Raw genomic sequence first — 137,453 nt, forward strand, 5'->3', positions numbered from 1 at the left:
CACCAAGACAGAGATAGTATTTGGGAGTTTCAAAAAAAGAACCTTTTTTTTTTTTTTCCTGCAGAACATTAAACCAGAGTCCTCATAATGCCATATTGATAAAACACTACTGCTCATTATACTGTTAATAATGTATCATATTGAGTATCTGACATGTTGAAGAGAGTTTTTAGGCAGATCTGAAAGTCGTGTGCGTGTATAAATGTCTTTCATGCATGATCCCCCAGAATACTGATTTTATATATATATATATATGAAATAACTGAAATCATTTTATTAATTTATTTTTTTTACTTATTTATTTTTTATTTTTGGCTGCTTTGGGTCTTTGTTGCTGCACATGGGCTTTCTCTAGTTGCGGTGAGCGGCGGCTACTCTTCATTGTGGTGCGTGGGCTTCTCATTGCAGTGGCTTCTCTTGTTGCGGAGCACAGGCTCTAGACGCGTGGGCTTCAGTAGTCGTGGCTTGCAGGCTCTAGAGTGTTGGCTCAGTAGTTGTGGTGCACGGGCTTAGTTGCTCCGTGGCATGTGGGATCTTCCTGGACCAGGGCTTGCACCTGTGTCCCCTGCATTGGCAGGTGTATTGTTAACCACTGGACCACCAGGGAAGTCCCTGAAATCATTTTAACAATTTCTTTTCAAGGGCAGCTGGACATAGGCAATAGTCACAAGTTTATTGAGCACTTACTATGTGCCACGCGCCATGCTAAAAGCTTTATCCACTTTCTTTTGGCCTCACAGCTACACTCGGTGGTAGCTACTATAGTGGCCCATTTCACAAATGAGGAAATTGCCACTTAGACCTCCCCCAAGAGTGGTTAAGCCCGTGGCCCTGTGTGTGCGGCCACTTATCCACTGTGTGACTTTGGATATGGTTTCTATGAGCCTTCTTTTCCTCCCTGTAAAATGAGGCAAACAAGAAAATTCAACTCGAGTGGACTTACAGCCTCATGTATAAGACCCTAAGGGTGCTGTGTTCTGCTGCATGTGCAGGGTACCGGGGGAGAAATCTAAATTTTAGTGTGATCTTCTACAGTTAGCCCATGTAATGATTCATTCAGCCCTCTGAGATCACGCCTGGTCTCCTTAGGTAAACAGGATTTATCTCTCAGGTTCATTTCCTTCCCCTGCCTTTCCCCAGGATGGCCCTCAGCCGCATGGGGAGGGAGGTGGCTTGTGTGTGGGAGGATCACATCACTTACAGGTTAGGCCAGGCCACTCTTGAGAATGGCAGAGAGCTAGAAACAGTTGCACAAGGGCTGCAGGCGTAAGCTGGCGGTGTTCCGGGCAAACCCACCAACATGGATCCCCTGTCAGGCCTTGCCCTCTTCCCTGGCCACTGGGACTCAGAGGCCATGGCCTTGTCCTCTGGTGGCAGCAAGGCCAATGTCTGTAGCTGGGCATGGTTGGACCTCAGTCACCCTCTTTGGGGACTTGCTCCCTCTCCCTAGTGAGGGCCCCGGAGGTCTGGCTGTATCTCCCCAATGCTCCCTGCCAAGAGCCCACCCTGTGACCCTGAGCTACATGCCCGCTCTGACAAGGTCCCTAGCTAGACGTTCAACCACTGTCTAATGTGTTCTCTTATACAGAATAGTTGGGGGTAGTTCTGTTTTCATTCCTGTGGCTTTGTTAGGGGCAGTGATTGCTGTGGGTACCACCAGGGCCGGTACCATCGCAATGTGCCCTTCCTGAGGTCTCCACAACCCCAAGCATGCACATCTCATGTAGGTGCTTCATAAATATTCGTTGAGTGATGGCTCAAACCTAGCCGTCCCTCTGCTGAGCCGTGATACACTTTGAAATGGTCACCTCCAGGTTGGTGTGTGATCTACCTGCTCCTCCCAGAATCCTCCCTGAGAAGATAAAATACATGACAAGTATTAGAAATGCATCCATTTGACATAAGGAAATCTGCTCAAAGTAGCTCAAGTGTAAAGGCAGTTTGTTGGAGAACACAGAGGAATCCTGCAGAACTCAACTTCAGGAGGGACAGCTGAGCCACCTGGGGACTAGAAGGTTCTCACACACCTGCCCTCTCCAGCTCTCCCCACCTGCGTCCATGGCCTCTCACCTCAGCTTCCCTCACCTCATCTACTTCCTGGTCAAGGTTCTAAGAAGTGTTGCCCAGCTGAGTGGTCTGGGCGAGGGTGGGGTTGTGGGGGGTGGGAATTATCAGAGGCAGGTGGGCGATGGATCTCCCTGGAAGGCTCAACTGCACGTAGACGAGGCTGAGAGGCACTGGGCAAGCTTCTAAGCTTCTGGAACAGCGATGACCCATGAAAATTATATTTGAGAATGATGATCTTGACAAACTGTTTAGGTCTTGGACTGGCTCTTTGGGGTCTTAATGTTAGTGGTTTTTTAACCCAGGTGAAGACATGCTTCTTTTCATCAAACAGACTTTAACAATCTTTTGGCACCTATTGGGATGTTTACCTTTGTTCGGTAACAAAGCATCCAGGCAGATGTTCTTTATAAAGCACGCTTCTTGCCGCTCCCTGCTGGGGAATTCCAATTGTGAATTAGCAGGAGGGGGTCACACAACCAATTGAAAGGCATCTACTATCCTTTAGCAGCTTTCAGAAAGATAATCAAACATAGACTTTGGGGATGCTTTAGTGAAATTCGTTTCATGGTGAGGATATCATGAGATAATTCCATGCAGAACAGTGGGGACCAAGCAGCTGTCAGAGTATGTTTTTACCAAAGAATAATATAAACTGTTAGGAAAGATGAAGGTTCGTCACGCCAGAAAGTCAGTTCATGCTACCATTTTTAAGCTGCCTTAAAAAATTAATTCCTCCATGCTCGTGAAAACCTTTAAAATAGTATTTCCAGAAGCCCGAAGTAATTACTTAATGTGCCTTTGCCCATTCTCTTGGAAAATTATTACATGAATCAGGGTATGATTTATGATTTTGCACACAGTCATGATTTGGACAAGTGCCTTTTGAGGTTATGTGAAAGCCTAAAAAGAGGATTTACTAAATTCCTACTGTTCCTTTGCAAACAAGGAAACCACTTTCTATTTTTGTTTTCGCTTGGTTTTCTATCAGACTTCCAGAAAAAAAAAAAATCCCATTTTTAATGTAACAAAAGAGTTCCAACGTGTTACTCTACAAGCATTCGGTGATGAATGAAGCCTGTTTTTTCTCATTCCACACATTCTCAGAGTTCCCAGTAGATAATACTGTCACATAGCATGTGGCCCGCCTTTCAGGTGACCTCTGCGAAATGGGAGGAAGGAAAACCGTGGATCGGTGGAAAACAAGCTGCGCAGAAGTGGTACATCCCTGCAATGCTCCAAATCATGGATTTCAGATCAGCAAATGGCAGAGATGTGCTTGATGGGAAGTTGGATTTGCCCATCACTGACATGCCTGTAAATGTCGTGTCCCCATCAATTTCAACTAGAACGTGAGCCAGACACTCATAAGGCGAATCTAGACCAAGGAAAATTTTAACATATGATAGTGATTTGGAATCTCTCCAGTGAGATTGTTTTGCTCCGGCATAGTTTGAAAGCCTCCATGGCTTATTAGTTTAGAGCCCAGTGATCTTAAAAGGTCTCTTCCAAGTGAAAGTGGAACATACAGTTGTCTGTTCTCTATAATTCTCTGTCCATACAGATGCTAACTACATTCTGCATTCTTGACTAGATGCATTAGGCTCATTAGCTGTATTTTAAAAAATACATCTATTGCCCGGAGCCACCTGGTACATCCACAGAAAGTGGATAATTGCAAGGATTGAATGAATTAAGCACCCCGGATCAGAGATGGTTTTGGGTGAGGATAAGGCACAGCTGATGCCCTTTTAAAAGGTGAAATGAGGCTAATTGGATAATCTAGAAACCAAGTAGACTGAAGTAGGCAAAAGAAATTGATGTTCAGCTAAGAGATATATTCTCTGGAAGAGGGAGAAAAAGCTTTGTGTGCACAAAATGTGACATCAGGAATTGGAAATCTTTGGATATAAACTTTAAGATTTATTTTCCCTTGTAATGATATAGGACTTTTTGAGTGAAGATGCTGAACGTGAATTAGAGGGAGGCTGGAGTTTTCGGGTACAAAAGAGCATATACCTGTGTCTGGCTGTCTCATGAAACTTCTTGTTATGTCAGTTGCAATGAAACATTCTTTGAAAAGAAAATGGATTTTATACCTAATTCTGCTTAGTAGTCTATGTGGTTATATGTTCAACCCAAATGAAACCTTAATTATGCTGCTAGTAAAAGACTCACGTGCAGAGGTAAACGTCCTTTGCACATCCAGCACATTAGGAAGGCAGAAGCTGTGAATAAATCTAAGAGTGTTATTGTGCTACTACGTACCTACTCAGAGGCTGCATCTGTAAGAGGGCTGGTTAAACTAGGGGCACCAGCTGTTACCTGCTATGGATGAAATTAACCAGTCCTTTGGATGCAGGGTGTGAAATTGACCCAGTGGCCTCGTTTTTATAGTCCTCTAACCACCAGACCTCAACAGCTCTGGAGCAAGGTGAGGTAATGTTTGCGTTTCATAGCATCTTATATTTGATGCAGTAAACAGCAGAGAGACCAGTGGTCAACCAGAGGGTCCTGGTGTCCCATTGTATTTTCAGGGTCTGTCCCAGTGCCTGGTGCTGACTGGGGCTCAGTAAATATGCAAATTTTACCTAATCAGCAGTGACGTAACAGGACCACAAGTTGGCCTTCAATAACGGTAAGCTCTTCTCTTGTTTATCTCCAATCTCTGTGGAAATGGGTGGGCATCTTGGGGAGTTTCTTGGGTGGCAGGGAGTTGCTGCAGGACCAGCAAGGGGGAGGGAAGGAGCCATGCTTTTGGCTTCCACAGGCTACTGAGAAGGACGCCCACTGCTGAGAGTGAGCACTCAGGCCAAAGCAAAGCCCATGAAGGGGGCTCACCCAAGGCTTCTGCCCAAGGCCCTGAGGATCCTGCCACCTCTTCTAGAAACAGCCAGAGAAGGGCTGGTCTCAAGAGAGCTGCCTTGGAGGACCTGCCGTATCATTTTACCTTGTGGCTTCCTTTCTCCATCACTGCGGGTCCTCCATCACTGTGGCCTTTCTGCTTTCCCCAGCAGAGTCTCCTGGCACTGCCTGAAACTGGCTGCCGCTAACCTGTTTCTTACCCATGCAGTTGGCGTCCCATCCTTGCCGGGTATGAAGGCGTCTCTCCAGACATCGTTACCCTCGGTTCCTGGCTTGAGAGGGGCTGACGTGGGGTCAGCCTACTGGATGGCTTTTTAAAGCAGCCAGCCCTAAAACATAGGACATTCAGCTGAGAAGAGAAATAGGGCAGACAGCAGCCGCCATCACTTGTTAATTACAAGTCCTTCCCAAGTATCCGCCCATCCCACCACTACCCACCCCCCAAAAAAACCTCCCCATTTCAGGACCAGGGTGATCCCTGGCACAGCTCCCCAAAGGAGAGCCAGGTGCCATCTAGGGTTGGCTCCAGTGGCCTGTCAAAGCTCAAGCCTCAGGCTCTGCAGTGAACGTCCTGTGATGTCTCCTCTGGAACTGCCCTTGGAGCCTTACCCCTGATGCCCTGATGATGGGGTCCCCACTGAAGGGAGACCTCTGGGGTCCGCCCTGACAACTACATCCCAGTGCTGTCACGTGGAAGGCAGTCAACACTATTAGTGGACTGAATCTCTGCCCTGCTTCCAGAAGTGGTTGTCAAATGTGCATGTGGTGTTATTGGTGGTGGCTGGATTTTTGTTTTGTTCTGAGATTTTTTAAAATTTTGGTAAAATACACATAGAACATAAAATTTGAGATTTTAACCATTTTTAAGTGTACAATTCAGTGGCATCAAGTACTTTTACATCGTGATGCAACTATTGCCACTATTAATCTCCAGAACTTTTTCATGATCCCGGACTGAAACTCTGTACCCATTAAACAACTCTCCATTCTCTCCTCCCCCCACCCCTGGTAACCACCATTCCTTCTGCCTCTATGAGTTTGACAATCCTGGGTACCACATATAACGGAATCATCTTTTTGTATCTGGCTTGCTGCACTTAGCATAATGTCTTTGAGGTTGCATGTTGCAGTCTGTATCAGATTATCAGAATTTCCTTCCTTTCTAAGAGTGAATAATAACCCATTGTGCATATCTACCACATTTTGTTTATCCAGACATTGGTTGATGGACAAGTGGGTTGCTTTCATCTTTTGGTTATTGTGACTAATGCTGCTATGAACATGTGGGTACAAATTACAAGTATCTATTCAAGTCCCGGCTTTCAATTCTTTAGGGTACATACCCAGAAGTGGAATTGGTGGATCATATGGTAATTCTATTTCAAATTTTTTTAGAAACTGCCTGTTTGTATAGCAGCTGCACCATTTTACATTCCCACCAGCAATGAACACCATTCCAATTTCTCTACATCCCCATCAACTTTTTTGTTTTTTTCTTCCAATTTTATTGACCCATAATTAACATACAGCACTGTATAAGTTTGTGTCCAGCATAATGACTTGACTTACGTACATTATGAAATGATGACCACAAATTTAGTGAGTATCCATCATCTTATACAGATACAAAATTAAAGATATGGGAAAAAAAACTTTTTCCTTGTGATGAGAACTCTTTGGATTTGCTGTCTTAACTTTCATATATAATGAAGAGCAGTGTTAATTATATTAATCATGTTGTACATTACATCCCTAGTACTTATTTGTCTTATAACTGGAAACTTGTACCTTTTGACCACCTTCATCCAGTCCCCACCCCTCCACCGCCAGCCTCTGGTAACCACAACTCTGATCTATGAGTTTGTTTGTTCGTTTTTGAAGTATAATTGACTTTGAAGTATAATACAATTGTTATGTTAAGTATAACATAACAGCACTATGTTAGCTCCTGGTACAAAACATAGTGATTCGATATTTCTATACGTTTCAAAATGATCACCATGATAAGCCCAACTATCATCTGTCAGCATACAAAGATATTACATAACTATCGACCATATTCCCCACACTACATTTCATACCCATAAAGTTCCAGTTATTTTGTAACTGGAACTTTGTACCTCTTAATCTCCCTCACTTATTTCTCTCCTCCCCCCAGTGCCCTTCCCTCTGGCAAGCACCCATTTGTTCTCTGTATCTATGACTGTTTCTGTTTAGTTGTGTTTGTTCATTTGTTTTCTTTTTTAGATTCCATATACAAGCAAAACCATACAGTATTTCTCTTTGTCTGACTTATGTCACTTAGCATAACACCCTCTAGGTCCATCCACACTGTCGCAAGCAAGATTTAATTTTCATAGCAGAGTAATATTCCACTGTATATAGATACCACATCTTCTTTATCATTACTCTTTAAAAAAAATAGCAACCTCAGTGAATGTGGAATGGTATCTCATTGCGGTTTTGATCTGCATTTCCCTAATGACTAATGACATTGAGCATCTTTTCATGTGCTTATTGGCCAGTTGTATGTCTTCTTCAGGCGAACACATTCATTCAAGTCCCTTGCCCAAATTTTAAGTGGGCTGTTGTTGTTCAGTTGTCGAATGTGTTGTGGGTTTTTTTTAACATCTTTATTGGAGTATAATCGCTTTACAATGGTGTGTTAGTTTCTGCTTTATAACAAAGTGAATCAGTTATACATATACATATATCCCCATATCCCCTCCCTCTTGCGTCTCCCTCCCTCCCACCCATGTTTTTAATCTAGATGAAGAAATCCTTACCAGAGCCTCTCAACCAGTCAGCAGTCCAAGTAACAGTGGCTGACTGAGCTCGTGCTCACGCCACTCGCCCTATGTTTACTAGCTGCTTAATACTTAGAACAATCACACATACCCCGCCAGAGAAGGGAGGTTAGGAGAGAATAAGCAGCTCAGTCTCACAGCAACGTATTAACTAAATAGCTCTTGAAGGCAAGGACCACCAAGGCCGGGCTGCAGACCAGGGGACTCATCTAGGGCAGGAGCTCTCACCCCAGCTCAGCCTCTCAGAAGTCCTGACCCAGCCACGCTGAAACTCCCAAGACCAGTGGGTCTCACCACCGGGCGCACGTTAGCATCACTAAACTCCAGGGGAGCTTATAACAGGGGGTTTGGGACTTCCCTGGTGGTTCAGTGGTTAGGCCTCCGTGCTCCCAATTTAGGAGGCCCGGGTCGGATCCCTGTTCAGGGAACTAAATCCCGCATGCCGCAACTAAGACCCAGTGCAGCCAAATAAATAATTTTTTTTAAAAAAATCAGGTTTGTATAGGCCAAACCCCTCAGACCTCAGACCCTCTAGGGGTGGCGCTGAGGCAGTGATGTTTCTGAAAGGTGCCCAAGTGATTCCAAAGTGCAGTCAGGTTGACGACCACCGCTCACCAAACACCGTTACCTGACTTAAAATGTGTGCGTCCATTGGTTTTTGTTTGTTGTTTCCCTGTTGCATTGCTTGTAAGGGGGTGGGGAGAGCGGCACTTGTGCTTCTGTCCTATGAGCTTTTGATCCTGGGAGAGAGGACGCCGCCTCCCAAACCCTTACAGCAGGTGCAGGGCGTGGCCCGACGCCATCCTGATGCCCGCGTGCGCCCCAGGCTGCCCCGCACGCGCCCTAGCTCCGCCCCCAAACGAGCTCTCCCGCCCTCCTTCGACCCCGCGCCCCACGCCGCCACGTGGCCCCGCCCCGCCCCGCTCGCGTTCCCCGCCGGTCCCTCACGCCCCCATGCGCCCCCCTAGGCGACCGCGCGCCCAGCTCTAAAGTGAACACCCAGGATCGGCGGCGGCGGGACGGTGCGGCGCCTCCGCCCGCTCGCCGCCTCGGTGCCGCGGACGGGTCCAGCCATGGCCGAGGGCGTGCCGGCCTCGCATCGGGTGGCGCGGGCGGCCGGTGCCTGCACGGCGGCATCATCCAGTGGTGAGCGGGACCGCGGCGGGACCGGGACCGCCCCGGCGGATGGGAGGGGCGAGGAAGGGGAGCGTGGCTCCCTTGGCTGCTGTCCCCAGGACCTCGGACCAAGTGCCAGGGGCGACCGCCTGCGCCCCCGGGGCCCTGGTAAAAGGCTCAAAAGGACAGCCGTTCACACGCAGGACCAGCGCTTCTTCATGCTGGCTGGGATGGGACTGGACACGCACCCACACACACACACACGCACACACGGTGGGGCAGTGTGGGTTTCCCACCTGGGGCCTCCCCTCTTGGTCACACTTCCCGTGGGAAGCAATTCAGCCTGCCCTCCACCGGGGAGCTTGTTGGTGGACCTGGGTTTACATATACATCTGAAAGCACGAGGGCTAGGCCAGGAGAGGAAATGTTTTCTCTCAGTGTGCGATCCAGAATGGGATGTTTCCTAACTTAAAGCAAAGCAGTTTTTAGGTCTAACAATGCATTCCACATTTGAGAAATTCACTTCTGGCTATTTAAATAGAGGAAGAAAAAGCTGGAAAGAAAAATATCATCAGCCCTTGGGACTGATGAACTCATGGGTTTGTAGCGCTTCATAAATAGGAAAATAATTGAAACCAGTCCTAAAACATTCGTTTTAGAAGGTGAATAACTAGTAGATAGCTGATTACTTCGTTTTTTAAGTTTTAAGGAGTATTTCTCAAGAAAGAAATACTTTCTGAAAAAGTTCAATGAGTGAAATAGAAAAATGAAGGGGAATGTTTGTGATTAGAACCCAAAAAGGCCTAAATGGTCACCCCTTTCCTCCAAAAGAAAATTTTTGATATATTTTCCCTTGCATAAGAGAAAAAAATCAAAAGAATAAATATTTTAAAATAATTCTAAATATATTAAAAAAAACAAAACAAAAAACCACAGCACACACAGTGTTTTTAGAGTGTTGCACAGCAGTACTCTTTCTGTCACACTTAGACCTCTCAGCATATCTGCACCTTCAAATTTCAGGTCACCATTTAGTAAATTAGAGTTTCTAGGACTTGAATAAGTCCAGAGACTCGAAAGAATGATTAGGGTTTCAGAAAATACCTAGATGTTCTCCTCAGGTCATTGGTGAACTGACGGTGCAGGCTGCCCACAAAGCAGATGCCCTAAATCACTTAGGATGGTATTCAAGTCCTGTGTCACAAACTCCTGTCCCTGCAGGCCTCAAACCCAGGGGGCCAGGTTATGCTCTTCAGGTTGGGGGAGGCGGGGCCATGGAGGTGAGGAGGGGCAGAGTTTCCCTTGGAAGACTGCTCTTTAAGCATCCCATCTATGAGGTGCGATGCTTGAGAGGTCACTGTGCAACCCACCTAGGTCCTTGGACTCTTTAATCAATAGAAGTTGATAAGACTCCAGAGGAGGAATTCAGGCAAGGCTTTATTGGGACTCGCGCTACAGCAAGAGGGAGCGAAAACAAGTAACGGGTCCCCTTGCTTGCTCTCCGAGAAGGGCGGGCTGTCGGGCCAGGGGAGTGGGGCTTAGGTGGTCTGCCCACCCTGTTGGTGGTGCCGTGCGCAGGGATCATGTCCAAGACCCTGCTTTTGCTCCCAGCTCCTCAGAAGTGGCAGTTGGGTTTTGGCGTTTTTGAATCTTCTTTCTCATAATTTGCCCCAGCTGCATGTGCATGCAGTTACGTGTAGTCCCTTATGTCAGTAGTTTCTTTGGGGCTTCCCTGGTGGCGCAGTGGTTGGGAGTCTGCCTGCCGATGCAGGGGACACGGGATCGTGTCCCGGTCCGGGAGGATCCCACATGCTGCGGAGCGGCTGGGCCCGTGAGCCATGGCCGCTGAGCCTGCGCGTCCGGAGCCTGTGCTCCGCAACGGGAGAGGCCGCAACAGTGAGAGGCCCGCGTACCGCAAAAAAAAAAAAAAAAAAAAGTTTCTTTGTATTCTGATGCTCTGGGAGTCGTTTGTCTGGGGCAAGCACTCTGGTAAAGTGTCCCAGGTCCCAGCCTGTCTCAATTGGTGCTGGTGGTTTGAACATTGGCATTAAAAACGCAACTGCAACCACTCCACGCTGGTTAGGATGGCCATTATCAAACAAACAAAAATAGAAGATAACGAGTGTTTGTGAGGATGTGAAGAAATTAGAACCCTTGTGCACTCTTGGTGGGAACGTAAATTGGTGTAGCCACTGTGGAAAATAGGATAGTGGTTCCTCAAACAATTGAAAATGGAACCACCATGTGATCCAGCAATTCCCCCTCTGGGCATATGCTCCAAAGACTTGAAAGCAAGGACTGGAACAGATATTCGCATCCCCATGTTCAGAGCAGCGTTATGCACAATCGCCAAAGATGGAAGTAACCCAAGTGTCCATCAGCAGACGAATGGATAAACAAAATGTGGTCTATACATACAATGCACTATGATTCAGATATAAAACGGAAGGAAATTCTGATACAGACTGCAACATGGACGAACCTTGAAGACATTATGCGAAATGAAATGAGCCAGTCACAAAAGGACAAATAGTATGTGATTTCACTTAAACGAGGCACCAAGAGAAGTCAGCTTCATAGAGACAGAAAGGAGAGTGGTGGTTGCCAGGGGCTGGGGGAGAGGGAACGGGGAGTAGCGTTTCTGGCCGGTACAGAGTTTCCGTTTTGCGAGACAACCAGGATTCTTTGGATGGATGGTGATGCACCAGCAACTGCACAACAGTGAGAAGGTACTTAATGCCACTGAACTCCGCATTTAAAAATGGTGCATTTTGGGCCTCCCTGGTGGCGCAAGTGGTTAAGAGTCCGCCTGCCGATGCAGGGGATACGGGTTCGTGCCCCGGTCTGGGAGGATCCCATATGCCGCGGAGCGGCTGGGCCCGTGAGCCATGGCCGCTGGGCCTGCGCATCCGGAGCCTGTGCTCCGCAACGGGAGAGGCCACAACAGTGAGAGGCCCACATACCGCAAAAAGGAAAAAAAATAAAATAAAAAAAAATAAATAAATAAAAATGGTGCATTTTATGTTACGTATATTTTGCCAGAATTAAAACATGAACAATTTTTTAAAAACCAAACACAGCAGAGCCCCTCGGTTTGTAACAGAGCTTGGTGTCCTGGAAGGTGTTAGAAGATGGCCAAGGAGAGCAGCTTCCTGGAAGAGTGGCGGTGGGTACCAGCGCGTGAGGTATCCAGATGCCCAGAAACAGCTTAGGCTTCCGAGTGAAAGCCCAGGGAGGGGCTGATTGTTGTCGCGCGAAAGAAATGCTCCGTTTTTAGTATGGTCGTTGTTTCATCTCCCAGTCAGTCCTGGTTGGGCTTCCAGTGTTCCTTAGAGACTTCAGTGCCTCTGCTACCAACTTGTGATAAGTTCTCCAAGGACAAAGAAAGGTCCCGCAAGGAGCAAGAAAGGTCCCGCCTCTGGAAACCGAAGTACTAGAAGTTTTCTGTTTCACGGACAGGAAGGATTGTAGAAATGGGGAGAGAAGTGGTCAGACCTCTGAGGAGCACAGAAGGATGAAGTCACCTGATTTCCTCTGCTGAGGGTACAGATCCGGCAGGTCGGACAGGTGGGACCCCTGGCTCAGACCTCAGGCGAAAAATCTAAATGTCACCTAAACCCTACGCACGCAGAACCTGGCTATAGACCAAATAACTGTCTCCTGCATATAAATACGGCTTTCAGATTTCTGCAGACTCTTGTGGTTCATAAGGTGGAAATTTACTTTGAAAGGTACAGAATTCGTAATAGCCTTTGATCAGGCTGAATCAAAGGGTACAGTCACTCCCAGTGTTACATTTTTCTTTATGAGGAAAAGGAGTCCTCAGAAATGTGAGAGCTGCAGGACCCGGTGTGGGTGCTCTGAAGTTGGCAATGATCAGATTGTCCATCACTCAAAACGAGGAGGGCGTCGTGAGGTTCTCAAGATCTTAGCCATCAGCTTCGTCTGATGGTGAGACCCGGGGAAGGTGATTATGCATCCAAGCAAGGAACTGAGTGATCTGATCAACTCCAGCCTTGGAGAGGCTTTATAATCATGTATCGCCAAAAACCTTATTGGTGGCTCCGTGTGAAAGCAAGCCTTGGCCCGTCTCACTTGCCAGGAGTCCTGGCCAGCCCTACTGCCTGCATATCCTCATCCTGCCCGCCACCGGACCCACGTGTAGTTCAAAGTCAGGCTCACCTGCAGTAGGGGCTTCTGTGCTGCCGGTCTGCCAACGTGGGCGCCTTTCTCGCTTCCATTCAGGATTTTGGAGGTGGATGTAAAAATGATAACAGTAAGAGCTGCCGTGTGCCAGCCAGTGTACCAGCCACATCCCATGCCTGGATTTCTCATCACAAAAACTCCAAGAGACGTCTCAGAGTCAGAACCTGCACCTGGGTCTGTGAGCTTTGAAGCCCTGGGTCAGAGTCATGGTCGTAAGCTCCTCTGGGCATGGAGACTAAACGCGAAAGCACGTACTCCTTAAGCTGAAGTAAAGGCACCATCTGAACATAGATGCTCTTACAGGACCTTCCACTTGTCCACTTAGTGTGTGCTGCCTCCTCCCACGGGCCATCCGTGAGATCTGGCTGTGAACTTTGGGGAGAAGATGAAAGGCCCTGGGCTGAATCTCCTGGAGCAGCAAAAGTACCAAGCGTTGGCGCTGGGCTCGCAACCAGGAGGCAGCCCTTTCTCTGAGTGTGGGCGGAGAGAAGACTCTGGTCCTGGACCTTGGTGGGTTATCACTGATGGTATAATTTGGTCTTAACTGTCCACTCAGATGGCAGTCAGACTCAGCAGTGTCATTTTGAAATAGGAGGACAAGAGGCCCAGATCACATGAATTTCAGTGACAAGGAAGAACAACTGGCAGAAGTTTGTACTCAAGCTCATTTTGGAGAGTATTTTGCACATTTCTTTTTTTTTTTTTTTTGCAGTACATGGGCCTCTCACTGTCGTGGCCTCTCCCGTCGCGGAGCACAGGTTCCGGATGTGCAGGCTCAGCGGCCATGGCTCACGGGCCCAGCCGCTCCGCGGCATGTGGGATCTTCCCGGACCGGGGCATGAACCCACGTCCCCTGCATCGGCAGGCGGGCTCTCAACCACCGTGCCACCAGAGAAGCCCTGCATATTTCTTTTTCAAGGAGACCGTTCCATGACTACATCGGAAGTAGCTATGAATAAACAAAAGCGAGCTTGCACTTGATGTTGGTCACGTTTTGCTGCCCCTCCCCAAACTTAGCCAGTGTTTTCCCGTGACGCTTCACATGTCGGTTTTTTATATGTCAGCAAATGTCTTAATAAAATAAATATCCATATCTCATGGATCTGTGAATTTGCCACTGCCCCACACACTACCAGTGACATTACCCCGTGTTCAACCGGGAAGCAAATAATTGGTGCCCCAGCAGCTGTAATTAATGCATTGTGAGGTGTCCAATGTGTCAGGTTCCCACCCTGATGCTATGGGAGAGTCTCAGAAAATCCCCTCCTTGGCCTTGGACTGGGTTGAAGGGTGTCCCCCCTCAAATGCATGTCTGTATGGAATATCAGAACGTGACTTTGTTTGGAAATAGGGTCTTTGCAGATGTAACCAGTTAAGAGGAGGCCCCACTGGATTAGGGTGGGCCCTAAATCCAGTGATGGGTGTCCTTATAAGAAGAGATGAGGAGGGACCTCCCTGGTGGCTCAGTGTTCAGAATCCGCCTGCCAATGCAGGGGACACGGGTTCAAGCCCTGGTCCGGGAAGATCCCACATGCTGTGGAGCAACTAAGCCCATGTGCCACAACTACTGAGCCTGCGCTCTAGAGCCCGGAAGCCACAACTACTGAGCCCATGTGCCACAGCTACTGAAGCCCACGTGCCTAGAGCCCGTGCTCCACAACAAGAGAAGCCACCGCAATGAGAAGCCCGCGCACCGCAACGAAGAGAAGCCCCCGCTCGCCGCAACTAGAGAAAGCCCGCGCGCAGCAACGAAGGCCCAACGCAGCCAAAAAAAAAAAAAAAAGAAGAGGTGAGGAGACAGCCAGGTGAAGGCGAGGGCACTAGAGTGATGTGTCTACAAGCCAAGGAAAGCCAAGGGTTTCTGGCAGCCACCAGCAGCCAGGAGGAAAGCGTGGCGCACACGCTTCCTCAGCGCCTCTGGAAGGAACCAACCTGGCTGACACCTTGGTTTGGACTTTCAGCTTCCAGAACTGTGACAGAATATATTTCTGTTGCTTTAAGCCACCTGGCCTATGGTAATTGGTTACCCGAGGAAACCAGTACAGGGTCACCCTGCCGTCCACCATATGTTGACTTTTCCTCCTTGCAGGAAGCAGGTGGGGTTAACAGCTGTGGTCTCTTGCTCTCAAGGAAAGTAAATGTAGGCCTCAGCCTGCCTCAGCCCAGAAAGTAAGCTGTAGGTCATCAGTAAGAAAGGAGGAGATGCATTGTTGGTAAATTCCCTGCTAAAGAATTCTTCGGTGTTTAAAAACTATGCTGGCTTGCTTTATGTATTTCTTTAAAAGAATGAGGAGAAACCTGCCAGTCTGTCCCCAGCCAGCAAAGGGAAGGCTGTGATTGGGTGTCAGTGTGGACCACACCTTCTGAGCCCCGTCACCTGCACTCCCTGCCCGCTCACTCCCATCCTGCTGCTGGAACAGGCACCTGGCTGTCCCCTCGGGGCTGGACTCTGGGCTCTGAGCCACGGGCTCATCCCCTCGTTGCCAGGGGACCCCACCTGCCCCGGGCCCCAGGAACCCCGAGCAGGGGCCTGGGGGCTGCAGATCACATCTGAACGCTACCGAGCTCTGCACCCAATGGGAAGTAAAGGGCAGGGAGGGTGGCCTGCCTCTCTGTCCCTTGGTGTTTTCCATCTTCCATCTCAGTACAATTTAAAGAATCAAACTGTAGCGGCCCTGCCCTAAATCACTCGGGTTTAACAGTCGTGCAAATGACTGCTTCGGGGGTGTGGGGAGGGGGGAGGAGCTGTGCATGCCTGTCCTGGGTCCTAGGAAGCCACATGGGCTCCAGCTGTCACCTGCAGGGGTGATCGACTCTACAAGGGGTGGGGTGGGGCATTGTTTTGTGTTTTAGCGAGTAAATCTCTACGTCACAGTGAGAGACCTTGGCTGCCACCTTTACAAAGTTACATGAAGCAGCGTCTGCTGAGCTCAGTAATTTGGGCTTCTTTTTAATAAGCCTGTACGCCAGAAAGATTTAAAAACAACAACAAAACCTCACCATAGTCTAAATCAATATTCTTAACTCTGGCCTGAGCACATTACAGATGCCGATGGGTGAGACTTTGCATTCGATAAAGTAAGCGTATTTCATTTTGTTGGGTCCCTTGCTTGTGTCTGCCCCTTATCAAAGTGTCCCACTCTAGAAAAACTGATGCCAACCTTCTCTTCCTGCTCTTCTTCCTCCCTGCCCCCAGGTTGGTTGACACCTTCTGCATCTGCGAAGGGTACAGTGCGCCTTGCTGCCTCATGTATGAGATTTATGTGGATACCTGTGGGCAAAATGCTCAGAACCAAGTCAACCCCGCCATGTTTGGGAAGGTAGGTTGTGAAGATAAAAATACATGTCCACTGAGTAAAAAAAGCACGCAAGTTAATGATGAGGAAATGCTGGGATTTATTTGGGTCTGATGGCTTCTCAGTGGATATAACTGGCTTCACCCTGGGAACCAGCCTGAGGGCTAACATACATCCTCAGCTCCATCTGAAAGCCATTCCGTCCTTTGTCCATACTTCATAGTGAGGGGCCAGGAAAGTTCAAGGATGGGGTGGCATTCACCCAAGAGAATGCAGCTATGGCAGCCTCAGATACCCCCAATTCTCAGCCAGGCTTGCTGGGCCATTATTCCCTGCATAGAAATGCCACAGCTCAGGACCCCACAAGCTCAAAGAGCCACTTTGTGGTGTCAGACAGCTTATGCTTCCTACAATTCGGTTGTTCCTAGAGAACTCACGGGCACTCAAAGGTTTCCTCTGGAGGTTAAGAACTCTGTCAGGGGTTTGTTTAGACCACGCAATACACAGCAAACGTTAGCACAAGGATGGCCTATCTGAGACCTTCCACATCTAACAGATATTTATTGAGCAGCTGCTATGTGCCAGCACTGTTTTAGGTGCTGAGTGTACAACAGTGAACAGAACAGAGAAAAATTCCTGCCTTTACTACATTTATTATATTATAGTTGAGGGAGATAAAGAAGATAAAATATATAGTCTCTTAGGTGGTATAAATGCTAAATGGAGCAGAAGGAGGAAAGGACTGTGTGTGACTGTGTGTGTGTTTTAGGGGAGGACTTGTAATTTGAGGGAAGGCAAACGGGGAAGGCCTCCCTGGGAAGTAACATTTGAGTCCAGGTTTCCAAAAGATGAGGCAGTGAGTATGGGGCTATATGAGCAAAGAGCAGTGCAGACAGAGCCAGCGCAAAGGCCCTGAGGCAGGAGGCGGCTCAAGTAGCAAGGAGGCTTCAGTGGCTGGAGGGCAGAGACCAGGGAGAGACAACTCAGGGAGGTGGGAGGAGTCCAGGTGTGCAGGGAGTGGACAGGGATGCAGCAGTGGATGTCGTGAGAAGGGGTCAAAATCTGGGTGTATTTGGAAGACAGAGCCAATAGGATTTGTTGATGGAAAGAATTAATAGAATTAATTAATTAAATAATAATTATTTAATAATTTAATAACTAATAATTAATTTAATTTAATAAAATTTAAAATAAAACAATTTAATTTAATAAATTATTAATTTTAATAATTAAATAAATAATAGAAATTATTAATAGAATTAATAGAATTTAATTAATAGAATTAATTAAAGAATTAATAGAATGAGGCTTAATTGTTATTAAATTAACAATAATAACTTTCAGTCGTATATTGCATCGCATTTATTTTCAATCTGGTTTTCAGGAATAGACAGACATCCACTCAAAACAAGTTAAAAGGAGAATTTTTTTTTTTTTTTTGCGGTACGCGGGCCTCTCACTGCTGTGGCCTCTCCCATTGTGGAGCACAGGCTCCGGACGCGCAGGCTCAGCGGCCATGGCTCACGGGCCCAGCCGCTCCACGGTATGTGGGATCTTCCTGGACCGGGGCACGAACCCGTGTCCCCTCCATCGGCAGGCGGACTCTCAACGACTGCGCCATCAGGGAAGCCCAAAAGGAGAATTTTTTAAAAGGGATATCTCATTTAATCCAACTGCAAGAAGTTTGACTGGACCTCATAGAATTTAGTCCAGTACTACCCAATAAAAATGTAATAGGATCCATAGATACAATTTTAAATATTCTAGATGCTCATTTTAAAAGTTTTTTTGAGGTGAAATTAATTTTTTATAACCTTTAAATTCAATCCAAAATATTCAAAATACTATCGTTCAACGTGGAATCAGTATTTAAAAATGAATGCGTGGTTTTTTGCATTCTCTTCTTCGTGCTAGATCTCAAAAATCCGACACGTCATTTTACATGTACAGCCCATCTCAATTCGGACCAGCCACATTTCAAGTGCTCAGTGGCCACATGTGGCTGGTGGGTCCCCTCTGAGACAGCCCATGACTAGATTCTACGTCACCAGGCATCTCCTCTCTCTCCCTCTGGTATATCCGTATGTAAACCACTGGGACACTGCTTCTCCGCACTGGGCTGCTCCAGGCCCCTTCCCAGAAGCCAGCTTCTGCCACCACTTCACGACTTCCCAAGGTGGCTGCTTGTCCTGTGCTTCCCGTGATGCTGTCCGTGACCACCTGCCCCAGGGTCCCACACTGTAATGGTCTTTAGGCGAGAGAGGCCCACAGGAAGGACAGGTGGGTGGGAGGAAACAGTTGGCATCTTTGAGGCTTTGTCTAGTGTCACAGCCATCAGCAGAGGCTGGTAGCATTAGAAGTCAAGGAACAAACCAGGAGTGATTACAGTGGAGGGTCCCGCAGCCGGTTACAGTGCTTGGGCAACAAATCTGGTCTCCTCCTTTTTTTTTTTTTTTTAAATAAATTTATTTATTTATTTATTTATTTATTTTTGGCTGTGTTGGGTCTTCGTTTCTGTGTGAGGGCTTTCTCTAGTTGTGGCAAGCAGGGGCCACTCTTCATTGCAGTGTGCGGGCCTCTCACTGTCGCGGCCTCTCTTGTTAAGGCGCACAGGCTCCAGACGCGCAGGCTCAGCGGCCATGGCTCACGGGCCCAGCTGCTCCGCGGCATGTGGGATCTTCCCAGACCAGGGCTCGAACCCGTGTCCCCTGCATCGGCAGGCCGACTCTCAACCACTGCGCCACCAGGAAAGCCCTTGGTCTCCTTCTTTATGGGTCAATCCTCTTTACAGCTGCTATTCCCTCAAAAATATCCTGGACTTCCAAGAGAACTTGGAGGTCACTGGTCCAACTCCACATCCAATGCAGGAGCCCTTCAAAAGCACCTTTGGCTAGGAGCTTTTATGAGAACAAAATGCCCTCTCCGGGCAGAGACAGCCATGGGGGCTCGGAGCTGGGAGGGGGCAACGCGTTTCTGCAACGAAGAAGCTGCTCTTCCTCTGGGCAGACACGGTCCCTCCCCAGGATCCATGCTTGACAAGCAGAGCACAGGCGGATGGAAAGCCACCCGACTCCTTGCAGGCCTGGGGACAGCTCACAGCCTGCAGGATCAGACCCCTGCAGGGGCCACCTGGCCGGTGCTGAAATGACCTGGGGGATAAGCCTGCTCATGGCCGCAGAGATGCCAGTTCAACCTCTCCCTCCCATCTTTCCTCCCTTCCTTCTTGCTCCCTCTTTCTCGGTGGTCCTCAGTGGACAGAATGGAATTGGTTCATGACACGCTCTTACCTTCGATCCACTCACAGCCTGATTCCCTCTGGTTCTTTCGTTCTTTTTAACAATGTTACAAGCATCTGGGAACCCACAGCCCCGTATGAACCATATGGCCAGATCCCTGGATCCCGTCTCCCTGCCTTCCCCGCTGGTGGGAACCAGCAACCCCTTCATCGGTATCTTCCCTTTTTAAAAAGAGTTTTAGTGCATTTGTATGTCTTTCTGTTTTTGTTTTCTTTTTTTTTGACCTTTGACCCCCTTCACCCATTTTGACCACCCCCATCCCCGACCTCTGGCAACCATCAATCTGTTCTCTGTTTCAGTGAGATTGGTGTTTTTGTTTTGGTTTTGCTGTTGTTTTTTACATTGCATATATAAGCAAGATCATACCATCTTTGGCTTTCTCTCTCTGACTTATTTTATATAATGTATTTCTTTTAAAAGCCCATTTTTTAGTTTTGTGGCTTAACTTTTTAAAAAGGAGGGTCATGTTGTATGTCACCTTTTGGGACTTGTTCCACTTATTATTATATCAAGATTCCTCTACATTCATTTGACTGCTGTGTAGTAGTTCAGTTTACCTATCTTCTCTCCCTTTGATGAGCATTTGGGTTGTTTCCCAATTTTGCTGTCGTGAACATTCCTGTGTATATCTCCTGCTCTGCACGTGGAGATGTTCTCTTGGGCGTGTGTGTCCAGGGGTGAACTTGCAGGCTGACGGGCTGTGTGACTATGACGTCTGGGGATGGGACCGGATCGTTTTCTGAAATGATGGCTTCCGTTGCCCTCCCACCGGCAATTCCGTAGATTCCAATGATGTTTCCAAACCACTGACATTTTTAGACCCATTTCTCTAGCCACAGTCATCATCCCTGAAACACAGTCATTGGTGGAGGCTCTGCACTTTGGATAATCATAAAATAAGGAGTAGAATCTTCTAATACGGCAGCTGCTCAAATATTGGAAAAATTGTTTAAACCTTCGTGTCTTCCCTTCTTCATTGAACACTCTTCGGTCCCAAAGTTTTACTTCCCTGACTACTTGTTTCATTTTGACTTCAATTTATTGGTGTTTCTCTTCAAAGGTAGGTTCCCCAAGGGTACAACCCAGTGTCTCAGGAACAGAGGACGGGGCTCTTATTTTTCTTTTTTAACTTTTTGGGCTACTATTGGCTTTCATGCTTCTGTGCCACTCTGCTGGTTTCATTTTAAGCTTGTGATCCAAAAAAGGAAAAGAAAACCCTTTGGTATTTTTTTCACACGAATTAAAAGTAAGCTATAGCCCTCCCAAAGCTGCTTTATAAACTGCAAAGCCCTCCGTGTAGATACAATATGTTGTCCTTGTTATCAGACCGTGGTCATTATGCCCGTGACTGTGGGAACCCAAGAGTGGCTGTGCCCTTATTCCGAGTTGCAGCTTCTTAGTGCTGACCTGCCGTATCTTCTAGACTCATAGTCATCCAGTTGTCTCAGCCTGCTGAAGCTCACACGTGGGAATAGCACCTCTCTTATCCCTCCTTCGATAAATCAAAAGCAATGTGGACACGTGCAAGGTGTTAGGCTCTGGAGCTCGCTGGGTGTCTCTGGAAGGTTTTCCAACCAGCCAGGAATTCCCCCCGGCTGTCTTATCACTCAGCCCACATTTTGTCCTTTCTTCACTAGGCACATTGGGGCACTTCCTCAAGGGCTTTGCTAGCCTGGGTATCCTGGCACTAAGCCGTTTCCTTATCTGGCAGCCTCATCAGATGGGAGTGGGGTGACTTGAGCTTGACACGTCTTGGTTCTGGATGATCTCTACTTCCTTTTTTAAGAAATCAAAGGCTCCTTTTCAAAACCTCTCTCAGATTTTCTTCTAAGTGGTTTCCCCTCAAGGGCAGTCCTACTGCAGGGTGTTCTGAAAAAAAGAGTTAAAAAGAGCATCCGGTGTGTGACCGTGGACATTTGTCTAGCATTTTTGATCTTCCTACTTCCCTTCGAATCCATCCCCCAAGACACTGAGGTCCTAGCTTTCAATTCTCGTTGGGAATTTGCCCGAAGAATGAGTCAGTTCAGTGGTGCTGGTCTTGGAAAGGGACCCTGAGCTGCTGAATCTGTGACTCAGTGGAGAAGGGAGAGGAAGGGGAAAAGGATGTGATCCCAAAGGTTGTTTACAAGAGAAACAGCAAAATACCCACTTCTCATTTCCTGCCTCCCCCCCTGGGACTGGGATTGATTCCAGACTCCACACCAAGTTCCTGTGCAGATGTTGGGGTGTTTCTTGCTCTGCTCGGCAGTCCCGGGTATATGACAGGTCATCTCACTCCCAGTGCAAGTGATGGCGTATGTGGATGAGGAAATTTCCCAAAGGCTGACTTCCTTTTTTTAAAGTAACATTTCCTGATGTTTTTCTGATTATGAAGGAACACATTCACTTCATAGAAAATGTGGGAATTCGAGAGAAGGGTATAAAAGAAGAAGAAGAGAAATGCCGGCTACGACCTCACTGTCCAGAGATGCAAGCACATGTGTGGTTTATTTGCAGGCCCCCGACACACTCACATACACGTGCCAGCAGGAGCGGGCAGTGATCACAGAGGCCTCTCTGTTTCCCATGTCCCTTCAGTCCTGCCCACGCGGTGGTGCTTCCTCCTTCCTGAAGGAGCATCTGAGCAGGCAGCCTGATGTCTCTAGAACTCCTTGGGTGACACAAAGCCCCACTGTCCTTCTAGTTTACCACACAGTATCCGTCTGACGCTTCGAATGTCCAGCCCCACATAACGTCTAAACTCTGAGCTGGGTTTAGCGTGGAATCGCTTCCGCAGTCCTCCAGCGAGGTTTCTCACCAGCAGAGAACTAGCTGCGGGGGTCTTCTCTTCCTCCCTCCCATTCTTCTACCGCCTTGCTGGGTGCTGGTTGGACCCGTGGGAGGGGAAGGTAAGAGTGGCTGCAAAGTTTCTGCTGCACAGCTTCACACTTTGGGAGGCCAGGCAGACCCTTGTCTCCTTGTGCCTTTGTTGGCTTCTGCAGGGCAGCCCTTGGGAGTGTCCTAGAATGCATCCCTGGCCTTGGTGAATGACTCTGAAGCCTGACTGCCCATCCAGGGGGGCCTTGCTGGGCAGAGTCCGGGCTCTCCCACCTGTCAGCTCTTTATCACAGGTGACCAGTGTCTGGCCATCGAAACTTCTCAGCCACTCTTGGCCTGAACAAGCTGTGGGTGTGCTGAGCCAGGGCAGCAGCCGTGCCCCTCTGCCTGCCCCCCAAGGCCACTGGCTGGCCAGCCGTCTCTCTTCCATCCAGAGTCCTCTGCCCAAGCCAGACACTGACTGTGAGGGCCTCACGAGCAGCCCTTCAGGCCAATCTGTGAACCCCCTTCCCCTGGGCCCCAGGTGACTGGGCCATCCCGTCCTGCACACCCTTCATAGGTCAGGGAGTGGTCTTGCTGCAAGAAACCCCCTTACACATCCTCTGTGTCCTCCTCTCTGTGTCTCACGGTGGGTGATTTGAGTCGAGGACTTTTTAGAATTTTATAACCAAATTTTAGCGGAAAGCCTGAAGGTGCGAGTTCCCTGGCAGTGGGTGTCTCACACTTCACCTCGCTGTCTGCCTCTGTCTTCACACCCCAGCCTCTTGTGTAGACACCACAAGGATGGATGGATTGAAAGATCAACGTGTGGATGGATGGATGGACATGTGGATGGTCAAACAGGTGGATGGACAGACAGACAGACAGGTAGCCCTAAGGCTAGAATCAGACTAACTAGTTTATAATCCTGGGCCAGTTATTTAACTTTTTTGTGCCTCAACTTCGTCATCTGTAAAACGAGAATCTTCATAATGTTAATAATAGTAACTCCTTCATGAGAAGCTTTTAAGAAATCAATGAGAAAAACACACGCAGAATTGGACAGCGCTGGCACATAGGAAGCAACCAAGGGCCGTTAACTTTCATAATTATGTACATACATATTTTCACTTACAATGTCATAAACATTTTCACATTAAAATATTTCTAAATGCATGGTGTAGAATGGCTGTGAAATATTTTTTTGGTTGTTCCAGAATTCATTTAACCATTTTTCTTATTGGAAATTTATGATGTTTATAATTTTTCTCTACTCTGAGTAACATAAGTCTCCATCTGTATCTGGTAATTTCCCTCAGAGAGATTCTAGACAGTTGTAAGCCCACGTGATAGTTCTTGATATTCTTACCCAAATCCATAATATCCTTGACCTAGGGAATTTGTTGGGTAAGAACTACATTTAGCTGTTTCAACTTGCATTTATTGTATGGTTACGGAGGGTGAGTCCTTTGGCATGTGTTTTGGTTATGTGTATCCTTCATGGATGTACATTATTATCCGATCACTTTCTGTTGGGGTATTAGTGTTTTTCCTGTTGATTTATGTGAGCTCTATATCCTAGGTAGATAAGTTTATTTACTTATTACATCTTTTGGAAATAATCGTCTCAGTTGCTTTTTAAATTTAACTGTGGTGTTCCCGATTATAAAATGAAATCACGGGATAGTCTGGGGTTGGAAATACTCAGTAAAATAAGACGTGTGGATTAGTGTCCTGCCAGGCAACTAGGAATTTGTTTCTGCTTCCAAAACACCAGATGATATGCCAGGGCCTTGAATCTGAGCCTGCTGCATGCTTGAGGATAATTCTTTTTGGTAGCTATTATTTTACAACTAGACCTAGAGGGAAGGTTTTAAGTGATTTTCTCAAGAGAAGATGAAATGGTCAATCTGTGGTAGAAAGTAGGAACTTCTGGCTCCGAATTCTGCCTTTAGATGTGGCTGACGTTTTCTTTTAACTCCTGTTGTCATTTATTTTCGTCATACGTTCTGATTCTCCTTCCCTGAAGGAGCCTCGATTTGGCCTCGTGACCTCGATGTGCCAAGACCTGCCTCTCTGTCCCTAACCTGTGCCTTCCCACCTGGGCTTGGACGGCTTCCTGGAGGAAGAGGTGGGGCCTGGCGCCAGCCGAGAGAAACGCTTCAAGACACTGTCAAATCCTGCTGCTTTTGGAAGCTAAGAACAAAAAAAGGAGGAAGGCAGAAGCGGAGGCTGAGTGACTACGGAGCAAATTGTAGAAAATCACAGAAATCATTACATGACAGCTTGGAACATCGTGCATTCCTGCTTTGTATTTTTGTAATTTTACCACAATCCAGGATTTCCCTTTTCAATAGACATCCACTTGGATACCATGCTTGTCATGGACCTGTGAACAACCTGTAAACCTGTAAAAAAAAAGACTTCCGGTTTTTTAAAATGTAATTGGTCATAGACATCATATCAGTGCTGTCTAACAAAATGTACATCAGAAAGATGGTGGGGTTTGGGACTTCCCTGGCGGTCCAGTGGTTAAGACTCCACGCTTCCAATGGAGGGGGCACGGGTTCGATCCCTGGTCGGGGAACTAAGATCCTACGTGCCGCATGGCATGGCCCAAAAAAAAAAGATAAGATAATGGAGAGATGAAACATTGAGTCAGAAGTAGCTCTGTTATTCAATATTTAACAGCATTTGCTAACAAAACCTTTAAAATGAAAAAGTTAGGTAAACAAATGAATAATAAAAAAAAGTGAAAATGCCAATCACATTGGAAAAAAGAAACTAGTAAAATCATGGCACCCTCGCATGCTGGACTATTTTGCAGTGTTAGTATTGATACTTCCCTGTTTTCAGAGGATTTTTAATGATAGGGGGAAGTGCTTATGGTACAAGTTGGAGGGAAGAAAGTGGAAAGCAGAGCTGCTGACACGCTAATTGTGCGGTGCTGGTATTTCCTATGTAGACCCACGGAATCCATGTACACAGTGAGGCTTTGGAAAAAGATGGGAATGAACCACATTGAGGTTTACATGGCAGTATCCATCTGAGTGGTGTGTTTCCTTCTTTATACTTGTCTGACTTTTGCAAATTTCAGTTACTTATATTTTCTTAATGATCAGAAAAGAGGGAATACAGTTTAAACGTGGTAAGAGACGAAGCTGGAAGTTCTATTTCTAAATTTTCAAACTGCAACTTTAAATCTGGCTTATCCTTTTAGCTCGTGCACTTGGTTTTCCCTGATCTTGGCACCCAGAGGCGGGGCACAAGAGGAAGTGCCAGGTAGGTTGATCATTTTTGTTTTATTATTTTTTAAAATAACACTTATTCTTAAAAGTTAACAAGTGCATAATAGGAAACCAAAAAACAAAAGAAGCAAAAAACAAAGTCATCCATAATCACAAGCAGTTTGTTTGTTTTATTTTAAATGTTAAAAACACACATTATGAAAAATCACAAAATGGGTGACCAAAGAAATGCGAAACTAAACAAACGATAAATATCAACTCTTACCAAAGAGTTCCTATACTTATATGAAATTCCCAGTGTCTGATACAATTCAGGTGATGCCAGGACCAAATATGAGTCTCCATCTTCTTGAGAGATTTTGTTAAAATACAGAAGTCACAGTGTATTTTTCTGTTTCTGACACTTCCAACGTTCAGACATGTAAATGTCTAATTGTTGAAATAGTTAAGTAACTATATCCCTAGAACAATAAAACTGTTTTAATTACTCGTGAACTGAAATTTCTAAGCATTCATCTAATTCGCATATTTGGATTCTATTCATGAGACAGAAGGTACCCGGGTGATATTTTTAACTTGAAAGGAAATTCCAGTGTTATCGGGTGCATCCTGTTATAAATGTCACTCAGTTATCATTGTTATTTGTTGTTTGTTTTAAATCAAGAAAAATCAGGAGAAATCGGTGAGATCAGGAAATCAGTAAGAAGGGATGGAAGCCAGACTAGGGAATGAGCCTGCCACCCTTGGAGTGGAAGGCATGGAAGAGTTTGCCAAGCTAAACACTGGGCAACAGTTAATTTGAAAAAATTTTGTTGGGCTGCTAGGAGCCCATACGAGCTGCTGCCTTTCCCCGCCTCAGCAGAGGAGGAACCAACCTTCCTACTGGGGGTCTGAGAACCTGAGTCCATTCAGCAGAGGGGACACTGGCATCGGTCCGCCTCCCTTTGAGAAAGTCAATGGCGGAGGCAACCGGAGGCTTTCCCTGTGGCATCTCTTTAAGATTCGAGTGTCATAAGTCAGGAAAGCAGAGGAGAACATCTGCAAGCCCGTTTCAAAGTTGATGCATGTGAAATAGTACGAAATTGTCCACCTAACAGAGCTTGGTCAGGCCGCATGACTGATTAGCTTTTCCTAATAAATGGAGTCAATGATGAAACCCAGAGAAGAACTCTGTCTTCCTTGGCTAGTCCGTTCTGTGTCTTCTCTAAAGCACGCCAGTGGTTTGACATCATCTTGAAGACAACCTTTATTTTTCAGGTATCATTACGACGGGATCCGTATCAAGAAAAGTTCTTTCTTCTATGCCCAGTACTGCTGCCTTCTGGGTGAAAAAAGATGTCACAGGTTAGTACCTGTCATTTAGGTATTTTGGTCATAGGTCACAGCCTGATCAGTATTAGGACCGTTCGTACTTTGGTTGAACCTAACTGGCTTTTTGGCTGTTGTGCCATTCATCCTCCTTAAGAATGGAAGCACACACATCACGTCACCATGCCTCTGACATGGGCCACATCGTTGGCCAGAGAAATGCATATCGCGTTCACTTCCTCGGACACTGTTCATTTTCATCCTCATCTCAGTTGCCAAAGCCGTTTTGCACAAAGTCTTTGTCCTTCTTGCTCCCTCTGTCAAATTTGACAGAATTAACCACTTCCTGCTCGAAACTTCCTCTAGCCCTCAGGACTCTGCGTCATCCAGTTCCTTCCCCAAAATGAGCCCTTCTTGGTCTCCTTACCTCTCCACGCCCCCCCCACCCAGGGCATGCATCTCCCTGAGATCCAACCCTTCATCATCCATGATGCTCTTCCCACACTTTGGCCCCAAGACACCTCATCCCTTTCTGTCTTCTGCCTGCCTCTCCATCCGTGGATGACTCCTTCTAAATCACTTCTGCTTCTCCTCATCTCTCCCACCTCCTAGGCTTTTCTGTCTGGCTGTCTACTGGACATTTCCATCCAGAAGACCCACTGGTACCTCACACTGAGGATGCAGAAATTTAACTTCATCCTCTCCCTCCGATCACCTCTGCCTCTTGACGGCCCTATTTCCATCTGTGATTCCAATAGATATAAGCCATGTAGAGCGTCACCCGAAAGCCATCCCTGAGTCCCCCGGGTCACAAGTCCTGTTAATTCTTCCCTTTCGGGTGTCCTGACCACTCTTTATGGTTACTGATATTTCCTTGAAGCCCTGGTCATCTCATAATAATCAAGATTATTTCCGTGGATCCCACGTGACCTCCCTCTCCTCAGCCTCACCTCTCTGTAAACACAGCCGTGAGTAAAGCAACTACACTCTGGTAAAAATTAATTTAAAAAATTAAATTAAAAGTATAATAATAAATAAATAAATGGAAAGAGTAAGAAAATAATTGATAATCTTGATTTGGCAAAACTTAAAACTTCTTTATCTTAAATAATTAAAGGGAAATTCCATGTATCTATGGGCCACATTCTTATAATAGATATAATTTAACAAATATAATACTCAGTAGCAAAATATTCATGTTAATTCGTATGAAGGCTGAGAACCCAGCAAGACCAAAACCAAAAAGAGATATTTTAAAAAGAGAAATATGTGACCGCCTGGATGGGTAGGATAGGGAGAGTGAGAGGGAGGGAGACGCAAGAGGGAGGAGATATGGGGACGTATGTATATGTATAGCTGATTCACTTTGTTATAAAGCAGAAACTAACACCATTGTGAAAGCAGTTATAGTCCAATAAAGTAAAAAAATAAATAAATAAATAATAAAAAATAAAATAAATAAATAAAAAAGAGAAATATGAATTCCGAAACATATCAAGAAGCCGTAATACCTTAAGGAATTCTATGAAAACTGTTTTTGTAACACTACTCATTAATATAAATACAAACCCCTAAATTTCAAAATAAGTAAGTAAATAAATAAACACAACTGTGAGACTAACCTCCCCACAATTCTGCATTTTCTTTGTCTCTTTCTTGCTCAGAAACACTCAGGAGCTTGCTCTTACCTCCTGCGTGAAGCCTACGCACCCCCTTTCCCAGACTGATGTCCACCCCCCCAGATCCTTCCTACTGCACTTTCCGACCCTGTTGCCAGTTTCTCCCCCACATAAACTGCCGGTTTCAGCCATACTCACTTTTCTCTGAAAATGTCAAATGCGGTTCTGTCTTTGCTCCTATCATCCTGTCCTTGTGTGATGTCATTCCTTCTTCTCTCTGTCTCATTGGACCTTCCTGAATCCTGTCCCTTCCCTGGGACATACCTCAGGCACCACCTGCTCCAGGGAACCGTCCTCAGCAGCCCCAGCTCTAGAGAAGACCCCCTCCTCCACTGCCCCACACCGCTCACTGGCTGTCGACCCAGCCAGCGTTTCCTCTTAATTCATACATTGTTCATGGAGCCTTCATGTGGCCTAGATAGGGGACCACATATCCAAGTAGCCAGGGTCACTTTTACCTTTACTTCTAGCCCAGCATAATGACTAAGAGGGCCCCTTTCACTCTCCAAAGGGTTCTAGTGTGGACAAGAAACTATAACGAATTATATGATCACCTTTTGTATAAGGTGCCCTGTGTTGTAAGGCAGCGGCCGAGGGAGAGCCATGGGGAACCACCAGTATGGGTAAGACGTGGACCCTTCTCTCTGATGGCTTCATAGAGGAACTAAATGTACATTCCGCTTGATAGCAAGTATAACGTGGTGGGTGTCGGAAGTGTACACAAGGTCCCGTGAGAACTCAGAGGTGGAGAGCGCACGTCCTGGGCCAGGGAATCAGAGGGGCCTGGGAGAGAAGCGCGCTTTGAACGAACCTGTGAAGGACAGAGCCTTGACGGGTGGAGAGGGAGGCGGGAGGGAGAGGATGTCCAGGCTCAGGGAGGGAGGTGAGCACACACAGAGGTGTGATGGCAGAGGCTCCCTGCCGTGCAGGATGCGGACATGGGGTGGAGCACCAGCCTGGGGAAGGGACTTGAATTCGACGCTGGGGGCTGCGTGTCTGTAAGCCTTTGGAGTCGTCCTGTGGGAAACAGGGTGGTGTCATCCTGGGAACCTCTGCAAGGCCAGGAACCGTGGAGCTTGTTTTATCCCCAACGTTGCCTGGAGACACAGCGTCGGCCCTGAAAAAGCTGTTGAAGAATGAAAAGCTTGGAATTAAGGTTTAAAGAGACTAGACTGGAAGGAGAGAGCGACAGTGGCCAGGAAATGGTCCTCAGTCGTTGTGATGAGTGCCTGGACCAAAAAGGAGGTACAGCTGCAGGACCCTTCGAAGGCAGGGCCTTCGGATGGTTGGGCCTGTGTCCACAGACGGTGGCAGGGATGACTCAGGCCAGCCCGTCCCACCGAAACCTCGAACTCAACCTCAAGTCGAATCCTTATTACCTGCTTCCCACCAGCTCCTCCTCTTACATCTCTTATTCAGCCCTTAGTCACAGAGATGGAAAAACGAGAGCAGCAAAAATAGAGAAGTCAGGGAAGGGAGTCGGAAGGATGAGAGATTTGTTTCAGTCACAGTCGGACCTTTCCTTGCGCAAAGGGGATCTCTCACTTGCTGATGTGTGTGTGTCTTTGTTTGCCCAGAGCACCCAGCAGGCGGTGTGGAGAGCCCTGCATGTGCCCCCCACCCACACACACAAGGAAAACAACCAACAGGGCAAGGACTGTGCAGGGGTGAGAGGCCATTAGTGTCCTGAGGCTTCTGCATTGATGTCACAGAGAAAGGGGCTGGAACTGGTCTTTGTGGGGGAAAAATAGGCTTTACCCTCATCGAGGAAGAGGAGGGCTTCAGGGGACAAAGGTCAGGACAAGGATGACATTGGCTTATTCTGGAGATCAGCCCAGCAGCAGGTGCTTTTAATATCCTGTGCTCCACACATGTCTGATAATAGATAAACTCTAAAGTCTTGGCCAATTAAGAGATTTTTTAAAAAATCCTTAAGGTTTTTGGGGTTTTTTTGAATTTTATTTTATTTATTTTTTTATACAGCAGGTCCTTATTAGTCATCAGTTTTATACATATCAGTGTATACATGTCAATCCCAATCTCCCAATTCATCCCACCACCACCACCCCACCACTTTCCTTGGTGTCCATATGTTTGTTCTCTACATCTGTGTCTCAATTTCTGCCCTGCAAACCGGTTCATCTGTACCATTTTTCTAGGTTCCACATATATGTATTAATATACAATATTTGTTTTTCTCTTTCTGACTTACTTCACTCTGTATGACAGTCTCTAGATCCATCCACGTCTCTACAAATGACCTAATTTCGTTCCTTTTTATGGCTGAGTAATATTCCATTGTATATATGTACCACGTCTTCTTTATCCATTCGTCTGTTGATGGGCATTTAGGTTGCTTCCATGACCTGGCTATTGTAAATAGTGCTGCAATGAACACTGGGGTGCATGTGTCTTTTACAATTATGGTTTTCTCTGGATTTATGCCCAGTAGTGGGATTGCTGGGTCATATGGTAATTCTCTTTTTAGTTTTTTAAGGAACCTCCATGCTATTCTCCATAGTGACTATATCAATTTACATTCCCACCAACAGTGCAAGAGGGTTCCCTTTTCTCCACACCCTCTCCAGCATTTGTTGTTTGTAGATTTTCTGATGGTGCCCATTCTAACTGGTGTGAGGTGGTACCTCATTGTAGTTTTGATTTGCATTTCTCTAATAATTAGTGATGTTGAGCAGCTTTTCATGTGCTTCTTGGCCATCTGTATGTCTTCTTTGGAGAAATGTCTATTTAGGTCTTCTGCCCATTTTTGGATTGGGTTGTTTGTTTTTTTAATATTGAGCTGCATGAGCTGTTTATATATTTTGGAGATTAATCCTTTGTCCGTTGATTAGTTTGCAAACATTTTCTCCCATTCTGAGGGTTGTCTTTTCGTCTTGTTTGTAGCTTCCTTTGCTTTGCAAAAGCTTTTAAGTTTCATTAGATCCCATTTGTTTGTTTTTGTTTTCATTTCCATTACTCTAGGAAGTGGGTCAAAAAAGATCTTGCTGTGATTTATGTCAAAGAGTGTTCTTCCTATGTTTTCCTCTAGAGTTTTATAGTGTCCGGTCTTACATTTAGGTCTCTAATCCATTTTGAGTTTATTTTTGTGTATGGTGTTAGGGAGTGTTCTAATTTCATTCTTTTACATGTAGCTGTCCAGTTTTCCCAGCACCACTTGTTAAAGAGACTGGCTTTTCTCCATTGTATATCCTTGCCTCCTTTGTCATAGATGAGTTGACCGTAGGTGCGTGGGTTTATCTCTGGGCTTTCTATCCTGTTCCATTGATCTATATTTCTGTTTTCGTGCCAGTACCATATTGTCTTGATTACTGTAGCTTAAAAAGCATTAAGATTTGGGGCTTCCCTGGTGGCGCAGTGGTTGAGAATCTGCCTGCCGATGCAGGGGACACGGGTTCAAGACCTGGTCTGGGAAGATCGCACATGCCACGGAGCAACTAGGTCCATGAGCCACAACTACTGAGCCTGCGCATCTGGAGCCTGTGCTCTGCAACGAGAGGCCACGATAGTGAGAGGCCTGCGCAATGCGATGAAGAGTGGCCCCCGCTCACCGCAACTAGAGAAAGCCCTTGCACAGAAACGAAGACCCAACACAGCCAAAAATAAATAAATAAATAAATTAAAAAAAAAAAAAAAAGCATTAAGGTTTAAGGGTAAGTTTCTTACCAACGCCATGTTTTAAGAAATACAACATGTATATTTTGAAGGTAGAATATAATAAATGTTAATACTGTAGTTAATCTATGAACTATGCAGGTGAAACTGTCTTCTATTTTATTATATGACATCTTTTACATTAGGACCTGTGTGACCTTTTAAAAATTAGGTCTGAAAATAAAAACTTCATCTCTCTGCTTTTCAGGTAATGAAAACTATATCTCTCATACATTCATTTATCTGTTCATTCAACAAATATTTAAGTTCCTACACTAAGTCAGGCCCTGTTCTAGCCACTGGTGATGAAGCAGTAAGCAAGATAAACAAGGCCTTCCCGCTGGTCAGGTTTATTTATTTTTTTAATTATTATTTTTTTTGCCCCAGTTTTTTTTTTTTTGGCCATGCCATGTGGCATGCAAGATCTTAGTTCCCCGACGAGGGTTCAAACCCATGCCCCCTGCAGTGGAAATGTGTAGTCCTAACCACTGGACTGCCAGGGAATTCCCCCTCTGGTCAGTTTTAGTTGGGGAGAAAGACAGTCAAAAAGGAACGATAGTGAGATTGATCTGAAGACAATAAAATGAAGTCATGGGAGGCCTCCCTGGGAAGATGCCTTTGGAGCAGAAATGTGAAAAAAGCAAGTGGCCAAGTGAAGATCTGGGGGACAAGCATTCCGGGAGGGGAAAGGGCAAGTGCAAAGGGCCTGGGGCAGGGATGAGTGCAAAGAAGAGCGAAGAAGTCTGAGGGTGGAGGTTGGCATGGAAAGGAGAGTGGGCGGAGGGGGATCTGAAAACACAGGCAGGGCCCACAGGTCTTGGGAAGGAGGCAGGATGTTATTCCGAGTGTGATGTGAGCTGCTGGGGAGACTCAGGCTGCGGAGTGAAGCAAGCTGATTGGCATGTCAAGTGGAGATCCTCTGGCAGCTGTGCTAATTCTGGGCTGTAGGAGGAGATGGAAGAGGAGGGGGAGGGGCCCATGAGGAGGCTTAGCAGCAGCCCTGGCAAAGATACCCACTGAGACTTCTCACTGGAATTCATTTCATTCTCTGAAAGAGGCAGCATAATACCAAGCAACACTACACGTGGACAGGAGCAGAGACTCTAGGACAGACTCCCCAACTCCACCTCTAGTCAGCTGTGTGATCTTAGACAAGTGACTCAACCTCTCTGTGTCTCAGATTCCTCACCCATTAACAAGGATACTAATATCTATGTCACAGGGCTGTTGTGAAGATTAAATGAATTAATACAAGGAAAATGCTTAAAACAGTACCTGGCACATGGTAAACATTTAATAAGACTCTTCAGCATATTGCCCTTGGCTTTGATGTATTTATTTTAATATATCTGCATGATTTTTTCATAGTGTTATGTATATTATTTTTATTTTGGCTCTTGTGTTTTTCGGTTCTGTCATTCCCATTTGGTTCTGTTGTGTAACTTCTGTTTCTTTGCAGAGGTTTTCTATTTTTTTAATCTGTTTCCAAAGAATCCATAATTACTTGGAACACTTTTATAATGACTGTGTGAAAATCTTTGTCACATAATTCCAACATCTGGTTCATCTCAGTGTTAGCGTCAGTGGATTGTCTTTTCTGATGTAATTGTGATTTACCTAACTCTCAGTATTATGGGTGGTTTCCTTCCTCCCTCCCTCCCTTCCCTCCTTCCTTCCTTCCTTCCTTTCTTTCATTTTTTATTGAGGTATAATTGATATACAACATAATATTAGCTTCAGGTGTACAACATAATGATTGGATATTTGTGTATATTGCAAAATGATCATCACAGTAAGCCTAGTTATCATCTGTCACCATATACATAGTTGCAGAATTTTTTCTGGTCATGGTAACTTTTAAGATCTACTCTGTTAGCAAATTTCAAATATATGACACAGTATTAGTAACTGTAATCATCATGCTATACATAACGTTCCCGGGACTTACTTATTTTATACCTGGAAGTTTGTACCTTTTGTCTCCCTTCGCCCCTTTTGCCCACCCTCCAGCACCACCAGCCCCTCCATCCCTGGCAGCCACTGTATCTATGAGCTTGGTTTTTGCTTTTCTTTTTCTTCTTAGATTCCACGTGTAAGTGAGATCATACAGTATTTGTCTTTTTCTGTCTGGCTTATTTCACTTAGCATACTGCCCTCAGGGTCCATCCATGTTGTCCCAAATGGCAAGATTCCGTTCTTTTTTATGGCTGAATATTATTCCACTGTGTATATATACCATAATTGCTTTATTCGTTCACCTGTCAGTGGACACGTAGGTCATTTTCATATCTGGGCTGGTGTAAATAATGCTGCAATGATCATGGAGGTACATGTATCTTGCAAGTTAGTGCTTTTGTTTTCTTCAGATAAATCCCCAGGAGTGGGATTGGTGGATCATATGGTGTTTTTACATTCCCACCAGCAGTGCACAAGGGCTCCCTTTTCTCCACACCCCCTCCAGCACTTGTTCTCTCCTGTCTTCTTGATGACAGCCATTCTAACAGGTGTGAGGTGAGATCTCACTGTGGTTTTGATCTGTATTTCCCTGATGATTAGTGATGTTGAGCATCTTTTTTTTTTCTTTTTTTTGCGGTATGTGGGCCTCTCACTGCTGTGGCCTCTCCCATTGTGGAGCACAGGCTCCGGACACGCAGACTCAGCGGCCATGGCTCACGGGCCCAGCCGCTCTGCTGCATGTGGGATCTTCCTGGACCGGGGCACGAACCCGTGTCCCCTGCATCGGCAGGCGGACTCTCAACCACTGCGCCACCAGGGAAGCCCTGTTGAGCATCTTTTCATGTACTTGTCAGCCATCTGCATGTCTTCGTTGCAAAAATGTCTGTTCAGATATTCTGCCCATTTTTAATTGGATTGTTTGTTGTTTGCTATTGAGTTGTATGAGCTCTTTATATTTTGGATATTAATCCCTTATCAGAGATATGATTTGCAAATATTTTCTCCAATTCCATAGGTTAACTTTTCACTTTGTTGATGGTTTCCTTTACTGTGCACAAGGTTTTTAGTTTGATGTAATCCCACTTCTTTGTTTTTGCTTTTGTTGCTTTTACTTTTGGGCTCAGATTTCAAAAAAATCATCACCAGGATCTATGTCAAGGAGCTTACCACCTGTGTTTGCTTCTAGAAGTTCTTCTAGGCTCAGGTCTTACGTTCAGCTCTTTAATTCATTTTGAGTTAATTTTGTGTATGGTATAAGAGAGTGGTCTAGATTCATTCTTCTGCATGTGTCTGTCCAGTCTTCCCGGCGCCATTTATTGAAGAGACTGTCCTTTCCCCATTGTATATTCTTAGCTCCTTTGTTGTAAGTTAATTGACCATATATGTGTGGGTTTATTTCTGGGCTCTCTATTCTGTTCCACTGATCTTTGTATTTTAGGAGTGATTTTCTATCGTATCCTGGGCATTTGGGTTATGTTAGGAGACTTGACCCTGTTTAAATCTTCTCCTTTAGCAGGCAGTCACCTGATTTAGGCTTAGCATATAGGATCTGACCTACTTTTGTGGGCTGTAGTTCCAATGACAGTTTAGTTTTCTGATCATGCTCTTCTGATCTGTTTCACTCTTCTGGCACTGCTGGGGCTTGTAATCAGTTACCTACTGGGCCACCTGCAGGGGCTGAACCCACCTCCATGGGCCACCTTCTCTGGGGAGCTGGGAGAGCCAGAGTGCTGAGCCTTCATCCCCTTATGCCACCTGGTGTAGGGCAGGGAGACACCAATCTCTGCTGGTATTACCCCTGTGGGTAGACTGCCTGCCCTGATGAGCTCCAAGTGTGGACTGGGCATTGAACTGGCGAGGGGCTTCAATACTGTCCCTACATCAGTGTCCTGGGGGTGGTCAGCCCACCAGCACTTTAGAGCTGCCGCTGTGGGCATTTGGGGTGGCCAGCTCCTGCTGTCTCTGTCAGGCTTCCCTCTCCTGGTCCTCTTGGGATTCAGGTCTGTGCCTGGTGACAGTTCTGGGTTCCAGGTCCCTCCTTTGTGCAGTCCAGATACACATGGGCGATCAGAACAAAACAGCGAACTCATCACATGGTTGCTTCTCCAGTCCCGTACTCCCAGGCAGTCCACCGTCTTCTTTCCAGCTTTCAGAGCCCTTTTCTCATGGGCGACTGAATCATCTCCAGGGTATTGGTTTGGACTCGAGGGCAGGAGCCAGGAAAAGTGAATCTACAGCCTGTTCCCTGGACATGATTCAAGCTACTCCACAAACTTTTTGAAAAAAGACCATATATACTTTATAAATGTCAATGGTGAATGAAATGCTTACTTATATGTTTGTTCCTCATAAATTAAAATATGATGATAGGGGACTTGCCTGGCGGTCCAGTGGTTAAGACTCCGTGCTGCCAATGCAGGGGGCGAGGGTTTGATCCTGGCTCGGGGAATTAAGATCCCACATGCCGAGTGGCCAAAAAAAATAAATTAAAAAATAAAGTATGAAGTAGAAATCTATAGTCCAGAGATCCACTTTAAGAATGAGACACTGGTTCATTGCAGCACTATTTACAATAGCCCGGACATGGAAGCAACCTAAGTGTCCATCGACAGACGAATGGATAAAGAAGATGTGGCACATATATACAATGGAATATTACTCAGCCATAAAAAGAAACGAAATTGAGTTATTTGTAGTGAGGTGGATGGACCTAGAGTCTGTCATACAGAGTGAAGTAAGTCAGAAAGAGAAAAACAAATACTGCATGCTAACACATATAATATATATGGAATCTAAAAAAAAAAAAAAAAAGGTCATGAAGAACCTAGGGGCAGGACAGGAATAAAGACACAGACCTACTAGAGAATGGACTTGAGGACACAGGGAGAGGGAAGGGTAACCTGGGACGAAGTGAGAGAGAGGCATGGACATATATACACTACCAAATGTAAAATAGATAACTAGTGGGAAGCAGCCGCATAGCACAGGGAGAACAGCTTGGTGCTTTGTGACCATCTAGAGGGACGGGATAGGGAGGGTGGGAGGGAGACGCAAGAGGGAAGAGATATGGGAACATATGTATATGTATAGCTGATTCACTTTGTTATAAAGCAGAAACTAACACACCATTGTAAAGCAATTATACTCCAATAAAGATGTTAAAAAAAAAAAAAAAGAATGAGACACTGTAACACAGCACTGTAAATCAACTATACTCCAATAAAACTTTTTTTAAAAGATGATGGAGCCCTTGGATGGGGACAGAATGGTGTAGACACATTTCTTCCTGCTTCTCCTGCTCAGCACAACTGTAAAGCCTGGAAATAATGCAAGAAGCAACCAGAGGAAAACTCTGAAAGGTGGTAAGAAGAAAGTGAGCAGGTTGGGAACCCCAGGGCTACACACAGCACAGAGGCGGGGTATCCCGCAACCCCCGACCCTAGACCCAGTGTTTCCCCCCACCCCCGCCAACCGAGCAAGAAAAAGCATCCCAGACAGACTCATTCTTCTCACAATACCGGGCAAGGGGAAGCGCTAGGGAGATTCCCACCAAATATAAACAACCAGAGGAAACACTCTCCTTCCTCGCTGGGTCTGAGACATCCCTTTTCCACCAGGAGATACTGGGAATGCGAGCCCACCTGTCAGGGAGGCCCAGCTACAGCAAGCAGCCTGGTCCAGGAAGCCTCTTTGTCCCCCAGGCCACCCAAGAAGCAGCCGAGGAGTCCAGCTGACTACAGAGGGAAATCCCTGCCCTGCCTGAGAAAAGCTCTCCAGCCCCTCAGGCCACACCAACAGGGAGCTCTCAGCCCAGGCTAAGATTGACTACAGAGATGCAGTGAGGATACACAGATCAGAAGGGAAAGAGAGGCACTGTCTGCAGGGATCCACGTGCAGCCTTTCTCCTGCTCTCGCCCTCCCCCGAGGGCTCACACAGAGCACAGCCCTCTGTGCAGGAAAAACACAGCAACACGCGTGTGATGTTTCAGCTCAGGGAAGCCCATTGGAGACTGTACACTCATAGGCTTTACTGGGCTTCCCTGGTGGCGCAGTGGTTGAGAGTCCGCCTGCCAATGCAGAGGACACGGGTTCGTGCCCCGGTCTGGGAGGATCCCACATGCCGCGGAGCAGCTGGGCCCGTGAGCCATGGTCGCTGAGCCTGCGCGTCTGGAGCCTGTGCTCCGCAATGGGAGAGGCCACAACAGTGAGAGGCCCGCGTACCGCAAAAAAAAAAAAAGGCTTTACTAAGGGTTGGTCCCATAAGCACCTTCTTCCTAGCATGTGCCAAAACCACCAAGAGAGTTTACTGAGCATCAAGTACATTGTGTGCAGAAACAGTCCAGGCACAGTGAGCCCCTCTTACTTGTTGCTTGTGGACTGGAAACACTCAGAGAGCCCACTTCTCAGACGCCAGCCGAGGGCCAGTCTGGCAAGCAGGCCTCTCTAAGGATAGCAGTCTCAGGCCTGCCGTGTTCTGTCTTCTCTGCACAAGTGCATGACCTCGTGAATAAGCTAAGAAAACACCAAATTGCGCTCTTTATTTTTATTGAAGTATAGTTGATTTACAATGTTGTGTTAATTTCTGCTGTACAGCAGAGTGATTCAGTTATACATACATATATATATGTTCTTTTTTAATATATATTCTTTTCCATTGTGGTTTATCACAGGATATTGAAGAGTCCCCTGTGCTATGCAGTAGGACCGTGTTGTTTATCCATCCTATGTATACTCGTTTGCATCTGCTAAGCCCAAACTCCCAGTCCATCCCTCCCCTACCCCACCCACCTTGGCAACCACAAGTCTGTTCTCTATGTCTGTGAGTCTGTTTATGTTTCATAGATAAGTTCATTTGTGTTATATTTTAGATTCCACATATAAGTAATATCGTATGGTATTTATCTTTCTCTCTCTGACTTACTTCATTTAATATGATAGTCTCTAGGTCCATTCATGTTGCTGCAAATGGCATTATTTCATTCTTTTTCATGGCTGAGTAGTATTCCATTATGCATATATACCATATCTTCTTTATCCATTCATCTGTCGGTGGACATTTAGGTTGTTTCCCTGTCTTGGCTATTGTGAACAGTGCTGCTATAAACATAGGGATGCATGTATCTTTTTGAATTAGAGTTTTGTCTGGGTATATGCCCAAGAGTGGGATTGCTGAATCAGATGGCAACTCTATTTTTAGCTTTTTGAGGAACCTCCATACTATTTTCCATAGGGGCTGCACTAACTTACATTCCCACCAACAGCGTGGGAGGGGTCCCTTTTCTCCACACCCTCTCCAGCATTTGTTATTTGTAGACTTTTTGATGATGGTCGTTCTGACCGGTGTAAGGTGATACCTCATTGCAGTTTTGATTTGCATTTCTCTGATAGTTAGCAATGTGAAGCAGCTTTTCATGTGCCGGTTGGCCATGTGTATGTCTTCCCTGGAGAAATGTCTATTTAGGTCTTCACCCATTTTTCGATTGGGTTGTTTGTTTTTTTGTTGTTGAGCTGTATGAGTTGTTTGTATATTTTGGAGATTAAGCCCTTGTTGGTTGCATCATTTGCAAATATTTTCTCCCATTCCATAGGTCATCTTTTTCATTGTTTACGGTTTCCTTTGCTGCAAATCGCACTCTTTAAAAGGATGAATTGCATGATGTGTGAATTATCTCTCCATGAGGTTGTTCTTTAAAAAAAATCCCAGCAAGGTTTTTTTGTAGACATAGACGGCTTGTTCTAAAAGTTATATGGAAAGGCAAAGCCCTAAAATAGTTCAAACAACCTTGACAAAGAAGAATCAAGTGGGAGAAAACACTACCTGATATTAAGGCTCACTATGCAGCTATAGTAATCAAGACAGTGTGGTTTGGTGGAGGCATAGACACAGAACAGGGACAGAGTAGAGAACCAGAAATAGACCCACTCAAATATGCTCACATGATTTTTCACAAAGGTGCAAGAGTAATTCAGTGGAAGAAGACTAGCTTTTCAACAAACGGTGCAGGAACAACTAGACGTCCATGTGCAAAAAAGTGAACTTCACAACTGATACAAAAATTAACTCAGGATGGATCATACACTTACATTTAAAACATAAAAATATTAAATTTAAAAAGGAAAAAATCTTCGGGGTGTACCCTAGGGTTAGGCAAAAAGTTCCGAGGCTTGACACCAAAACCATGATCCATAGAAGGAAAAACTAATGAGTTGGACCTCATCAGAATGAAAACTTCTGTGTGTGACCTTGTGAAGAGGAGGGAAAGATAAGTTCCACCCTGGAAGAAAATATCTACAAGCCACACATCCGACCAAGGACTAGTACCTGGAATATATAAAGAGCTTTCAAAACTAAACAGTAAAAAAAAAGTCCAATTAGAAAATGGGCAAAAGACATACCCATACATCTCCCTGAAGAGGATCTACAGATGGCAAATAAGCACATGAAAGGATGTTGAGCATCATCATTCATCATTATGGAAATGCAAATTAACACCACAATGAACACACACCTATCAGGTTGATTAAAATAAAAAATAATGACAGGGCTTCCCTGGTGGCGCAGTGGTTGAGAGTCCGCCTGCCGATGCAGGGGACACGGGTTTGTGCCCCGGTCCGGGAGGATCCCACATGCCGCGGAGCGGCTGGGCCCGTGAGCTGTGGCCACTGAGCCTGCGCATCCGGAGCCTGTGCTCCGCAACGGGAGAGGCTACAGCAGTGAGAGGCCCGCGTACCGCAAAAAAATAATAATAATAATGACAACACGAAATGATGGTGATGATGCAGAGACATCATACGTTGCTGATGGGAGTGCAAAATAGTCCAGCCACTCTGGAAAATAGTTTGGCAGACTCTTCTAAAACTAAACATACAATTACCATTCACACCAGCAATTTCACTCTTGGACATTGATCCCGGAGAAAGGAAAACTTCTATCCACACAAAAACCTGTACACAGATGTTCATAGCAGCTTTCTTCATAATAAGCAAAAACTGGAATCAGCCCTGATGTCCTTCACTGGGGGACTTTAAACAAAGGATGGTGTGGCCATGCCATGGAGTACTGTGCAACAGTGAAAGGGAGCAAACTATTGATTCAACCACTTGGATGAATCCCCAGGGAATTACACTGAGTGAAAAAACTATCTCAAAAGGTTCCATACTGTATGATTCCATTTATAAAACATTTTGAAATGACAAAATTTTTTTCTTTTTTTTTTATTGAAGTATAGTTGATTTACAATGTTGTGTTAGTTTCAGGTGTATAGCAAAGTGATTCAGTTATACATGTATGTATATATATGTATCATATTCTTTCCCATTGTGGTTTATCACAGGTTACTGAATACAGTCCCCTGTGCTCTACAGTAGGACCTTGTTGTTTACCCATCCTATATGTACTAGTTTGCATCTGCTAAACCCACACTCCCAATCCAGCCCTCCCTTGCCCCCTTCCCCCTGGGCAACCACAAGTCTGTTCTCTATGTCTGTGAGTCTGTTTCTCTTTCTTAGATAGGTTCATTTGTGTCATACGTGATATATGGTATTTGTGAAATGACCACGTTTTTGAAATGAAGGACCGTTTCCTGGTTTCCAGGAGTTAGGGACCTGGGGGTGAGGGAGCAAGAGATGGGTGTGGTTACACAGGGGCAGCACCAGGGACTCTTGTGATGACACGGATGTTCTGTGTCTCATCTGTCGTATCGAGTGCACGAATCTCCATAGGTGATAACATTGTGTTGAACATATGCAAAAAGGAGTTTAAGTGAAACTTGGGAAATTCGAGTAAGATCGGTGAATCTGTATCAGTGTCAGAAGCCAGACTGTGACACTGTACTGTAGATGGGCAAAATGTTGCCATCTGGGGAGATGGGCCGGAGGGTGAAAGGGAGCTCTCTGAGTCATTTCTCCCTGCTGCTCCCTCGATTACAAAGAATGCATCAAGCCTGCCCCTGCAGTCCAGGAAGACACGGGATGGCGGGTCCCCTGAAGTAGCTGGTCTTCCCCTGCCCCTGTCTTCTGCTCGCGCCCAGGCCCCCTTCCCGCAGAGTCGGGCTCATTCCTGTGTCCCAGAGTGCCCTCCTCACTCTGGCCTGTGTAGGGGTGGGACAGGCAGCACAGCTGTTCACGTAGCTAACCAGGGCCCGCCCTGCTGCACACCTGGGAGCAGGCAGCCCCACGGGCAGGCAGCTGTGTCCACCCAGGGCACATGCTCAGGGCCAGCTTCTGAGAGCGCGAGCTCGCCAGTGTTTAGACCCCAGATGAGCATTTCCCTTGTTCCCCAGAGTGATGGCCCCAGTGAGGCAGGCATTTCTCCACGGGTGCAGCCACTGAAGTCTGTTTTACTTTCCTGATAATGTTTGCCTAAGGGAGGAGTAGGCATCTGAATTTTTCAAGGGCATCTTGTCTGCTCTTTTTTTTTTCTCGACCGCGTGTTAAGGAAAGAAATGGAGCCACTCATGAGGGCATCAGCATAGAGATTTGGCCAGGAGCCAGGGCTGGTGGCTTTAAGGGACTCTGGGGTCTGCTTTCTCATCACCGCCACCGCCAGGTGCGGCAAAAAAACATGTAATCTAAATAAAATCAGTTTAGTCTTGAGGTAAGCCCCTGTCTCCCCCATGTTGCCCCTCTGAGCCCCATCAGTGGAGAAATTCTGATGCTCAGCTCTCTGCTACCATCCACTCCTCCCCCTCCCCCTCCCCCTCCCCCATGCCAGCAGAAGCAGCAGGAAGACGCGATCCCCAGCCAGGGACCCCCTTTGTTGGACATCTGACAGGTGGCCCAGGAGCAAGCAGACCGGGAGTCCTGGTGTCAACAGCATTTGTTTTCCCTGGGGGGGCGAGGGGGGCAGGTTGTGCTGGATTCCACTGAAAACTGCTGAGGCAGTGCCTGCCCTGAACCCAGGAGAGACCAAGGCTTGATTTTCAAAACCAATGAGAAGCTTGAGGCTATTTTTTTTTTTTTTGAGGAAAATGACTATAAATATGCAGTGTGGGGCTTCCCTGGTGGCGCAGTGGTTAAGAATCCGCCTGCCAATGCAGGGGACACGGGTTCAAGCCCTGGTCCGGGAAGATCCCTCATGCCACGGAGCAACTAAGCCCGTGCGCCACAACGACTGAGCCTGCACTCTAGAGCCCGTGAGCCACAACTGCTGAAGTCCGCATGCCTAGAGCCCGTGCTCCGCAACAAGAGAAGCCACCGCAATGAGAAGCCCACGCACTGCAATGAAGAGTAGACCCCGCTCGACGCAACTAGAGAAGGCCTGTGCACAGCAATGAAGACCCAACGCAGCCAAAAATAAATAAATTAAAAAATATATATATGCAGTGTGTGCCAGATGAAAAGGACCCCTTCCCCAAATCCAGGACGTTTCCCACCCTGCTCCAGGGTAACATAATTTTACAGGAAACAGGCCTCCCCAGATCCCAGTCTTGTTTAGCTGGCATCCAGGCTGAGTCCTGGACCTGAGTCTAAGTGCTGACCTAGAACCTACTGGAGAATTGAGGCCAAAGTATAAAATGCTCTATTATCATCAGGGGAGGGGGAGGGGAATGGAGAGAGAGAGTGTGTGTTTGTGTGCGTGTGTGTCGTCACATCTAGAGAAACAGCTCAGCTTAACTCAGGTTTATTCTCTGTCTCGTAGGCCAGATCCCTGGCTCATATGTTACAAGGAAAACTTTGACAGATGACTCCCCGTTCTGTCTCATGTGACTTCTGACATCAGAGGGATAGAGGCTCGCCTTTCTCTCAGGATGTGTGGAGACTACCCGGTGCCCTCCTTCCTTCCCCAGCACACACACACACACCCCCCCACACACACACACTCTCTGTCTCTCTCTCTCCCCCTCTCCCTCTGTCTCTCTGTCTCTCTCTCTCTCTCTCTCTCGCTCTCTCTCTCTCACTCTCTCTCTGTCTGTCTCTCTCTCTGTCTGTCTCTCTCTCTGTCTCTTTCTCTCTCTCTCTCCCCCCCCTCTCTCCCGCTCCCTCCCCCTCCCCCCTCCCCCTCGCTCTCTCTCCCTCCCTCCCTCTCTGTCTCTCTCTCTCTGTCTCTCTCTCAGCGTTTCCAGCGCAGCATATTAAAGGCCTGTAGAAAGCTTCTAAAATTGGGCTTTCCCCAGTCTGCGCCTTTGTTCTCCTGCCAGCTCATGAGCCCAGGGGGCTGCCCGGCGGCCCTGCGCCCCGCAGAACCCAGGGCTGTGGGTCCACAGCTGGCTAATTGTGCTGACAAAGCAGACAGGCTCAGGGTTCATCTTTCAGACTCACCACCCCAGGAGGGTGAGTTGACAGGGAGCCGTCAGCCAGGCGATCGTGGGCACCGAGGACCCAAGGATGTCAGAACATCAGCAGCTGCCTCGGAGCTTTTCTTTCTGTCCGTGCAGCCCTGGTACCTGCGGGAGCTGAACCCTCCCAGGGCCAGGGCTCTATCGAGCCCCGTGCGGCCTCCCTCTCAGGTATAATCAGGGGTCCAAGTTGCAACCCGCATTTGGGCCTTGTCCGCCCTATGCTTTGCAAGGCTGGTTAGAACTTGTTAAGGTTAAAAAACGTAGGCGTTACCTGATCGTTGTCTAGCAGCTCAGAAAACACAGGTGTAGGGGAGCCTGCCCTAGACTGCGCACCTTTGCTCAGGGAAGGTGTGGTGTTTTTTTGTTTTTTGTTTTTTTGGCTGTGTTGGGTCTTCGTTTCTGTGCAAGGGCTTTCTCCAGTTGCGGCAAGCAAGGGCCACTCTTCATCGGGGGCCTCTCACTATCGCGGCCTCTCTTGTTGTGGAGCACAGGCTCCAGACGCGCAGGCTCAGTAATTGTGGTTCACAGGCCTAGTTGCTCCGCAGCACATGGGAACTTCCTGGACCAGGGCTCGAACCTCTGTCCTCTGCGTTGGCAGGCGGATTCTTAACCACTGCGCCACCAGGGAATCCCCCGGGGAAGGTTTTAAAAGCCTGTAATGCTCTGAAGTTCCCAAACTGTCTCACCTGTTCAGAGCGTCCCTCACTTGTTCATCTCCAGCTGAGATGCCGAGACAAGGCAACGTGCTATCTGCTGAGGAAGCCTGGCATCGGTTGCTGAGTTCTGTCTCCGGAAGGTGAATGTGAACAAGTTAGACTTTCAGCGCTTTTAAAGGTGTCCCGCCAGGTCATCATTTTGCCATTATTGCTCATAAAATCTAATGGGAATAGAGTTAAGCAGTGTAAAAGCAACAGCCCCCAACGCAGAAAATGACAAAGCCATGACGCTCACCTAACCCAGTTTAAAAAGAAGGTTGTTCTTCCTAAATGGGAAAAGAATGAAAAAGAATAGATACATGTATATGTATAACTGAATCACTTTGCTGTGCACCTGAAACTAACACAACATTGTTAATCAACTATAGTCCAATATAAAATAAAATAAAATTTAAAGAAAGAAGGTTGTTCTTTTCCACTTTAAGTTTCAAAACTCTCGTGTCTTCCTTTGCCCTCCTTGTGTATGTTATTTGTTATCATACACACGTGTGTCTTACAAGATGGAATAGTGGAAGAGGTAATAGAGGTGAAGATTGAAGTTAGAGCTGGGTTTCTGGCCCTGAATTGTTTCTCGTTTCCCATACGTAAAATGGGAATAATAATGAATTATTATCCACCACCTAACGGATTGTTGTGAGGACTAAGGTGATGCATGTAAGGCGCTTAGCAATGGGTAAATGCTCAGTATATTTCAGTGATTAGCATCATTAGTATAATCAAAATTATATTAAATAAAGCTTTTGCAATCATAACATCCATCCCGATATGAATACAAATATTGACTGTTTAACTTTAGATATAAAAATATCAAGTTGAGGGTATCTTCTCCTAATCAAAACCAAAATAACTAATTCGTGTGCTCTGAGTAAAAATTGAAATTAGCTCCTTTATTGATCAGAAGATAAAGCACCTTCCCTCCGAAATCTGACACTGAACAAGTATGGGACGTCAATTCAGTTTTATTACATTTTTATCCTCTTACCTTTGTAATTGCTTTACGTTGTTTCACTGCTGTTAGAATGATTTGCAAGGGCAAATGACAATGACCAAATGATGTAAATGAAGGTCTGGATTAATGACAACTGATGTCAATACCTGAGAATGTGGATGCAAATTGCAGTTAGGACTAAAAGAAAGTTAAATGCCAGAAGGCATATTAAGCTAACAAGACATTTGAAAGATTTTCCGGGGGAAAAAAAGGATGAGTCATGTGGCATATAATCATGTCTCAGCCCTCTTTACGTTGGACCCTTCTTAGCCAAATTGATCGTAAAAACTAATTAAAGTAAAATGTGGTTTTTATGTGTCTACGCCTTTAAAGCATCTCAAGAAAAAAAAAAGGTGGGGGGGAATTCCCTGGTTGTCCAGTGGTTAGGAACTGGGCAATTCACTGCCAGGGCCGGGGTTCGATCCCTGGTTGGGGAACTAAGATCCCACAAGCTGTGCGGCCAAAAAAAATAATTTAAAAAGTTTAAAAAATAAAGCATCTCAGGCCTCAGAGGATGATGGAAGAAGACCTCCTTTTGAGCTGGAAGCACTTTCTTCCCAGCAAGGTCAGCTCTGGATGTTTGGTATGGTTTTCTTAGAGCCCTATTTTCACAATGACTGTGCTTTTGATCACAACCTAATAAATGTCCCCAAGGACTGAATCGGAACCACACACGGGAAATGACACAGGGACAGTGACCGCCCCCCCACCAGAACACGAGGCCATCCTGGCTGGACCCTGAGAGCTAAAACCTCCAGTGCTGCTTCAGCCCCTCACCCTGAGCGCCCCTGCTCTCGGGTGGAAGACCCCTCGGTGGGGCACCTGTCTGCCACAGTCCCCCCTTCTAGCCTAGCCCAGCCTGACCTGCAAGATCAGAGCACAGTCAACGCCTGCAGTGTTCACTCGGCCAGATGCTCTGGGCGCCGACGCCCTTGACCTGGACCTCCACGGACCTTCTCTTGTAGTAGGGCTGGTCTCCGGCAGCTGTTCTCTGCTCAGCTGCTTTGTAGCCTGGCTCTAATATTGCCGCCCTCTGTCTCATGCAGATTTTCATGCCTCTTGGCTTGCATGGGACCTCTGAAACTAGGTAATTTTTTAAATAGACAATTAAGATCTTACTGAACCTACATGTTGACCCATGTGATGAGCCATTTATTGAATGAGGACCTTCCAAAGGTGGGAAGAGACAGCCTCTCCATTTCTTTGAACAAGAGAGCTACCATCGTCTGGCTGCGTGGAGATGAGGACTTCCTAACAGATGACCGAATCTCTCCGTGAGGTTGACAGATTTCTATGTCCCATTATTGTTGTCTCAGGGCATAAAATCCCCCAATTAAATGCTACAAAACTTGCATATCTCCCCAGTGAGGATAGCAGCCTTGCGTCCCCTTGTCGGCCTCACACAGGCCTCTGCATGGCATGGAGTCCCCTTTCAGTCTTCCTGTAACACTACCCTCCTTTCAATGGCTGTTGAGTTAAACTTATACTCTACATTGAACCGATGGCAGAAACTTGGGAGTTTCACTTACAAATCCAGAATTACTGAGTATCACTCTCAGTGGCTTAGCCTCCAAAGCTGCCTGAGTCGGGGTTGGGGGAGGGGTGAGCCATAAGGTGGAGGGTTCCCCTTGTCCTTTCTTTAAGTCAGAAACCAGACCTTCTAGCTTCCAGGTTCCTGAGTGTCCAAAGGAATGTCCCAGGAAGATGGCTGTTACCATCCAAAGACTTTAGTAAGTGCTCTCCAAGTACAGGGTTGTGATAAGTACCAACCAAAGCACACTGACCAATCACAAGGGAAGCTCCCCTGAGCTGATCAAGCTGCCTGTTTATAGGCCTGTAAACTGTTGAACTAAGAAGAGGATGGGCCCTCTGACGTAGATTCCCCTGACAGCCTGTACTTTAGCTGTCAGAACAATGACTTTGCAATTATTCGTGTTAACAGCTTTTCTCCTCCACGGGCTGTAACCTCTCAGAGGGCAGACCCTGTCCATCACGACTACATCTGTCTCCCCCAGGGCCTAGCGTGATGCCCGCATATAGTAGGCACGCAGTAAATAATGGACACATGATTGAGAAATGGATGGACGAAGCGGAATACATTCACGGTCTTGCATTCATTTTCCGAAGAAGGCATATTAGGAGCAGCAGGAGAACAGACGTGGATCGTAGAGAAAATGCTCTCCCTCCATTCCAGCTGAGGGAAGCCTCACAGGTGATCCTTAAGCATCTCTTAAAGGCTGATGATCCTATTTTTCTACTTAGCTTCCTTTTCTATTAGCCTTTTATTCAGTGAGCTTTTGTTTCCGACCTCGTCTTGTCTTCTTTCATTCTAGGTTTTATGCTTTCAGGTGGTGATGGTTGCTTGTTGTTTTTGTTGCTATAATGTCTCAGAATCTTTGTGGGGCCGTGGGCTGTTCATAGATTTTACCTGGAGAAACTCCATCATTGTCCACACCTACCCAAGATGTCATTGAGACATGACAGATGGAACTCCCGAGACATTTCAGATTCTCCATCAATCCATCATCCTGGATCTCCTCCAGGTCGATCAGATTCCATGTCCTGACACCCTTTTGCCAGTGAGCCGTCCACAGTACACTTCCTGCTGTGATAACAACTCTTACTGAACAATGAAGAGGGTGGCTTTCTAGTGGGCATGTAGCCAGACCCTGAATCTGTCTGCCCTGTTTGGAAATAGAATATCGTGCAGAAACATTGACCACATGGGCATCAAGTGTTCTGTCCAGATTTCCATGGAGAATGGACTGACCCAAACCTTCAGAAAAGAGCTCCCAGGGCTGTGGAGAGGCTGGGAGGGGCTGTAGGATCTTCCTGTGTGAGATGAAAGCCATTTTCCTCCACTCCCCTCCGACTCCCACCCCGCCCCAGGCCATCCCTGCCTTGAAGACCATGGTCTTGCTTCCAGAAACAGAGCATTCGCCTGCTGCCTTCCTCTTTGCATATTTACATAGAATTCAAACAGTCAGGCGTGAGGACGTGTGTGGGAGTGGAAGGCGCAGCCACAGCTCTGGGCAGGGCGTGGAGAAGCCACCACCTCTGGCATCTGGAGGATGCACATTTCCTGTGCAAAGTGGGGGGCCCTGGGCTCCCAGTTTCTCGATGCCCACAATTAAAGGGGAAGTGCCCCACACCACAGGGATAGAACTGAATCTGTTCTCTGCGACATATAAATAAATGTCTCCAGTACGATACATGAACCCAAGAGGCATGGTGACATGGAACTTACATCTTATTATTCATGCTCAGTTTCCTTGTTCTGTGAAGCTGTCCTGTGTCATCCATCAGTTCAGAGGATGTTTTCGTTTCTGAGCAGATCATTTTCAAAGCCCCAAATCAGAAAATAGAAGACTTCATTTCCATGATACTTTTTCTTTTCTCACTGGAGCAAGTCCTACCCATGATGACATCATATTCTTGCTTCTGAAGGGAATAAACCTATAAAAATAAATAGCGTGGTTGTCCCAGTTAAAGAAATGGATTAAAAAAAAAACTAAGCAGGTGATAATCAGCAGCTGTGGAAAGAAACTTGGAGGAGGGTTTTGAAATCAAAGTTACCCCCCAACCAATAACCTCACTGCGAAAGAAACTTTATGCTTATGCTCAGAAATGGGTGTCTAACTGAAATTATTTTTTTGTTATCTGTTACGTCACAGTGGAGATGTCGTTGCCTTTGAAAAATCTACTAATTATAACAGCATTCTCCAAGAAGAAGGAGCAGTGAGTGTTGAATAAAATAGATTTGTACGATAGACCCTGGAATATTCAGAAACTGCTGAATTAGATGCAACTGTTTTCCTGTGTGTAACATTCTTATCATGGGCAGCCCTCAACCACTCACCCCTCCAGCCAGGACTGTCATGTGTCCACTGTGCAGACACGATGTGTAGGGACAGAGGAGGTCCCTGTCCTCAGGAACAAACTACCTAGCTACTCATCAGCTGTTTAACAGTGTTTCTTCTGCTATAATGAGATAAGAAGCATAGGTTATTAGCAATAAATCTGTGTGAAAGTGTCTCCAGTTACGTTTATAACTCTTTGAATTAGGACACCAGAACTATGAATAGCTAATCTGTGACATCACGAGGTGAACTTTTCTTTGGTTGCTCAGGATGACAGGATAGCACTTTGATACGACAAGTGGCATTGAGTAGACACCCTTTGAGAAGCCTGTTTTGTGACCAGCCCTCTTGAGGGCTGAATGGGGTGTGAAAGAAAAGTAAAAACAAACAAACAAAAAGCATATTCCCTATATTTGAATAGAATACAGTTTCGTAGCTGGGGAGCTAAGACAGACATAAAACTATGGGTGTTCTGTGAGGGGCCCGTGCCCGCTACAGGGGGATTGGGAACTCCACAGAGAGGGAGGGAGGAAGGATGTGGGCCAGGAGTAGTTAGGGAAGGCTTCACGGAAGAGGTGGCCTGTGTTTGTTTCCTGTTGCGGCTGTAACATACTAGCACAAATTTCATGACTTAACACAAGTTTATTATCTAAAATTTCTAGAAGTTATGAGTCTGACTAGTTCTCACCAGGCTAAGAGCAAGGGGTTGACAGGGCTACATTCCTTCTGGGGGACCTGGAGGGGAGAATCTATTCCCGGCCTTTTCCAGCTTCTAGAGGCTGCCCACATTCCTTGGCTTGTGGCCACTTCCTCAGCCAGCAAAGGCAGGCTGAGTCCTTCTCATGACACCATCTCTCTGGCTCTCTGCAGCTGGGAAAGGCTCTCTGCTTTTGAGGACCCTCGTGATTACATGGGGGCCACCTGGAGGATCCAGGATCATCTCCCCATCTCAGGGTCCTTAACCGTAACCACATCTGCAAAGCCCCTTTGCCACGTAAGGTTCCAGGGACTAGGATGTGGGAGTTTTTGAGGGGCTGTTATTCCACCTATCTTGCTGCCCTTGAGCTGGTCCTGGACAGAGTTGCTGAGATCCTCTTCTTAGGAGGTGTTGATCTTGAGGGTATATGTAGCTTGCATTCATGCTGGGGAGTGTGCGGGCAGTGAGAACCATAAGTGAGGATGTTGGGGAGAAGTAGACTGAACATGAGGTCCAGATGGTGGACAGCTTTTGTCAATGCCAGGCTGGGGAATTTGGGTGTCGCCCAAGAGACTGTAGAAAAACCACTGAGGCATCTTCAGAAGGAGAATGACAGGATACATTTGCTTTGGGGGTGATCATTCTGGGAGCAGTGTCTTCAAGAATGCAGGAAGGGCAAAAGGCATCAAGAGAATCGATAGAGTAACTCAGGGGTGGCAGGTGGTGCCTAAAGGGACAGGTGATGACAGGGAGGTCCTCCAGCGTTTCTTCAGGGGCTGACACTTAGTACCTGCTCACTAAAGGTGGGTGGAATAAATGAATGATAATAACCCCAATGACTTTTCTTGGATCTCCCGAAGATTCCAAGCTGTATTTAATACACCTAAAAAAATCTAAATAGAATTTCTCACTTTTTTTCTTTGTCATTTTGCTGAATTATTTCTCCAGAACAGGAATCCCCCTGATTCTTTCCTGAATGCCTTGTCCCGCAGAGATTCAGACTTTAGTAGTTCTGCACCAGACACTCGCTCCCTTTAGATTTCTGGTTGTTTATATTATGAAGAAAAGATTTCAATTTATGATTTTTTTTTTTTCTGAAAGATCAGTTCTTTTCACAGGAAGAGCCCAAAAGGAATTGACTTCAGGAACGCAATAAATTTACTTATTATTATTTTTGGTCGTAGCTTCCCTTTCCATTCTGACAGTACTATGTTTTCAGATGACTTCTTCTGCACAGGTGAAACTGTGAAGTATCGGAAATTAGAATTTTGAATTCTAATTAGAAGTCGCCGTGTTTAATGTAGGGATTTCTGCAGAGTTGGACAACACAGCCTACCCAGAGCTTCAGTCTAAGCTTGAGATGCATAAGGCTCACTTGGGGAGCTGGTTAAAGCGAGAGATTTCTGGCTTCATGTGATTCACGAGGGCCCTAGCGGTATGAACTTCAGGCACCCCAGGAATCCTGACGTAGTTGGTTTCAGGGCCACCCTGGAGAAACACGGGCTTGGATACTGGCAGAATCAGTGTCAGGAGAGTATTGATGAGCCCGGGAGGTCCTGTGTGCTGCGGAGAAGGTGGACGTGGTTAGGATCGTGCAGTGTGAGAGGAGAGAGTAGCCCAGGGTTGGAAAGGAGGATCCCTCAATTCTTCTCCGGTAGAAGCCCTGGTGGCCAGGCCAGTGAAGTCCATGCAACAGTCCCATCCTTCCTGATGGCCAGCCCGAGCATCGTCCCCCCAACCCACATCCTGGAAGCGCACCCATCAGAGGACTCTGAATGTCGCCAGTGTTCATGGTAGGAATGAGGGTGGAACAGCCCCCAGTGGAGACCAAACAGCACCCCATGGAATGATGCCTCTTGATCCCTCACCTTTCTGTGCTACTGCTTTATTTATTTAGACATCTACACCCCTACTTTCTTCCAAAAATATTAACTTGGCATCTTCACAATATTTAGTGCATAATGTACATTTTTCTGAGGAGAAGGTCATTTGTTTTCATCACATGCTCAAAGGGGTTCAGGACCACAAAAGAGTTGAGAAGTAACAGATTTTAAGTCCTTAAGAAGACTGTTGAGAGGGGCTGCCCTGGTGGCGCAGTGGTTGAGAGTCCCCATGCCGATGCAGGGGACGTGGGTTCGTGCCCCGGTCTGGAAGGATCCCACATGCCGCGGAGCGGCTGGGCCCGTGAGCCATGGCCGCTGAGCCTGCGCGTCCAGAGCCTGTGCTCCGCAACGGGAGAGGCCACAGCAGTGAGAGGCCCGTGTACCGCAAAAAAAAAAAAAAAAAAAAAAAAACTAAGAAGACTGTTGAGTGTAACCCTAAACACCCCCAGACTTCAGTGTGATGTTGGCTGATAACAAGGAAGCATCAGCTCAGGGGAAAGCTGGCGGTGGCTGTTCTCTGTGGGTGCAGCGCGCAGCTGGGGGCACTTCTAGCCCTAAGGATAGGGGCTGGCGGTTCAGAAGGCCGCTCTGGCCTCCAGTGGCTTGTAGACAAGAGCCTACGGCAAACCCACATAAACGATCTAGTAAGCGAGATATAAGCGAGTAGCTCGGTAAGGCTCTGAGCGCATAAGAAGGAAGAGAACAGAGGAGGAACTGCTGACCTTGGAACCATGCTGCCACACAGCGGGCCGTTAGGTTGGAGAAAATGAAGGGGAGCCAGCCCCCCCCCAGCTGCCGTCCAGCAGGCTTAGCTGCTTAACTTCCAACCCCCAGGGATGCTTTCACCTACTCTATTAAAATGGAAGGTATTCAAAAGGCGTCTGGGAAAATCCTGAAGAAATAATTTCAAATACAGTTGATGTCCTTCATTCAAACCAGGAGCAACCATGCCTCCCCTTGCTCTGGGGGAGGAGGGCGTGGGGGGGAGGCGGGGAGAACAGCGGGGATGACAAAAGGCAGGAATATTGAATTCGCTTTCCGCCATGTTGCCTTTTTCCAGCCTGATGGAAAGGTTTTACACTCTGTAATCTGTTCTTCTAAAGGAAAGTCTGTGCCCCTCATTTTCCTTGTCCGTTAGGCCCTGAGATTTTTTTATATGACTCACCATTAGTATAATCCAGGCACGGTGACCCAGACAGGATATGGTTTTAGTTCAAGGAGGGACAATGAGACAAGAGTTGTAGAATGTATTTATGGCATCAAATTATTCATAGGTCATATTTTTATTGTACGTCGCTATCCAGCATTTGTAATACACGGCAGTAAGAGTGCAATATATTAAATCCTAATTCCTCCCTGATGACTGTAGTGCATAGACTTACAGAGGAAGGTTAGTATTTTTTGCAATGAAATAAAAGGGAAAATTGCTGGGATCAATAGTGTGTCCAGAGGTGTGGATAAAAGATTACTCCACAGCAGCAGTGTAATTATCACCTGGCTTAAAGAAATAATCCATGTGTAAATGGTTTTAAGGGTGACAGTCATTCGCCGAATAAGACAGACCCAGTTGGATCGCCTTTGTCTGAATTCAGGAGAAGTCCATTCTGGGAGCAGGAACTGGCAAAGAAGTTATTCCTACAAAATAGTAGGCTTGCGTGCATCGGGGAGATTAACGTTCATGCCTTGGCTGCCTGGGGGCGGTAAATGGCTTCTTAGTTTGCCTGTGATCGTAGTGTACCAGATGGAGTAATGTTTGCCTTCTCCCAGACCAGGGAGAACCAGCATTCCCTCCTGGGCTTGATGGTGGTCAGGAAATTCAGGGCTTCTCTTCACGTCCTATAGAAAGGCTCCACGTGGGACCACGTTGTCATCTTTTAGAATGAGGGCCTCCCCATGACAGAGCAGGGAACAAATATGTGCATTTCCTAGAACCTGGGCTGGGGGATGTGGAGGGAGAAATTGGGGTTAGGAGAGACAGTTGTCAAAGATCGGTGGCCTTTAGAGTGGGTGGTGCAGATCCTGGAAATGTATGAGTTATGACATCAAAAATGGAACTACATCAATTTCAGGCCAATAAGATATGCATTACTGCACGTAGCTAAAAAACACGTGGCCCCAGGAAAGAGCTCGGCCGCTGTCGTAGCCAAATAGCAACACAAGCAGCATCTTAGGGCCTCAGAAAGGTCTTTGAGGAGCAGTTCATTCTGGAAGTGGGCTGCACACTGAAATAGTTCTCCATATCCTTCCTAGATGGCCTTTCTTGCTGATGAATACTGCAGCTATTGTCAAGACATTTTACAGAACGTGAGGAACCAAGAACTCGAGAGAGTAGGTTTTATCTGCAAAATACCAGCATTTATGACTTGTTCTTAACCTTTCTACTTGAAAAGACCCCTCGAGGGATATCTAGTGGGAATTCATTGACTGAAGTGCTTAGAATGCAGCTATTTTATAGTCAGTGAGCTCTTGAAGGTGCTATTTTTATTCAGTTTAATCATCTGGAAATGTTCCAAGGTGCTCATATGGATCACTTTACGCTTTAAATAAAAATTCAGCTATTTTTAGATCCTAATTCCAGCTGATTTGGAATACAGTATTGGTAATGTGATTTACCCTGGAATTCTCAGTGATGCTTCAGAGCCGTTATTGATAGATGCTAACTGAACAAGAAGCAGTTCAGAGCAGGGTGCTCTGACATGGGTATCATGGTGATTGGATTTTATTCTAGAATTGACTGTGGAAGACACGAGTAAATCTCTTAACCATTCTGAATTCTGTCTTTTGCTGTATAAAATGAAAATCCAGGGAAGCAAGTGCACATTTAAATGAAAAGTTTTCTGAGGCCTCCTTGTTCTAAGCACTTCAGCTTTGGGAGATAATATTCACTCAGCATGAACGCATTTTGTACTCTGTGTAAAGCACTGGAGTGAGGGAGGGACCACGCTGTCTTCAGAGTGGCCCCTGGCCTACTAATGCCGTGTTATAAACATCCATGCATGTTGGATAGCTAATCCATTCCTTCTTGGAACTTCCCTGGTGGTCCAGTGGTTAAGACTCCACCCTTCCAATGCAGGGGACGTGGGTTTGATCCCTGGTCAGGGAACTAAGATCCCACATGCCGTATGGCGTGGCCAAAAAAATTAAAAAAAAAAAATCTATTCCTTCTTGCCTTCATTGCTTCATCAAATACTAACTGAATTCTTACCCTGTGACCCGCACCGTTTCTGGAACTAGGAAGGTATTCCCCAGGAGGCTGAAGAAGTTTATAGTCTGGTACTGAAAAGAAGGATGTAAGCCAGTGAATATGATACCGTATGGAAAGTTCTAGAACACAGTGTGATGGACTGTTCTGGGTGCCCAAGGGAAGAGGAACAGAGACAGCTGGAGCGGGCTCCCCGGGGGAGGCCACGTTGCTGGCAACTCTCTTAGAAAAGCAGAAGTTCAACAGACTCGAAATGGGGTAGAAAAGGGATTCCAGGCGGAATCAGTGGTGCAGGCAAAGGCAGCAGGATGGTCACCGGCATCACAGGACAAGAAGGACACTGTGGCCGGATTTATCTCAAAAGGAGAGAAGGCAGAGGGGAGGAGGGAATTGGCCGGTGCTAGGAAGGGCCTCTGGAAGACCCTGACTTACTGAGGAGACGGGTTGGCAGTGACATCCAAGGGCCATATTGGAGCAGAGGGAGCGGAGGAGGTTTTGTCACAGTCAAGGTGAGAAGGAAGGAGGGTTGGATCAGGAGATCCAATGACAGTGACATCAGAGAGAAAGAGGGACCAATCAGAAAGATTTCTGAAGCAGACGCATCGGGATTATTTGGGACATGGGTGCTGGGGGAGTGAGCGGAGATGGTGCTCTCTCACCCAGACCCGCGAGCCCCGAAAGCGTCCAGCCAGGGAGTCGAAGGATTAATACATCCTGCTCATCCCACTCTTGTCTTTTTCGTTAAATATCTGTGAGTCTCTTGGGAGACGTCTTCTCTAGAAGAGAGTTTAAAATCAGGTAACTCCAGGGTCAGGCCTCACTCCCTTGAGAGCCTGCACAGAAGGAACAGCCTCTTGCCTGGGGTCCCTGGAGGGCCCTGGGGTCAGTACTGTGATGTCTCAGAATATCTGAGCTGCGGGAATCCCCAAAGGCAGGAGTCCTCATGAGCTGACAACTCAGGTTGGCCACCTGGTCCAAAGATGGAATCTGAAAAGTCGACATGGGGGAAAACAAAACAAAAGTTGTCCACAGAAGTCTTTAAAGAAGGCTCCTTTGCGCAATAGAATCGCACCAGTTCCCTTTAGTCTACGCCGTCCTTAGGTGAATTCTGACATGATGTCAAGGAGGAAGTGTCTTTTTTTTTTTTTTTCTTTTTTTTTTTTTTACTTATTTTGGCTGCACTGGGTCTTAGTTGTGGCGTGCGAGCTCTTGGTTGCAGCACGCATGCAGGATCTAGTTCCCTGACCAGGGATCAAACCCGGGCCCCGTACGTTAGGAAGGTGGAGTCTTACCCAACCACCAGGGAAGTCCCGAGGTATCTTTGATTCCATACAGTTACACCTCTTCCTGAGCTGAAAAATAATTAAGGGGGTCAATCAGTCAATGAAAATTTACTCTAAACTCTGGTTTGTAGCCCTGGGGCCTGGTCCTCATCCTATTGTAATCAGTAGGAGCCCCCTTGTGGTCAGAAACAGCTTTCCTTCCCGAAAACTGCCTCAGGAAAAGGTGGTCCACGTTCTCCCACCCAACTGGCAGCTGGTCTCTGACGGGTGTAAAATCACTTCTGAGATACAGCTTGGAAAAGCCAATAGGCAGAGCTTTATGTGGCTTGGAATGAAATTCATTCTGTTATCATTTGGGGCTGACGAAGAGTGGGGGGCAGGTGGGCTGGATTGGCCTCACCAGGCACAAAACGAGCGTTCAGAGATACGTTCTGTTCTTTACATCAGGTGGAGGACTCACTCACGTCCTTCTGGAAATCTCTGCAGCAGGGCACAGTCATGCTCATGTCATTGCCTGACATGTGCCAGCTTCTTAAGTGCTGCGACGGACAGCTGTACAAGGTGGGAGGAAGTTCCTTCAAGGTGCTGGTTTGTATCCTTCCCAGAAATCGCTACCAGATGCTGGGGTTAGACCCGCAGCCCTCACTCTCGGTGGTGTCTGTGGACCTCAGACCTTCTGAGGAGTCAGTCTTGGGGCCCATGGACCGTGAGCCTTGGACCTTTCCCTAAGACTCAGCTTTTCTTTCTGAATTCACTGAGAATCTGAGTTACCTCATGTAGAGAAAAAGCCAGTACACGTGGTGACCTGTGGCTCCGGCGACCCGTGAACCCTGAACTGAGTCAGAGTTCTTCCTCTGATATTTCAGCAAAAGAGAGCTTTTTAAAAGGAGTAATTGGAGTAGTTGCTTTGCATTACATATAACGGCCAGGGCTTGTGTGTTTGTTTTTCAAGCTCTGGAGTGATTATTTTAGTTTGGGGGTCAATTATATATAATTTCTACAGCTAGTAGAAATTAAGCTAGTCATTATTAAATTCTTAAAGCTTAAATTCTCTAGCTTAAATTCTTAAGCTAGTCATGAACTTTTACCTTTTATTTTATTATTTTCTTAGGAAAAAAAAATCCAGGGCTTCTAAATTTTTACCACAAAGGTTGAAAACTGGAGGCTGGGTCCAGCCCTTAAATATTTTGCTTTGACCTCCCCTCCTGCCCCCCACCCCATACTGGCCAGCATTTGGGGTGTTTAAATTTTTGAATCAGTTATCAATACTTGGAAATCCTAGGAAGAATTCCAATTCCAGCTTCTCCCGCCTGATGTCCTGCCCAATGGGCAGTGGCCAGGGCTGCGAGGTGGCCGAACCCTCGGCAGGTGGAGACCTGGCCTCTCTCTTTGTCTGTGGCTCACGTGACCTGCAGCCACTCGTAACCAGAGGCCGTCCACACCGGCTGGCAGTCACATGTCTTGACACTTCTTTTAGGCTGCATCGTGTCTTACTTGCAGCCCGCGGGCTTAATTGCCCCGTGGCGTGTGGGATCTTAGTTCCCGGACCAGGGTCCCCAGGCTTCGAACCCGAGTCCCCTGAATTAGAAGGCGGATTCTTTACCACTGGAACACCAGGGAAGTCCCTGTCTTGACACTTCTGTTGTCGGGAATTGAGGACATTCTCCTTCATGACTTTTTGGAAGATGTTTCTATGCAGCATCTGAAATCTGTCCAGTTGTTTAGTAAGAAGTTTAAGCTGTGGTTCCTCACTGCTTTGGAAGGTTTTCCAGCCCTCTTACAGATCTCCAAGCTCAGAGGTAGGTTTTGAGGGACAACATAAATGCTGTGAGAGTAGATGAACTTTCCACGTGGGGCAGGCCTCCTCCGCTCTTGTGTTAACTCTGTCCTCAGGCACTAAACTGCAGTCCACAAGGCTTGGCCGCTTCGGCTCTCCCGGCTTTTCCTTTAGTGCCCACAAGGGATGCTTGTGCTGATACATCAACACCCTCTTACCATTTCCCCCTCGTGAATCGCAGCGGGGCCAAGGGAACAGGGAGATAGGAAAGGGCAAGGGGGAGACGGGCCGTGCCTCCCCTCTCTTGAGCCAGCTCCCGGCGGCAGCTGCAGTCCTCAGCTCACTGCCCACCCAAGCAGGGCCGGCAAGGGTTCCGACCCCAGCATCCTTCCGCCTCTCTGTGCTCTGGGTGGGCTCCCGCGAGGCTCAGAGATTATCTCACCCTCCTTAGAAATTCCGCCCATAGCCTGACTTGCTCAACTCCAGGCCGCCAGGCATTCACACCCACGTGGTCCCAGTCACCCTGGTGACTTTCCCCTCCATCCGGCTGCCAGGGCACAGTGTCTGAACACTTCTGCTGTCGCAGAAGGCTGTTCGTCCGCTCCAGCCTGCGACGGCTTCCTCTTGGGAGCCCAAGCTGTTCTGCTGGCTGTCCCGGGCCTCCCTGCTTCTGACCCCTTGGTATCCCTCCAGCTCCGTGGCCCTAGTGAACGGCAGCACACACCCACTGTGTGGGTCGCGTGTTTTACGGTCCTGGAAATTCCCGGTTTTCTCCCTCCTGCCTTTGTGAGGTTCTCCGTCGCTGCCTCTAGCTCTCCCCGCCCGCCAAGCCCTCACCACTTCCTTCCCTTCCCCTCTGCAGGTCTGCCACGCTTGCACCCTGTGCGCTCTCTCCCCCGAGGGCCCGCAGAACAGGCCACGTCTACTCTTCACCCACGCCTGGCATCCCCAGCACCCCGGGCTGTGTTGATCCCTTTCTGACCACTTGGAAAAGTTCACGGCGGCAGATGGGGACGGAGCCTGGGACCGGCCTCCTGCCCCAAATCAGCCCTGGCCGGGGGAGCACCCAGCCAGGCCCGCCCTTTGACCATCTCCATCCTCCACCAGAAGGGTTGTTTCTCCTTCTGAGCTGGAGGCCCATCCGGTTCTTGGCACTTTCACCTTCCCGACTGGGGCGATGGCAACGACCTTGCAACATGACCTCCATCCCTACCCACTGGAGCGGCCAGCTCAGGGTCCAGAGCCTGGCCTGCTGGGAGCCGGACCTTTACACTCACGGTTCCAGGAGAGTTTACTGAATACCCACGGGCCCCTTTCCTCTCCGTAAAACAGACATGGCTGTAGTGCCTGCTCTTGGGGCTGGTGTGAGGAGGACTCACCGCTTGTCCTGCAGACCCCGAACACGTAAGGGAGAGGTTTGTCCCATTGGACAGCGGAGGCCCAATTCACTGGCCCAGGCTCCCCAGAGGAAGGACAGGAGAGCTGAGTCCCCACAGCCGTCCTGTAAAGGCCGCCCGCCCTGTTGCTTCTCCAGAACTGCACTTGCCTGGCAGAGCCCAGTTACCCACCGTTTCCCTCTCTAGAGAATTTAGGCCCCTTGCTCGGGGTGCAGAGAATAGGGAACTGGGAGGAGGAGCTGCAGGGCCCTGAGACGTCTGCCCGTGAGCAGAAGCGTTCTAAATGCCAACTGTCAGAAAGGCAGTTCTAGAATATGTGCAATTTGAACATTTTGATTGTCATTTAGGATTCAGTTTTTTTTGTTTTGGTATGCGGGCCTCTCACTGTTGTAGCCTCTCCCGTTGCGGAGCACAGGCTCCGGACGCGCAGGCTCAGCGGCCACGGCTCACAGGCCCAGCCACTCCGCAGCATGTGGGATCTTCCCGGACCGGGGCACGAACCCGTGTCCCCTGCATTGGCAGGCGGACTCTCAACCACTGCGCCACCAGGGAAGCCCTAGGTAGGACTCAGTTTTAACGGGCAAAAATACCCAAATCCACTTTTCTTTCTCTTCGACAGCAAGAAAATTTTGGTCATTTGGAGAGGGGGCATTAGGCCAAAGTAAGATGACAAGATTTCATTAAGTGTAGCGTTTGCCGTTTGTCTTTAGACCATGAGAATGGTGCTGAAAAACAGCAGGAGAGTCAGCATCCTGAAGTTGGATCTACACGCCATCATGCATCAGGGTGCTTTGGATATTTCCGAGAAAGCCCTGACGAGTAACCCGAGCGGCACTGACGACCTGGAGGAGAACACAGAGGTGAAATGTAATCCTCCTTCCTCAGCTGCTTGGTTGCAGTGTTTGGTATATAATCAGGGCTGGTATGGCCATCACTGATTTATAGATTTCCTAATAGATTAAAACGTTCCTCTTTGACGTTATAATTTATCTGCTCACACACCTCTTCCTGCAGAAGGTGAGGAGTGCCCCGAGAACCCTCTTCCAGGGCCTGCCCTGGGGTCCATGGTGCCAGGACATATTTGCCGAGTGAGTGTGGTTGCTGATTGACAATCTTTCTTGTCTCCTTTGGAAAACCCTCCTGCATCCCTCTTGTAGATGCACAGGTCACCTCTTCGGGCCTGAGTGGGATTGACCTAGCTCTCTGCCTTGCCAGTTTCTGCTCTAACTGTAGTTTTGTTTGTTTGTTTGTTTATGCACCCTTGCAGCCTGTGGGATTTTAGTTCCCCGACTAGGGTTTGAACCCAGGCCCACGGCAGTGAGAGTACAGAGCCCTAACTGCTGAACTGCCAGGGAATTCCTGCACCAGGTGTTATTTTAAACAATGCGAAGTTTAACGGTGATTTGACCTTATTTCACTACTTTACAAACAAGTGCTATATAACCCCATGAATATTCTTGCCCTTTGCTATTGTCCGGAGAAGGGGGAATTTCCCCCTCTACCCGTCTTGAGTTCTCCTGGCTGGACTAATAATCAACCTGGCACAAGACGGGTTCACAGGAGAAAAAGACACAAATTTTAATTCATGTGCACAGAGGTCTTATAGAAATGGGACCTAAGAAGTAGACAAAGAAACTTAGGTTTTGGGGTGCCCAATTAGTGAAGAAGCTAAACAGAATTGGGGCTTGGGTAGTAAATTAAAGAACTAACATGGTTTGGGACTTCCCTGGCTGTCCAGTGGTTAGGACTCCGTGCTTTCATGGCCGAGGGCCTGGGTTCAATCCCTGCTTGGGGAACTAAGATCCTATAAGTTTGGCGGCGCAGCCAAAAAAAAAAAAAAAAAGTAACATGGTTTGTTTATACATGGTTTGTTCTCAGCCTGAATTCCCTGTCTCTGGGGATAAGGGTGTCTCTTTACATCCTGGTGCCGGAAGGGCACCTTTCACACTGGAGATTTATTTCCTGTTTTCAGGGAGACCAAGGGGGAGAGTCAGTGTCCTTCCTGTGTTGGCCATTTCTTAAGTAACTTTTCAATCAAATTAACCAGTATGCCACTGAGGCACATTTTGGAGCCGCGTACTCTGGGTCCCAACACTGTCTGACAATTGTAGTTAATCTTAAGGAAGAAAATCTCCATTCTGATGCCAAAATCTGGCCTCTGTACACTGGTGCCAGATTAAATCTCGGAGTTGTGGGTGAAGTAGAAAGAAATAGCTTTATTGCTTTGCCAGGCAAAGGGGGCCACAGCGGGCTCATGCCCTCAAGACTGTGTGTCCCGCCCTGGAAGGGGTCGTGAGGAGTCTTATAGCGGTCAAGGAGCAGGGCGTGGTCAGCTCATGGACACTCTTCTGATTGGCTAGTGGTGAGGTCATCGGGAGTCGGCCTCATCAACCTTCTGGTTCCAACCGGTCTGGGGTCTCCGTGCTCGTGGGCAGCAGACAGTTAACTTCTGCCACCTGGAGGGGGTGTCAGTATCTGCGAAACAGCTCAAGGGACATGGCTCAGAATATTCTCTAGATTCCTTGAGGAGAAACTAAAGGTCCTTGACTGTGTTTAATGGCTAAAGTATTATTATTTTGTCTGGCTTGCCTGTTTTCCTTTCTTTCTGCATTTTCTCACTCCTCTGATTAAATTTCTTCTTTGGCTAAAGATTTTCTACAGACAAAAGGCAGGCGGAAGACACGGGTGGAGGTCTTTTCTGGGAAGGCCCCGTAGGGTTCTGCCTCAGTTACGGTTCCACGAAGAGCTGGCTTACGCGTGGTTACATCACTGCGAGGGCACAGTCACCACAGCAGGAGACTCCCCACTCGGGGGGAACCGAGAGCTGCTTCAGGGGGGGCTGCAGACCAGTTACCACCTCCTCCCCCAGTCGCCAGGCTTTGGTCTGAGGGCTGCCGGGAGGGGTCAGCCATGCATAAAGCTGCCCCCCAGTGCCTGAAGCCCCCTCAAGGTGTGGGCTGTGGGCTTCCTCACGGCCCGCCCAACACGGGGCTGGCACACGGGGGCACCTCAGCATTTCACGACCAGATGGCTACTTGGATTCAGCGATGCATTAAAAGCACCACAAAGTATCCCGTCCTCTTCCTTTGACCTTGAGCGGGGGCTGACTTGGTAGGATTGTACCAGTTATTAAAATAATGAAATGGGTCCTTACTTGTTGCTAAGTAGCTCCCTCCCCCCACTGCTTGCCTGTCCCTTGATTATCTCCCCTGTCCCTGCTGCCTGACTGTCCCAAATCCCAGATCCTCCCCTGGGAGACTCCCCTCCAACCAGACCAGCAGCTGAAAGGTGAACACCTAACCCAGCAGGCTTCAGGGCCATGGAAGCCCCCCTCCCAGGCCACTGGCTTCCCCAGCAATCCCAGCTGGCCGCCCAAACCTTGCTCTCACCCCCAGCCCAAGCCCAGGGAGACCCACGAGGCATGAGACCTCTCCCCCAGGTGCCCGCCAGCCTGCCAGGGGCTCCTGGGCTCCTGTTGGCATCCTTGCATGTCCTTTCCAGCGGGCACAGAGCCGGCAGGGAGACAGCATGACCCCTGGCAGACGAATGCCTGAGATGTGCCTGGAAGATCTTCCAGACGGAGCCTGACCAAATGTGCACCAGGGCCACGGCAGCCCACTGGGTTATCTAAATCTCCTTGGCACATGGGGGCACTCAGACAGATGCGCTTCCACTGTCCTTCCACTCTCAGCGCTGCCTGCGCAGGTGCGGGACCCAAGTCCCAGTGTCGCACATTTGGGCTGCAGCCCTCGGGCCTGTACTGACAGGGTCTGTAGCCCTGGGCAATTCACCTAACATCCCTCAGCGGCTTTGATGCCCACCATCAGTTAAAGGACTTGAACAAACTACCCCCTTTATAAAAATGGCAGGGGTGGGTGAGGTCACGTCTGTATCCTGCCGTGAGCTCACTTGGAGCCGGGTTCTGTGCGATTACAAGGTGTAGTTACGATTTCAAACGGTTTCTTCCCATTTCAACAAGTAGCCGAGGGGATTGCTAGAAGGCAAGACCACAGAGCTCTGAACCAGACGAGCTGGGGTGACAGATCCAGCCGGAGGCAGCCTGTGTGTTCAAAATGAGGGCGAGGCCGCGGGGAATTCCTTTGAACTGCAGTGCGGATGTTATCCCCTAGGTCACCCGGGATACAAATACCTACCGGGAAATTCTGCTCTACTGCTCACAGTCTTGGGTTTGTTTTGTCTGTTGATAGGTTTGAGCAGTTTAACTTCTTTGCTGGGGACGTCAGCAGACCTCAGTGTATTCCTGAATTGTCTGTCTTCAAACCTCCAGACATTTGTCTTCCAGGTACAAAACCAAGATTTTTTTTTTTTTCTTTTTAAAGAGAAGAAGTGGGTATGGGTCATTCTAGCTACATTATAGCACTGAGTGCCCAGGACCTGGTGCAAAGCAAAAGGTTTTCTCTGGCGCTCTGGACAGAAATGTGTCAAGGCCGGGATGGGGGTTCAGGTTGGGGAAGTGATGTCTCAGAGGCTGGCACATCATGCAACTCTGTGTGTGTGTGTTTGCTTGCAAGTGAGCACATGTGTGCATATGTGAGCATGTCTGTGCGTGGGAGGGCATGTGAGTGGGTGTGGGCAGGTAAGTGTTAGTGTGCAGGTGAGTATGTGTGCACCCAGCAGGAGTGTCTAGGAGGGGGATGGGTTTGTCTGTTTGGGGAGAATGGTGCTCATCTGGGGGTTTTGTAGACAGTCCCAGTAAGGTGTCAGACTTGGGCTCACAAAAGCCAAGATGAATTGGTTTTGGACGTTTGGGGCGGATTTGGTCCTTCTGCTGGACATGTCACTTGGACTTACTTCTCAGTTGGCCCATTGGCTTGACTGTCATCATCACCCTCATCAGCAGTCGTATTACCAAATCAGGTCCAGCTGCTTGCAGCTTAAAAATCAATACTCAAGGGCTTCCCTGGTGGCGCAGTGGTGGAGAGTCCGCCTGCCGATGCAGGGGACACGGGTTCGTGCCCCGGTCCGGGAGGATCCCACATGCCGCGGAGCGGCTGGGCCCGTGAGCCATGGCTGCTGAGCCTGTGCGTCCGGAGCCTGTGCTCCGCATCGGGAGAGGCCACAACAGTGAGAGGCCCACGTACTGCAAAAAAATAAATAAAATAAAATAAAATAAAAATCAGTACTCAAGAGAGGCAAATGTTGGCAGAAAGGGAAACTGCCTTTGAGCAGAATACTGGCAGTCCGGGGAGACGGTGGACTCGGTGTCCTCCATAACTATCTCCGAAGATTCTCCTCAGCCAAGAAAGTTTTTAAAGCGGAAAAGGGAAGTCATCTCAGGTAACCACTGAGATGGGGGGTCAGAGTGGTCACCATGCCCCACTGTGTGCAGGCTTGTCGACTTCCTGTGCTCTTTCTTTAGATGCTATTGTGTTCACACAGTTCTTGAGATTTCTGAAGGGGAAGCTGGGGAAGAGATCGGTCATCTGTTACTGACTTCTTCATTTCTATTTCTTTGATCTATGGAAAGAACCAACAAGTTAGGCAAAGTATCGTGTGATCAAAAGATTTGTAAGGTGTGCTAGGGCCAGGGATGAGTAGAGCATGGGAGCGCCTGGTTTGAGGTTAGTGACAAGATGAAGGGACCTCCTGCAAAGTGCTCTCTTCTGCCCAAAGCTGCTTTCAGTCACCCTGTAAGAGCGGAGGATGCTGTCAGGGGAAGCCCCAGCACCCTGGCCCCAGTGGACCCGAAACACGGGGCCTCCCGCCCCTCGTGACATCATCCTCTGAAGGCCGAGGGAGCAGGAAAAGACCTTGACGAGGGAGTTGGGTTCCACTGGGAGGTGAAGGGCACATAGGATTAGAATAAGCTGAGAAAGGGAGCCAGGACGGCAGGAGCGGAGTGGGCGTAGGGAAAGCGGGGGACCGGTCTAGGGAAGAGGGGGACATCTCTGCAGCAGAGAGCAAGGACCTGGAGGGCCTGGGACCTGTGGTGGAAAACTCGGGTTTTCTCCTTAAGCCTCCAGCCACATGTCTTCCGGCCCCCTCCATCTCCCCCGGAAAACCCAGGAAGGAGCTTCAAGCTGGTTCCAAGCCTTGGCAGGTGTCTGTTTCCATTCTTTGCTCCTTGGATATAGTCTTTCCAGATTCTGTGTGGTTTTGATTCCCCCTCCTTGGTCCTCGGCAAAGCTCACTCGTACCAGTGGTAACGTGCACGGGTGCATAGCTGCAGAGACAGCAATTCATTCGACAGGATGAAGCTCTCCATCCTCTGGTCCTCGTTTCAGACACTCACGCAGCCTCCACTTCAACCCCGCTGAGCCCACTGAGACCGTTGGTACCGGTCCTGCACGCAAGACCGTGTAACACAGTGTTACTGTCCTCACCCCTGCAGCATCACGAGGGAAGCGTCTTCGAAAACTGGTGGTTTTGTAACTGCCTGCCTTTGAAGGGCTTGTTTTTGTAAAACAACCTGGATGATAAAAAAAAAAAAAACAAAAAAACCACAGACTATTGTCAATGAGATACTCAGACTGTTAAAATGTGAAGCCTCGGGCTTGTCCAAGATGACTAATGGCCTCAGGTTGTTAGCATCTGGCAGAGCCAGAGGAGAGGAGTGCTCAGCTCTGTCGTGCTTCATTTCGTTCCCCTGGTTCTCATGCAGTTTGGGCCCAGGAGTCCTTTCTAAATGTAGGAACCTGAGGTATCACGCTGCCGGCAAGAGGAGGAAAGCTGGGTAATGTCTGTTCACTTGTGAATGTTTGTGCGGAGATCGCCCACAGCTCCTTCTCTGGATGGTTTTAGGAAGCATCCTTGTGTGTGTTGTACACCAGCAGGGCTCCCCCCGAGAGCCCCGTTCCAGGTGGTCCTAAGTCGTGGGGGGAGGATGCCGCTGCCGAGGGGAGTCTGTTCCCAAACCCAAGTTCACGTGCCCGACGCACAGTGAGGCCACGCAAACTGAAAGGCTGGAGTTTGGAGCAGAGAAAGGTTTGTTGCAGGGCCCAGCAAGGAGATGAGGAAGGAGACGGGTGGCTGGTGCTCAGAATACCCCGGAACTCCCGGAAGGGTTTCAACCAAGCAATTTGAAAGGCCAGGGGAGGGGAGGGGCCGGGTCCCAGGGTGTGTGATCAGCTCGTGCACAATTCTCTGATTGGTTGATGGTGATCAGTCCTTAGGCCCCAGTAGGTCTCATGATCATCAGGTAGTTAATTTCTTCCATTTGGTGGTGGTGGGGTTTAGCATCTGAAACTCTCAGGAAATATGCACGAGATACTATTATCTGGGTCCTTCAGAGAAGAGCTACAGCAGAGGATATTGTGGGGGGGGGGGTCTGTCCTGGGAGGGCCCCATGGGGTCCCGCTTGGTTACAGGTCCACACCCACCCAGAGCCCAGGGTGGGCCTTTGGGGGCTGTCAGCGAGGGTTGAACAGAAACCGAGAGGAAAGGGCATCTCCTTATTCCTGGCCAGTCCCTGCTGTTCTTCCTCGGAGACTTGCGGTTGAGTGTCTGGGTGGTCCTCATGCAGGAGAGTCAGGAGAGACTCAGGGGTTCACTCCAGCCTGTGCTGGAAATTACATACGACTCTGCCGGTTTGTAACTCACCTGAAGTGTGGCCCGAGGCTACTGTCAGTCTCATGGGGAGTTCCTTAGGCTGTACGTGGAGGCATCTCCCCGGTACCCGGTTTAGTGCCACTCAGGCCATCCGATGACCTCGGCTCCGCCGGACACACAGGTGGGCCTTCCGGGCCTCAGATAATTCACCCGGTGCAGCGGCCTGCTTTGTGCGTTGCAAAGTCGGCACCCTTCCCTCTGCCACTGGGGGACTCCGGGCGCCTTCTTCACGGTATCAGACTCGCCAAGTGTAGATTAGCCCCCGACCCTCTCGGAGGCAGCTGCCAAGTGGGCTGCAGCAAGGCCGCCCCGCAGACCCCCCTCCCCTGTGGCTCCCCACAAGTGACCTTTTTCTAAAAAAACTGTGTGGGATTAAAAAAAAGAAGCAAGCTGCTCTCCCACCTCCTGCCTGCTCCCCACCCACTTCAAAGGGTTCTGCCTGGGACCATCCCCACAGGAGATGGTGCAAGACCGGGCCCAGGCCTGGGCCTCCTCTCACCTCAGCTTTCCTTCTTCCTGCCCCGCTTTGGCCTTGTGAGACTGTCTGTGCACCACCCGTGGGCGCGTTTGACAACAAGCTCGCCTTGATCTTTATCAAAAACCCCAGCATTTGTTTCTCTCTAAAATGTCACAGCCAAGCAGAAGCAAAGAGGAGTTTATCAGATTGGCCGCCAGCTTCCAGCTGAGATGGAATTTCCTCCTCACGGCCCTGAGCAAAGCTGTGACCCTCTGGCACAGAGACAGCTTCGGTAAGTCGGAGAACGCACAGCATTTTGGATTCTACCTTTTACAGATGTTATTACGGCCTAAGCGTTTTCCACATTGCTATGTGGAACCCACTCGTCTTTTTCTCACCTTTTTATGTAAAATACAACACACAGAGAACCACACACACACAAAAACATATTAATCTGATTATTATGGCAATACGGTAGTTCATCAAACAGCTGGACCACGCCTCACCTGTCAATGAAAATAATCAATAAACAATCTAAAATAAGAATAGAAAAGGGTTTTATTTGAGCCAAACTGAGGACTAGCCTGGAAGCCAGCTTCCCAGATGACTCTGAGAAACTGCTCCGGAGAGCAACACACTTTTATATCTTGTCAAAACAAAGAACAGGGCCTCCCTGGTGGCTCAGTGGTTGAGAGTCCGCCTGCCGATGCAGGGGACACGGGTTCGTGCCCCGGTCTGGGAGGATCCCATATGCCGCGGAGCGGCTGGGCCCGTGAGCCATGGCCGCTGCGCCTGCGCGTCCGGAGCCTGTGCTCCGCAGCGGGGGAGGCCACGACAGTGAGAGGCCCGTGTGCCGCAAAAAGAAAAAAAAAACAAAAAAAAACAAAAAAAAACAAAGAACATTAAACAAGTCAGGGTTTCATTTCTTCAAGGTTATTTTTAAAAAAGAACAGGCCAGCACGTACCCAGCGAGTCAGTATGGCCTTGTCACCTGGGAAGGGGGACTTAACCATCAAAGGAGTAACCAGTATCGGTGTCCCAGGAAGGGAGGCATTTAATCTTTATTTTTAACATGGACATTCTTTACTTCTGGTCAGTGTGTCCTTTTCTCTAATAATTAAAGCAGAGGTACAGTGTAGGTTTGATAGGCCACACACAGGCTATTTTAGTTAGCATCAAATTCAAGTTCACTCATGTAGAAGCCAGCATGACTTCCCTGTATCTCCACATGTGGACATGTCTTTTGTCACTCCCCTGCCATCGTTGTCGGACGCGCAGGAAACCTCCCTGGCTTTGGAACTGCGCACTTTCAGACATCGTGAGAAAAGCAGCAAGCGTCCTCTTTTTCTCCATCTCCCAACTGAGATGGACCAAAAAATGGGTTCTTTGGGGGCACCCGGATTTAACCTTCAGGAATAAGAGTTGATAAAGTCCCCACTACATGCAGATGGTGGAAAGAGTAAAGCAGTGTCTGTTTTGCCAACTTTCTGGTCCGATAGAGGGTCTTTCTGGGCCCAGGGGGGTCCCATCTGTCACAGCTGTGGTACAGACACAGCACAGGAGTCGCGGGGAGGGACAGTCACCACTGAGCCCCCCAGCCCCACGGAGGGGATCACTCGTTTCAGCAGATGTCGTGCGTCCCTGCAAAGTCCCAGGCACCTTCCTGGGCACTGGACAGACAGCCGTGGACAGACAGACAGACAGAGCCTCCAGCCCACAAACTCACACACCTATCAGGGCAAGGAATCCCTGCCCCAGGGCTGCCAGAAGCCCTTGCAGCGGGTACACAGAACAGACAAGAGGAGGAGCAGACAAGCCCTGTTCTAGACCGTTCTGCAAACACTGGGGCTCTTTGGAGGGTTGTGGCTGTACACAGCCATATATGTGACCCCCATTCGTCATGAGGCTCTCCCCACAGATGAAGATCAGGGCAGAGTTCACGTGCAACCACAGAAGGAAAGCCAGCTCTGTAGTTAGTGCTGTCGACTGAAGAAAATGCACAGCCTGAAAGTTGAGAGTTGCGGGGGTTTTTTTGTTGTTTTTTTTGCGGTATGTGGGCCTTCGGTAAGTGAGCCATGGCCACTGAGCCTGCGTGTCCGGAGCCTGTGCTCCGCAACAGGAGAGGCCACAACAGTGAGAGGCCCGCGTACCGCAAAAAAAAAAACCCAAAAAACAAAAAACAGGCATTTATTCCCCACGGTTCTGGAGGCTAGAATTCCAAGATCAAGGTGCCAGGTGATGGGTTCCTGGTGAGAGCTGTCCTCCTGCTTGCAGACATCTGCCTTCTTGCTGTGTCCTTACATGGCTTTCCTTGGAGCAGAAACACAGTGGGGAGAGGGGCGCGGGGACTCTCCCTTTTCTCATAAGGCCATTAATCCCCTCATGACCTAATCTAACCTTACTTACCTTCCAAAAGCCCCATCTCCAAATACTGTCACATTCGGGGTTAGAAGTTCAACATATGAATTTGGGGGGCACAAACATTCAGTCCATAACAGAAAGTTCTGCATAAAATTAAACATATACCTACGCTATGACCCAGTGATTTTATTCCTAGGTATTTACCCAAAGGAAAGAAAACATACATTCACAAAAAGACTTGTAGAAGGATATTTATAGCAATTTCATTCCTAACAGATAACACCTGAAAACAATACTAATAACCCTCATTAGGCGAATGGATAAGCTAATTTCAGTATGTTTATTGTATTCATCTGCTTGGGCTGCCATAACAGTAAACTACAGATCTGGTGGCTTAAACAGCAGAAATTTATTTTCTCATAGTTCTAGAGGCTGGGGAGTCCAAGATCAAGGTTCCAGCTGATCCAGTTTCTGGTGAGGGCTCTCAAACCGGACATCTCGAAGGCCTGAGAACCAGGGGGACCAATGCAGTGAGTCCCAGCCTGAGTCCAAAGGCTCCAGAACCAGGAGTGTCGATGTCCAAGGGCAGCAGCACTAGGATGCCCCACTTAGGCAGAGGGCAAATTGGTCCTTCCTCTGCCTTTCTGTCCTATTCAGGCCTTCACTGGATCGGATGACGCCCACTGCACTGGTGAGGGTGATCTTTACTCAATCTGATTCAAATGCTAATCTCTCCCAGAAACACAGACACGCCCAGAAATAAGGTTTTACCAGCTATCTGGGCATCCCATAGCCCAGTCAAGTTATCACATGAAATTAACCATTCAAACAAGCCAAAGACAATTTGTGACATATTGGAACACCCAAAGCCTGGAACACAGGAAATAAAATTAATTCTAATCAATACAAAAAAATACAGACAACCCAATACAAATGAACCAAAGACATTAACAGGCATTTCACAAAAGAGGGTATCCAGCTGGCCAATTACTTGTACGAATAGGTGATCAACCACATGAGCCATTAAAATAAAAATGAGTTATCACTACTCGTCCACCAGATTGCTGGGATGGGGGGCAGACAACCTCGCAATAATCTGTGTTGATGAGAAAGTGGAGCAACGGGAACCTCCACGTACTGATGGTGGCAATAAATTGGTCCCATCATTGAGGAAGTCAGTGTGATGTTATATAATAAAATGAAACAGACTCGTGCCCCAGAACCCGCAGCTCCACTACAAGGTCCATACTCGAGAGAGCGCTTGCGTGTGCGCACCTGTGCCTGAGCTTGGCATCCTCTCGAGAACTGGGTCTGAGAAGAGGATCTGCACCTAGCTAGTCATTCTGGGGTGCAGTCCTACAGAACCAAAGTGGGGGGACTGACTAGAATGACTGGCACACGGAGGACGGAAAGCCATTCTAAGGGTGCGTCACTGGGTTGGTTACCATTGTGAGAACCGGGGCTTAATCCTGCTGGAGACCCTCCGAGGAATTGTGCAGAGTGGCCTTCAGAATCATCCACTTGTGACTTGGGAGTGGGGAGTATTTATCCTCTGGCTTTTGTACCCATTCGCCCAAGGTCGTGGCAAGGGGGGGTTAATGATCTGCACTCGTGGGTTTTCACATTGCTCAGTGGAACCCTACCTGTGTCCCACGTGGCAGTTGGCACAGAGGCCCTGAGGCAGAAAGCAAGGGACGTGCAGATTGGTGAGGTAACCTGCTGCCGTCTGTACCACCATTCGTTGGTTCCCACAGCAACAACAGGAGAAAACAGAGGCGCCCAGAGAAGTGAGACAGAACATAAAAGATACCAACACATCAGAACACAAGACTGTTCATAAAACTTTATTACTGGAAACAAGCCAACTTCCCATCAATACGAGAATGTGTTTAAGGGTGGTGCATTCATACAATCCTCTGCCACACCGGCCTGGCCACGTTCTCCCTGGGAACTGAGGACTCCACTTTATTTTAGTGTATGTGTAGTGAGAAATTTGATTCTGCTTTTGGATGAACTGGAAGCAATGCCCTCCTGTCACAGCGAAGTGTAAGATGGTCACGGTCCTTAGAGCAAGAGGATGGGCTTTGGCCTCAGACGGACTTGGCGCTAATCTTCATCATTCGCTTGGCTTCCTCTTCCATAAAATGATAACCATCCCTACCCTGTGTCTATTTCTCAGCACATAACGCTTACTCCGCACCACGCACTGTCCTAAGCCTCTGCAAGTATTAACCCGTTCCATCCTCCCATCCCTCACTCCCATGATGTAAGTACTGTTTTCTGCGTTTCCTAATGAAGGAACCGGGCACAGAGAGCTTACGTGACTCAGGGCCACACAGCTGGTGAGTGGAGGAGTGCGCTGAGCCGAGATTTGAACGCCCCCCTGTCTGGCTGCAGAAGCCTTGCCATCCAGCGGGAAAGAAGCGCCTCCCCGGGCCCGGCGCGCAGAGAGGACTGCGCACCGGCTCTGCCGTGCGTGCTGAGCCCCACCTCCCCACGCGGCGCACGGCTGCGAGGGCGGCCCCGGGGCCCCGCCCCCGGGCGCCTGCGGCGGGGGCAGCGGGTCCCTCTCCCGGTCCGCCGTCGGGGGCCGCTGCCCGCGGTCCCCGGGGCCGGGCGCGCCCCGCAAGATGTCCGGGCGCCGCGGCCGGCAGCCCGGGCCCCGCCTGTCCTGGCTACTGTGCTGCAGCGCCCTGCTGTCCCCGGCCGCGGGCTACGTGATCGTGAGCTCCGTGTCCTGGGCCGTCACCAACGAGGTGGACGAGGAGCTAGACAGCGCCTCCACCGAGGAGGCGCTGCCCGCGCTGCTGGAAGACTCGGGCAGCATCTGGCAGCGGAGCTTCCCGGCCTCGGCGCACGAGGAGGACGCTCACCTGCCGCCCCCGGAGGGCACCGCCCGCGCCAGGCCGCCCCCCGCGCCGCCCGGGATGTTCTCCTACCGGCGCGAGGGCAGCGCGAGGCTGCGCCCGGGCACCGCCCGCTTCCTGGCCCACGCCAGCGCCTGGGGTTGTCTGGCCACCGTGTCCGCCCACGAGAAGGTAAGCCACCCGGCGGGGAGCGGCGTGCAGGGGACAGGGAGAGCCTGGGGCCACTCCCGCTCTCGGATCCAGGTCTAGCAGACGTGCGCTGGGGGCTGGATCGGCGTGAACAGCGTGTAATTAATGCAGCCAGATTGTGCTTCTGTTACCCTGGCACCCTGGCAAAGGCAGGAGGGGTGGGGGGGGTGCTGGGGGAGGGGACGACAAGCAGGCTTCCTGCCAGGTGGTCGGGGACCGAAGCGCAGTCGAGATGCGCAGTCTTGAAATGGCCAAAGAGGTGTGCAAATAACCAGCGCCCGACCAGAGACCTGGACAAAAGAAGCCAGAGGCGCCTTTGGCATCACCGAGTAGCGCGTCCAGCCGCTGCCCGCCCATAGACCAGAGTTGCCCCAGCACTTACCCGAGCCCAAGTGGGGACCGGGGCTTTGGTGGAAATTTGCATTTTAAAAAATGGAATCCGAGAACTGTTCTGGAAAGGAGATTTATTGTGTGCAGCGAAGCGTGTAAATGTTGGAGTGACAGCGCTGTCGTCAGCTGCAGCTTTCATTGTTTCACAGATGTTTTACTCACCTGTTAGACATGATTCCACCTGAAGTGGAAGTGCCGTGGATACATGATGAGGATGTAACATCCATACGTGTACACCCTCCAGAAAGCTTTTAGGGCTGTTAAGATGGATGTAAGGGTTCTATTACAGGGCAGTAATTTGAACTCCTATTTACTTCATGCAAAAAAAAAAAAATACTGTTTTATGGAGTGTGTAAGTCATTGGCCAGGGGGAAGGTTCTGGGCCTGGCTCTGGGTCTCACCAGCTCTGAGACTGTGGCCAAGTCAATGGGTTCTCCACTTTGCTTTCCTCTTCTATGAAATTAAGTGGTGGACTAGGTAGTTTTGAAGGTCCTTTTTTGCTTTGAAAAAAAAAAAATCTAAATGACAACTTTATTTTGATGAGAAATGATCCTAAGGTCTTTCACAGCTTCCAAATAGTTCTTCACAGCTATATCTTATGCTCCTAAGACATACCTTCAGAAGCTATGAAGCTTAAATATGAAGCTGATCTTGGTTTAAAACACAGATCACTTCAAGCAATGAAAACTCTAGTGCCAGTGTATTCAAGGTATTATAACTTTCAACATCCCTTTTCTTAGCTTTGTTAGTAGTTCCCTTTTTCAGTATTGGCGTATACTCCAAATGCAATAAATGCAGAGAACATTTACCACGTGCCTGGCATGTGTGCAAAGCATGAGTCTTTGTGAGTGACCAGCTGAAAAACAGGATCTGGGACTGACATATTAGCATTTTGTAGGATTTCTTAACATTGGGTTTTCTTAAAGATTAAAACCACCCCTTATCACAATTCTACACACTGTTGTCATGCGACCCTTCAAAGACAAAGACAGCCCTGAGTTCTGAGCTAAGTAACAATGAGCAACACTCTGTAAAGGGTAAAGGTCATGATGCTGGACCCAGCAGGGCTTGGGAAAAACCTAAGAAGTATTTGTGTACATGTCTGAGAATTTCATCTGCTGTACTGGATGATCGTGAGCAAAAATTGGTTTAGCATGTTAATGTGTCTTCCTTGAAGCTAGAAGGATAAGAAACCAAATTCCCATAAGTTGCTGAGTTATACTATTAAAATATTATTGATTACAATTTAAAAATGTGACTAATAAGTGAGAAAGTGGTGTGACCCTAAAGGAAACAATCACAGAAAGTTCCTGGAGTCCAAAGACCAGGTAAGATGTTAGGTTAAGACTTAGATTCTATCTCCAAAGTTGCCAAAAATATGGGGGAGGTGGTGAAGGCAGTGGGGCTCCCAAGGGCTAGCTTGTGAGAAAGGTTTTAGTGACTCTCCACCCTCCCATGATTTTCATTGCCTTTCCCCCAAATAACTTTCAGTTTAATAGAGTGTATTTGCTATGTACCTGCCACTTCAAGAATAATCCCCTAACCATCCCTTCTCTACAGATGCCACTGCTAAGCTCCTCTATAGAAATTCTGGAGCCATCGCTGGGTGAAGTGGGCAGGTTGGGAACCACTTTGCTTTGATTCATGACCTGTCAAAACCACGGTGATGCCATGCTGCCTTCGCACCCCCAACGCTATATTTCCTGGTCAGAGACACAGACTAAGCTCCCAGCTCAAGTCAATCCACAACCCTGCATTGAAAAGGCCTTTTTTGGTGTTTGTTAGATCCCAGGACTGCCGTTTGGGAACTGCCTGCCGGTCAGTGACGGCCCCTTCAACAACAGCACGGGGGTTCCTTTCTTCTATGTGACCCCCAAGGACCTCCTGGTGGCTGATCTGATGAAGAACCCCGTGGCCTCCCTCCTGCTGCCGGAATCCGAAGGAGAGTTCTGCAGGTAGGCAAGGGCCCGGCCTCCCCCATCCAGGTCCTCTGCACACGGCAGGGAGGCTGTGGCTTTAACGGGGCCCTGAGATGCAAAGCAGTGTCTTTGCCACTTGGCCAGGGGGCAGGTTCTGGGCCTGGCTCTGGGTCTCACCAGCTCCGAGACTGTGGCTAAGTCACTGGGTTCTCCACATTGCTTTCCTCTTCTATGAAATTAAGTGGTGGACTAGGTAGTTTTGAAGGTTCTTTTTTACTTTGAAAAAAATTATTGAAATGACAACTTTATTCTGATAAAGTGATCTTAACTTCTTATGCGGCTTCCAAATGGTTTTTCACAGTTATATCTTAGGCTCCTAAACGCATCTTCAGAAGATACAAAACTTAAATGTGAAGCTGATCTTGGTTTAGAATACAAGTCATTTCAAACAATTAAAAGCCTAGAGCCAATGTGTTCCAGATACATTGGCAATGTATGTTGTAGAAATGTATTTTCACATGGAAAGAGTATATATAGCTGTGGAATCAGATCAATAGAATTCTATCACTCACCAAGCTGTGCGATTTGGGGCAAATTATTGAACCTTTGGGAGCCTCAGTTTCCTCATCTGTAAAATGGGAATAGCAGTTTCTCCCTCCTAGGGTGATGGGGAGAGTTGGAAAGATTTGCAGCGTCTTGTACAACACCGGGTGGGTAAATGGTAGCTCTCTTTGTTACGGCAAAGGCGGAGGTGGGGGAGGGGAGGGGAGTGAAGGAAGAGCCATTGGTTTGTCTCCAAGGCACATGCAGCATAGAATCTATTTATTGTTTTTCAAATTCATTTCTACCTGCCCCAGTGAGGTGTGTGCAATAAAGACCCAGAGTCCCTTAAGTCACTTTCTCAAAAACTCTCTCAAAGAAAGGACAGTTGGGGGCCTCCCTGGTGGCGCAGTGGTTAAGAGTCCGCCTGCCGATGCAGGGGATACGGGTTCGTGCCCCGGTCTGGGAGGATCCCATATGCCGCGGAGCGGCTGGGCCCGTGAGCCATGGCCGCTGGGCCTGCGCATCCGGAGCCTGTGCTCCGCAACGGGAGAGGCCACAACAGTGAGAGGCCCGCATACCGCAAAAAGAAAAAAAAAAAAAAAAAAGAAAGGACAGTTGGGCAAAAATGGAACACTGTATCCAACACCGTTGTCTGAAATCAAAATGTGGAGCTTGAGGTCCAATCCTGCCACGGCCGTGTCTCTGCGCCGAGCTTGGGGAGGGTGGGGGGCGGGACGCACATGGGAGGGCACCCCTGCAGGAGTAGCAGAGGCAGTGGGGGACCTTGGGCAAGTCCCTTCACCTGTAATGTAGTGATGCTTTAAGAACTGGGATAAGATACCCCCAGCTCCAAAATGCTATGACTCTTTATGCAACATATGAAAAACATATTAAGCAAACAAATATGTCAGTTCTTTGAGGATGGGAAGTGGTAATAATCAAAGCAACAATGCGCCATAAAATGCAGCCTGGATAGGACCCTGTCGCTTACCCCTGGGAGCTGATGGGAGATCCATCCATCCGGGTGGAGGCAGTTCAGCTGACCCAGTGCCCTATTGGGGATGGCAGGAAGCCAGGAAAAGGAGTGCCTCCTTTTTTCATGGAATAGTCTCCTTGTTCTTGGCCAGTCAAGCTTGCTGTTACTAGAAGTATATTCCCAGATACCTTTCTAGACGTCTGAGGTGTTCCTCATTCAGGCAGCCTAAAAGCAGCCATTGTGCAGGGCATGTTGATCGCCGACCCCAGAGCACACCTGTCCCTGGAGGTGGGCACAGAATACAGAGCAGAGGATGTACTGCAGCACTCAGGTTGTGGAGGGAATCGTCTCCTGGAAGGTCCCAGGCAGCCATCAGCAGGAGCTTGGGGCCATGAGAAATCCAGCTTAGAGAGACCCTCTCGGGGGCTGGGGCTGGGCACGCTTGGGGCCATGTGTGCAGACCCTCTTCAGCAGGTCGCGCTTGGAGTTGCAGATCTCCGTGCAGCACACCAGGGTACCTGGATGAGGCAGCTCACGGCCGGAGGGGACCACCCAGCCCCACCCCACCCCCCAGGGCCAAGGGCATCAGTATCCCAGACCCTTGTAACTCTGGCCTGGAGGAGGAGGGGTGAGCCACCACCCACTGGTACCCCTCTATCTAAGCCCTCATATGAAACTCTAACTCCCTCGCACTGTGGCAGCTTCTGAAGTCTTAAAATATAATGTAAATAAATATCTACAAAATTAGCTGTGGAGGGCTTCCCTGGTGGCGCAGTGGTTGAGAGTCCACCTGCCGATGCAGGGGATGCGGGTTCGTGCCCCAGTCCGAGAAGATCCCACATGTGGCGGAGCGGCTGGGCCCGTGAGCCATGGCCGCTGAGCCTGCGCGTCCGGAGCCTGTGCTCCGCAACGGGAGAGGCCACAACAGTGAGAGGCCCGCATACCGCAAAAAAAAAAAAAAAAAAAAAAAAAAAAATTAGCTGTGGCCTTAGTAAGCATCACACCTCGAAGCAGGGATTATCAGACAGTGAGGCTTGTTGTCCCCGCAGGGTCCACTACTTTCCAGGACCTGCTTCAGCCCAGGTGTGATTCATCTGCGTGACGCTCACATTCCAAGTGCAGCATCACCCCGTAGGTTTTGCCTCCAGAATCTTGGTAATGTTGAGCACAGAGACTTAACAGGTCAAAGGCGGGCAAAGAGCAGAGCCCTGAATTGAACAACGCTCCTCGAGCCACGGGAGCCTCAAGAAGCCTCAGGTGGAAACGTCCGTGGCTAAGAACGTCCCTGACAAGCACCTGCGTGAAGTTCAAGGGGCCGCCTGCAAGGCTGCAGGAAGCTGCTCCTCCTGCCTGATCCCGGCCTGCAGAGATTTCCACAGAGCAGGGAGATCCAGAAAAGCACCCACTTTTCGCGATGATGACGGTAAATCAAGGACACCTGATCCTTTGACCTTTGGAAAGCATGAGAATCGCCTCCGTTCTGTGAAGTAGGTGTTCTTGTGAACTGCAAACTTGCAGCAGCATTTTTACCATCAGATCTGGTGCATTCTGTGCGCTCATGTCCCTCTGCCTGTCTGTGCATTGGGGTGGAGGTGGATTTTCCCTAAGCGGGAAGACAAAGCCAGGACCAGGCCTGTCTACACGATGCATCCTGAGACTCCTGTAGGCCTGGGGGGGCCATGTTTGTCTGAGGAGCCCTCAGAGCCTGAACCATAAACCAAGGTCAGATGGAGAGGAAGCAGCGTGGCCACTGACGCTCTGAGAGGAGGAAAGAGGTGCCTTCCCAGCCGTTTCCTGCAGGGTCCACTGGGCACCTCAGCTGCAGGCCTGCCTCTGCATCCAGCAGGGTTAGCCCTGGTTCCTGCAGAGTCTGGACTGGGGCAGTCTGGTGAGCTCGGCCTCCACCGACAGGACATAGCTTGAGAAGGAAGCTGTCCAACAAACAGGAGCGAATGTAAGTCTGATTCCACTGCAAGGGCAGGCTGAGCTGGCCCTCTGTACTTTAGAGCTCCATTGGGTGTACAGGACAATTGTGTATATAATGTGTATGTGTTTAATAAGCAGATGGGTGGACAAGACAGAGAGAGAGAGAGAGGGATGATGATAGATAGATAGATAGATGTGTGTGTGTGGTTTCACATATTCAACTGTTATCTATTCTGAGAACATACACTACAGTTGCCCCCAACTGGTCTCCCCAGTTCACTCTCTCTCACCTTGACTTCATCCTCAATCCAATATCTGAAGTAATATTTCAAAACCCATATAAGACCCTGGGATTCCCCTGCTTAAACTCTTTCATTAGGAAAAATAGCAAAATCCTGAATATGGCCTAGGAGGCCCTGCCTGGAGGACACCTGCCTCCCTCTCAGAATAAATAATAGTGACTAATCCTTTGCTGATTGACTTAGTATGTGATTTATTTATACCCTAGTTTTATTAAGTAGAGAGGTTTAACCTGAAAACTTGTAATCTAAACTGATGTATGTGTCTGGCATACAGCTAAGAAATGCTTTTTTAAAAACTTGAGATATAATTGATGTATAACGTTGTGCATGGTGTTAATTTGATACATGTATGTATTGCAGTATGGTTATCCCTGAAGTCTTAGCCAACATCTCTGTCACGTCACATAATTATCATTTCTTTTTTGGAGTGAGAACATTTAAGATCTACTCTTTTAGCAACTTTGAAGTTTATAATACAGTATTGGGGGCTTTTTTGTTGGTTTTTTTTTTTTTTTTTGCTGTTTTTAAAAAATTTTATTTAAATTTTATTTTTTTTTGGCTGCGTTGGGTCTTAGTTGTGGCACATGGGATCTTAGCTTCTGTGCTCGGGCTTCTCTTTAGTTGTGGTGTGCAGATTTTCTCTTCTCTAGTTGAGGCACGTGAGCTCAATAGCTGTGGCACTCGGGCTTAGTTGCCCAGCAGCATGTGGGATCTTAGTTCCTTGATCAGGGATCCAACCCACGTCCTCTGCATTGGAAGGTGGATTCTTTACCACTGGACCACTAGGGAAGTCCCTGTAACACAGTACTGTTGAATATAATCACTGTGCTGTGCATTAGATCTCTAGGACTTACTCGTCTTCTAACTGCGAGTTTGTGCATTTTGACCAACATCTCCCCAGTTCCCGAACCCCCAGGCCCTGGTAACCACGATTAAATCTCTGTTTCTATGAGTTTGGCTTTTTTAGATTCCACATATAAGGGATATCAGGCAGTATTTGTCTTTGTCTGATTTATCTCAGCATAATGCCCTCAAAGTCCATCCATATCATTGCAAATGGCATTATTTCACCCTTTCTTATGGCTGAGTAGGATTCAATGGTATATATAGGTACCACATCATCTTTATCCATTCATCTGTTGATGGACATTTAGGTTGTTTCCACATCTAGGCTATTGTAAATAGTGCTGCTATGAACATTGGGGTGCATGTATCTTTTTGAATTAGAGTTTTCATCTTTTCTGGATATATGCCCGGGAGTGGGATTGCTGGATCATATGGTAGCTCTATTTTTAGTTTTTTAAGGAACATCCATACTGTTCTCCATAGTGGCTACACCAATTTACATTCCCACCAACAGTGTAGGAAGGTTCCCTTTTCTCCACACCCTCTCCAGCATTTATTACTTATAGACGTTTTGATGATGGCCATTCTGACCAGTGTGAGGCAATACCTCATTGTACTTTTGATTTGCATTTCTCTAGTAATTAGTGGTGTTGAGCATCTTTTCATGTACCTGTTGGCCATCTGTATGGCTTCTTTGGAGAAATGTTTATTCAGGTCTTCTGCCCAGTTTTTTTTTTTTTTTTTTTTTTGCGGTATGCGGGCCTCTCACTGCTGTGGCCTCCCCCGTTGCGGAGCACAGGCTCCGGACGCGCAGGCTCCGGACGCGCAGGCTCAGCGGCCATGGCTCACGGGCCCAGCCGCTCCGCGGCATATGGGATCCTCCCAGACCGGGGCACGAACCCGTATCCCCTGCATCGGCAGGCGGACTCTCAACCACTTGCGCCACCAGGGAGGCCCTTCTGCCCAGTTTTTGATTGGGTTGTTTATTCTTTTGATATTGACTTGTATGAGCTGTTTGTATATTTTGGATATTAACCCCTTGTCTGTCGCATCATTTGCAAATATTTTCTCCCAGTGCATAGGTTGTCTTTTTGTTTTGTTGATTGTCTCCTTTGCTGTACAAAAGCTTTTAAGTTTGATTACATCCCATTTGTTTATGTTTGCTTTTATTTCTTTTGCCTTTGGAGACTGATCTAAGAAAATATTCCTATGATTTATGTCTGAGAATGCTTTACCTATGTTCTCTTCTAGGAGTTTATGGTGTCATGTCTTTTTTTTTTTAAATTAGTTTCTGCTTTATAACAAAGTGACTCAGTTATACATATACATCTCTTCCCACATCCCTTCCCTCTTGCGTCTCCCTCCCTCCCACCCTCCCTATCCCACCCCTCCAGGCGGTCACAAAGCACCGAGCTGATCTCCCTGTGCTATACGGCTGCTTCCCACTATCTATCTACCTTATGGTGTCATGTCTTATATTTAGGTCTTTAAACCATTTTGAGTTTACTTTTGTGTATGGTGTGTGCGGGTGTTCTAACTCCATTGATTTATGTGTAGCTGTCCAGCTTTTCCCAGCACCATTTGTTGAAGAGACTGTCTTTCCTCCATTGTTATTCTCGCTTTCTTTGTCGAAGGTTAATTGACCACAGGTGTGTGGGTTTATTTCTGGGCTCTCGATTCTGTTCCGTTGATCTACTTGTCCATTTTGGGGGGCACAGTCGTCTTGACTCCCATCTCAGGGCCTATGGAATTAGGTGCTATTACCCCGTCCTTCTTCCTGGAGAAGAAAACTTGGAAAATAAATCAGACAGGATGATAAGTAGAGAATGACTTACAGTACTGAAAAAGGACAGGATAACCAAGGAAAGTTTCTGGAGTGTCTTACCTATTCAGCACCTCGCTTTGTGCTGGAGAGGGAAGGGGAAATCTGCGGGCCTTCTGGCTCACGGTTAGCTGGAGTCAAGATAGACCGAGAGTGGAAAAGACAGAATAAGTGAGAACAGCGTCTAGATTGCTACAGGGAGGCTATAAAGAGCAAACTCTCACAACTTAGAGTAGTGGAGTGACTTTCAATTCCATGGAGACAGAGTGAGGGTGACATACCATAATGATCTGGACAGCCTTGCCCCTCCCCCAGCCCAAAGAGGAGAACCACTTGGGGGACAAGGCTTCATAGTTTGAAGGAGCTCCGAGGTGAGTTCTGACACTGCTTCAGGTTAGTTAGGACGTGGGGTGGGTCTGATACGCGTTTCCTGGGTTTCCAGTGAAGGCTGCTGAGAACCGCGGTCCAGCCCCTGGATGAATTCACATCATTTTTTTTTTTTTTTTTTTTTTTTCTGACCAGAAAGCTCTTTCCTCAGGTTCTCTCATGATTCCTTTCTCTTTTCACTCAGGTGTTTTTATGAATATCTCTTCCTCTGAGAGACCTTTTTTAACCACCCAATCCAACAGAATATTTACTTTATTATTCATATAATTGGCCTTGAATTATTTCTTCCAGCAATTAGTAATCTACTAGTCTACTATACATTTACTTTTTATACCTATGTTTATATATTTTTTAACTCCATCTCCCTAGAGTCAAAAAATAAACTTTTTGAGAGGAGAAATTTTATGGGAGCAGGAATTTTTCCTCTGTTGTTCAGGACTATTTTTTTAATTTCTTAGAGTCATACTGGGAACATATGCGAGACCCTATAAACATTTGTTGAATAATATAATGAGATGAAGAAGATTCTCAGATTGTCAGTTGATTTGAGGTGATATTAATTTACTGAGCACCAGTGTGCAAAGTTTCATACAATTTATTAAATAAATTATAATTTAAATATTAAAGCCTATATCTTCAACCAGAGAGTAGATTTTTTTTAAAAAAAAAACCTTCTTGATTAATTGGTAAAATATTTGGTGAACATGAGGTGTTAGTTTATTTTCAAATTATCCATAGGTCATGAGGTATTTTCTTGAAGATGTAAAATTTACAGGCCTACATAAAGTGTTAATACATACTTGAAAGTTTACATTGATTTGTAAAAGTATTTATCATATAATCTCTATAAATTCAGGGACTGTGTTTGATCCTGTTGGTCAGAGACAGTATAACCATTATCATCTGGGTGCATATTTCTACTCCTCCACACATAATGCTCCTACTACTCTCTACAACGGGTGAGACAAGCTGGAAATCCTCTGGGGTGTGGTTCTCTCAATGATTCAATAAATATATAGTAAGTAGCTACTATATGCAAGACAGATATAGTGGCACATAAACATTCAAAAATATTTGTTCTTATGGAGCTTACCTTTAACTGAAGGAGAAAAAAAACAAAATAAATAAGCAAACTATGTGTTAGGATAAATGATAGCAAGCGCTAAAGAAGTTAATGGCAGTCTGTGCATAATGGAAGAGGCTGTATGTGTACCCAGATCTCTGTTTTGTTCCCAAATCCTTGTATCTTCTATTACATGAAATGGTGTAAGATAGAAATTACTGTCTGGTTAATAATTAATAACGCTTCCTTCTGTTTGGTTGCTTCCTTCAAAAAAGGATGATGAATTGAGGAAAATCCGTTTCTTTTGAATGGCCTGCAGAGAATCTTTATAGAATTTACCCTAATGTCACCTGCATCTTGACTTTGAGACTGTAATTACATTAGTTCAAAATCTGTTGCTATTGAATAATTTAAAATGCGATGGATATGCTTGGGAGAGATAATAATGACACATGGACTCATGACATATTTACACAGATATGAGAACGTGCTGTGGTTAGATTCTACTGCTGTCATTGGCACTAATGCATGTCCAGAAAGGGAAAAATCTGATTTCAGAAAATGACAGGTGAAGTTGTCCTTTGAGATCTCTGTTTCAGGAAAGCAGTTTTGTATGAGGCAAACTTAAAGCTTTTGGCAAACTTTCCAGAGAAATTTCATTTTATCAAGAGGCTAAGTACTCCAGGATTTGTTGCTACTCAGTTTAACTAGTTCCTGTGTTTATTAACGTGTGACTGTTTCTTGTATCTCTGATATGCAGCCATTTTCTTATGTATTTTATAGCCAGGAGCCCTTCACTATGATTTTTGGTGTCTGTTATCCCAATCATTTCATTTTGCTCACCAACTTCAGTAATAGCCAGATTCCTTTTTATCCTAAGTCTAGGAGCAGAATGAAAATAGTAAAAAATGCCATATGAAAACCTGAATTCCCTAGGAGAGGTCTCTTTCTGATTTCTGATTGGTTGCCTTTGCCAATGATAAAGAAATGTACTGTCATTAAAGTCTGGCTGATAAATGATACTTTTTGGCAACACTGTTATACAGGCAATGGTGTCTTTTGGTCCATATCCGGTATTTCTCCTTGGAAGATCATACTTTGAATTGCAGCACCAGCCTTGGCTTCTTGTTTCCAGTTGAGCTATTTCACCTTGACGGCAGCATGAGATTGGTTCTGTCATTACTTATAGAGATGTTTCAATGCTTCTGGCTGATTTCTGGCACCTCCTTGAAGCATTACCCTGCCCATCCTGGATGCTTCTGTTTCTTAGATGTTCTGCCCTCATCAATTTTCCTCACATGCCAATCCTGTCAGAGTTGAGTTTTCACGATCACTGTGTCAAATTTGAAGAAGCATATGCATCCTGAACCCTGACCAGTGGGGATTTTATTCTGCCTGCTGAGGTTGTGTGGGTGGTGTTTGCATTAGAATTCAGAAACCGGCTGTTTTTTGTAAAAATTGCCCTTGGAATCTCTACAGGGATTGCATCAAACCTATAGAGGCTTTGGGTAGTATGGATATCTTAACAATATAAATTCTTCTAATTCATGAACACAGGATACTGTTCCATTTATTTGTGTCTCTTTCCGTTTATTTCATCAGCGTCTTGTAGTTTTCAGTAAAGAAATCTTTCACCTCCTTGGTTAAATTTAATTGTCAGCATTTTGTTGTTTTTATTCTATTATAAATGGGATTATTTTCTTTATTTCTTTTTAAGATAATTCATTGGTATTGCATAGAAACACTACTGATTTTCGGATGTTAATTTTGTATTTGCAGCTTTACTGAATTTGTTTATTAGATCTAACAGTTTTCTGGTGAAGCCAGGACTGGAAGACCAGGTAAAAGCAACCTCTCAGGTGTTCCCAATTAGTCTTTCTGATTGATAAGGGCCAGGAGCTACACTCAGCAGTGGGTGAGGCTATAAATTATCTCTTCAGCCTGGTGAAGCAAGGGAAACCTCCAAGCCTGGCAAGCCTTTTAGTCTGTGGTCTTGACGTGAGCTGACCTGCCCTCCAGGTTCCCTGGCCAAATGGTGCCACTGGCTTTGCTCTGTGGACTATCGACTCACATCATTATAAAACAAAGTCAAGATTACAGTCTGAGCATGGTAGGAAGGGAGGTGGCTTTTCCACCTCATCATTCATTACATCCATCCAAACCAGAACCTACAAACATGTGTTGCCTAATTCTTGTTTGTTTACAGTTTGTTTTATTCACTTATTCTGTGTACCCCTTTGTGCTGTGATTTCTTCATTTAATTCATTAGATGAATTAGGGATGTGAACCTGTTTCCTAGCTCAGGTGAAGGTGACGAGTTGAGAAGAAGATTCCAGTTTGCGAGATTCACCAGCAATCAGCAACCTCTTCTTTCCCATTTCCTCTCCCTTCAACACATCAGCATGTACAGATGCTCCTGGGACTCAGTGAATTTATGCTCAGACCGGGGGACCAGTTGTATGGAGATTCACTAAAAACTGACTTGACAAAGAAAGCCCACTTGAGAAATTTCTCTTCCATTGAAACGTCTTTCCTTACCGAGCACGCAGGCCTAAATGCCGTGGGTTTAGGTTTTGCATCTTCTTGGCCAAAACAAAGCAAGCCCTCAGGACCAGAATGAACCACATTCTCCTGGCATAGGCTCATCTTTCGTGTTGAAGATCTAGAAATAAATGGAATCCAGAGGCTTTTCCTAAAATGAAAAAATGTTTTCATTTGATAGTTTGGACAAATGCTAGGTTTCTAGAAAGACAGAGTTGATTATCAAGAAAGGAAGATCTGAAGACGCTTTTTTCCTATGCCCCAAAAGGCTTTTAACAATAGGTGGTCGTGGCCGTTGCCATGGGTCACAGCCCCTTTCCTGTCCCAGGCCGAAAGCATCCCCGCCCAAATAGTGGTCAGAGCTCTAACTGACCAGGCCTCTGTGATTTGGCATCAGAGGAGATGCTAAGATTCTAGTTTTTAAAGGTATCTAGTTTCTGGGCTTCCCTGGTGGCGCAGTGGTTGAGAGTCTGCCTGCCGATGCAGGGGACACGGGTTTGTGTCCCGGTCTGGGAAGATCCCACATGCCGCGGAGCGGCTGGGCCCGTGAGCCATGGCCGCTGAGCCTGCGCGTCTGGAGCCTGTGCTCCGCAACAGGAGAGGCCACAGCAGTGAGAGGCCCGCGTACCGCAAAAAAAAAAAAAAAAAAAAAAAGGTATCTAGTTTCTGAAGGGAGGTGCCAGACCATGACTAGATTGAAGCCCTGTGGGCATATAGGACCAAGAATGGGAGCCTTTCAGAATGATGACCCATAAGGGGTGCCTATTACAGAGGCAATTCAGCACTGAAGAATCACACATCAAAAGGTGTTGCTCACATACAGTTTCGGGCAATGTGCTTGAGCATAGATTCCTGCCCTAGCCTATGAGCAGGCCCTGCATTTTATAGGCATGTTGACAGGAGAAGAAACTGCTTTGGTGAAACAGGATAAATAAGAGGAGGCTGTTGGTGGGAGGGTGGGCCTGCCTTTATGTACCGTTATGTGCCATGGGCACTGGATGAACACTTAGCACAGACAACCAAATTGTATGCACTGAGTTTAATCCTTTTTTTCTGTGCTGAAAATAAAAAGCGATTCCAGAAATCTAAATGCCCGTTAGCCATCTCTATGTTTTTAACTGTTTTTGTCAGAAGAAAAGATATTGTTGAATGATAGCTGAAAGCCTCAGCCCAGCCTAATTCCAAACGCAGGCTCTGCGAGTTGCTGCCTAGAACTGCGTGGAGGGCACCCTTCCATCATTTTTTAGATGAGCCCCGTCAAATGAACATACAGAATAAGCCTGTGCTTGCAGCAGCTTGCCTTCTAATAGCCAAGATGTATCTCACGCCCACCTGGGACATGATGAGCATTTCAAAGTACAGGGCCCAGCCCTAATCAGATAAAGACGCTGAGTTCAATTTCTCTTCTCTGAATTTTGTTCATTCCCCTTGAAGGCAATATATAAATCTTCTAAATAAATTGCTCTTTGTCCAGGTTCATGTCACCTCTTCTCCTATGCCCACACATTCCTGTAATCAGAAAGTTAACATTAACTCAAGTAACTTTTATTTATTTATTTAAATTTATTAATTTAATTTATTTTTTTCTGACTGTGTTGGCTTTTCGTTGCTGCGCGCGGGTTTTCTCTAGTTGCGGCGAGCAGGAGCTACTCTTTGTTGCGGTGCGCAGGCTTCTCATTGCAGTGGCTTCTCCTGTTGTGGAGCATGGGATCTAGACACTCGGGCTTCAGTAGTTGTGGCATGTGGGCTTAGTTGCTCCGGGGCATGTGGGATCTTCCCGGACCAGGGCTCGAACCCATGTCCCCTGCATTGGCAGGTGGATTCTTAACCACAGTGCCACCAGGAAAGCCCTCAAGTAGCTTTTAAAAGAGCTGTCTGGGGACTTCCCTGGTGGTGCGTGTTCAAGCCCTGGTCCGGGAAGATCCCACATGCCCTGGAGCAACTAAGCCCGTGTGCCACAACTACTGAGCCTGCACTCTAGAGCCTGCGAGCCACAACTACTGAGCCTGTGTGCCACAAATACTGAGCCCACGTGCCACAACTACTGAAGCCCATGCACCTAGAGCCCATGCTCCGGAACAAGAGAAGCCACTGCGATGAGAAGCCCATGCACTGCAACGAAGAGTAGCCCCTGCTCGCCACAACTAGAGAAAGCCCAGGTGCAGCAACGAAGACCCAACGCAGCCAAAAATAAATAAATAAAATTTAAAATAAAGTAAAAGAGCTGTCTGGGAATAGTCAGAGAACCCCGCACAGAGAAAGCTTAGTGAGCAGATGTTTGAGTATTCTCTTCCTCCTTCTACTCATTTCTCTGGCCAGCTCACCTAGCAACCTGCAACCACTTCTCTCTCCCTTATTTTGTTTCAGCTCCATGAATTTTTGTCCCCATGGTTCCCAGGGGATCCATTTCATGAAGCCACTGATGATTCCAGTTTCTCTGTCCTTATGTTACCATTTTCCTGCATCTTCCAGCTACTTCTTGCCATCCAGTTCACAAATGTTCTACTTACCTGTTAGACATGATTCCACTGTGAGCTGAAATGACATGAATTGACAATGAGGTTGTAAGTCCCATAAATATACACCCACCAGAAAGCTTTTAGAGTTGTTAAGACAGATGTAAGCATTTTATTACAAGGCCCCTAGCCTCTAGCAGTCACCAAGTTATCTTCTGTCTCCATGGATTTGCCTATTCTGGACATTTCATATAAATGGAATTATATAATATGTGGCTTTTTAAACTTAATTATAGTTGATTTACAATATTGTGTTAGTTGCAAGTGTACATCTTCAGGTTCTTTTCCCTTATAGGTTATTATAAGATACTGAATATAGTTCCCTGTGCTGTACAGTAAATCCTTGTTGTTTACCTGTTTTATATGTAGTGGTGTGCATCTGTTAATCCCATACTCCTAATTTATCCCTCCCCTTCCCTTTCCTTTTTGGTAACCGTAAGTTTGTTTTCTCCGTCTGTGAGTCTTTCTGTTTTGTAAATAAGTTGTATTATTTTTTTGGATTCCACATGTAAGTGATGTCATATAATATTTGTCTTTCTCTGTCTGGCTTCACTTAGTATGATAATCTCTAGATCCGTCCATGTTGCTGCAAATGGAAATATTTCATTCCTTTTTTTATGACTGAGTGATGGTTCATTGTATATATGTACCACATCTTCTTTATCCATTTATCTGTTGATGGACACAAGTTACTTCCATGTCTTGGCTATTGTAAATAGTGCTGCTATGAACATTGGTGTGTATCATGCGGCTTTTGTGACTACTTTCTTTCACTTGGCACAATGTTTTCTGGGTTCATTATGTTGTAACATGTATCAGTACTTCATTCCTTTTTATAGACAAATACTATTCCATTGTATGAATATGCCACATTTTATTTATCCAGCCATCAGTTGATGGAAATTTGTTTCCACATTTTGGCTATTAGAATGCTGCTGTGAGTATTTGTGTGTAAGTTTTGTATGGACATATGTTTTCCATTCTCTTTGGTATATATCTAGGTGTGGAATTGCTGGATCACATGGTAACTATATGTTTAACTTTTTGCAGAACTGCTTTCCTCAATGGCTGCACCATTTTATATTCCCACCAGCAATGTATGAGGGCTCCAGTTCATCCACATTCTCGCCAATACTTGTTATTGTCTGCCTTTTTTATTTTAGCCATCCTAATGGGTGCAAAGTGGTGTCACATTGTGGTTTTGATTATGCATTTCCCTAATGACTAATGGTGCTGAGCATCTTCTTATGTGTTTATTGGCTATTTGTAAATCTTTGGAGAACTGTCTATTCAAAGCCTTTACCTATTTTTATTTTTTATTTTTTTATTTTTTTTAATTTATTTATTTTATTTATTTTTGGCTGTGTTGGGTCTTCGTTTCTGTGCGAGGGCTTTCTCTAGTTGCGGCGAGCAGGGGCCACTCTTCATCGCAGTGCGTGGGCCTCTCACTGTCGCGGCCTCTCTCGTTGAGGAGCACAGGCTCCAGACGCGCAGGCTCAGTAGTTGTGGCCCACGGGCCTAGTTGCTCCGCGGCATGTGGGATCTTCCCAGACCAGGGCTCGAACCCGTGTCCCCTGCATTAGCAGGCAGATTCTCAACCACTGCGCCACCAGGGAAGCCCCTACCTATTTTTAAATTGGGTTATTTGTCTTTTTATATTAGATTGTAAGAGTTCTTTATACATTCTGGATATGACCCTTATCAGACATATAATCTGCAAGTATTTTCCTAATGCATTTTAATCTAATTTTCTCTTCTTCTGTCACTGGAAGAAACAGAAAAACTAAAGATTCAGTATGACATTCCAATTGTACATATTCTTTGTCAATGTCCATTTGCTTCTTCCTTTTTTTTTTTTCTTTCCCTAACTTTTAAATTTGGGCTTTTTTGGGTTTTTTTAAAAACGATTTTTTAAAATTGAAGTATCTTTTGCTTCTATAAGCTGGGCCTTCCCCGTGAGAAAAGCACACAATTGAAGTAACTTTCCTGAGATAATACAGAAGTGTACCTTAATTATCTAGTGTGTAGAAATACTAAGAAAATGGCTGACCAAGGAAAAAAAAAGATTTTAATCGGCTTACGAAGGGATTTGAGAAGGAAAGCTGATACTCTAATAATGTAAAGACAAAGTAGGAGATACTGATAATGAATTCAATTAAACATTAATTGAATTAGGCATCCTTTGTACAAAGGAACTTCCTAAATATGGCATTGAGAATGAGAATTTGTCCTTCAAATGATATTTACTGAGCACTAATACCAGGCATGCATGGGTAAGACTTAGGAGACACAGGCTCCTCCCTGCTTATTTGTCATCCGTCATCTGAATCCAGAGAGTGAGATCTAACACATGACCACATATATAAAGGGCCCCCCTTTGTAAAAACCATGCCCTTCCACAACAGGGGAGGAGTAGAATTCCACATTGTAGCTGTGATGTCCACCAGCTCAGCATCTTTACTTCCTGTCTGTCCATCCACCTCTCCATCCTTTCCGTCTCATCCAACTCAACCTGACTTGGCCTTCAAATGTAAGATACTAACCTCCTGAAAGTTCCTTCCATTCTTTACTGCTCTATTCCCATCTTAAGCCTGTGTTCCAATTTTCTAGTCCCAGTAATTGTTCCCCAGGATGCATTTCATTTTCTGTCTGACTTTCTTTCTTTTCACTCGTGAGGACTGCCTGGGTCTCAGCCCCTGGGCCCAGACCCAGACCCCTCCCTCCGAGAAGACCACTCGGCCCCCTTAGTCTTCCAGGACAGGGGGTGTTTGCACACGTACCCCGCCCTTGCTGATCCTGGTTCACTCACTTCCTTTCCGCCTTTTTCTCCTGGTTGACTGAGCTGCAGGTAAATGTGACTCATGCAGCAGCAAAGCTTTCCCTGTAAAATGGGACAAGACTCCAGTGTACTTAGAAGTACTTTGAGCCTGGCAGAGCCCTGTCCATCCACTCCTGCCTTTCATTTTCCAGGTTAGGAAACTGAGGGCCTGAAAGCTGGAAGACAGACAAATAGATAATACAGTATTCAGTTTCCATAACATCCCCTGTCTCCACCGCACCGTCTCTGCAGCTGGCGCTCCTCCTGGCCCAGCACCCCCTGCCACCCGGCTTCTGCTCCCCCTGTCGACCCCTTCTTTCCTTTCAAGTGAATGAAGTGGTCCAGCACCAGGCAGCTTCCCCTCTTCTAGTTCATCGTTTGCTGCACACCTCTCAGCAAGGTAGACAGTAGGATTTTGGAAAAGAACAACTGAACCTTCAGTGCAGGGATGGGGACGCTAGGTAATGCGTGTGTTACACGTTAGACTAGAGAGACAGCCCCTGGATGCGCCGTGATGCGGGATAAGGAAAAAAGCAGAGCGCACTCTGAGGGTTCCTGTGGTCTGTGCATGACTCTGTGGACAGCTGCTGCCTTATTTCTTTCTTTTTTGGGCGGGGGGAGGTGCTGTGCCTCACGGCATGCGGGATCTTAGTTCCCAGATCAGGGATCAAACCCATGTCCCCTGCAGTGGAAGTGCAGAGTCTTAACCAGTGAACCACCAGGGAATTCCCTGCTGTCCTATTTCAGCATCATCCAGGCTGAGGCCAGGGGGACCACAGTGGAATTAAGATTCTCAGGTGGCCAGAGCTGAGCACTGCGCCCTGCCGGCCCAGGGCGGGGTCTCAGCCGAGCTGGCAGATGGCAGAGGGAGAGCTGGCTGGATCATGGAAGTGACTGCAGGGCAGCATCCGGTCAAGAGGCCAGCACTGCCGGGGCGGGGCTGCCAGGGCCCCCCAGCCTGCACCCCAGAAGATTATCAGGTGGTGGGGATGAGGGGTCAAAGGATCCCCACAGTGACTCCACGGCCCCATGGTCCCAATCTGGCTGCTAGCTCAGGGCCTGGGAACAAACTGAGGTTTGACTCTGGAACCCTCTGGCCTGGGAACATGACCAGGTTTGATTGTGGAATGCTCTGGCCTGGGAACATGACTGAGGTTTGATTGTGGAACCCTCTGGCCTGGGAACATGACTGAGGTTTGATTCTAGAACCCTCTGGCCTGGGAACATGACCAGGTTTGATTCTGGAACCCTCTGGCCTGGGAACATGACTGAGGTTTGATTCTGGAACCCTCTGGCCTGGGAACATGACCAGGTTTGATTCTGGAACCCTCTGGCCTAGGAACATGACTGAGGTTTGATTCTGGAACCCTCTGGCCTGGGAACAGGACCAGGTTTGATTCTGGAACCCTCTGGCCTGGGAACATGACTGAGGTTTGATTCTGGAACCCTCTGGCCTGGGAACATGACCAGGTTTGATTCTGGAACCCTCTGGCCTGGGAACATGACTGAGGTTTGATTCTGGAACCCTCTAGACTGGGAACATGACTGAGGTTTGATCGTGGAACCCTCTGGCCTGGGAACAGGACCAGGTTTGAATTTGGAACTGCCTGGCAGGCTGCAGAGTAACTAAGCCATGCTTGGGGAGCAGCCTGAGACCAGGAGACACCAGGTTTGCTTGTAAAATGCAGACTCCTGGGCTCCAGCTGTCTCTGATGAAGGGGGCTTAGAATCTGCATCTTCAAGGAACCACTCAGGAATTCTTAACACATAACTTAAGTTTGATAACTACAATATTAGAAGAAAGCTTCTGATTTGAGTTTCATCAATTTGACTCCTAAACCCACCAATTAATACCTACCTGGGGACTTCCCTGGTGGTGCCGTGCCGTTAAGAGCCCGTGCTCCTAATGCAGGGGGCCCAGGTTCGATCCCTGGTCAGGGGACTGTTATAGATCCCACATGCCGCAACTAAAGATCCTACAGGCGGCAACGAAGATCCCACGTGCCGCAACTAAGACCCAGCGCACCCAAATGAATGAATGAATGAATGAATGAATAAATAAATAAAAATACCTGACTGGCCTGAACAACTCACTTTTCTAGGCCTCAATTTCCTTAACCCTAAAGTGGGAATAACAGTACTCCCGTGTGCTGTGGGAATGAAGTGTTTCAGTGAGTGTCAAGTTTCCAGCGTGTGGTCGGTACTAATAAGTGGTAGCTATTGTCATGAACAGCTGTTTCCTCTGTGCAGGAGTTGGGGTGACAGAGATGGGCAGAGGAGGAGAAAATTGCCCGTGCTCTATCTACACGGCATCCCTCAGAAGCATAAGAGCGATCGTGTAGCTGGCACTTTTTCTGTGCCAAGCAGTGTTCTAAGCAACAGAGACATATAACCCATGTGACCCTTTCAAGATGCTCATGAGAGAGGTACTATTGTTAGCCCCTTTTTACAGATGAGGAAACTGAGGCACAGAGAGAATGAGGAACGTGTACAAGGGCCCACAGTCCAAGTTCAAATGGGGGGCTGAGATTCAATCCCAGACACCTGGGCTGCTCAGCCCTGCTGCTCCGCCGTACCCCCTGCCCCCTCACAGCAGCTGCCGCCTGAAAGCAGGGAACCTCCCCACCTACCTCTCAGAGGGAACTGAGTCAGAAGCTGCAAAATCTACAAAAATACAGAAACGCTGTCTGTTTTAAGTTGTTCAAATATAACTTCCATCGTGTGAGGTGCACTGAGATAGAAGCAAGACATGAAATCTGTTTTAAATTCATACAGGTGCAGGCTGGCAGTCTGTTGCAATAAAACATCCATTTCAGCATCTACTGTGTAGTGAACTGTGCTAAGCAGTGTTAGGCACAGAGATAAAAGGCAATAGTAGCCCCCCCCAACCTTTGAGAGGAGGAAAAGGTTGTAAGACACACGTGGAAATCCTTCTAGAACAAGCTGAGTGTGGTAGATCCTCCAGGAGACGTTGGCCTGGAAATGGTTGATGGGGAGAGTCTCTCATGAAGGAGGCTTGGCATCTTCACTCTCTCTGCTCTCCCTCCTGTACCCCATCCGCTCCCAAACACTGCACTTACATGCCAGGGACTCCCAAGCTTATATTCCCAGCTGAGACCTCTCATCTGACTTCCAGACCCCAAATCCAGCTGCTTCCTGGACATCTCCACTTGGACATCTCAAGGACCCCTCGAGCTCAGCCTCTTCCTCCTTCCCCAGAGGGCTCCTCGTCCTGGGCTCCCCATCCACTTGGCTGTTCAGAGCAGACCCTTGGGTACCACCATTCGCTTCTTCTCCTTCTTACACAACCAGTCAGCTCGGTCCAACTGGTCTACCTCCCAGACCTCTCCCCCAAGTTGACTACTTCTCTCCAGCTTGCTTCTCCCCACCCCCTGGCCCAAGACTCTACTGTTGCTCACCTGGACTCTTTAAATACTCCTGACCAGTGTCCCTGGATGCTTGTTGGCCCCTTTCCAACCCACTTTCCATCCTAAAACTGGAGATATCTTTTCAAAAAGCACATCTCATCATTCCATTACCTGCTTAAAATTCTTCAGTGTTTTCCCATTGCTCTTAGGATGAAATTTTAACATCTTAACATGGCCTCTGTGGCCTCTGTGGTCCACCGCTGGCAGTGCCAGTGTCTGTGGCATCACCCTTCCCCTTTGTCTTTGTGCTGGCCTCAGTGGTCTTTTGGCTCTTTTCTGCCTGGGGACCTTTGCCCTTGCTCTTCCTTCTATCTACGCTGATTTCCCTGCCTTTACCTAACAAATTCCCACTCATTTCCTAGGTTTCTGGGTTGATATTATAACATGGAAGCCTGCCTATGTTTTGAGGGTCAGGAAACAGAGGCAAGTTTCCATGTTATCGTAGCAAGTGAATAAATCATGAATTGTAGAGCAGGCTGTCTGACGTCTGCCCCTCCTGCTACAATGTAAGTCCCATGAGGGCCAGGACTGTGTCCTTCTGACTCCCCACCAGCCCCCCCAGAGCCTTGAACATAATGAGGCTGTGTTCAACTAATGTTTACTGCGTGAATATATGGAATATTTGAGTTAGGCCTTGAGGGATGGTATATAGTTTTCTATTGCTGCTGTGATAAATTGCCTCAAATTTGTGGTTCAAAACCACACAGATTTATTCTCTTACAGTCCTGGAGATTAGAAATCTGAAATGAGTCTTATGGAGCTACAGTCAAGGTGTTGGCAGGGCTGGTTCCCCCTGGAGGCTCTGAGAGGAGAATTTGTTTCCTTGCCGTTTTCACCTCCTAGAGGCCACCCGCATCTCTTGGCATCTGGCCCCTTCCTTGCATCATCTAACCTGTCGATCCCGTTTCCTGGATCCTACGGCTCTGATTTTCCACCTCCCTGTCTAAGGACCCTTGTGATTTCATTGGGCCCACCGGATAATCCAGGATACTCTTCCCATATCAAGTTCCTTCACTTAATCATAGCTGTAAAGTCCATGTTGCCATACAAGGTAACAGTCACACGTTCTGGGCACTAGGACGTGGACATCTTTGTGGGGAGACCTTATTCAACCCACCGCAGATGGATGTACCAGTCTCAGTGCATTTGCAAGTGTAGGTAGAGACATGGTAATTTATTCTAATATATGCTAAGGCACTCATTGGTATTTTGGGGGAGTCGTGATTGTTCTTATTTATAATATACATGTTTTTCAAATGTAGGTATTAAAATGATTCAAACACGTGTGATAGTCCATCAACGAATGTTAATTTTAATATATTCTTAGCATGGCAGAATGATAGAGAAAGGTGAAAACTGCAGAGAAGAGGGTTATAAGTTGAGCAGTCTGCTTAATCGTGACCTGTCAGAGTGAACTGTTCTTAGCACTCCTGCCCCTCTCCTGCCCGGAAGTGGACCTAGTTCCCCCCTTTGCGTGTCTTGTCCCTTTGTGTATGACTGCCTGGGATTTACTGAATCCTAAGATTTGATGCTGCATAAGAGAAAATCCGAGCCCAAGATGCGTGCAGAAATGTAGCACTCTGTCCTGTAAAGACATATGGCCAAGGCTTCCAAATGACACAAACTTCATTCCAAGAAACTCAGAGAAGCCATGGATAAGAGCATTGAACTGAAGGGTGGAAAAGGCATCAACACAGCATGAACATGGACCAATTTGTTCAGAGTCTCAAAAACCAGAGGCTGGGAGGGTCTGCAGATGAACCCCAAATAACTTTCGTAGTTATTCCAGAACAGACCATCTTTTAAAATGGTTGTGCGCCCAAAGATGAGAAGAAGCAACCAGCTAGAGACAATAGAAGTTGGGGAGGCTGGCACGATGAAAAGGCCATCCCTTTCTTTGATAGGTTTTTTACTAGGTGATAAGTCAGGAAGATGATTGTCTGCTCACTGCGTGTGGATTTCCCTGAGGCCCTTGACAGAAAGCCTGAGTGATATGTTCTTGTCGACAAGGTAGAATAATATGAACAAGGGATCGTAGTGCTGGGTAGGCTTCTGTCTCTCACGTGTAATACATTTGTTTCTCTTACACCTCATTTCACAAAGATGTGAAACTGTGGACGGATGGATGACTGGCTGGAGCCCCAAAGGTGTTGATTAATAGGAGGGGGGGCGCTTCCCTGGTGGCGCAGTGGTTGAGAGTCTGCCTACCGATGCAGGGGACGCGGGTTCGTGCCCTGGTCCAGGAAGATCCCACGTGCCGCGGAGCGGCTGGGCCCGTGAGCCATGGCCGCTGGGCCTGCGCGTCCGGAGCCTGTGCTCCGCAACGGGAGGGGCCACAACAGTGAGAGGCCCGCGTACCACACACACACAAAAAAAAAAATAGAAAGGGGTTTAATCTGAGCACTGAGGAGGATGTTTCTGGTTCCTTGGCCATTTACAGCCCCTGGAAAGTGGTGGGAACCTGGGATGCCAGTGGAAGGATGCCAGTGGAAGGGTCCTGGGTTGAACCAACTGGGAGCTTGAGACACTGAATCCTGTTTGAGAGACACAGAAAAATTGTCAAGAGAAGCCAGAGCCACAGCCAGGAAAATGGTGCCAAGAAGGAAAGAGAGAAAACTGGGGAGGGGAATTAACTGGGACAGTGTGAGGCATTATACTGGTACGCCATAAAATAAAATTGAATCAAATCAAATTTAATATAAACATTTAGATGAAGTAACATAACATAACATAACATAACAACACAACACACATGCGCTTCCCCGGCAGGACGGAGTACGGAGCGGCGGACGTGACCTACTCCTCTACTTTGTGAACCTCCTGCTCGAGCAATGAGGTCCATCCTGGATACTAAAGTTTAACAAGAATATTGACAAGCTAGCAAGTCTGAAAGCAGCCAGACTGAAACAAGTCTTGAGAAATAGCTAAGTGCTTTCTGCACATGTCTGAAAGGCCAGGCCAGAAAATGGCAGCTCTCTTTGTTCTGATGTTGCCCTGGAGGTGGAAGCAGAACAGGTGGGTGGAAGCCACAGAGGCCTCACGGTTTCCTCTCCACTGCCACCCTCTTCTTACCTTCAGCATCGTGCAGACGGTCCATCCTACACCCTCGCTTCTCCAGCCAGGTTTTCACTTCCGCGGCCACACCCAGATCCGGTAGCACACGCCCCACGTCCGAATCTCCATTCTGAGCATCCTACCCCAGGCCCTTCTCGCCTGAGTCACCCCTCTGCAGCGTGCCTGGACCACATGGAACCCAGCATCCTCTGCCCCGTCACCGTCTCATCTCACCACGGTCGGCGCCTCCTGGCTCCCCTCCCCCTTCGCCCAGCTCAGACTCCAGGGTCTGTCTTTATGACCCACCCCCAAGACCACCTGCAAGTTCTCTGCCCCTCTCCCTCTGAAGCACCCCTGGCTACATCCAACCCCGTTCAACCCTGATCGCTCCTCCTCCTGCACCCAGGAAGCTCCGAGTTACAGGAACAAATCACATGGCCAGGCTGACTCTCCCACTTTAAATTCATGAACAAAATCTTCCCATGCATTCCAACATCACTGGAAGATCCTCCATCTCCCACCAAGGCTCCTTTCCCACCCTCAGATTCACGCCTACTCCCTGCTTTTCAGACCAAATCTTCTCATCCCCTCCAGTCTCTCTGGGTTGCAGGTGGCGCCCACATTTCTTTGACAAAATGCAGAAGCCTCTGAGCCTCTCTCCTCTCCCTCCACGAGTCTGTAAATGTACCTGTGTCTGTGCCAGTGGGTCTCAAACAGAAGTGGGGGGACCCCTCCCCAGGGACATATGGCAATGTCTGGAGATGTTTTTGGTTGTTACAACTTGGGGAAGGAGGGTGCTACTGCAATCCCGTGGGTGGAGCCCAGAGGCGCTCCTAAATATTCTACAATGCACAGGACGCCCCCAGCGCAATGAACTGCCCAGCCTCAAGTGTCAATAGCACCGAAGTGAGAAACTGCTCTACACCAGCTGTCCTTCACTTACTAAGACAAAGCAGCACATCACTGTGTGTTCCCAAGTCAGGTCCAGCTGCTCGCCGCTCAGAAATCAATACTCGAGAGAGACAAATGTTGGTAGAAAGGAAAGTTGCTTTTCAGCAGGATGCCAGCAATCTGGGGAGATGGTGGACTCCGTGTCCCCCAAAAACCATCTCCGAAGACTGCTTGGCCATGAAAGTTTTTAAAGGGAAAAAAGAGAAGTAATCTCAGTTAATCATTGAGATAGGGCATCAGAGTGGTGCCACGCCCCACTGTGTGCAGGCTTGTCGACTTCCTGTGCTCTTTCTTTAGATGCTATTTGTTCACACAGTTTGTTTGTGAGATTACTGAAGGGGAAGCTGGCGAAGAGATCTGGTCCTCTGTTAATGACTCCTTCATTTCCACTTCTTTGACCAACAGATTAGGCGAGGCATTGTGTGATCAAAACGTTTGAAAGGTGTGCTAGGGCCGGAGATGAGTAGAGCGTGGGGGCGCCTGGTTTGAGGTTAGTTTCGAGATAAAAGGGCCTCCTGCAAAGAGCTCTTTCGGGCAGAGCTGCTTGCATGTGGGTTCCGCTGTGTTTTGGGTGGCACAGTTCATTGTGCAAGAAAGCCCCATGCATCACGGGACATTTCTTCAGATTCCCGGTCCCTGCCCGCTAAATGCAAGTAGAGCCCCCAGCCCAGTCACTGGGACAAAGGTGCTCCACAGATTTCCCAGTTTCCCTTACGAGAAGAAACACTTCCTGGCTGAGAACCACTGTACCTGGATCGGATGGTGATTGACATTGTATCCCTGTCACTCGGGGACTGCGTGAAACAAATTTTTTTCCTCTATTTTAAAGAATCGAAACAAAGTTGAATATTTTAATGTCATTCACCCAGTATGTCTATGTGTATTGGCTTAACTTCCTAAATCCAAAAAGAACATACTGTCTGCTTTTCTCTAACATTTTTCTTTACCACTGAACACAAATACATCAAAATAAGACAGGCCTTTAAATGTATCGTACTAACCAACAAGACATAAAGTGTTTGGGAAGGTTGAATGTCAATTTATTAGAAAAATGCATCCCTTGTGAAGCTCTTAGAAAATTGTAGCTCATAAAAATGTGAGTATAAAAAAAAACTGTAGCAAAAGAAGGATTACTTATCTTAAAGGATTGCTCAAAGAAAGCAATCTTCTCATGTAATTGGAAGTCGTTTAAGCCCTCAACCACTGTCTCATTGTTTCCTTTATAGCCCCTGGGTCATCTAATCCACTTTTTTACCCACAAGGTGCTAGAGCTGACTGTTCTTTTATTTAATAGCATTCTGGAACCCCAGTATGAATGGGCCCATGCTTTGACACAGTATTGCCTTTTGGGTCTCTGCCTGTGGGCGTGAAGTCCTCTCCCTGTAAAAGAACAGACTCTTTTTATCTTTTGGTCCCTTAGTCCCCTGGCTTAAACTATCAAATTCTATATTAGATTCTGTTGGAGGAGGGACTTCCCCCTGGTGGTCCAGTGGCTAAGACTCCACGCTCCCAATGCAGGGGGCCCAGGTTCGATCCTGGTCAGGGAACTAGATCCCTTGTGCTGCAACTAAGACCCAGCACAGCCTAAATAAATAAATATTAAAAAAAAAAAAAAAGAAAGAAAGTGGCCCCATCTCTTAATACACTTGCAAATAAAATCCTAATCTCGTACGGTTACAACCAGATCAGTTTGGTTACCCAGAGAAAAATAAAGCCATGACATAGAATTGAAGGCCAACAAAAGTTATAAAATCAATATCCCTTAGATTAGCTAGTTGAAAGCACATTTTGTTCTAGGATGATTCAAAGTGTTATTTTATTCATGATAATAATTTACTTCCTTTCAGAATTCCATGGAGAGATAGTAGATCATTATTTATTTTATACTGAATATAGACTATGAAGATTAAAACTAGCTCATGAATAAAGAAAATAGAAACCCTATATGTGAGATTTTATGTAATTAAGGTAATTTCTTGAAGAGATCATGGTCTGTTATGTAAATAAGTGTAATTATGATAATTTCAAAAGCCGTGTTATTTACTCAGTAGTTTAACAGGTGCTTCACAAAACAGTCACTTTCAGAACTCAGGAGGGGTATAGCAATACTTGCTGAAAGAATGAGGATGAATATTTCAAGTGAATTTAAAATGTATTTTTTTAAGACAGACTTAAGGGTTTAAAGATATTTTTACACTATTTTTACTTTCATGCAAAAAAAGTACTGCTATAGTATATTACCCAAAATCAGGTATGGCATACATGAAGACTGGTGTGGATGAATGGTCAGAATGAATTGGTGGTGTTCTCATAAGCTTTTCTGTTTTTTCCTTGGTGTTCAAGGGCCCATCATAGGAGGTATATGAAGGTTATAACCAAAGATCTAAAATTTCAGGAAGAAGGAAATCATCAGCTGTCCATTCATTCAATGAATATATATATATTTTTTAATGCTTGGCTTGCTTATTTATTTGTTTGTTTGTTTTTATGGCTGTGTTGGGTCTTCATTTCTGTGCGAGGGCTTTCTCTAGTTGTGGCAAGCGGGGGCCACTCTTCATCGCGGTGCGCGGGCCTCTCACTATCACGGCCTCTCTTGTTGCAGAGCACAGGCTCCAGATGTGCAGGCTCAGTAGTTGTGGCTCACGGGCCTAGTCGCTCTGCGGCATGTGGGATCCTCCCAGACCAGGGCTCGAACCCGCGTCCCCCGCATTAGCAGGCAGACTCCCAACCACTGCGCCACCAGGGAAGCCCCCATTCAATGAATATTTATTCAGGACAAAAAATGTGCTATCCATGGGGCTAAGTTTTCGGGGCCACAAAGGTGAATGAAGCACATGTTCTACCATTACATTCCACCCGTCAGGCAGAGGTAGACAAATAAATAAGTGTGTGAAATTAAGTCCTAAGGGTCATTATATTGCACTGTTCCTGGGGAGTCATTGGCATTGTTGTAAAATGTGGAATATTTTACAAGTATTCCATGTGTTATGATAGAAATATATATAGGGCACAAGTTTATATGAGTGGTGGAGCAAAATTACTTGGAATGAGCTAAGTTTTAATATGTTTGTTAGGCAACCAGTGATAGGTGAGTGTGTGTGTGCACACACATGGGAACATGCATATGCGTGTTCATGCATGTGGAGGGTTCATCATTCTAGGAAGATAGAATGGTGTGAGAAAGGCTGGGAGGTTTGAATCTTGGTATAAAAGTAATTGTTTATGTCCAGAGGGCTGCAAAGGATAAGGCCAGGAAAAAAGACAAATACCTGACCATTAGGAACATTTTGTACCGTATTTTCAGATTTTGGTTGTGCTTGTATAAGTAGAGGGGTATTAAAAGTACATGAAATTAGAAGGTGACAATTTTTTATTTTAGAAAGATGACTCTAGCAATAATGTAAAGGAAACCATGCCGTCAATATATGAATAATAAATTAATAATAACCAAAAAAATGATTCTGTTGGAGGAAAAATTAAAATAAAAAGGTTAAAAATAAGTTCCAGGCTGGGGTGTGCAAGCATTCCCCCTAGCAGAGGCCACACAGAGCAGCAGCACGATGTAATGAACACAGCCAGGGACCAGGGCAGGCAGAGGGCAGTTCCTAGACAGCTTCCGCCACTTTCTAGAGGGTCCTCAAGCTGGTAAGTCATCCTCTGGATTCTCCAGGTGACCACCTGAGCAGACCAGGCTTTTCTGGTCCTGCCCTTGAGACAGAAGTCCTTTTGGGTCACTAGCTGCCCATCTGGCAGAGTGCATGTGGCAGGCTCTGAGGACAAGTGGGAAGGAGAGCCATGCCCAAAAGAACGTCCCCTAACCTGAAAGAGACATGGAAACAGTGCCGCCGAAGGCCCTCAGCCCCGAGGGGCAGCCCTTCCAGCAGCACACAGGTAAAATAACCAAATTCTCACCAACCGCGGAAGGCAAAAAGCCCGCCCGGACATTTCCAAGGAACCCAGAGAGGTGCTGATGACGCAGGTGGGGACCATCACCGCCCCACTCCCCCCCGCCGTTCTCCCTTCCCCCTCCTCAGCCACATCTGGATGTCTTACCACCACACCTGGTGGCTTCTCTCCTTTGCCATGCAGGGACACTGGGTATAACAGACTTTCACTAGGGTCTGGGGGAATAGTGGGAGGGGTGCCTAGGGTTGTCGGGTGAAAGACAGGATTCCCAGTCAAACGTGAATTTCAGATAAACAAATACACTTTTAGTATAAGCATGTCCCAAATACTGACTGGGACATCTTATACTGAAAAAAAAATTTGTTGTTTATCTAAAATTCAAAGGTAACCGGGCATCTGTATTGATACCTCCTACGTCTGGCAACTCCAGGTACAGCACTGGACAGCAGCCACATCGCGGGGCATCCCTGCACCATCACTGGCCACCCCTCATCACAAGGATGGAGGACACCCCTGCCACATGGCTGGGTATCCCCTCCAAAGTCCAGGCCTCCTCCCACTGCCTTTCTTCTCTTCTCTGAGTCTCAGTGACCTCCCCAAACACACACAGCAAGACAAAACCTTCTGTGTCTTCTGCCTGTACCAGAGTTCAAAACGCAGTAACCTCGGGGAGGCATCTCACACACTCAGCTCCCTTTCTCTCCCTGCAAACACTGGCCTGGGTGCCCTGAGGAGGGGGGCCTGGCCTTGCCTTGATATGCCCACTAATAGGCTTTCCTAAACCAAAGAGCAGCCCGTCCTGAGATGAATTTGCTTCCCTCCGTTACCATCACCACCTCAACCCCAATCACACAGAGATGCACAAATACAAAATCAGCTGCTGTCACTGTTTCCTGAATAGTGATTTTTGTCTTGCCCCATTAGAAGTCAAGGAATGGAGTTCAGCTAGAATCAGAGGCCAGGAAATAGCAGATGGTGTCTCAGACTAGGGGGACTGTGCACATGCTAAACAGGAAACAAGAAGAAGACAGACAGACTCAGGAGGTTCAAGGAGACGGGGCGGGTCTTCCTTTGTGCCAGGGCTTCTCACATCCCCAGGCTGGGGATGGGCCCCTGAAGGCCCTGGGCTAGTCCAGGAAGAGCAAGGCCACACAAGAGTTCCAGACTTTGCACCAGCAAGAGCTCTTTCGTTACCTTGCTCTATAATCCATGTAATGTGAAACACTTTTGTCTAAAGAACAGATAACGTTTTAAAATAATTTATTTCACCATCTTTATTTTTTTATTTTTAAATAAATTTATGTATTTATTTATTTTTGGCTGCGTTGGGTCTTCGTTGCTGCGTGCGGGCTTTCTCTAGTTGTGGCGAGCAAGGGCTACTCTTTGTTGCGGTGCACAGGCTTCTCATTGCAGTGGCTTCACTTGTTGTGGAGCATGGGCTCTAGGCACGCAGGCTCAGTAGTTATGGCACACGGGCTCAGTAGTTGTGGCTCGCGAGTTCTAGAGCGCAGGCTTAGCAGTTGTAGCTCACAGGTTCTAGAGCGCAAGCTCAGTAGTTGTGGCGCACGGGCTTAGTTGCTCCGTGGCATGTGGGATCTTCCTGGACCAGGGCTCGAACCCGTGTTCCCTGCATTGGCAGGCGGATTCTTAACCACTGTGCCACCAGGGAAGTCCCTCACCATCTTTATTACTCAAAGATATACATATGCAAATCAGAGCTTCTGATCAGCATGTTATAATTATTTTTCCCTCGCTGTTTCCAAAGTGATTCAGTTCCAACCAAAAACAGAGAAACTGAATATTTTTACATGGGTCAAAGACTGTGAAGACTCTAAGGTTTTACCCTATTTGCCAGCAAGCTCACCTGGTTCATTCTAAGTAACGAGTCAGCCTGCCGTGGTTCACGGATGGGGCAGAAGACACAAGCCTCCTGGGTCAGAGGCAAAGGACTTTGTTACCCCAGCAATGGCAGCAGCCAGAGCATCAGCAGTTTATAGTGGGATTTCCCCCGAGCCCTAGTTCCCCCAGGGGGATGTGAAGAGGGCCAGGGGTCATCTGCACACACGGTGGCTTGCATTACAGGAGAGGAACCCTGAGCCTAGAGAACCAAAATCTGTACAGTGGAGGCAAGCCTGCTGCCCCCAGAGGGAGCCCATTCTGCACCCCTCTGGACAGGTCGCCACCCCATGGGGAGATGCTCTGTCTTCCAAAGCTGTTGGCTCTGTAAACATCTTTGTGAAAAGATAGTTCAGAGCCAAGGGAGCTAGTCCTATGCCTACAAGACGTTCAGAAGCACGAGAGACCATGGAAAACTGCTTCCTGATACATGGTAGATACAGCCTTATCTCAAGGAAATATATAAATGTGCAAATATTTTAAAAATACAGGCCAGGGACTTTCCTGGTGGTGCAGTGGTTAAGAATCCGCCTGCCAATGCAGGGGACACAGGTTTGAGCCCTGGTCTGGGAAGATCCCATATGCTGCAGAGCAACTAAGCCCACGAGCCACAACTACTGAAGCCCACGCACCTAGAGCCCGTGCTCCACAACAAAAGAAGCCACAGCTATGAGAAGCCCGCGCACTGCAACGAAGAGTAGCCCCCGCTCGCCACAACTAGAGAAAGCCTACGCGCAGCAACGAAGACCCAATGCAGCCATAAATAAATAAATTGAGTAAGTAAGTAAGTAATTTTTTAAAAATACAGGCCAGGACTTCCCTAGCAGTCCAGCGGTTAAGACTCCAGGCTTCCAATGCAGTGGGCGCAGGTTTGATCCTGGTCAGGGAACTAAGATCCCACCTGTGGCTCGGCAAAAATATTAAAAAAAAAAAAAAACAGGCCGTCTTTGCTTCTCATGGATTGTTACTAATAGCATCCAACGTTAGCTGGACATGCCTCAACCATATGATCCAGTCCAAGAACAGAGACAGAGGTCCTGAAACTTGAAGCCCTTCTATAGCGAGGAACCTCTCAGTTGCAAGAAATAGAAAAATAAGCTCAGATGTGCTTGGAGAATTAAGGAAGCTGATTAGTTGACATATTTGAAAAGTCCAGAGGTAGGCTTTTCTTAGGAGCTCTGCAAGGTCAGCCCAAATGAGATTTTCCCATCCCTCCTCGCTGCCTTCTCCAGTGTCTGCTGCATTTTAAGGGCCGCACCCTCCCACCCCTGCCCGTCCCCCACCTGTGATCCCCTGTGGCTGCCAGCCACTTCCGGGTACACGTGCTCCATTTATGTCCAGCAACAGCGAGCATCTCTCCAGTTAGACTCCAAAGGAGAGGGAGGGGTTGCCATTCCAGAAGTCCCCAGCAAGTAGCTCCTTGAGCTTTAATGAGCAAACTTGCTCTTGTGCCCATCCCTGAGTCCGTCACTATGGCCAGAGGATGGAATTGTCTGGTTGGCTTGGGCAATCCCAGCTCTCAGGATCTAGGGATGGAATAGGGTTTCCTGAAGCCGTGTGAGGAGGAAGTGGATGCCTAAACAATATTCCACGTGCATTGCCAAGAGGAGGGGGGATGTTTTTGTTTTTTTTACTTTACGTATAGTTGATTTACAATATTATGTTAGTTCCAGGTGTACAGCAAAGTGATTCAGTTATACATATATATGTATATATCTATATTCTTTTTTTTCAATTTTTTTCATTATAGCTTATTACAGGATATTGGGGAATGTCTTCTACAGCAGCTGTTCATCAAAGCACGCTCTCATAAATCAAGAGCCGTGGATCAGGGTCCTGGGGTACACAGCATCCTCCTACCTGGTTGCTGTGCACTGGCTGGCCATTTGGGAGCAGCAGGTGTGGTAACCTCAGGTGTGTTGCACTCACGTGGCTCAGGATAGGATTGGAGTCCAACTTCCCTCTGATGGTGTATTAGTTTTTTTGTTTGTTTGGTTTTTGTTTTGGGTTTTTTTTAACTTATTTATTTATTTATTTTTTGGCTGAGTTGTGTCTTCGTTGCTGTATGCAGGCTTTCTCTAGTTGTGGCGAGCAGGGGCTACTCTTCGTTGCGGTGCACAGGCTGCTCATTGCGGTGGCTTCTCTTGTTGCGGAGCACAGGCTCCAGACGCGCAGGCTCAGTAGTTGTGGCACACGGGCCTAGTCGCTCGCGGCATGTGGGATCTTCCTGGACCAGGGCTCGAACCCGCATCCTCTGCATTGGCAGGTGGATTCTTACCCACTGCGCCACCAGGGAAGCCCCGGTGTATTAGTTTTCTAATGCTGCTGTACCAAACCACCACAACTTAGTGGCCCAAAACAACACAAATGTATTACGTCATAGTTTCGGAGGGCAGAAGTCCAAACAGGTCTTCCTGGGCTAAAACCAAGGTGTCCTTTGTGGAGGCTCTAGGGGAAAATCCATTCTCTTGCCTTTTCCAGCTTCTAGAGGCTGCCTGCACTCCTGGGCTCTGGCCCCCTCCCATATTCAAAGCCAGCTATGGCCAGGAGAGTCTTTTTCCCATCATATCACCCCAACACTCTCTTTTGCCTCCCTCTTCCACTTTTTTTTGTGTGTGTGGTACGCGGGCCTCTCACTGTTGTGGCCTCTCCCGTTGCGGAGCACAGGCTCCAGACGCACAGGCTCAGCGGCCATGGCTCACAGGCCCAGCCGCATGTGGGATCTTCCTGGACCAGGGCATGAACCCGTGTCCCCTGCATCAGCAGGTGGACTCAACCACTGCGCCACCAGGGAAGCCCCCTCTTCCACTTTTAAGGACCTTTATGATCGCATTGAGCCCAGGTGCGTAATCCAGGCCAGCTGATTGGCAACCTTAACTCCCCTTGGCCGTGAAAGGTAACACAGTCACAAGTTCCAGAGGTTAGTATGTGGACATCTTTGAGGGGCTGTTATTCTCAAAAAGGATAAAGCTTTCTGTTTACCTATTTAAATACATAATCTTCTTTCTAGTCTTTGTAATCTCTACCACTGGAGAAGCAAAGTGCCCCCTTCTTAAATGTAATGTGTTCTTCTATTATGACTTACTTATGAATCCTAATTTCATTGCTTTCATGATGGAGCCATTTTGTGAAAAAAAATTGGCTTTAATAGCAAACAAATAAATTGGGTACAACTGATGACAGTCTCATCTGGTTATCTGTATGTTTAGTTCCCATTTACTATTTTTACTTATTTTCTCCAATCCATCTCAGGTTTTTTACAAAATTCAGTGTTGATTCAGTGTTTACAGTTGTGTAGAGTGCCTCCCGTCATTCTTTCATCTTTGAAAAATTCACAATTCAGCAACTACATTTTTGCAGTGTCAAAACCTCAGCAGCCTGTAACACTTTCAAATGGTACACGGTGTTCTGACGTGGAGCATTTCACCTGAATATGTGGGCATGTCCACTCTTTCTCTTATGACTCAACAGAGTGTACAATAAAGAAAAACTTGTAGGCAGGTGAAAACAAGTCCCTTAAGTATAAGCAAAACATATGTTTTGCTTAACAAATGTACCTTTCTTTAATGTTATAATGGACGGGAATGAGTTCTGATGAGTCATGCCTCCTGGAAGCAGCCGTTTTGTGATACACACCATCTGTGAAAAGAGCATGTGCAGAGTCTGCTTGGTCAACTGTGTGGGAGTCCCAAGACCACCCCCAGGCTCAGTGATTCGCTGGAAGGACTCACAGGACTCAAGAGCTCATGGTCTTTTCCAGTGAAAGGATACAGATCAAGGTCATCAAGGGCAAAATGCACATGGGGCGCAGTCCAGGAAAATCCAGGCCCAAGCTCTAGGAAGGAGACCCTTCCCACTGGAATCATACAGGGACACACTTAGTGCTCCCAGAAATGATGTGTGACAACAGGTGCAAGGTATTGCCAACCAGAGAAACTCACCTGAGCCTTGGTATCCAGGGTTTTTACTGGAATCCAGTCACATGGCAATTATAGCATCTGCATGATTGATCTTAGCTACTCAGACTCAGGGCCCAAGAGGTTAAGCTGACCCAGCATGGCCCAGGGTCTCAGGCACAAAAACACTCTGGTGAAGCAGGAAATTTCAAGGGCTCAGAGGTATCTTCTAGGAGCCAGCCAAGGGCCAGTCCTCCTGAAGACAGGCCTTTCTTTGGAATGTGCAGGGTTTGGACAGCCTCAGTCTGCTGAGTTACCCCTTGACTGCCCACCAGGAGATAGTGTTATGTGACCATTACTTTTTTGTCTTTTTTCAGCTTTATTGGGGTATAATTGGCAAATAAAATTATAAGATATTTAAAGCACACACCACGATAATTTGATATACGTGTACATGATGAAAAGATTCCCACCATCTAGTTAATCGCCGTTTGCCTTTTGTGTGAGAACATTTAAGTTCTCTCCTCTTAGAAAATTTCAACTATACAATACAGTGTTATTAACAAGAGTCACCATGTTACGCATTAGATTCTCAGACTTTTTCATCTTATAGCTGCAAGTTTGTACCTTTTCACCAAACTCTCCCTATCTGCCCCCCAGCCCCTGCTGGAAATTACTTTTCTGCATTACATATGTAATATTCAAAGAATATGGAAGTATATAAAATAAAAAGGGGCTTCTCCCCCTACACCTCGAGCCCCTCAAATCCCCTTCTTGAAATAACCAAAGTTATATCTTAGAATATATCCTTCCAAGAACATTTTCTAAGCATATATATATATATATATATATATATATATACACACACACACACACAGATACACACACACACACACACACACACACATAGTTTTAGGATTACTTTTTTAACGGGGTCCTACTGCATGTATTGTTCTTCAGCTAACTTTTTACTTATATCTTTCTCATGGCCACCTATAGCTCTATCTTATTCTTTTTAAAGGTTGTATTTCATACTGTTGATAAAACAATTTATTTATGTTCTCCCACTGCTGAGCATTTTGGTTACTTCCCGTTTTTTGTGGTTTTCTTTTTTATTAATTTTTATTTATTTTATTTATTTATTTTTGGCTGCATTGGGTCTTCGTTGCTGCATGCGGACTTTCCCTAGTTGTGGCGAGCAAGGGCTACTCTTCGTTGCGGTGCGCGGGCTTCTCATTGCGATGGCTTCTCTTGTTGTGGAGAATGGGCTCTAGGCATACGGGCTTCGGTAATTGTGGAACATGGGCTCAGTAGTTGCGGCTTGCAGGCTGTAGAGCACAGGCTCAGTAGTTGTGGTGCACGGGCTTAGTGGCTCCGCAGCATGTGAGATCTTCCTGGACCAGGGCTCGAACCCATGTCCCCTGCATTGGCAGGCAGATTCTTAACTGCTGCGCCACCAGGGAAGCCTGGTTACTTCCCATTTTTGCCATCATAAATGATGCTGTAACAGATATCTCTGCACACACTCTTTTTTTGTCATGTGATACTTTTTTTTTTTTTTTACCCCTAAGGTGAACTTTTTTCTTCCCCCTAAGCTGAGCTTTTGAGAAAGCATTCACCAAAAATTAAAATGTTATTAAACATGATATCTAAGAGTCCACAATCAGATAATAAGAGAGAGAATCCATAAATATTGAGGACTCATAGAATCCAGGAGATGAAGGAGATGGTCAGTCTGGGATACACCCAGATACAAGTGCTAGGCTGCCAGGTGGCTGCCTTCCTGCTTGAGGCCAGAGGACCTGGGCTCTGACAGGCCCTGCAAGCTCCATGGCCCAGGACAAGTCACTTAGCCTACCTGAATCGCATTCTCCTCATCTCTAAAACAAGGTCAGTCATCCCACCTACCTCCTGGGGTCGTCATGAAGATGAAACAAAATGAGGTGATGTACAGCCACACACAAAACGAGGCGATGTACAGACACATCTTGTTGCCCCATCCTGGAACCACCTTCCCAAGCACATATGGAGAGATTGTGAAATGCGTAAGGCACCAGCTGTCACCTGGGGGAGGTTTCTCTCCTGGCTTAAGATGAAGCCACGATCTGAAACATGAAGATTCAGATTCTCCCATTTATGCTTCTTCCAGAAATAGGCAGCCTCTCATGATGAGAGGTGGGTGGGAGCTCTCCGTTGCCCTCCCACACTTTCACGGCCAGGTGACTCTTACAAGGAAAGCACATGTTTATAGAAGAATCCTGCCACCATGGAAACGCTTGTCATACAATGTTATTTCTAACATCCCTTATGTTCAGTAAGGGACCTCTGTGTCTGACAACGGTGATGCCTGAAAGCCTTTACCTTGACCACTGCTGGATCCAGGCAGGTGCACTGCGTTACTCCAGGGGCGCTATTCATAGTATCTCGAGGGGGTGGCACTCCCTAGAGTCACACAGAGCAGCCACCTGACTCTGGACAGTGGCTCCCTATGGGGGTGTTGCAGAGCCTTGCCCTGGTCTGTGCACTCTTGACTAGGGTACTTCCGTGGCTGTCTGCCACCTGCGAGGATGCACACTGACATCCAGCCTACACAGACACACCTGCCACACTGCCTGTACCAAAGTATCTTAATTTTTTTTTAGTTTATTGAAGTATAGTTGATTTAGAATATTGTGTTAATTTCTGCTGTACAGTAAAGTGATTCAAATACACATAGGTATACATTCTTTTTCATATACTTTTCCATTATGGTTTACCACAGGATACTGCATTTAGTCCCCTGTGCTCTACAGTAGGACCTTGTTGTTTATCCATCCCATATATAATAGTTTCCACCTGCTACTCCCAAACTCCCAATCCATCCTCCCCCACCTGCCCTCCCCCTTGGCAACCACAAGTCTGTTCTCTATGCCTGTGAGTCTGTTTCTATTTCGTAGATAAGTTCATTTGTGTCATATTTTAGATTCCACATATAAGGGATATCACATGGTATTTGTCTTTCTCTTTCTGACTTACTTCACTTAGTATGATCATCTCTAGCTGCATCCACGTTGCTGCAAACGGCATTATTTCATTCTTTTTTATGGCTGAGTAATATTCCACTCTATATATGTACCACATCTTCTTTATCCATTCATCTGTCGATGGACATTTAGGTTGCTTCCATGTCCTGGCTGTTGTGAATAGTACTGCTATGAACATAGGGGTTCATGTCTCTTTATGAATTAGAGTTTTGTCTGGATACATGCCCAGGAGTGAGATTGCAGTATCATATATGCTAAAGTATTTTCAAGTAATTCCATAAAATGTAAAAACTTGAACAATATAACCAGCAACATGATCACTATTTTCTTTCTTTCTTTTTTTTTTTTTTTTTTTTTGTCACGGTGTGCAACTTGTGGGATCTCAGTTCCCCGACCAGGGATCAAACCTGGGCCCTCGGCAGTGAAAGCGCGGAGTCCTAACAACTGGCTCTCCAGGGAACTCCCTTTATTTTTAATGAAATCCTTAGTATGTCCAGCTGTCATTCTATCATCATTTTAATATCTGAAAAATGTCCTTCAAATGCAGAAAAAATATCGTCGACCCAGAAGATCCCCGCTGTGCCCGGTTAACGCTCACTGGCCAGATGGTCACAGTGTCTCCAGAAGAAGTGGAATTTGCCAAGCAAGCCATGTTTTCAAGGTTGGTATCTGCTTTAAGATTGGTTTGCCCAGAAACATACAGTGTAAGAAGCAGAGGTCGGGGCTGTGCCATTTGATGCCTCTGACGTGATGACATTAATGGTCTGAGCTGCCATCTGATGCTGAAAGCCTTGGTCGCCTGAGGTGGCAGCAGAGGCCACGCATGTGACCTTTCAGTGGGCTGTCCGTGCCTTTGGAGAGCGCCCCATGCTGAGGGTTGCAGGCACTGTTCCCTGCATACTTCCAGGCTTTCACAATGGCCCTGCCTTGAAATGGAGATCAAGGGGGCTTTGTAGTCCAGTCAATACAGCAGACATTTCCAATGTCCACTCTAAGCAGAGCTCGGTGCCAGAAGTGACGACAGTGTTCCTTCATGGGGGCCCCTCACCCCTTTTATAGCCGAACCACTTAGGATGCAGCTTTCTAACTGCCCCCCACCACCTGCTTCCCGAATTGGATGCTCTGGAGGTTACACTCAATCAAAATTTTAAAAGGACATCCCAGGAAATTGGCATGCATGCTGCTAGGGTCAAAATGAGTGACAGAGGAGCCCCGGGAAGCGGGGGAGGAGATCAGCGTTTGCAAAAAGTGAGAAGGGTGGTCCTGCAGGGGTGCTGGAGTCTGTCTCCGTGGGTGAGGAGAGGGTCTGTGCAAGGGGAGGCCTGAGGTGGAAGGTCAGAGCTGGAGTGAGGAGGGGCGGGTATCCACATGGGGTGTGGGCAACAAAAGCTGGCGGATTACTACTTGTCTAAGTTAGTGGGAGAGTAACATGAAAGCAGGTGGTAAATTAGACAAGCCATCCGCATCCCTATGGAGGTGGGATGATTGTACATACAGGGGAATCATGAAATAAGTAAACATACAGCAAGTCCCCTACATACGAATGAGTTCCCTCTGCGAGTGTGATCCTAAGTCCAATTTGTTTGTTAAGTCCAACACAGTTAGCCCAGGTACCCAACTAATACAATTGGCTCTACAGTACTGTACTGTAATAGGTTTATAATACTTTTCACACAAATAATACATAAAAAACAAACACACACAAAAATAAAACATTTTTAAACTGACAGTACAGTGCCTTGAAAAGTCCAGTAGTCCAGTACAGCAGCGGGCATCCAGGGGCTGGCACCGAGTGAACAGGCAAGAAGAGTTACTGCCTGGAGGAGGGGGAAGAGGTGGGAGATGGCACAGCTGAAGGGTCGTCAGCAACAGGAGACGGAGGGCAAGCTGCCATTTCACTCACACCTGACGTTGATGGCACAGGTTCTGGTTCCCTGCTGGATTCAATTGTTCACATCTTTGAAAGTACACAACTTGAAGATTCGTACGTAGGGGACTTAGTGTAGTAATAAGTAAACACGGAGAGAGGAAGCCTGGTTTCTCACCGCCATGGAAGAGAGTTAGCACAGGAGGACACTAGATCAGTCTGGAATTGGATCGGGATTGGACTCATCCACACGGACTTGTGGTTTTCAATATACAGACGGAGAGATAAATGTAGATGCGTGTGTCTGTGTGCTTGTGCGCTTTATTTTCCATCTCAGCGGTCACTCTTTAGTTCTGATTTCTCCTCTTCCATGTTACGATGGGCAGTGAGATGAAGCCAAAGCCTCAGGAGACATTTGCGTTCATTAAATTCATTTCCTATTTTCCACGTCACCGCAGGTAACAGTGTTTCCAAAATTTCCGCTACTGGATAATGTGGGTCCCTTTACCACGCACATCCAACCACCTTATCTTTACCTTCTTTAAACGCTCATGGTCAGTCTCCTAAGGTCCTTCCAGCATCCTACTGCCTGGATCCCAAGCCAGGGCCTCACAGACTAGAATTTGCTGTACCTACGTTCCCCTTTCAGAGGCCAAAATTTGTTCCGGTTATAAATACAAAACTAGTTGGCTTAAAATAACAACGATCATGTTATCATCTCAGCTGCATGAGTGTTTGGAGCACTGGGGCCTCAGATCAGCAACTTACTTTCAAATGGTTTAGGAAAAAAAAATAGTTCTTTATACCGTACTTTCAACCTCTCTGTCAATTTGCAATGATTCCAAAAAATATATATATTTTAAAAAAGCCATCAACCCTATCACTGCACTGGCATTGTTGCAGATGTTTTTCCCAGTTTACACTTGGTCTTTGAACTTTGTTTATAACATTTTTAGATATAAATAAAACTTCTATTTTTATGAAGTTTTAAAAAAGTGAGCGCCAGACCCTGCCCTCAAGGATGATGCATGTTTTTAGGCCTACGCCTGAGGGAGAAGGCAAGTCAGAAACAGAGGGCGGAATGTGAGAGCTGTTCCCTGTCCACGCTGGCTGGTTCTCAGCTTGATGCAACAGTTGTAGGCCTCTACAGGAATGGAAATCTTCCCGTGAACAGATGTTTCCCGGACTTAAAATTCAGCAATTTCACATAGAGATGCTTAGAGCCTTTTGTGATGCTTCCTGTTAACAATGGCCCCCATCCCCTGGGCACTTCCTCTATGCAGGTGCTTTATGTGTCTCGTCATTTGCTGCCCACGCAGCCGTGTGATCTGAGCACCATCCCTCTCGCCCCATGTGACTGGGAAGGAGACCGGGCAGGCTCAAGAGAGCAAAGGGCCCATGAGGCATCCCAGCAGCTGAACTGGAGCTCGAACAAAGTTGCCTGGCTCAAGACTTGAGCTGTCTGCCACTCTGTGGTGACAACAGTTTCCTGCCCTCCTAAGGCTGCCCCAGACCTTGACCCTGGCTCCCTGGCTTCTGCCTCTAGCTGGTTTGAGCGGGTCTCAGCCTAAACAAAGCCTGGAGTCTGGAGGGCCCTATGACCTGACCAAGGATACATCTGGCACTGTGCTCTGGAGAGCCCACCCTCTGATGAGAACAGCTTTAATGTGACGTCTTTATTTCTGCAGACACCCAGTTATGAGGAAGTGGCCTCGTCAGTATGAATGGTTCTTTATGAAGATGAAGATAGAACATATCTGGCTTCAGAAATGGTATGGAGGAGTAGCTGACATTTCCAGGGAGGAATATTTCAAAGCAGTTCCAAGAAAGGCCTGATGGAGTGAGAAGAAAGTCCTTGATTTGTGTAAAATGAAAACCTTTTGAGCGATGCTGCCAGACAGCAATTGACTGCTATCTCTTTGTGAAAGGGTTCATTGCAGTCCTGTCAGTCTTACAGCAGAGTGAAGAGTGGGTCACCAGGGACCCCTGTGCTAGCTGGAGATTGAAGTGGCCATTTGCAAATGGCCAAATTACACAGGGACTTCACACAGAGAGTCTATTTACATGTGTTCAGTCCAGACTCACCTATGTGGGGACACTGTTGGTTATCAAAGTGACATGTTGAGACAGTTTCTGTTCCATTCTTTAAAAAATAAGAAACGTATGCCTGTATGTACAATGTGATTGCTTTGTATCGTGAGAGTATGTTTGTTGCTTGTTGTACCCAAAGCAGTGTCCTGGTTCTAAGCTCATTGCAACCACAGAAGAACTAAATACGCATCACACAGCTGCCGTCTTGTGTTTAGGGTGAGGGTGCAGGACTCTTTGTCTATGGGTTACCATCCTGCTACAGAATGGCAAATGCATTATTGAGCCCCATTTGCTAGAATATACTGGTCACTCCTGAAGCTTTTTTCCCACTGCAACATGACAAACCATGTGAGAACCCCCCGAGTTTGGTGCACAGCCCTATTCTAGGTAATCGGGCCATGGTGGTACATTAAGGGAGGGGCAGCTTCGGCAACAGGCTCCCCAGATCCCCTCTGCTAGTGCTGGGATAGAGGGTCCCCTTCTCTTAGGCATGGGGAGTGGTACTCAGTCTGTGGTATATAGAGAGGAGGGGGACAGGGAGAGGCTGGAAAGGAAGGAAAGAAGTCAGTAACGAGGCACGCTCCCTACCCAGCCATGGGCCAGGCCCTTGACGGGGTCATCTCACTGAAGCCTTACAGCCAATGAGATGAATCATCATTGCCACTTACAAGAACACTGAGGCTCAGAGAGGCTAAGTCAACATCCCAGGGTCTGATTCCACCACTCACTGCCCACAATGGCGAGAGTGGTACCTAGACAATTTCCAATTCTAAGAACAAGACAAAAGAGTTACTGGTAGTCATTGACTCAGTAAAGTCAGTAAAGCAATCACTAACCTGCCTGTAGATTGGCCACTGTTTTCTATCAAAAAAGAAAACAAGTCTCTGAAATTTGATTCTTATTACAGATTTTAAATTTTCTACAAATTATATGCAGGAGCACCTGCATTGTACCTGTGTACATACCTAAGGCCTACAAGGACCTATGTGTATACTTTCAAGACCTCTTATATTGAAATTTATAAAGGATCTAGCACTACCCAGTTTTCTGCCTTTTAATATGGCTCTAAACCCTCTTTGGTCAGTTAGGTATATTGTATAAATATAAAAATGCAACACACAAAATATAGGAAATATACATTTAAAAAATAAATAATAGTGTTATTAATGGGTACACTTTTGTTTAAAAAATTAAGACACGAAGAGAGTTTGAGTTGTCCAAATATTTTTAAGGGCCTGTTACTAAAAGCATAGTAAGATGCACAGAATTCTTTATTTATCAAAAGTTAAATCACGAAAGTGTTCCTTAACAATAGCAATTTCTAATATATAAGAATAAGGTAACTTTGAGGGTATTTCATATTTTCAGAGTTTAAAATTGTTTCTACCCCAGTTTGGAGGTAAGAGGGGAAAACTGGAAGAAGAAACCACATACTCCATAAGTCAACCTCAAATTGTAATTCTCTGAACGTCTCTGTGTCCAAGTCCCGTCTGAAAGATAATTTTCCTAACGCTAGTTTTGCTTTTACAATCAGGTTTCACTTAGCTCGTTAAAGCTCACTCAGCTGCCTCAAGGAGCTTTGCAGCTTAACCACTGATGATGCTTATCAGTTATTTATCCAAATTACAGGGAATGGAATCTGAACAGATTGGATGATAAGAGTGTTGAAAAGGCATCTGCTTGAAAGGGAACCCTCTTGCACTGTTGGTGGGAATGTAAATTAATACAGCTACTATGGAAAACAGTATGGAGGTTCCTTAAAAAACTAAAAATAGAATTACCATATGACCCAGCAATCCCACTACTGGGCATATACCTGGAGAAAACCATAATTCAAAAAGACACATGCACCCCAATGTTCATTGCAGCACTATTTACAGTAGCCAGGTCATGGAAGAAAACTAAATGCCCATCGACAGACGAATGGATAAAGAAGATGTGGTACATATATACAATGGAATATTACTCAGCCATAAAAAGAAACGAAATTGGGTCATTTGTAGAGACATGGATGGATCTAGAGACTGTCATACAGAGTGAAGCAAGTCAGAAAGAGAAAAACAAATGTCATATATTAGCACATATGTGTGGAACCTAGAAAAATGATACAGATGAACCGGTTTGCAGGGCAGAAATAGAGACACAGGTGTAGAGAACAAACGTATGGACACCAAGGGAGGAAAGTAATGGGTGTGTGTGTGTGATGAATTGGGAGATTGGGATTGACATATATACACTAATATGTATAAAATAGATAACTAGTTTAAAAGAATTTAATTTAAAATAGATATCTATAAAATAGATAACTAATACGAACCTGCTGTATAAAAAATAAAAATTCAAACAAAACAAAACAAAGCAAAAAAAAAAAAAAGGCATCTGTTTGAGAATGATGGACCCCATTCAGGCCAGTAAGTTTTAGCAAATCTCTAGAAATTTACATTGATTAAAATTTTAAAGGCTGTATTGGAAGTTCTGGACATGGCAATAAGGCAATAAAAAGAAATAAAATGCATATGATTGAAAAGTAATAAAAGTATCCCTATTTACAGATGATGTAACTGTCTACATAGAAAATTCCAAAAAATCTATTCAAAAAAAAAGTAAAACAACTGATTTCAGCAAGGTCTTAGGATACAAGATAAGCACACAAAATTTAATCACATTTTTATATATTAACAATAAAGTGGAAACCAAAATTTTAAACACAATACCATTTACAATCACTCCAAAAGGAAAAAAAAAAAACAGGTGTAAGTTTAACAAAAATGTGTATAGGATCTATATGCTGAAAATTAAAAGATGCCAATGAAAGAAATCAAAGACCTAAATAAATGAGGAGACATACCATGTTCATGGATTAGAGGACACAAAATAGTAAAAATGTCAATTCTCCCCAGATTCATCTGTATGTTTAATGCAGTTTCTATCAAAATCCCAGCAAGGTTTTTTAGACATATTCAAGCTTATTCTAAAAGTTCTAAGGCACAGGCCTTGGAATAGCTAAAACTATCTTGTAAAAGAAGAATAAGTAGGAGAAACCACTCTACTATAAAGACTTATTATGTAGCTACACTAATCAAGACAGTGTGGTATTGGTGGAGGCATAGACACAAAAGATCAATGGAACAGAACAGAGAATCTAGAAATAGACCCATACAAATATGCTCAATTGATTTTTTTTTTAAGTACAAAAGTAATTCACTGGAGGGAGGATAGTCTTTTCAATAAATGTGCTGAGCAATCAGTTATCCATGGGCAAATAAAAAGAACCTCAAGCTAAATCCCATACCTTATATAAAAATTAACTCAAAATAGATCATAACACTAAACATAAAATGCAAAACCATAAAACTTTTTTTAAAAAATAGAAGATCTTTGGGACCTAGGGCTAAACTAAGCAAAGACTTCTTAGACTTGACACCAAAAACCTAAAGTCCATAAAAGGAAAGTTTGATAAATTGGACTTCATCAAAATTTTAAACTTTTATTCTGCAAAAGACCATGTTAAGAGGATGAAAAGACAGGCTACATACTGGGAGGAAATACCTGCCAACAGCGTATCCAACAAAGGACTACCATCTAGAATAGATGAAGAACTCTTACAGCTCAACAGTTTTTTAAAAAAAATCCAATTAGACAATGGAGAACATGAACAAATGTTTCTCTGAAGAGGATATGGCAGATTAGCACGTGAAAAGATACTCAACCTCATCAGTCATTAGGGAACTGCAAATTAAAACCCCAATAGATGCCACGAGGCACCTACCAAAATTGCTGAAACACAGTAACAACACCAAATATTGGCAAGAATGCAGAGCAATGGGATCAACCTATAGCTGGTGGGAAAGTAAAATGGAACAGCCACTCAGGAGAACCAACTGACAGTTTCTTATAAAACTAAACAAGCAACTGGCATAAGACTCAGCAATTGCACTCCGGGGCATCTATCCCAGGGAGATGAAAACTTATGTTCACACAAAAACTTGCACATAAACGTTCATAGCAGCTTTATTCATAATATTCCAAATCTGTAAACAACCAGATACCCTTTATTTTTTAAATTAATTTTTATTGGAGTATAGTTGCTTTACAGTGTTGTAGATGTCCTTTAACGGGTGACTGGTGAAACGAATTGTGATACATCCATGCCATGGAATACTACTCAGCAATAAAAATAATTTCCAATACAAGCAACAACTTGGATGAGTCTTCAGAGAATTATGCTGAGTGAAAAAACCCATCCCCAAAGGTTATGTCCTGTATAATTCCATTTATATAACATTTTGAAATGCAAAATTCTAGAAATGGAGAACAGATAAAGGATCACCAGGGAGGAGGGTGGAGGAGAGAGGTGGGTGTGTCTGTAAAAGGGATCCTTTATTGTGATGGAAATGTTCCCTAGCTTGTCTGTATCAATGTCAAAATCCTGGTTATGATATTGTATCATTTTGCAAGATGTTACCATTGGGGGGAAATGGGTAAAAGGCACACAGAATCTCCGTATTACTTCTTACAACCGCATGTGAATCTACAATTATCAGCAATTCTCTCAGAATCTATTATACAATTATCTCGGAGTAAAAAGCTTAATACAAACAAAATTTAAGGCTTAGCTTAAATAAGGTATTTACGCCCTCTCGTTGGTCCCTAATGAAATGAAGAACTGAGCTACCGTACCAAAACCTAGCAGAATGGACATTTGTTTTCTTTAACCATTAATATATGCGTTTTGGGGGCTTCCCTGGTGGCGCAGTGGTTGAGAGTCCGCCTGCCGATGCAGGGGACACGGGTTCGTGCCCCAGTCTGAGAGGATCCCACATGCCGCGGAGCGGCTGGGCCAGTGAGCCATGGTCGCTGAGCCTGCGTGTCGGGAGCCTGTGCTCCACAATGGGAGAGGCCACAGCAGTGAGAGGCCCACGTATATATGCGTTCTTGGAAGACAGAAAAAATTTCTTTGAAAGTTTTCAAAATGTATTCAATTTAATACTGAATACAAATTAACAGGAATTCAACAAACCTGTATAGATTTTATGTGGGACACTTAGAAGAGGAGGCTATCTTTCAGTTTCTGGAATAAATACGTTAAGCTACAGGAGTATATAGGTATCCAAGTCTGTGCATAGTGATTCTCCACTGATGTTCATAGCAAAGAACAGTATTTCCAGTAATCCTCCTGTAAATATTCTGGGAAAGAATTCTTCTTTTGTATCTATGAATAAGCCATATCCTGACCTCCACATTTTTATTTACCATGATTGTACACATCCATAGTCTTGACACAGAGAGTGTAATTCTGATGTGGCTTGTTTCAATATGCCTTGTATATATTAACTCATTATAAAAGAGTGGGTTTTGATTGAAATGTATTTCTACAGTTTTTCCAGAAAGTCTTTATTTCATATTTAATAATTTAACCATCAAATGCTGTTCTGAAAATAAACCTTCTCTAGGATAATTTATTGATGCTTATTTGATTGCTTATAACAAGTCAATTGTTATAAAATTTGAATTGTAATGAAGCTGTGGTTTGTGCTATGTAATGCATGTGGAGTGTAAAATCTATTTTCCAAACTAGATATGTCTATCTGACCAAAGACTATTTCTTCACTCCTGCTATGATTTCCATGCTTGATTAAATAAATTTATAATATTTCTACACAGTCCTTTCATGTAATATGACAAATTGACATTATTAGATTTCTACAAAAATAAATGCTATTACAATAAATCAGCAGTTACATTTCCAATAGACAGAAAAGAACTAGCTGGGTGACTTGTTGATATGATTTTTTAAGGCTCTGAGTACAATGCACTTAATTTGCAGACTGGAAAATGCTGAGTTAACCACACTTTGGTGTTCCCACTCTTGGAAGTATTTGCCATTTTTAGCATAGTTGTTATTCTTCCAATTCAGGTCTACAAAAAAGCTCCTTTTGCTAATAAGAAAACATGCCACGGGGTCACGCTTAAGACTGTGGCAGATGATGACGCATGCCCACAAGAGTGATCAATACTGCAGCTTCCGTAGACCACCTCCCCCCCCACCAACACTCCGGCTTCTCAGAGATGGTCTTATCTTAGAGACAAGGCAGAGAGAGACCAAACGGCCCAAATGACCCAGGGCTGAGGGTCCCCGGGACACAGGACTTTCAGTGGTAAAGTCAGAAAATCCAGGGCCAATCGAGATGGAATGGTCACCCTACCTTCACTCCACCTCACGCCCCAGGTCCTGAGCGGGTCACCTCCGGATCTGGCCCAACTTGGAAACTGTGCATTTGGATATTCAGGCACCTCCAACCTCACCTCCCTCCTTGCAGCCCTCTCTCCTGCTCCGGAGCCCTGAGCTGCTTCTCTGTCATCATCTGACTTCCTTGTTCAAGCAAGTGAGCGACAACATGGTGGGATTACAGTGGAGAGCAAAGCCCAGCCCTCAGGAAGCTTATGTTTTCTAAATAATAAGTAAACAAGCAGATTTTGAAGCCAGGTGACCTGGTCATGTCTGTGGATTCTGCTCCATCACGTCAGCCAGTATCCTCAGAATCCCCACCGTTTTCTGTTGGAACCACAGGGCAAACCCTGCCCTGGATAAATTCCGCGATCATCTCTGCAGCTGAATTGTAATGGAGAAAAGCCACAACCACAAGAATTGGTCTCACCTTACATCAGGCATCCTCATCCTTAACTGGGCCCTCCAGCTGCCCGGGGACCTCAGCATGGTTCTCCGTCCAGCTCTCTCCCACTCTCATAAGCAGCTGTTTCCAGGACTGTCTACAGTCTGCAGCCCCTGGAGCCCAGCCCTCGATCCCCTCACTCTCAGCTAAAAAAAAAAAAAAAAAAAAAAAACACTTCCTGGAGATCCATGAAGCCTCCAAATGAGCAGCCCCTCAAACACAGAATTTTCTGTTCCTCCGTTCCTCCTTCTCTCCTGACACTCTCTGCTGCTGGATGATTTTTCTGGCTGCCCGGATGCAGGCGTGAGCATCCCATTTATGGGAGGTAGAAGCCAGTGCCACGGAAGAGGGTCAGATAAGGGAGAGTCTAAGGTGTTTTTAAGAGTACCTGAGGGAATTCCCTGGTTGTCCAGTGGTTAGGACTTGGTGCTTCCACTGCCGAGGGCCTGGGTTCAATCTCTGGTGGGGGAAGTAAAATCCTGCAAGCCACGCCAGGTGGCCCAAGAAGAAAAAGAGTAGCGGATATGCCCCATGGTGGGAACTAAGCTGGGGAAGGAAGTGAAGGAAGGAAGGGAGGGAGGGAGGGAGGAAAGGAGGGAGGGAAGAGATGGCAGGAGAAGCTGGACCATCAGGGGACCCAGTGGGGGTACTTGAGCCCACAAGCTGGAAGGCGGGTCACTGGGAACAGAGTGAGATGTGTGGACAAGTGCTCTCCCAAGCAACAACATTGGTGATGGCAAAGGCCAGCCTGTGGTGCTGGGAGTGGAGGGCCAGGTGACCAGAAGATGGTGGCTGGGTGATGCTGTGGAGAGTGAAGGGTGCGCAGGAGGTGGGGATGCCAGCCGGGGTGGAGGGGCACCAGGGAGTGTCCTGCCATCCTGGTTGTCAGCTCTTTCTGGAGTTCACCCAAAGTCCAAAGTTGTGAGTTTTCAAGGAGTGGAGCTGTTTTGGTTTTCCTCGTTTTACTGCAGGAGTAATGATTTTTAAAACGTGGCCTTTAAAACAGACTGGCAGAGCAGGAGTCCATTGTTTCTCAGCTTTGTGAATTTCGGGAACTAGTGAATCCTTTGAATCTCAGTTTCCTCGTGTGTTAAATGGGGTCATTACAGTACAGTGCCTGGCACAGAGTAAGGGTTAGAGATGGTGGCCTTATATGTCTCATTATTTTCACGTGTATGTTGGTCATCTGCCCATGTGTCAGCCTCCTCAGCAAGGCTGTGAGCTATGTGAGGGGCTGATTTCACACACCACCCGTTTGTGGCTCATGGCAAGTGCTGGACAAATGGATAATTGATCTGTGGGCTTTAGCCCAGAGCCCCTACCTTTCACTGACACATTTCCTTTTCTCCTTCTCCGGCTGTGACTCTCCTCTGTGACCTGCTGGCCCCTCACTGAGGTCTTCCATCCTCCTGACCACTTCCAGATAAGCCACTGACCCTCCCAGAGCTTCTGACGAACTCCCAGTCCTGGCGATTTGTCCCAAGTTTCGGCAAAGAACCGTGGCGCCCCCTGGTGGCTGTAGCTAGTACCTTCACCTTGTTCAGACCAGAATCCTGGCCAGAAAGAACCCAGAATGTAGAATCCAGGCCAGGATGAAACTTTGTCCCCGGAGCCACCAGCTACGGTCAGCTAAGTATCCGTGGTGAACGCACAGATACGTACACTGAGCACTCTGCTTTGAAAATACAATGTTTTCCTGCCCATGATGGCAGGACAAACGCAAATACTTCATGACATTTTGATAGTGATATTTTAACTAATTATTTTGTTATTTATTTACTTTTAGTTATTTCTAAATAATTATCTAATTACAGCAGTTACTATAATTGAACTCGTCCTATAAGCTAGGTATTTTACATACTTTTTAAAAAATCTCAATTAGTTTTTACATCCGCCCTGCAAGGAAGAAAAGGCTTCAATTTTCCACGTGGGAAATCTGCCGAGCAAGCAGCTCTCGGACCAGCATTCCTGGGACCCAGGACCAGGTAGGAGGCCCAGTGGGTACTAAACCCAGGTCTGTCTGATTCCACCCTCCTCTCCCTCTTCTCAGTGCTTGGGGGTCTGGAGGAGAGCGCGGTCCGATCTGCGTAGTTTTTCTTCCCTGCCTTCCGTCCTTGGTCCTGGGTGAGTGGCTGTCCCTGGCGTGGCCTCAGGCTCACGCAGGAGCAGCTGCCAGCAGGTGCAAGGACTGTAAATTAGCGGAGAATTTACTAAGTGCCCTGTGTGGCTCTTCACAAGCTGTACCTTGTTTAGTCCTCGTGCCAACCCTGGGAGGCGGAGAATTCTCTCTAACTGCCGACTGAGAAAGCCTGACCAGGGTCCCCCAGCGCGTAATTGGTGGTGAAAAAAAATTAATAAACAGAACCCTCAGCTGAATAGAGTCAGGTGACCAGAAGGGGGCGCTCCCATGCTGTGCCAGGAAACAACTCAACAGGTAGCAGATTCTTCTCTCCTGGCAACAGTTCGGCCAAAGGAAAGCCGTGGGCTCTTTGTTTACCGTAACCCTTCCAACTTCCTCTTCCCTCTATTAAAGAGTTCTCCTTCCCTTGCCACGCAGGCAGTTGCACTTGGCTCCCCAGGGTTGCAGACCCCAAACTGCAATTCTCTGCTGATCCCTAATAAATCCATTGTTTTGGCTGGAGAAATAACTGACCTTTGTTTTAGGTCAGCCGTGGCACCCATGTGAGCCCAGACTTCCAAGTCCATGCTCTGAACCACCACCCAACAGGCTTACCCAGGCTTCTTTGTGTCTTTTTCAGTATCAAATTGTGATTCACATTTTTATTTTCATTCAATAATATAATACTTCCAAGAACAATAACTCAAGCGTGCACTCTTAGCCTCCAGCCAGGCAGTAGGAGCTTCTACCGTCCAGCCCCACACCACACACACTTCCTCTTGGGTCTTTGACTCTTGCTTCCCTTCCAGCCTCTTCATAGCTAAGCCCCTGCATTAAACCCCTCTTTACTTGAAATATCCTAAGTGATTGAATGCTGACTGACATGCCTTTCAACGTAAAAGAAATGTGCGTGGCATTGATCTCTTAGTTTCTCGTGGAAGAAAAGAGCCTTTGTTCTATCAAGACTGTATCTCACATTTCCCAAACATTTCCCAAATCATCATATAATATTTTAATAAAACCATGCTCTGGATCTGTCTTATATGAACGCCACTTTTTTTTTTTTTTTTTGTAGTACGCGGACCTCTCACTGTTGTGGCCTCTCCCGTTGCGGAGCACAGGCTCCAGACGCGCAGGCTCAGCGGCCATGGCTCACGGGCCTAGCCGCTCCGCGGCATGTGGGATCCTCCCGAACCGGGGCACGAACCTGTGTCTCCTGCATCGGCAGGCGGACTCTCTACCACTGCGCCACCAGGGAAGCCCAGCCCTGAATGCCGCTTTTTATAGACAGTTTTGAAAGGATTGTGTAGTTGACCTAAAAAAAAAAAAGTGTCTGGAAGTGTCTGGAAATAATAAAACAGGGATTTTTGTTTATTTGTTTTTTAGCGTAGCAGTTGTTTTTTATTGTACTCATGGTGTACATGAGTACACCAAAAGTAAAAATAAAAATTGGACTCATGGTGTACTTCTGCAAAGTAGCTGATGATTTTTTTAAAATAAAGACTCAAATAATTCTCTCTCCAGACACTATATTGAAAAAGGAAAACTCTGCCCTGAGTCTGGCTGGCACACTAGACATAGACAAAGCCAGCTGCAAGGTTAACTGGCAACAATATTTCTCCCAGTGTCATGCTACGGCTGTAAAACATCATAACAAACCCCTTTATGAGTAACTTCTGATTTTTTTTCCATTTCTATCACTTTCTTGAAATATAATTAACATACAGTCAACTACAGGTATTTAAAGTATCCAGTTTGACAAGTTTTGACAATGTATATACAGTGAAACCATCATTATATCAATATAATGCACATGTCCATCACCCGCAAAGAGGTTTTCTCATGCCCCTTTGTAGTCCCTCCTTCCCACCCCCCATCCTAAGATAATGACTGATGTTCATTCTGTCTCTATAGAATAGTTTGCATTTTCTAGAATTTTATGTAAGTGGAATCACATAATATGCATAATTTTTTACTGCTTTCACTCAGCATAATTATTGTGAGATTCACTCACTCTGTTGCATATAACAGGAGTTCATTTTTTTTTACTGCTGAGTAGTATTTCATTATATGAATCTATCATAGTTTTTTATCCATCTACCTGTTGATGGACACTGGGATTGTTTTTATTTGGGGGCTATTACAGATAAAGTAGCTATGAATATTTATCTCTTTCTTTTAACTTTTTTTTCTTTAATGTGGCGACTATGAAATGTAAAATGTGCTCACGTATATTTTTTTAATACACAAAAAGGTTAATATTTATTTACTGAGTTCTTAGTGAGAAATCGCGTTCTAGAATCAGCAGCTGTCAGAAACTTCGACGTTTGAAATCTAATCAGTAATGTTACCCCGAAACTGGGTTCACCTCTTGGTAGGTGTTGAGCCAAAAGCTACAACCAAGCCAAAGATGGGGAGAAGGAAGCATTTATTACTTGCGACAAGTAAGGAGAACACCGGGGATCTTTCCCCAAGCAGTGTCTCCCCTAACAGCCAAACTGGGGAAGTTTTAAGCTAAGGCACATGCATATTCATGAAGGGGCTTGAGCAGAGGAGAACTCGGCATAGAACTGGGGCAAAGGTCGACAGAGTCCAGGCTTTAGTTGACTGAAGTCAAGGGAGTCAGAAAAGGTCATTATCATCATCTCTTACATTCCAGTTGATCTGGTGGGTTGGGCGCTCCAGCATTTAAATTCTGCAAAACAGCTCAAGAAAGAGCTTCAGGCTAATCTTTACCATTGAAACAGAACTTGGAGTCTTTACAACTAAGTTATTATCTTTGCTATTGTTATTTCTCTTGCCTGATAACAGTCGTTTGTTCTTTTATTCCCTTAAGATCATTATCGCTGAGACCTGTTCAAGAGCAAGCATTGTGTCCAGGCTTAGATCACAAAATGGCTTCTCTTGTGTAAAAAGGCTACATCTGGTTCTTTTCCTCCAGGGCCCCCCACCCCCACCCTATCTGCTTACAGTAAGAAGGAAATATTCCACTTTGCCTGAAAGATCTATGTCTTTTTTTTTTTTTTTTTTTTGGCCGCTAGGCTTGTGAGATCTTAGCTCCCTGACCAGGGACCAAACCCATGCCCCCTGCAGTAGAAGCACAGAGTTCTAGCCACTGGACTGCCAGGGAATTCCCATGAAGATCTATGTCTTTAACATAGAGAAGCAGCCTCGATTTCCAAAGCAGAAGCAGGCTCCAGACATAGGGCGTTCTAGAAAAGACTCTGTATTGATATCTTAACTTGTCATTTCCAAGAAACAGGGCCCTGAGTTCACTTTGCAGTTTAGACCCAAAGCTGACCCCTGTTTGCCTTGAGGCTATCCAAACATGGCTTCATTAAAATTTTACCTAAACTCCCTTCCCCCATATCACATAATAACCTTATCTCTTTCTTTCTTTGGTGAAATGCCCAGGCTCTGCTGGAATGCAGTCTCCCTTTCCAGGAGCTGATAAACCTGACCTTGCTGGACTTGGGGTTTGTCCTCATGCCTTTGGCTGAGTGAGCTAGTGAAGCTGAATCTGGCTTCTGCACCCCAACACTGAATTAAATCTCAGAGACAGAGTTTTGGGTGAAGTAGAAAAGAATAGCTGTATTGCTTTGCCAGGCAAAGGGGGCCACAGCGGGCTCATGCCCTCAAGACTGTGTCTCCCAACTTGGAGCGGGTCGTGAGGAGTTGCATAGTAATGGTTCAAAGAGGGCGTGGTCAGCTCGTGGATACTCTTCTGATTGGCTAGTGGTGAGGTCATCGGGAGTCGGCATCATCAACCTTCTGGTTCCAACCGGTCTGGGGTCTCCGTGCTTGTGGGCAGCAGACAGTTAACTTCTCCCACCTGGAGGGGGTTTCAGTATCTGCAAAACGGCTCAAAGATATTGTTGTGTGTATCCATTTCTTTTTTTTATAATTAATTTTATTGGAGTATAGTTGCTTTACAATGTTGTGTTGGTTTCTACTGTACAACAAGGTGAATCAGCCATACGTATACATTTATCCCCTCTTTTTTGGATTTCCTTCCCATGTAGGTCACCACAGAACATTGAGTAGAATTCCCTGTGCTATACAGTAGGTTCTCATTAGTTATCAATTTTATATATAGTATCAATAGTGCATATATGTCAACCCAATCTCCCAATTTCTCCCAACCCCCCTTTTCCGTTATGTGCATCCCCTGAGGGAGAACCAGGACCCTGCCCCAAGGCTGCGCTGTTGTTTCCTGACTGCTCCTCCCTTGTCTCTGCATCCCGTCCCTTCCCTAATTAGCATCTGTTTGAACCTGCCCTTGGAACTCAGGGAAGGTCCTGGAGGCTGAATGAAGCCTATTTCCTGTAATCCAGAAATGGATGGGGGACACAGAAAGGCTTTCGTGCCCAGGAGCCCCATAGGGCCCTGCTCCGTGTCACTAGGATATCAGCCTCCACAGGCCCAAGTGTTTCCACTGCACAATCAGGGTGCCCCACCCTCCTTCCCAGCCACCAGGGAAGCTGAATTATTATTCAGAGTTGTTTCATGAGCATACAAACAGAGCAAAAGAGTAGAATGGACTGGAAGGAGTTATTCACCCAAATTCAGAGACAGGCAAACAAGATCGTCTTTATTCCCCAACAGAGAATGCAGCCAACTTTCCCTTATAACTGTTACCCAACTCAGATCCGGCTGCTTGCTGCTCAAAACTTCATACCTGAGAGAGGCAAAATTTGGTAGAAATGAAAGTTGCTTTTTTAAAATTTTATTTATTTATTTATTTATTTTTGGCTGTGTTGGGTCTTCGTTTCTGTATGAGGGTTTCTCCAGTTGCGGTGAGTGGAGGCCACTCTTCATCGTGGTGCGCAGGCCTCTCACTATCGCGGCCTCTCTTGTTGCGGAGCACAAGCTCCAGATTCACAGGCTCAGTAGTTGTGGCTCACGGGCCCAGTTGCTCCACGGCATGTGGGATCTTCCCGGACCGGGGCACGAACCCGTGTCCCCCGCATTGGCAGGCAGACTCTCAACCACTGCGCCACCAGGGAAGCCCGAAAGTTGCTTTTAATCAGAATGCTGGCGATCTGACGAGGTGGTGGACTCGGAGTCCCCCCAGAATCATCTCCCAGGAGTCTGCTCAGCCGTGAAAATTTTAAAGGGAAAAGAGGAAGTCATCTCAGTTAATCGTTGAGATAGGGGGTCAGACTCGTAGGCTTGTTGGCTTCTGGTGCTCTTTCTTTAGACGCTATCGTGTTCACACAATTTGTTCATGAGATTACTGAAGGGGAAGCTAGGGAGGAGATCTGGTCATCTGTGAATTACTTAATCTTCATTTCTACTTCTTTGATTTACGGAAAGAACTGACAGAATAGGCAAAGTATTGCGTGATCAAAAGATTTGCTAGGGCCGGAGATGAGTAGAGCATGCTGGTGCCTGGTTAAAAGTTAGTTACAATATAGCTTTGCTAAATTGACAAGAAAAAGGTTTTCCTGCTGAGGGCAGTTTCTGGCAAAGAGCTGCTTACAAATCCCCTCCCCCACCAGATATTACTCCATTGCCATGGAATTAGGGATGAAGGTCTGGCTTCTGTAACTTCTTCATGCTGAGAAAGTGTTGAGGTCTTAGTGTGAAAGATATCAAATGAGTTTGAAGCATCTCTTTTCTGACAGTTTTAGTTGCCCACTTACATATATGTGCAAAACAAGCTACAATTATTTTGATGCCCACCAAGGTAATAGTTTACTATGAGCAATAGTGTTAATTCCATTGTCTTAAGGTCAGTTCCTGCAATTGTGCTAGCCCTAGACTCAGTATTGCTCAAGATGGAGCAGCTTGTGTCATGGCTACAGTCTGGTCATCATGCAGTTGGCTTTTCCCTCTGGTGGCAGTTAGAATATTTGTATAAACAACTCAGGAATGTGCAGCAGACACTGAATCTGTGACTCTATTGTCCTAATCTTTAGCTGCTTGAGCCCACTCTTTTGTGACCCAGGGAGGCCTGGAAGACTTCAGCTTTTCTACAAACAAGAAGCCGGGAACATGGAGGGGCCTTTGTACTTGGGGGGTCGGGGGAAGGGTTCTGCTTGGTTCCATAACCAGATTTAGTGGTTCTCTCCCTATGAGACAGTGATGGGTAAATGCTTAATATCACTGCCGAAGCTATACTTCAAGGTACTGTTCTATAAGCCATAAGACATTCTGTCTCCAACAATTTATCATCTACTGATTTAATTAGAACTACTCGGTAAGTTTTAGGATGTCCTGCCATGGTGACCAGCAATTTCTGTATAGTCTACTTAGCTGATGTAGATTGTATCTCAGTGTTTTAGTTATCTATTACTGTGTAACAAATTTTCCCAAAACTTAGCAGCTTAACACAATATTTATTATCTCACACAGTTTCTGAGGCCAGAAATTCTCATGCATGTTGCTAAAATTTTTAGGGAATTTAAATCCAGTTAAAAATAAAGTTGCTACTATTCCTATGTAAATGGAAATATTATCTATTTAAATTAATATGAATGCAGCCTTGTGAAAGCTTTCACTGCTGTTGTCCTCATTACTGTGTATGTTTTAGTGCATCAGTGTATTCATGCCCCTCAGGTCTAGAATACAAATACAATTCAGGTTGGGATCCATAACTCATGGAAATTGTTCAGTTCAAAGGTAGAGCAAGTTTATAATAACATTAAATTATTTTAGGAAACATATCACTTAACTGCTCATTATGTGACCAAAGAAACACTAAGTGGGAAATATAGAGAGAGAAATATACATATACATATACATATATAAAGTGGTGTCATTAATTTAGGATCCTGGAGTAACCTTCTACTTTATACAGTAACTTCTGTTGCAGTGGTTGGTTAATGTAAATCAGCCCCTTTCTTCTGATAGGTTTTCTTTATTAAAAATAGAAAAGGTAAAGAGGAAAGACCTTTTAAAGTCTTTTCTAAGGCAAATGGTATTTTTATATGTGACATAAAATTTATCATGCATTCTAGGAACCTGTCAATATTTTTCAAACACCTCATCAGGACTTAATAAAAGATAAGGCAGTGTGTACTGACTGAGGCCAGGGCAATGGACTCAAACAGATGAGCTTGAGGACAGGCTACGCCACTTAAAAGTGTATGACCTTGGATAACCTAAGTTCTCTGACCCTTCATTTTCTCAATAGTAAACTGAGAATAATAACACATAAATGCCATAAGATTGTTTTGAAGATTAAATGAGATGTGTAAGTAAAACCCTCTTAGCACTGTGCCTAGCGTATCATAACAGTTTTTTAAGTAATAGCTCTAATTATTACAGTCTATCAGGACATCACAAAGGGAGTGTAGCCATGTACAAATACAGAGCAACTTTATATGTCCATTGGTCAACTTGAAAAGTTAAAAATTCAGTTGACACAAAATAAGTAAGTATCAGAAAAAGCTCGGTCTTGATCTCTTCTATATTTCTCTTTCTTTCATTTCTCCACTAGTCTGATATACCTTTGTCTATCTTTTTAGAAAAACTAAAAATATGTTTCAGTATGTTTCTTGTTTGCACCAGGGAAACTGAATTATTATCTGGGGTCTAGTTTTGTTACCCAAAGTCTTATTCTTTTAGTGAGTTAAGCCCACTCACATTTATTGATGTAACTGATATGTTTGGTCTCAAATCTGTTGTAATATTTTATAATGATGTGTATTGTGTTTGCTGTGCTTCTTTTTCTACAAGATGTGCATTCTTTACTCTTGTTTATTTAAATATGTTTGGTATTTAGGAAGGTTCATGTTTTGGTTCTGGTGGTCACCTTTGTACATATGCCTTTTTTTTTTTTCCTGTAGTGTCTCATCTGCTATTAATTCCATCCAGTGTATTGTTTATCTATACAATTTCCATTTCTGTCTTTTTTATATCTTCCTTGTCTCTATGGAACAGATTCAGTCTTCCCCTTCTTGGACATATTAAACAGTTATATTAGCTGTTTGCTTTGTATGTTAATTCTATCATCTGATCATTTCTGGGTCTGTTTCTATTGATTTATTTTTCTTCTCACTCTGGGTCATGTTTTCCAGCTCCTTTGCATGCTTTGCAATTTTTGATTGAATACCAGAATACTGGAATTTTTAAGTGAATATTATATCTTCTTGGGTGCTAGATATTTTTTGTATTCCTATAAATATAATTGAGCTTTGTTCTGGGATGAAGTTATTTAGAAACAGTTTGATTCTTTCAAATTTTTTTTTTTAACTTGATAACATGGAACAGCCTTTAGTCTAAAGTTAATTACTCCGTTACTGAGGCAATAATCTCCTGAGTACTCTGTTCAATGTGCCATGAATTAGGAGGGTTTCCACTCTGCTATTCTTCTCAGAGCCTCCACAGAGGAGCGTACCTGTGCTGACACCTTGATTTTTTATTTATTTATTTATTTATTTATTTTTGCTGTGTTGGGTCTTCGCTTCTGTGCCAGGGCTTTCTCTAGTTGTGGCAAGCGGGGGCCACTCTTCATCGCAGTGCGCGGGCCTCTCACTATCGCGGCCTCTCCTGTTGCGGAGCACAGGCTCCAGACGCGCAGGCTCAGCCGTTGTGGCTCACGGGCCCAGCTGCTCTGCGGCACGTGGGATCCTCCCAGCCCAGAGCTCGAACCCGTGTCTCCTGCATTAGCAGGCAGACTCTCAACCACTGCGCCACCAGGGAAGCCCTGACACCTTGATTTTTGAGAACCATGTCAGTCTTCTAACTTCTAGAACTTTAAGACAATGATACGTGATGTTTCAAGCCAGTAAATTTGTAGTAATTTGTTACAGCAGTAATAGGAAACTAATACAGTACATATTCATGACAAATTAGCTCCCATGAAAAATTAGTAAAATGTGAAGAGTAGGATACAGTTAAAAACAAAACTCAGGGCTTCCCTGGTGGCGCAGTGGTTGAGAGTCTGCCTGCCGATGCAGGGGACACAGGTTTGTGCCCCAGTCCGGGAAGATCCCACATGCTGCGGAGCGGCTCGGCCCGTGAGCCTTGGCCGCTGAGCCTGTGTGTCCGGAGCCTGTGCTCTGCAACGGGAGAGGCCACAACAGTGAGAGGTCCGCGTACCGCAAAAAAAATAAAAATAAATAAATAAATATATATATATATGTGTGTGTGTGTGTGTGAGAGAGAGAGAGATCCAAATATCTGGAAAAGCTGACAATATGATTTTTTATTCTTCCGTTAACTTGAGCATAAACACTCTTGAATACTTACGGAATCTCACCTGTTGAAGGAGCAGAGTTTCTCTCCTCCTCTCCTAGGATCTCCCAACAGTGCCTCCTGCTGGCAGAAGGTAACAGGAAGTCATCTGGCAAGAGAGCCCGGGACCCCCGGATCCCACACTCCAAGAGAGTTTGCAGATCCCCAGCCTCGACATGACAGAACCAAGTAGAAAAGAGACTTTGTGGATTTAAGAAACAATTGGTCAATAATTGGCCTAGTTCACCCCTTCCACTACTCAGCATCTACACCCTTCAATACACATTTAAACATCTATTCACCAACAACAAACCTCATGCGTCACCCTTACAAGATGCAAGCCCACTTTGTACAAATAAAGATACTCACACTCTCTCCCTGAAAAGAGGAGATTTAAAGTCCCATCAGCCACTGTATCCCACTCTGGGTGATATTAATTCCTGCCTGGATGTTCTGTAACCCAAAGACCAAATTATAACGTTAATCGCCACCAGTACTCCTCATATAAAACAATAGAGGAAAGGAAGAGGGAAATTTGGGCTTAATGCAGATGAACAAGTGAGCAGCAAGCAAGGAAGAAAAGATAATAACTTCTATAGCTCCTGTTATATCACGGGTCACAAAGCCACAGTTGATATCCATAACTTCCTTCTTCCTCTATCCATCTCATGTTTCTTTTCATCTCAGTTAGCAGTTCAGAGGAGGAACTGAAACCTTCTTTCCTGGAAGGTCTTGGTCCTTAGCAATCTTTTTTTTGTGTGTGTGGTACGCGGGCCTCTCACTGTTGTGGCCTCTCCCGTTGCGGAGCACAGGCTCCGGATGCGCAGGCTCAGCGGCCACGGCTCACGGGCCCAGCCGCTCCGCGGCATGTGGGATCTTCCCAGACCGGGGCACGAACCCGTGTCCCCTGCATCGGCAGGCGGACTCTCAACCACTGCGCCACCAGGGAAGCCCAAGGCCACTTTTAAAGCTTTTCAGATAAAGTGATTCGATCGTGTTTGCCTTTTCCAAATTATTACCATACTAGTTCACGCTGAAGACAAAAACAATAGTTAGGATCGCTTACTTACTAATAACACATTTTGACTTCTTTTAAATTTCAGACAAAGCTGTTGTCTACCACAAGTTCTAGTCTTTTGTCAAATTTAAGAAAATATAGGACAACACAAAACCATCCCTGGTAATGTATTTGCAGTTTGGTCTTCAAAAGCTGTAAAAAGTGACAAATCAAAAAATATAATGAGTTAAAACCATTAAAAAATATATTTGTTTTTAAATGCCGCATGCTTGAGACAGCAGAAACCGAAACATCCTCCTTCAAATTCTCGCTTCACGTGTATTTCACAAAAGTGCTTTAGAATTTAGATTTCTACCACCTACACGGTGTGTATAGGCAAAAGCAAGACCCGTGGAACTGAAGGCCAGTGGAGTCGACTCCCAGGGCCAGGGCGTGACCCCAGGCTAACACACCCACCCTACGCTGAGCACTCAGATATGCCCAGGAGTGCGGGACACACACGTGGGCGAGGGGGTCAGGCACCCCAGTGCCTTTGCCACTCATTCCTGAAACTCAACCCATTTCAAATCCTGACTCTATTCCATAGGCCAAAGGATGCTACTCTCATTTATTTGGGGTCAAGTTCTTGTTTTCTCAAATCCTTCCACCTGCACCTTGGTCTCTAGAATAAACTGCCATTTCCTGCACAACGCCGCCGTCAAACAGAGCCTTTGTAAACTGGTGAGCTTCAGTACCCCCTGCAAAGGCTTGACGATGCCTCCTAATGCTTCACAGCTGGAAGAAGGATGTTGCTGTCATTTGACCAGCCACCTTGCATTGAGAGGTAAACATCTTTTTTCAACTATCTGTCCAGAAACGGAGTAAACTACCAGTTGAGCCCTGATTTTATTTTGGTCAGCATGTGTACATATTCACATGCAATTACCCAGAATGATGAAAGACTGGTAATAAAACCTACATACTCTGCCCCACATCAGATGCTGGAAAGTAATCTTAACTACATAATACTTACAGATGTGGATTTTTCAAAGATTGATAAACCACTTTTCTAGGATGTCTCGGATGTTTTTTATTTTTTTTCACTGTCTTTTTTTTTAACATCTTGATTGGAGTATAATTGCTTTACAATGGTGTGTTAGTTTCTGCTTTATAACAAAGTGAATCAGTTATACATATACATATGTCCCCATATCTCTTCCCTCTTGCGTCTCCCTCCCTCCCAGCCTCCCTATCCCACCCCTCTAGGTGGTCACAAAGCACCGAGCTGATCTCCCTGTGCTATGCGGCTGCTTCCCACTAGCTACTGGTTCTACATTTGATAGTGTATATATGTCTCGTATGTTTTATTAGTTATTCAATTGGTGTATGAGTCACTTTGCTTTATTCATCTGGCAAAAAGTATGTTAAAATCTGATTTCTTTGACAAGTAAGTTTTTGTCTGTTAGGTAAGGGATAAGTATGCTATCCACCTATCACCAACTTCTAGAATTTAAAACTAACCCCTGAAATATCTTTATTTAGGTCTTATCCTCTCAAACTGTCTTACTGTTTAAATGATAAAATGGTAAAATTGGGTTCCCAAAATGTAAAGATCCTAATAGAAGTCTCTATTTCCAAGAGTAAAATAAAAAAGATAGCTTAACACTGTGGGGTGAAAGCTATCCTGATGCTTCTTTTTTTCCCCTTCCCTGGAACACTTAGAAACCAGAAAAAAAAATCTGAGGTCCAAAATAAAATTTTATGGAAGCATTTCTGGTTTTTTTTTTTCTTTTTTTTTTTTTTTTTTTGCGGTACGCGGGCTTCTCACTGTTGTGGCCTCTCCTGTCGCGGAGCACAGGCTCCGGACGCGCAGGCTCAGCGGCCATGGCTCACGGGCCCAGCCACTCCACAGCATGTGGGATCTTCCCGGGCCGGGGCACGAACCCGTGTCCCCTGCATCAGCAGGCAGACTCCCAACCACTGCGCCACCAGGGAAGCCCTCTGTTGTTTTTTTAATGGGAGTTTCAAGAGAACAGGATATTTGACTATGACAAACTACTACTCAAAGGAAAGAAAACCAAAACTCCAAAGCTCTTCACTAAGTTGGCAACAACAATTCAAAGATGCTGAGCTAAACAGAATTGTATCTCTAATGCAATTACAAGTTTCCCCGCATTCCTGTGGAAACTTTCCTAAGCCGAAATGGCATAGAGTGAAGAAGCAATTACCTTTTTTCGTAAAAGCACAAATCATCCTCATATTTCTTTCGGTTAGTGAAAACAGGTACTAATGTAGGTCTTTTGTAAAAGCGAAGTGGCATAAAGAAAAGGGGGGGGGGCCTCCCTGGTGGCGCAGTGGTTAAGAGTCCGCCTGCCGATGCAGGGGATACGGGTTCGTGCCCCGGTCTGGGAGGATCCCATATGCCGCGGAGCGGCTGGGCCCGTGAGCCATGGCCGCTGGGCCTGCGCATCCGGAGCCTGTGCT

The 137,453-nt window shown here is 46.4% G+C and overlaps 2 protein-coding genes across 2 annotated transcripts; both read left to right on the top strand.

Moving 5' to 3' along the window:
• Positions 1 to 8,689: 8,689 nt before the first annotated feature.
• On the top strand, positions 8,690 to 73,262 carry RFX8 (regulatory factor X8). Its single transcript, XM_060116969.1, is given in 12 exon segments — positions 8,690 to 8,882; positions 16,255 to 16,378; positions 54,267 to 54,362; positions 54,364 to 54,378; positions 54,984 to 55,037; positions 57,666 to 57,778; positions 58,866 to 59,017; positions 59,582 to 59,676; positions 61,103 to 61,259; positions 64,601 to 64,695; positions 68,596 to 68,710; positions 73,177 to 73,262. Coding segments are annotated over 11 exon segments (1,050 nt in total). The 5' UTR covers positions 8,690 to 8,882; positions 16,255 to 16,306.
• A 104-nt stretch (positions 73,263 to 73,366) lies between these two features.
• CREG2 (cellular repressor of E1A stimulated genes 2) lies at positions 73,367 to 121,655 on the top strand. Its single transcript, XM_060117472.1, has 4 exons — positions 73,367 to 73,817; positions 76,011 to 76,180; positions 112,586 to 112,699; positions 115,594 to 121,655. Exons 1-4 carry the CDS (start codon positions 73,410 to 73,412, stop codon positions 115,739 to 115,741), a joined length of 840 nt encoding a protein of 279 aa, XP_059973455.1. The 5' UTR covers positions 73,367 to 73,409; the 3' UTR covers positions 115,742 to 121,655.
• The last annotated feature ends 15,798 nt before the right edge of the window (positions 121,656 to 137,453 follow it).

Source organism: Mesoplodon densirostris, chromosome 14, assembly GCF_025265405.1.
Source record: "Mesoplodon densirostris isolate mMesDen1 chromosome 14, mMesDen1 primary haplotype, whole genome shotgun sequence".
In the NCBI taxonomy this organism is placed as follows: Eukaryota; Metazoa; Chordata; class Mammalia; order Artiodactyla; family Ziphiidae; genus Mesoplodon; species Mesoplodon densirostris.

Coding starts and splice junctions, on each gene's coding strand:
- CREG2 (XM_060117472.1), top strand. CDS start 73,410: ATGTCCGGGCGCCGCGGCCGGCAGCCCGGGCCCCGCCTGTCCTGGCTA. Junction 76,181..112,585: donor TCCGAAGGAGAGTTCTGCAG/GTAGGCAAGGGC, acceptor CTTCAAATGCAG/AAAAAATATCGTCGACCCAG. Junction 112,700..115,593: donor AAGCAAGCCATGTTTTCAAG/GTTGGTATCTGC, acceptor TTATTTCTGCAG/ACACCCAGTTATGAGGAAGT.